Source organism: Eucyclogobius newberryi, unplaced genomic scaffold, assembly GCF_026437365.1.
Source record: "Eucyclogobius newberryi isolate DKJ021-1_F unplaced genomic scaffold, fEucNew1.0.hap1 SCAF_7, whole genome shotgun sequence".
Lineage (NCBI taxonomy): Eukaryota > Metazoa > Chordata > Actinopteri > Gobiiformes > Gobiidae > Eucyclogobius > Eucyclogobius newberryi.
In genome coordinates, this window is record NW_027316389.1 from 19,551,197 (window position 1) to 19,695,375 (window position 144,179).

At 42.6% G+C, this 144,179-nt stretch overlaps 3 protein-coding genes across 3 annotated transcripts in view; 1 reads left to right on the forward strand and 2 right to left on the reverse strand.

Annotated features, from left to right (window-relative positions):
• The first annotated feature begins 10,103 nt into the window (after positions 1-10,103).
• Positions 10,104-44,372, forward strand: appl2 (adaptor protein, phosphotyrosine interaction, PH domain and leucine zipper containing 2). The gene is made up of 21 exons (XM_072435208.1): positions 10,104-10,227; positions 13,440-13,538; positions 14,655-14,714; positions 17,996-18,067; positions 23,805-23,892; positions 24,778-24,819; positions 24,896-24,954; positions 25,821-25,967; positions 27,578-27,660; positions 28,597-28,749; positions 32,715-32,903; positions 33,481-33,523; positions 34,630-34,686; positions 35,052-35,146; positions 35,660-35,803; positions 37,367-37,419; positions 38,754-38,928; positions 39,932-39,968; positions 40,040-40,195; positions 40,279-40,326; positions 41,972-44,372. The coding sequence occupies exons 1-21, from the start codon at positions 10,171-10,173 to the stop codon at positions 42,098-42,100; spliced, it is 1,986 nt and encodes a 661-aa protein (XP_072291309.1). The 5' UTR covers positions 10,104-10,170; the 3' UTR covers positions 42,101-44,372.
• Positions 44,373-45,807: 1,435 nt separating this feature from the next.
• tubgcp6 (tubulin gamma complex component 6) lies at positions 45,808-105,833 on the reverse strand. The gene is made up of 24 exons (XM_072434845.1): positions 105,022-105,833; positions 104,013-104,176; positions 102,962-103,175; positions 100,018-100,176; positions 98,930-99,051; positions 97,799-97,862; positions 97,606-97,715; positions 96,293-96,384; positions 90,973-91,112; positions 89,506-89,655; positions 88,112-88,193; positions 73,369-73,457; positions 72,224-72,339; positions 63,147-63,285; positions 62,716-62,853; positions 60,254-62,186; positions 59,265-59,417; positions 57,240-57,420; positions 54,265-54,406; positions 53,611-53,805; positions 51,448-51,580; positions 48,390-48,603; positions 47,232-47,425; positions 45,808-45,954 (listed from the first exon to the last, which is right to left on the reverse strand). The coding sequence occupies exons 1-24, from the start codon at positions 105,814-105,816 to the stop codon at positions 45,863-45,865; spliced, it is 5,811 nt and encodes a 1,936-aa protein (XP_072290946.1). The 5' UTR covers positions 105,817-105,833; the 3' UTR covers positions 45,808-45,862.
• Positions 105,834-133,742: 27,909 nt separating this feature from the next.
• Positions 133,743-144,179, reverse strand: part of plxnb2b (plexin b2b) — a 253,304-nt gene continuing 242,867 nt past the window's right edge. The window contains exons 31-37 of the mRNA XM_072435874.1: positions 143,051-143,202; positions 142,781-142,941; positions 138,937-139,084; positions 137,371-137,435; positions 137,167-137,242; positions 136,180-136,254; positions 133,743-133,874 (exon numbers count right to left, since the gene is read on the reverse strand). Of these exons, the coding sequence (XP_072291975.1) occupies positions 133,770-133,874; positions 136,180-136,254; positions 137,167-137,242; positions 137,371-137,435; positions 138,937-139,084; positions 142,781-142,941; positions 143,051-143,202 (782 nt within the window). The 3' untranslated portion in view covers positions 133,743-133,769. The remainder of the gene's footprint in view (positions 133,875-136,179; positions 136,255-137,166; positions 137,243-137,370; positions 137,436-138,936; positions 139,085-142,780; positions 142,942-143,050; positions 143,203-144,179) is intronic.

Below are 144,179 nucleotides of genomic sequence, written 5' to 3' on the forward strand. Positions count from 1 at the left end.
GAAGATGTTTTTTGTTGTATTGGTTTAGAGACGGTTCAGTCCATCTCTGATCCGTTAGATCTGCTTTAATAAGTGCTAGTTGTGCTTCACAGTTTTCAAGTGCAGTTCTGAGGTAAGTGCGTGTCTGGAGAATAGTGGACATGCCCTATTCTCCGGACACGCCCTCTGCACCGGACACGCCCTCAAAGCTTTCAAGAACACGGACACGTGTCTGAGCCTAAGGCAGTTGGAACCCAGACAGTTGGAATTTAGGCTAACTTTTACACACTAATGTCAACTGGCGTTAGCATTACCTGCTAACGACCTGAAACAAACAGCTCAGCCTCAGTCTGGAGTGATTTCTGTAAGTCTGCTGATCCCTCTGTATGACTGTGGTAGCAGTCATACATTTCTGGACAAACGGGGTATTTGGGATGTTACAAAAGAAAAATAATCCTTTGTTTTGAGGCTTTTTGTTGAAACAGCCACAGTGAGCATGCCCGTTCCCGCTTGGGGCCTTTCTGTGTGGAGTTTGCACGTTCTGCTTGTGTCTATGAAGGTTTGCTCTGGATGCTCCAGTTTCCCCTACCACTAGGCTCCTCCCCTCTGGGGCCAGGACTCCTCTCCAGAAGAGAGTCTTAATCTCAGTGGGACTTTCCTGGTTAAATAAAGGTCAATAAACTTTGGACCATGAGGAGAGTTGATAATGCTCTTCTGTTTACTTTTATTGCTCAAGCTGATGTAACTCTAAGAAACAGAAACATGGTGGATTCAGCTTTATGAAATATGATTATTTATCTCTAGTTTTGACCTCATTTAGACTTTATTTAGCTCTTGGTTTAGTGCAGATTGAACAAGGAGGTCATATTTGACACAAGATGCTTGTAACCACTTTTATTACACTTTAATTACAAAAAAAAAGACTGATTATGCTTCTTATTCGAGTTTAACATGTGATTCTTGTTGTTGTTGATTGGAATTTTGTGTTCAGTGATTGGATTTATTTTTCCAAAAACGTGCTGCTACTCATCGATCTTTTAGATCATTACACACCAAAACCATCTCAATTATTAAAACCTTTCTATATGGAACCTCATTTTATTTACGTCATAGAAATATGTCGTATCCCTTTCAGCCAAACTCACCCTAAAAAACGCAATGAGTCACATTGTCTCCTGACACAAAAAGCACTCTGTCAGGAAGAAGAAACGCTGCATTCATTATTTAAGTCCAGTTTAAGTCCAGTTTACAGTTTGGATCTTTTTTTGTCTTTCTCTGTCTCAAACTGAAGTCACATGAAGAGCGAAAAGAAGTGAAGAGTTGAGTAAAGGGTTGAAACGTTCAAGACCAAATCTGATCTGTTGAATGTTTTATTCTTTCATGCAGTTTTTTTCCACAAACAACCCTGAACACACTTAAGAAACAGACAAGAGAAGAAATGAAAGCCTTTTGCGCTCGCATTTTTAAAGTCTTTATGCTGAAACTAAGGTCCAATTATTCAATTTAATAGCCTCAGTTATGTGTTTTTGTTGTTGAAAAAGGGCTATGCGTCTCTTCTTTATAATTGCAAGTAAGAACAGGGAAGTGATTTGAAACTGGGGGTGAACAGACAATCTATTATTTATTATTTATCACTCTATTATGTCACCTTTAGAATGATTTGGGATAGAAGCAGTCTGTTTATTTTTTATTTCTTTTTTTATATATGTTTTTATTGTAGTTCAACGTGTTTTAAAGATCTGTGGTTCTCAAACTTCGTGTGCCATCCTCAAGCAAAAATGATAAGCCACAACTTAAATAAATAAGTAAATAAGTTTTTTAATCATAAAAACATAGAGGACAGTGGTTATTCAGGCGGTGATCATCAAAACGTAAATAAATACAGTAACTTACATTTTTTGGCAGTGGTTCAAATCCCACCTTGACTGATTTTAGTCCATTTGCTTCAGAAATATATCTCTGTGCCTAGTTTTTTCGCCCCATAAAATATAAATCAATGTGACAAGAGCCAGTCCTCTGACAACTCTTTGAACACATCTCAAAGATTCAACTCCCATTATATGAAAGATAAAAGAGCCAAAGGGTGCATGAGGTCGAATGTGGGTGAAAGTCATTCTCAGGTGCTGGTGGTGAAATACTGCACGTGTTTGAACAGTTTTTGAATAATAAATTATGAGCCTCAGGAGGACGACTGAAGCGACTGTTGCAAATGACAACTTCAGGTGACAAACTAAAGGTTATTTTTAGAGCTGAGTTTCCTGTGTCAGTCCAACGTGCCAGGAACTACGGGCCGGTTCTTGTTTCAGGGGACATCACAATATGAACACATTTACTATGGCTTTTAGACTTGTGTTTTGTGTTTCATAATGCAATCAAACAGAAATTATCAAGTTTAATGGTTTCTGTTGGTTACTGTTGTTTGCCACGTGCTTGTCTCCATGGAGATGTTGCTTTGCTCGAAATATTCCACATTACCTTTAATACATGTGCGCAGACTCGCCTCTCCACAGATCTGGTATGTAACTTGGCGTCACTTGCTTGTCTTGCTTGTTTCGGCCATGTCCGCAGACCCTCTTTCTCAGCAGGGAAAACTACAAAACCCTTTGTGAAAATATAAACCTGGCGGAGAACCACAGTGAAGGAGAGATCCTAACCGGGAGTCACAAATCACTTTTGACATTTTAAATGAAATTACATGTATCAAGTTTTTATTTATTTTTTATGAATACACTAAACAGTGTTGTATTTATTAAAATTCAATTCATTTAATTAAAAAAATTAAATCAATGACCCAGGGGCACTGGGGCACTGTCACTGTGGCACATTGGCGTTTGTGACATATATTAAGAGCGACATCATTTTTGACACGTTTTATTCAGATGTAACAAAATCACCATAATCTTGGAATTTAAAATCCTTTTTAAAAACTACATTATGATGTTCAAAGGCCTCAGGGAGCCGCATCAGCTGGATGAAAGAGCCACATGCGGCTCTGGAGCCGCGGGTCGCAGACCCCCGTCCTAATCCCACTGACAGTTTGCAGATGAGAGCAAATCAACCACATTTTTAGGGCCAAAGCCTTGATAAAAGTCATTGTTGAGTGTGTAAACCTCTTGGTAGTTTGTTCTAGATGATATTTAGCATGTCAAACTTTCATTTCTGATGGGCTTCTTTAGGTAAAATCTAGAGACCACTAAACATCATCTTTTACATTGATGAGGAGACCAGATAAATGACATAAATATTAATGTAATAAACATGAATACAGGTTAATATAGGATGGGCATCACCCTTCATCTACATGTAAAGTAGTGTTTTCCAAGTGATCGAGTCTGTGCAACGAACAGAGAATGGAGAATGTGTCTGTGAATGTCCATGTGCAGAACAGTTAATGGAGCATCTTTATGTGGATTTTGCCTTTGGATATTTCTCACAAAAATCCAAACTTTTTTTTTTGCAGATACAGTAAATCAAAATTAATAATACTCTTTGTTTCTCTGTATTTTACAACAAACATTCCTTTTCTGTTTCTGCGTACTCTGGTGTTTGAATGAGTGTGAATGAGTGTGTCCTCAATGTAAAGCGCTATATAAATGGGACTATTTACCACAGCCGTATCAATGCACAGTAGGCTATTAATTAAAGAGCTGTTTTTATGAGGTCGATGGTAACTATTAAACCATGATACAGCAGCTTTATCCATTTGGAATAACCTCAGGACTCAACCTAAAAACAGACAAATTTAAAAACAATAGGACAGTTAATTCCTCTTTTTTTCTTTCTTTTTTCTGATGTCACTCCCTTATTTTCTACTCCTTTATTTGCCTTATGTGTTTTTTTGTCCTTGTGTCTGTGTGTGTCTGTTTTTTTCCTGTTTTTATGTTGTTGTTTTGTTTTTGTTCCTCATGTTCTAATACAAATTAAAATGGCAAAAATAAAAAAAGAACGTTGTTGTTGCTGTTTTCTTTTCATTTTTTTTTTTTTACACGATTATAATTGATTGTTATTTCATCTGTTAATGTTGCACATCACAAGCAAAGCGTTGCCCTCGTGCTTTTATCTTGACATGGCTTTAGTGCGAGAAGACACTTGAGGACAAAGGAGTGAGAAAAGACGGTAACAGTGCCAGCTCGTCCTTCACTCTCTCAGCCGAACGAGTCCTTTGTTCAGAGTTGATTTCCTGTGACATTAAGCAGCTCGTTGAAGGAGCCAGGCCCGACCCAACCACTCCTGTAGGGTTAATTATCAAAAACAGTCTTTAAAAAGAAAAGAAATCCACTGCTACGCTTCATTTTATTTCAGAGTAATTATTTCTTAGTATAGTTTTAATGTAACATACTTGTACTTCTTACAGTATACTTGAGAAAGCTGCATCAATTATAATAGAATAATAGAAAAAATAATACTGTGGTTAAAGTGCCTCTCACATGTTGAACGACCCATTGAACTAAAATGCAGTTCGATTTATATATTTAAAATTTTGCGAAACAATTTAACATTTTATCCGCATTTTTTAGGTTTATAATTTCACTTCCTATTTGTAATTGATGACATCGCACTAGAAAATTACGCAGCAACCACTGGGATTTTTTTTTTTTCGCTATCATATATTTTTATTTAATAAAAATATATGATAGCGACTTTGTTTGGAATTATGTTTAGAATGTCAAGAAGTCCTTTTTTTTGTTGGAAATTCTGCATAAACTGGAATGAGTGTCCCTAGTGTGATGTCACTTCCTGTCATTTTATACAGATTTTTTTACTTTTCTCCACAAATACCTTCTTGATTGGTGTAGAACAATTATTCATGTTTGCAACAGGTATAAATGCACCAAATAAAGTCAACATTTGAAAATCGTAAAAACCTGTCATACCCTTTAACTTACACCACACTTCTGTAAAGCCACAGCCGCCCTGGTCTGCTGATCCGCACCTTCGTCCCACACGCTTTTTTTTGCGTTTGAACAAATATGGCTGCGAACAGAAAATGTAACTTTGATAAATGTATTCAACACTACAATTGTGACCAGAGGAAGGCGCAAGGAAGTGACATCACCCACGTATTAAACATCGATCACTTCTACCAACAACAAGCCCACTCTAAAATGTGTAAAATCCCCCGCTACAGAATGAGAGAAACACCGATTTACAAAATATTTAATTTATTCGGAAAGAGGCAAAGGTTAAGTAATTTTTCCACATGTAGCAATAATTGTATAATTTAATGATGCGTTGGCGACATAAAGATAAAAAGACCAGTTCATGTTGAATGCTAAGCTTACTCTAAAGTAAAAGGAGTGCAGCTGAACACACTCAGAACAGCATCCTTTAATATTAATGATGCTTTTTAATTTACATCAGTATCAGCCAGAAGAAAACCATATAGAAATGTACCGTATGCTTTTAAAAGCTTTTGAAAGCACTGAAACCCTTTTGAAGTGGATTTGAAGCGTAGAAGATTTTGATAATGCCAATTTTAATCAAACTAGATCATCACAGGTCGCCCCGGCACCACCGAAGGATGGGACGTGGTGGAAGAAGAACGCAACGACTTAAGTAAAAGTACAGATACTGGTTAAGGAAGAAAAACAAATTGCAAGTAAAAGTACAAATTGAACATACAAAAATGTACTTTTGAATTATCTGTTTTAAAATGTACGTATGTAAGTATTTCACACAGATTTTGAGTAACGCTGATTTTTATATAGATAAGATAAGATATTCCTTTATTATCCCACATGGGGAAATTTTATTGGTGCAACGCAGGAAGATACAGAGGTAGATACAGAAGAACAGATCACTTATAGGAAGTCTGAAAAACACTTTCAGTAGAAGATCTCCTATAAATAAAAACTCCCATAGACAAATAAATAAATACATAAATACCATTGCATGTGATCACGACAGTAATTGCACATGAATATGTGTCACGACGGCACATAGATTGCACATGAATTTCACAGTAATTGCACATGAATCACAACAATATAGGCTGATAAGGGCTGATTTTCTAGTGAATTGTATGTGTATATTTTCAAAAGTCAGCGTTTGAACATTTGAATTCATGTGCAGAAAGTGACCTTGAACGTGCTAAAATGATCCCTCAAACCAAAGGAAATGTACTTTCTGCTTTTCAGTGGTTCAGTCTCTATTGCAGTGAAGTAAAAATCAAAAGTATCCACTGTAGAAATGACTGAAAGCACAGATTTTGTGCCTGCCAACACATTTTACAGTTACAAAGTACAGTATTTACTTATTTATTTATTTATTTTAATAGACAGACAAACATTTAGCACTGGGTTTCTCAATCTCAGCTAATACAAGAAAAAAGAAACCTATATACCTAAATAAAGAAGAACAATTAAAAAGTGTATGCGTGTATACTTAGGTACATACAGTATATACATACACACTGACACGTGTACATACTGTATATCACTTGCAGACATATGACATGTACATATATATCAATACAAACACAAATTTGTACACACCCATACACACGTACATATACACACACACACACACACATTTCTGCTGTACAGTACTTTCACTTTTGTACTTCGTTACTTTCACCACTGATGATGGGTCGAATGCAGAGGACAAATTTGACAAGTATAATATTTGAACTATTTGTGCTGTACTTTTCTCAGTACTGCTATGACTTAATAACCAAGAGTGTAAATACACATTTAGCATTGTTCTATACTTCATCTAAATACTACTTTAGGAGACGCCTCATGCTGTGTGGACATTACTGCATGTCTTTCCCTCATCTTATCCCCATTTTACAGCACTTTCCTGTCAAATAAAGTCTACTACCAAAAAAATCCTTTCCCAGTAATTGCACGAGTGATAGTTCCAATAGCATGTGCGCTGATAAATATACAATAAATGACTCAATGTTCTCGTTGTGCTGTTCCCATTATTTCTATTTCTATTATTTAACTCTACAAGCAGCAATTTGTACGTGGCCCCGTTTGCCGTATACTAACACAAGATGTATATTCACGTTAGGAACATGTTGTACTGGAAGACTTCCTCCATAAGCCATATATAATATACTCACATAAGAGTGATTTGTGCTTTGGTTTGATAAAGTTCTGATTTATAGAACAATGTTGTTTACAAATAAAGGACATTTTTCATCAAATATAAAATGTATAACCTCTTTTTATACAGTTTATTTATTCTATTATTTATCAGTTAGGCCAGTTGCTGTCAATAATGTTAGTTATTTACAGCCTGTATTTTACAGAGAAGTGGTTATAATTATAAGAATTTGTTACACCAATGATCGTGGCCTGGATTCAAATATGGCCTTGGGGGGGAAGATAATTGCCCATTGCTGCTGTACAACTTGTTTCTGACATATTTTCCACATCCCTAGTCCTGCCATGTCCCAGCCAGCTTCAAAATGTCCACCATCATCCCAGCCCCCAAAAAGCCCCCCGATCACTGGACATAATGACAACAGGCCTGTGGTGCTGATGTCATGAGGTGATTTGAGGTCTTGTCATACCTCAAGTCCTTCCCCTCCCCCATGCTGGACCCCTGCTGGACCCCTGCTGGACCCCCTGCAGTCAGGGACACACAGAGCCTGCAGTGCATTGTGTGCTGAGGTGATGATCAGCTGCTCCATCTCTGCTGGATCACAGCTGACCCTTCTCACCCTGGACACTATTTGAGCCACTGCCCCTCGGGCATGGGGCTACACACCTCCCCCCGAACAGTTTGTTTCCAGTCGTTGGACTCATGAACACGTCATAGCACCTTCATATCAGCTGTAACTTTGATAATTCATGTAAATAATAATTCACCTATTCCACTGTTTGCACTGCTAGTTTTGCATTATCGTTCTGATCCTGCTGTATACACATATTATTGCCTATTTAAATTGCTTTTATTCTATACATATTTTATTTTACATACCCTTATTTGATCCTATTTTAACATACTCTATACTTTTTACTATTATTATTATTATTATTACTAATGTATTGTTTTATGTTCCACCATATCATCATATCGAAGCAAGTCAATGGCAATAAAATTGATTTTAATACTCATAGATATACAACAGAAATATAAATAAATCCCAGCCAACAAAAAAAAATCAAAAACAAATTGGGCCTTGAAAATCTGCAGAATTTCTATGAATAGAAACTATTGTGGACACAAAAAGATCTGTATAATTTGAATATTTAATATCATGGAAGACTTGAATTACACAGGCATTCTTGACTTGTCCACATGAGGGCAGTGTTGACTTAGGAATGAAGGCTCTTGGGCTTTGTCAGCGCTTTCAACGATACAATTAAATCACACTAAAGCAATATATAGGCTAACCATATACGTGCATGAATGTAAATGCACCGTACATGTTTTACTGGATCAAAATAACCTTTTAAAGTGAAAGATAACATTTCTCATGTTTCTAGAAGATCATATTAAACTATTTTGACAAGAATTCAATGACTCTCTGAATGAGTTTATATAATAACAATAATGGAGGACATGGTGGAGGTGAGAGGAGCAGTTTTTGTTTGTTTGTATCTTTTACTTTCACATTTCTTGCCCTTGAGCCTTTTCTTTTCCATCCTCAGTGGTTTTGTTTTGTTTTGATTTAGTCCATGTGTTTCAGAATAATGACAAATTAGGACTGTTTTAATTAAAAACATATTTTGTATAGGAAATTGTTCACAAAGAGTTCCATTAAATAGGAAGCTGAAACTCAAGGTTAGGCTATGTTTAAAAATATATATAAATAAAATATAAAAAGGAAAATTACAACAGAATTTTTCAGTTTTTCAATTTCAGTTCAAATGTAAGTTACTTTCCTTATCTATTACTTTCCTTGTCCTTGTCCATCACAGACGACAATGATGCGGAGTACAGAGGACTGGCGCAGGACTTTGTGGACTGGTGTCAGTGGAACCACCTCCTCATCAACGCGGGGAAGACCAAGGAGATGGTGGTGGACTTCCGCAGACGCCACTCTGTTGCCCCCTCACAAGTGAACATCCAGGGACGGGACATTGAGAGAGTGGACTCACACAAGTACCTGGGTGTTCATCTGAACCACAAACTGGACTGGACTTATAACATAGACGCACAGGAAGAGCCAGACTCTACCTCCTGAGGAGACGCAGGTCTTTTGGAGTGACCGGGCCACTCCTGAAGACCTTCTACGACTCTGTGGTGGCATCAGCTCCTGTATGGTGTGGCCTGCTGGAGCAGCAGCATCACCGAGAGGGAGAGGAGGAAGCTGGACAGAGTCATCAAGAAGTCCAGCTCCGTCCTGGGCTGTGCTCTGGACTCGGTGCAGGAGGTGGGGGACAGGAGGGTCCTGGCTAGATTCACATCTATGCTGGACCATGAGTGTCGCCCCCTGCAGGACACTCTGTCCGCTCTGGAGAGCAGCTTCAGTGAGAGACTGATCCACTCTCGCTGTGTGAAGGAAAGGTTTCGCAGGTCTTTCCTTGTGCTGCTGTCAGACTTTATAACAAACACTGTTAGTCCTGAACACGTGCAATACTGACCTAACCATGTGCAATACTGACTTAATCATGTGCAATACCATCATATTCATGTGCATATAACTGATGTAAATAAGAGGGTTTACTTTACCACTATTATTAGTATATTATTAGTATTATTTTGTCTTATGCTAGCTATTTTTATTTCATTTTATCTTTTTATTTTATTTTCCCCCTCTATTCCTTATTGAGAACATGAGAGGTTCTGTCTATAGGAGTTATGTTTATAAGAGTTTTTGTTTATAAGAGTTTTTCTATTAAGATTGCTTTTTAAAACTTCCTTTATATTATCTGTTATTTTCTTCTGTATCTACTGCGTTGCAACACAATTCCCCATGTGTGGACAATAAAGGCATCTTATCTTATCTTGATATTTCAGATTTTCTTCACTTCTGGCTCCATTCCAGAGTTCAGTTTGTTATTGTTTACACACTTTTAAAGTATCTAAAATAAATGTACAAATTGAACCACAGCAAAAAGTCCACAACAATCTAATTGTCTAATTTAGTTTTATTTAATTTGAACGCTGTTGTTGCGAGCTCAGCGTCGGCCCGCCTCCAACCTCGCGCAAAGCCTTCTGGGAAACCGAGTCCTTTTCGCGCACAGCTCAGACTCCCAGTTTCCTTTCTCCTCCTCCACAGCTAACAACAAGATGCCGGCCGTACATCACAAACTGCTCTTGGAGGACGCTTTGCACGACAGTCCTCAGGTATATTATATTTACGTTTTTTATGCACGTTTAAAGTGACGTTTTTGCCAAATAAAACGAGTGTACGCGGAGAGAACGCTGCGCACTTAACGCTAGCTAAAAGAGTATCCTCCCCGCTGTGCGTTTCCATGACAGATGCCTCGTCACACCGCGTTATGGAGACATTTGTGCGTTTCCAGCATCATAATAATGCTCACGTTTATGCAAAAATTCAATAACCAACACGCGTTTCAATGATTAGCTTGTCACGGCTGTTGTTTGCATCGCTAGCATTCTATTCACGAGCTAATAACGCACGTATGGAAATGATGCTACAACCGCGAAGCTAATCACAAATAGCAACTTTTTTTGTTGATATCATAATTGATCAAATTACAAAGTGTTTAAGTTGAAACATGAGGCTATATCTATGCTTAAAAGCAATAAACAGGGCCTGGATGTGGGAGTGGTCGCTTGTCACTGTCTAATGAGTCAATGGATTGCAATATTGAGAAGCAGCTGACTTGGAAGATGCCCAATAATGTCTTGGGAGTGTTATTATTATGTTTTTTGTGAGTAGATCATCATAAAATGTAATAATAAACATAAAAATGTATTGCATGTGATTGGTAAAAGGATGCCAACATGCAAACTGATGATAAAGAAGCCACAGAAGTCATTTAGACCTGTCTCTAGTAGAAATATTGCACAATAATTCGCATTTTTCACTGAATTTAGAGCTAAAACAAGTTAATCAATTAATCTATTATTATGATTATCTATTGATTAATTGTTTTCTGGTCTGTACAAGAGACTCAAAAGCATGGCATTAGTTGAGAGGAGAGGTTTTATGGCTCGGACTAAGGAGTTATTACATCAAAACTGATGAAAATATAATCTTTCGTGCGTTAATGCCGGTAAGGATCTTGTATCCGTGGGGATTTTGTGATTACTGAAGAATTGAACAAATAAGGAGATTAGCAAAGTAATCATTAGTTGCAGCCCTAAGAACTTCATTAGTAGTCACGATTTAGGCAGTGGTGATGTTGAGAACGTACTTTTACTGCTGCCTAAATTCCAGTTATGTGCTTAAGAAATTGATCTAATAAAATAAATAACGTGTCCAATGTGTAGCTCTTGATACTGTGCACACGAGAGAGTACGTGCTCATTAAAATTAAACATAACTTGTATTTGAACACGACTTTGTAATACACAGGATACTAGAGGTATTGGACACACACTTGGAGGAAACTACTACTAATAAAATACTAACAACAACAACAGCATTTTATTATTTTTCTAATTATATTTAAACAGTTCTTGGACATTTTAATTTACTGGTCTTGGAAAAAAAACTGTGATTGTGATGGACTGTGGCGTAAAACATGGCAATTATATGTTATAAAGTTTATAATCTGAAACATGTATATTTTAAAGCCAAACAAACAATGAATCATCAGTTGAAACAGTCTAAATAACTAAGAAACGTCAACATTAGTGACACACCCATTGGCCTGATACGGAGGAGTGTTTTGTTTACTTATAATCAAATGATCCGGACGGACGGAGCTTGTTTTGTCTGTACGTGTAAGACGCCGTTTCCTGTTCAGCTCTTTTGCCAGATCACATTAAAGACGATGATGTATTTAAGTAGTACTGCAGTCAATAGTTGGTTTGGTGCTATGAATACACCGAGCAGATGCCTCATAGATCTGAATATTCTCTCAGACTGGGCGTGTTTGTTGACCTGCCACACCCCACTGCTGCTGCAAACAAGAGAGAGCAAACAAGAGAGAGCAAACAAAAGAAAAGTTGGCTTTATACAATCCTGAGGCCTATTCTACATTTTCGCCATTTCTATGAGTTATAAGCCTTTATAAAATGATCGCCACGACAGGCAAAGTAAACTAAACATTTGCATAATCCATTTATGACATAATCCTTCTCACTTGTATTATAATAAGGGGCTGGTTGAGTTCAAGTTTAGTCAAAACGGTTCAACCCAAGATGTAGAAATTAGCCCCGTCCTGCAGCAAGGTTTGTCCTGCCTGAGAGGGCATTGAAGGACAGTAAAGTGTACGCTTTAAAGATGCAACAATTAATTGAATATAAAAACTACCGGCCGGACTATAGGTTTTTTCATAGTTTAGCCGGGCTGCACCTTAAACTCCGGAGTGACTTATATGTGATATTATCCGTTATTTTCACACTGACAACCTCAAGAGGGCGCTCTAGGCTCTAAGCAACACAGAAGAAGAATCTGCACTTCCTCTACCTCTGGACTTTGTGGAGTTGTTTAGAAGTGACACAGAGGAAGAAGAATTCAATGGATTTAGTGATTTGGGGTAAAACTGATGCTTTGGTAAACTTGTTAGCATGTTCTTTATGCTATACTTTTCTGAATAACTGTTAATATGTTACGTTAACATACCACAGTTCTGTCTGTGCGTCATGTAGCTGAAGGTGTTAGCGTTAGCTTACGTACACCTATTCACCATGTTCTCTAATCTGTTATTATTTTAAATTGCATTTCAAGATTAAGTGTCTGTTCTTGGTCCTGCAAACATTCTCTTTAGTCCATGAAACTGCTGCACCAGATCCTCAGCTTCACTTCTGCTTCATCTGGGTCAAACTCTGTAAACATCTTTTCATCTAAACAACTAAACGATTAACCGAACAAACAAACAAACTATTTCTGATATTTTCAACAATAACAATACACTTAATTCATAAACGTTCTTGCTCTAGAAACCTTCAGTCGTCACATTTCAACCTTTATTTGGTTAATGGTGGATTTGAAATAGAAAAAATTGTCTGACCCGTCGACTTATCGAAAACACCGTATTTTCCGGACTATAAGTTGCACCTTTTTTCATAGTTTTTGCCGGGCTGCGACTTATACTTATATACTTATACTCCGGAGCGACTTAAATGTGATATTATTTGTTATTTTCACACTTGCAACCTTATTTGATACTCCAGGTCAACTTATATATGTTTTTTCTTCTCTATTATGCATTTTTTGACTGGTGCGACTTATACTTTGGTGCCACTTATAGTCCAGAAAATACGGTAGAATTGCTGATCTTCTAAAATAGTCATTAACCTCATGTTTTTTAAATGTTTATGCCTGGTTCGTTTCCACTAGTCCAGTTCTCAAATTAAAACTCTTGACGTTTAATGTGTTTTTCCTGCATAATGTGTTTTCTTGTCGCTTTGTGTTCGGCGCAGACTCGCTCTCTGCTCAGCGTCTTTGAGGAAGATGCCCTGAACCTGACGGACTACACCAACAAGCTGCTCCAGACCATGCAGCGAGTCTTTGGAGCGCAGGTACGAGGAAACTAGAACGCCACGCCACTTCACCCTCCACCATATCGTAGCCGTGTGAAACGTGCCCTGAAATCTGCTGGTAGATGCTGCAGTAGATATTAAAATGATGCCGGAAAAGTGACAGTGAAAATGACAAAAGAAATCTTACCGTGATATTTTGACACGGTATCTATCATCAGGCTAAAACGTCAACGCTTAATACGACTGTTATTATAATGTTATAGCTACTGGCTTGTTTATTTGACAGTATGTTATAAGTAGATCATATCAAGTCATTTAGACCGGTTTCTTGTACAAAAATTGCACAAAAATTGGCTTTGATGTGAATGTTGTTGGTAAAGTAACTCCATAACAATTGACATGAGATTTAGAGCTGAAACAAGTTATCAATTAAGTTTTTATGGCTCGGATTTAGGAGTTATTGCATAAAAATGATACAGGAAACATAAACATTTAGAGTTTTTATATAATGTAATCTTTCAAGTGTGATTATTTTAGTTGTTCATGTTTGTAAAAATCTCATCCATGGGGCTTTTGTGATGATGGTATAATTGAAAGAATAGGACTAGCAAAATAATCATACTAGTCTTATTAGTCACAATATTGGCAATAGAAAATTGACTCTATCTCTTAGTTCTTTTGAATAATCACAAAATTATAATATGGCCATTCATCAGAAATATGCCCGAAATTTGCCTGTAAATGTTGGATTAAAATGTTGCAAAAAAGTGAATGGACTGTAAAACAATATTAAAATAAATCTTACCTTGATATTTTGACATGGGATACATTTTCAGGCTAAAATGTTAATACTTAAATTTAAAATATAATTTTTTAATATAAAAAAAATAAAATCGGAAAAATACTGATATACTCCTTTTTTATTTGGTTTTTAATTGAAAAAAAAATAAAAATCACTGGTCACTTGTCACTTATCGAGTTTGTCTTTATTTTAATCACTTCTTTCTGTAAATATTTAGAATGTTTTTTTTAATAGACAATCTACAAAACAACCACCGCAATTTTGTCATTTTATTTTTGGTCTATTTTTGTTACTGTTTCCCACGTGTTTGGTGCTAGCAGGCGCTCTAAGGTTCATTGTCTTTGTCTCCACAGAGTGAGATGGGACTGGCCACAGAACAACTGGCCCAGCAGCTTCTGGACTACGAGAAAAAAGTATGGACCGTTTCAAATAATACGCTTTAACCCGAGTGCCCGTGGGGTGGGCGGGGTTGGTTTATCGCCATAACAATATTCACATCAGCAACGTTCTCCGACAATGGTTTTCTGTTGCTGATCAACAACAAAAGGGAAAATATATTTACTTAAACTTAAAGTGCCTCTGCCGGGGTTTTACGATTTTCTAATTTTGACTTTATTTGCTATGTTTATACCTGTTGTACATATACATTATAGTTTTTTTAAGGTATTGCAGGTATTTGGAGAAAACAATAGAAAAATCTGTAGAAATTGACAGGAATGACATCACATTAGGGACACTCATTCCAGTCAAAGTTTATGCGTAATTTCCACAAATAAACAATTTTTGACTCTAAACATTAATTCAACAAAATAAAGTTGCTCTCATATATTTTTATTTGTCAAATTAAATTAATGTTGATATTAAATGAGTTTTTGCCCAATGTTTGTTGGGTAAATTTGTGATGTCATTGATTACAAACAGGAAGTGAAATTATAAACCTAAAAATAGTTTTTTTTTGTTTGTTTGTTTTTTAGCAAAATTCTATATATATTCATCTAAACTGCATTTTAGTTCAATGAGTGGTCTGACCTGTAGGGGGCACTTTAATGTTACTACTAAACGTAAATGATAAGTAACGTCTGGAAGGAAATAAACGTTACCATATTTTGGAACATTTCAGATAAAGAAACAAATCCATGGAAACGACCGAGTATTGTATCCTCCACCAAAAATGTTATGTGTCGTATCGTGTTGTTAGTCTAATCTGGGCTGGGAATTACAGGGTCCCTCACGATTTGATGTGATACACGATAAACGGCTCACGATACGATCATATCACGATGTTGCGATACGTGCGATAATCATATAGCGCTTGTGATATTCTACACTAATACATTTTATCTTCGTTAAACCGTGACCTGTACAGACAAAATGAAATACACCCATTTTAATCATCAAAACAGTCAAAGTGTCCAAAGTTTTTGCGTGAACAAGTTTCAAACTTGTTGTGCGGTCACAAAATAATTCGGGAAAATATACCAAAAAATAACTCATGGTGATATAGATCGATACAGCAGCCCACAATATTGATATACTACCAAATTTAGTATCACAATTAGGGATGCGTACCGCTACGACGGACCAGATCTGGACTTGTAAAAACGTTTCGGTTCAGGTCCCAAAAAAACGAAACCCTGGTGATTCGGTTCTGGACTCATATAGAATATAGCACTGACATACTATATCCTTTTCGTTCTAGAATCTAAACCATCTTAAACCTTCCATTGATCGCGAAATTCGCGCTGGAAACGACGTAAACTCTGCCAAGCGCCGCTGTCAATAGCGCACACGGACCCTAATTAGTGAAGCACGCGTCTTCCGGGCACAAGTTGAAGCCGGCGAATTAAGTTTAAAGATGCGAGAGACGGGAGCGCCCGTACGTGAGCGCCTCGTACGTGTGAGACAGGAGCGCCTCGTACGTGTGAGACAGGAGCGCCTTGTACGTGTGAGACAGGAGCGCCTCGTACGTGTGAGACAGGAGCGCCTCGTACGTGTGAGACAGGAGCGCCTCGTACGTGTGAGACAGGAGCGCCTCGTACGTGTGAGACAGGAACGCCTCGTACGTGTGAGACAGGAGCGCCTCGTACGTGTGAGACAGGAACGCCTCGTACGTGTGAGACAGGAACGCCTCGTACGTGTGAGACAGGAGCGCCTCGTACGTGTGAGACAGGAGCGCCTCGTACGTGTGAGACAGGAGCGCCTCGTACGTGTGAGACAGGAGCGCCTCGTACGTGTGAGACAGGAACGCCTCGTACGTGTGAGACAGGAACGCCTCGTACGTGTGAGACAGGAGCGCCTCGTACGTGTCAAGCTCCGCAGAACCGTGTATCCACATATGAACATTGAAGTGAAGCCGGTAAGATCGCTGGCTTTATCTGAACTGTTTAAGCTGGGGCCGCCGCGTGCGATGTTGTGATGGTTAAAGGGGCGGGCTCAGCTTGGTCTTGTCTGGGTTGTGCTTTGTCTGGGTGTAAATATGAATGAAATAACTTGAGTGTTATGTTGTGGTGTGATGTATTTGGCATTAAGTAAATACTAAGTCAAAGTAATATTGCTTAATTGCTACATTCATTAATTGGAGTTTGTATTTTGTATTTGTATTCTACTGTTGTTATGGTCTGGTGTTTAATGCTGCTAATATGATGTATTATTTTGATTTGTTGTGTAAAATATTTTCATATTCTACTTTTGATACTGCTAAGTTGATTGCTTTATAGTGATTTTAGTTGACTTTTATGCTAGTTTTTGTAACTCTACTTTTCTAAAACTATTTTACAATGTGACTTAATTATTTACACTGGTGTATTGTCTGTTTGAAGGTTTTACCTGACTTTTAATGCCAAAGGATCTGCAACATTAAAGAGTGGAAATGTGTCTAAAGGCAAAACATTGTATCAGATGAAACAGCTGCTTTGACCCTTGACCCAGACTGACTGTCAACAATACTCAACATGCTCTTGTTCAGAAGTTGTTCCTCAAGTAAAACACATGAATGTGTGTTAACTGTTAGTTAAGCTATAGTTTAGCTGCTAGCTAGTACCTTGTGATTTGTAAGTTGTAACTTCTGTTAAAAACAGTGAATAAAGCAGACAAGTTGAGTTCATTTCAATCTGCAGTTAAGCCTTGTGTTTGATAGAAGTCCTTGTTCAAGTGTCTTCAACTTAATTTAGCGAAGTAGCTTGTGTTATGCTGTTATAACATTATGCAAAATGGCATGAGTTCAGCCGGACTCATTAGGTCCGGACCTGAACCTAAACCTCTGGATTCGAATCCGGACTTGAACCTGAACGTGGGTTTAGGTCTGCATCCCTAACCACAATATGTCGATAATTTGGCACACCACTAGGGAAGAGTGTATTTATATGTTAGAGAGAATCTTCTGCTAACTCGCTCCATATCTTCTCTTTTTTTGCCTTTTTTGTCGACTAAGACACCATTGACCGATTACTCGACTAGAAGATTACAGGCCTAATGCATGCACAATGTCAAACTCAAATGTCATGAAACTGTAATGTTGTAAACTTTCTTTTTACATTGAGCTGAATCTCTGGCGCCGCGCTGCACGTGAGCATGCCAGCCTCGTTTGGAAAATGGAGCTACTTATAAGTTGTGCAGAGTTGGGGCTGGATTTGTGCCACTCGGGTGTTGTTTTTTTTGTGGATTAACGCGTTACTTTTTCTCGTCCTCTCTCTAGAACTTTGCCCTCGGAAAAGGCGACGAGGAGGTAATCACCACGCTACAGAGCTTCGCCAAAACTGTCGGGGAGGTGAGGAACGGCGCCGCAATTATCCCGCTCGTTTCTGTGTGTGAACTGTGGAGTAGAGGGAGGATGGAGGCGAGCCATTGCAGAGTAGAGCACTGCTTGGACGAGAGTTGTCCAAAAGAAATCGAAAAAACAGATGATAATCGATGCTAAAACTAATGTTCAGTCTTAGATCTAGCCTTAGAATCTGAAAAAAATCCTCAAAAATCAGCACATTTAACCTATTCTGAATAGATTTACAATGTTCTTGATCTTTACCCGAACTACTCTAAGTATTCATGGTATGATTAAAAAAGAAACTTATATTTTATGTTGAAAATGGCTTTCTATTGTTTAAAAATAGTGTTATTTATTATCATTTTGGTATTGAAACTGTATCAAGTATCAAGCTGTTTCTTTACTGTCAAAATCGAGTTTGAAATTTTAGTATTGTGGGCCTCAACCTTATGTTCACTCACTCCCTCCCTGCTCGTTTTTTGTTGTGTTCTATTTTTTTTTTTTTATAAATTTGGAGACCGAAAAATAATTTAAAAAAATTGTATTGCAATTTGGACTAGATTTTGGACTTGGACTTATTCTGTCCTTCAAAACATCTACAGTGGCTTTGACTTGCAAAACTAGAACTTCTTCCACTATAGTTAACGTTGGAATGTACATAAAGTATGGCATAAAATGTTAAAGTCTTTAATTGTGACTTTCGTAATGACTTTGTGGTAATACTTTGTACATACATTACATTGCTTATCAGTTCAAAATCCCCATTCACAGATGATTAATATTGATCATACTTCTATGGAGTGTGAGAAAACTGTGAGCAGCCTGTTCATCATTACAGTAGTGCACCTGGGCTCGGGCCGTGTGCCGGGTCAACAGTTTCGGTGAACGTGCATTTTTCTTCCTAAAGAATAACGGGGGAAAGAGTCACAGATGCCTCTGATCACGAGTCGGCAAACTCAATCTCAAGGGTTCTTTCTGCTTTGCTTGGAAAAAAAACCCATTCTGTTAAGTGTTATTTATTGTGTTTATATTTAAAATGTGTAACCACCTTCAGTGTTTGTACCATATCAAGAGCTTTCCTTATTTTTTTTTGATAACATCTACTTATTTTTGAGTTAACCACTAGAATGCAGGTTTCTCGGGGGAGGATGCCCAGACCCCCACGCTTGCACAAAAAAATCTACAAAGTTGATTAAAATTTAAAAAAAAAAACGCAATAAAATCTGCTTCTTTTAAATGTTTTTATTTTGAATAATTTATACTATTTTGGAGTTAACCACCAGAATGCAGGTTTCTCAGGGGAGGATGCCCAGACCCCCACGCTTTAAAAAAAAAAAATCTACAAAGTTGATCAAAAAACAAAACGCTATCCATTTTTTACTTGGCAATTAAATATTAGCAGCAAACCATACACCTTCTTTTAAATGTATTTCATTCATTAGTTTGCGTGGACACTTTCTGACTTTCACAGCAGCCGTCGTGACACAAACCTCTAAATCTTACAAATCAAATCTGTTTTTAATATATATCCTGTAGGTCTTATTTAAAAATATATATATATATATATATATATATATATATTACAAGATAAATCATAGAAATTGTGAGCAAAGTCTTCACAGTGACCCCAAGATTATTCATTTCAGACTTTATGTTTAATTATTCTTATCTTGACAATATTTAATCTTTAATTGACTTAATAATATATTTTAAAAAGTCAACGAATTGAAAAAAAATATGTGTTACAGCCTTTAATTTGATCCATTTTCTGTGACTCGCTTAGATTAATTAAAGGTGCACTGTGTAACTTTTGTGCTGATGGTACAGTACGTCGTCCACTCGTCTCCGTGGAGATGCCATTGCCTTGCCTGGAATGTCCCGATGTAAAGCTTTAAAATGTTACAGTTGCGCGAGTTAATTTGCCGTTTTGATTCAGCACCAGTGACATAAAACGAAACTTCTTCAGTGAGAAAAAGTAATGTAGAAAGTGTCTTCTGGGAAGATGAAGTAGAGTTTTTTTATTACAATCCAAAGCAGAGTGCACCTGTCCTCGCCGCAGGTGGCGACCTTCTGCATCATAAACATTTTTCTCTCCGTTTCACCCAAAAACTAATTTATTTGGGGCTAAAAGGGGAATGTGCCTGATGTCGCTATTGTCCCGGCGACGAGAAACAGGAAATTATGTTGTTGTGTTTGTGTTTCTCCAACTTTTCACATTCCAAGTACTAGTTCTAAATATAACGCGTTTGTGAACTTTAAATGGGACTGAAGAATTGTTCAAAAAAGAAGAGCTGGAACTAAACAAGAACTTAATAATAAGGATAATAGGGTTTAAATAAGATAAATATTGCCAAAAACTAAACCAGTTGTAGATGGAAATTATAATAAAGAGAAAATTGTGTAGTAGAGAAAAACTAAAGATGAATGGCCCAGAAAACTGTACATTAAAGGCAGGACTAACCCAGACTCTGAACCGAGACAATGCTGCGTTCCAGTTGTTCTCGGAGGTTGCCTTTTCTGAGTTCCCGTTGTGTAAATTCGCATTTTTTATTAACGTTTTTCACCCAAAAGATGCAATATTGATAGTTATTTTCTCTTTCGTTCCTCTCTACTGCCCCCTGCTGTCTGTGAACCTGCTCCAGTGCTGCCGTTGCGCCTCTCCAGTTACAAAGGCAGTGTTGTGCTAATGTTGCTAATAACTTACAGATGTAGTAATGCTGTCTGGGTTGATAAATTAACATAATTGGAGCCATATTTTAGTTGATTTAAACATCTTTTTGGCTCTAATTGTTTGATTTGAGTCGTTGTAGCCCACACACAGTTATGTTGTTGGTTTTGTTGTTGTTGTTATTTTTAATGGCGATTGGCAGCAAACTGAAAAGGTGCATTTGCCGCCATCTACTGTAGTTGTACGTCTTCAAAGTATGTATATATAAAAATAAGAAGTAATGCCTCGTGTGTTTGACAGGATGCTTTTCTGACTTGATGACAGAAACTCTGAGAAAACGTCATCAAACCATCAACAAGGGTTAGATTTTAAGGAGTTTTGTTTTAAAATGCACTGAAACTCTTCTTCTGTTAAGAAATGTACCTTGCTGTATTATTGATTTGGAGCTGCCTAAATAATGCGTTCAAAGACGTATTAACATTCTATTTAAAAACTGAATTTTTTTGGGAGGAGTAATTGTAAGTGTAGATATGTTTCGCAGTCTTTGGTTTTGGTTTGGATTGGCCCATCACGACTATAGCGGTCTAAGCAGATGGAGGGGCCGGTGTGAGCCATGGGACAGTGCGAGTCAGAGTTCTGCATTTAGGAGGGGCAAATGTTCAGAGGACACGGGCGCGCTTGACCTCATCCATCTTCAGAGCGGGAAGAGTCACCATCAGGACGGCCACGTTTCAGATAAAGCAGTTTAAAGCGAGAACATTTGAGATTTATGTTTTCACTTTTATTCACGCAGCATGTCTAAGATTGAATTATGAACAGATAAACTAATTCAAGAATCCCATGCATTTGAATAGTTGGAGATGTTTTTATACACAAAAAAAGGATTTGATTTATGTTTTTGCAGAGGATATTCTGTTACCTGTAATTAGGGCTGTGCTATTTTATATTCTAAATTAAATCGTAATCAGGTTTCAGTCATTTCAAATCATCATCGATCAGTTTGTGTCTTTTTAATCCATATACAGCATCTCTAACAGTGCCCAGATGTCTACAACTGAATCTTTCTCTACAATATCCTCCGTCAGTAAAAGCATGTGATTTGGTCATTACTTAATATTTATTTATTGTATTTATACAGGGAAAACTCTTTTTTTTTTATGGGTACCTACAGATGAAAGAAAGAAAGAAACAAACAAACATACACAGGATATCCAAATAAAACGCCAATAAAACGATCAATAAAATTAACAAATGCATAAAAATGCACTCACACCATAAAATAAAATTATATAAAATCCAATCCTATTCAGTCTTTCAGGAACCAAAGTAGGAATTAAGGTCAGGTGTTTCAGTTAATCTGGTGAACTCTGGCCCTTCCTAAATCTCTGTGATGAAACTAGTTTAGCAGTGACGGTCGTTCATTGATAAACTCAAAACAATTAGAGTGTTTTCAGTAAACCGTAGATTTATTTTAAATTCTGCTGACAATTAGGCTTTCAACCACATGAACTTCTAACTATATTGCTAAAAACTGAACCAGGATCATCTGTGAAGTAAGATTAAGTAAAAATACAGTTCAAACTACTGTAGACTTAACCAAAATATGACAAATACATCAGAAGTAAACTTGAACAGAATTGGAACTACTGATGAAACAACATAAAAACTGGGGTACCCGACTATTATTTCATTGAATTGGTACATTTTGCGTTTTCCCTTAAATAAAATATTGTAAAAGCAACACCGTGGGACAAAATAAGATCACTGTGCGCCGTCTGCAGCTGATAATAAAGTATTTTATGTCTCAACCAGGAAGTAAGAGCTGAAAGCAGCGCTCTGATTGGCTGCGCTTGGTCGATCCGCTGCTATTTCACTTCAGTGTCATAAAAATGCTGTGCACAAACTAGAGCTGGGTTGAAAAAATCGATTTTCCGATTTTTAAACGATTCGCATATTAATGACCGATTATCGATTTGTACGTCCAAAGATCGTTTTTTTAAATTTATTTTTTTAATGTTTTTGAAAAATGCTCAACGTTTACATTTTATACTTCCAGTTTCAGTACTGGCAGTGTGTGAGCAGTTTTAAAATAAAAATGCTTTTGGTAGCAACCGCTTTTGGCTGAATTCTTAATTATTTTCAAGCATAATAATAATGCACTGGTTAGTGTCCCAGTAGAATCCACTGTTGCAGATGTAGTCACCTCAATGATGTCCTCCATTTATTGTCCTGAATTATCTTTCTTGAAGGTAGATTGACCCTTAACCTTTTCATCAGTCTTCCAGCCATCAGTAACTACCAATACTTGTAAGATTTGCTGTTTAATATTGATATAATACTAGTTTTAATATGTTACTTCTCTACACAGTCATGAAGTGAAGGAAACGGTTCAAATACATTTTTAATTTTTAATAACATTAACCCCGGATCGAATCGAAATCGGATCGAATCGGAAATCAGATCGAAATCAGAAAAAATCTATTTTGAAACGTAAAAATCAAAATCGAATTGATTCTTGAAATTTGAATCGAAACCCAGCTCTAGCACAAACCCAAACGTGAATTAAACAATGAAAGTTTTTGCAGTTTTACTTTGACATAAAAATATAACATACAATTAAATGTTTTTTGTGTGTCTGTAATAACAGTTTTGACGAAAAGACCGAGTGTAATGTATTTGTATTTTTAGCGTCTTCAAAAGGTGAAAAACAGAACTCCAGAGCTATTCCCCTCTCAGTTGTTTCAATGCCATACTGCGGAACATTCCGGGCAAAGCAGTACAAATCCATGTGAAGAGTGACAATAGTGCAATAACCGGGATGATTATAGCCCACAGTAGACATTATTATTCCTCTCACAGAGTCCGCCGTGCCACTGTACGCGAGCCTAATGATGTAGAGAGGGGTTTGTCGCCATAATGTTGAAAATGCTACTTCACAGATTGCTTTGGGAGGAACTTGGCACCAAACATTCGGCCGTTCAGGATTTTTGGCTCCGGAGCGGCTCTCTCTTTGTGTGTCCTTGTACGGCTCTTAATATTTTTTTGCTTAATCTATGTTAAATTGTGTCATTCAAGCTGAACTCGCTCCACTCCGAGTTAGCCAACCAGATGGCCGACAATATGGTGTTCCCGCTCATCCAGTTTCGGGAAAAAGACCTCACAGGTATATAATGTGCTGTTTACCTTGTTATGTATGTATTATGGACAGATATACACGGATTTAGCGTGACGTTCTCACTCCGGCTCTAATAAGTAGCAACAAATAATGATGCGTGGGGATTTTGACTTGGGTTGGTTTGAGTCGTGTTTTGCTCATCATTATCTGGACCGTGCGCCCTTTAAAATACAAAACAAAACTAAGATACGAGTCAAACGTCAAAAGAGAAAAAATTGTTACCGGGACTAAACCGGGACTAAACCAGGACTAAACTAGGACTAAATCAGGCTAAACAAGGAGGACTAAACCAGGACTAAACCAGGACTAAACCAGGACTAAACCAGGACTAAACCAGGACTAAACCAGGACTAAATCAGGACTAAATCAGGACTAAATCAGGACTAAACCAGGACTAAACCAGGACTAAACCAGGACTAAACCAGGAGGACTAAACCAGGATAATTCCAGGACTAAACAAGGACCAAATGTGAAGTAAACAAGGATTAAAACAAGACTAAACCAGGAACAAACCAAAGACTAAACCGTGACTAAACCAGGACTAATTCATCCATGAAATGACCACTAGAAACTAGGAACACCCCGCATCTGCTGCACTAAACCAGGTCTGAACACCTCTGACAGATACTGACCTCTGCAGACCAGAAACACCATAATAGTTGCAGTTTTGAAATGTTTTCTTGGTTATTTGGGGAGTTTGGAGTGTGAAACACGTGGGATTCCCTGGTCTAGACGTCTCTGTTTCAAATCCTTTACATTTCCCGCACTGTTATCCTCTGACGTGCTCGTTACCAGCCGGTCGTCATAATGTTCTGCTGAACGGTCAAAGCTGTGCAGTGTTTGTTTACCGTCTCCATACAACTCTCATTACAGAGATAAGTACTCTAAAGGAAATCTACAGCATTGCCACAGATGGTAAGAAACGCTCAGTTTAACACCAAAGAATCTCGTTTTCTTTATGTACCAATGCCTCGTTCCCGTGTTTGTGCAGAGCATGAAGCAGCCATGGTGAAGTACAGCCGACTGCCAAAGAAGAGGGAGAACGAGAAGGTAAAACACTCTAAAACACACACTAACATTTACTTTAACTGTCCTGCATTTAAGGCTCAGAAAATGTCTTCGTACTGTTGTTGGGTCAAAAATTACACTTGTGATTTTTCCCTAAAACGCCTGATTTAAATTTTCTTCCAATTCAAACCGAAGCTGTTCCTGAACCTTTGGAGCACGAGCAAATGTCCGGACAAGTAGTTTTGGTCTCTGATGTCTGATTTACTCAAGGGAAATTACAGACATTCAATTGCGCATTTGTGGAGTTTTGACTATTCCATTTTCAAAACTGAAGCTAATTTCACACAAAAATGGATTGAGAATCATAATAATAAATCAAAAACCTTTAGACGGAATGCTTATTTAAGGCCTGTCTTTAAAAACATTGTTATTATGTGTTACTTGTTTAGTATATTTTGAGCTTCTTTCTTTTAAATTTGTGTTTTTTTGGAACAAACAAACCCTGATTCTTCCCAAAATGAGTTATAGTTGCTGCTGTTGACCCGTCTGTTAATCGGGTTGTTCCTCTTCTGTTTACTTTTTTTATGTCATTGAGTTATAATATTCAGGAAATGATCTGGCTCAACTCTCAAAACAAAGAATTCCTCTTCTGTAACATCCACAAAGACCATTTTTGTCCAGAAATGTACGACTGTGGTCAGGAGGGAGCAGAAACTTTAGGACGATCAAGTGGGACAAACGTAGTGAAAGTGGTTGCACAGATTTCTTGTTTCCCGTTGCCGGCGATGCAAAGTCTCTTCTTATTTGTTTGCGGACCAAAGCATTTGAATACTCGCGCACACTGTAAAAACAGATACTAGTATTTGCTTTGTGTATATTTGCATTTGAACCCTTCTCTTTGTCTCCAGATGAAGTCGGACCTGGTGAGAGAAGTGGCCTACACCCGGAGGAAGCAGCACCAGTCGTCTCTGCAGTATTACTGTGCTCTCAACGCTCTGCAGTACAGAAAGAGAGTGGCCATGCTGGAACCCATGCTGGGCTACACGCAAGCACAGGTACTTCTGCTCCCCTGCCGCTGGCCTCATTCAAATCACATTCAAATACAGACTCCCGTGAATGATTGAGTGCTGCTGAAAATAAGCAAACACTAAATCAAAACGGCAGGTGCCTCGCTGGGTGTTCCAGAGTTGTTGATGTCAGAGATTCAAACAATGGAACAATCAAAAGCTGATTAAACAATGGATTTATGGATAACTGTCCCAGAGCCCGTCCTTAGACCCGTCTTATCTGTGAGGAAAAAACAAAAAAAAAAGCCCTGTGGGATAAAGTAGAAACCTCAAGGAGAACCAGAGTTTAGAGGAGATCCTACTGCCACGGATTAACGGGCTGCAGATGGTCCAGGACTGACCATCTGCAGCCCGGACTGAGGAGCCAGGAGCACTCAGGAGGAGAGAATGAGAGGTGCAGAGGGAGGTTCACATCTAGTGCAGAGGGAGGTTCACATCTAGTGCAGAGGGAGGTTCACATCTAGTGCAGAGGGAGGTTCACATCTAGTGCAGAGGGAGGTTCACATCTAGTGCAGAGGGAGGTTCACATCTAGTGCAGAGGGAGGTTCACATCTAGTGCAGAGGGAGGTTCACATCTAGTGCAGAGGGAGGTTCACATCTAGTGCAGAGGGAGGTTCACATCAAGTGCAGAGGGAGGTTCACATCAAGTGCAGAGGGAGGTTCACATCAAGTGCAGAGGGAGGTTCACATCAAGTGCAGAGGGAGGTTCACATCAAGTGCAGAGGGAGGTTCACATCTAGTGCAGAGGGAGGTTCACATCTAGTGCAGAGGGAGGTTCATCTAGTGCAGAGGGAGGTTCACATCAAGTGCAGAGGGAGGTTCATCTAGTGCAGAGGGAGGTTCATCTAGTGCAGAGGGAGGTTCACATGCAGAGGGAGGTTCACATCAAGTGCAGAGGGAGGTTCACATGCAGAGGGAGGTTCACATCTAGTGCAGAGGGAGGTTCACATCTAGTGCAGAGGGAGGTTCACATCTAGTGCAGAGGGAGGTTCATCTAGTGCAGAGGGAGGTTCACATCTAGTGCAGAGGGAGGTTCACATCTAGTGCAGAGGGAGGTTCACATGCAGAGGGAGGTTCACATCTAGTGCAGAGGGAGGTTCACATCTAGTGCAGAGGGAGGTTCACATCTAGTGCAGAGGGAGGTTCACATCTAGTGCAGAGGGAGGTTCACATCTAGTGCAGAGGGAGGTTCACATCTAGTGCAGAGGGAGGTTCACATCAAGTGCAGAGGGAGGTTCACATCTAGTGCAGAGGGAGGTTCATCTAGTGCAGAGGGAGATTCGTCTAGTGCAGAGGGAGTTCATCCAGGCAGTTGAGGAGCATCTGGAGCTAGCAGGTCAGGGCCATGAGATGGATCATCTGTTAGACTGTTGGCATGGTGTCACGGGCTTACCTTATTTGAGTGATTTTATTGAATACATTTAAACCTCTACTAATAAAAAGTAGCAAAGTTTGAGTACCACCAAAATTAAAATTGGTAGGAAGCGTTGCTAATTTAACCCCAGAGGAATATTTTGTCTTGTTTTTTGTTTTTCTTCATCTTCATACGTAAAAACACAAGCAGAAGATGAATGACCATCTCATCTGTTCTCTCTCAGATCATCTTCTACAAAAAGGGAATTGAACTGGTCTCGAAGAAGATGGACAACTTCCTCACTTCAGTGTCTAAAATGACACAAAGGTAAAATCTAAAAAATGTTTTTGTTCAATAAACGGTGCATGAGATTGACAAAAAGGAAGATCTCGAATGACGTTCGTTTAGTGGTTCAAGTATCGTGAACGAACCGTAAAAAGCAACCACAAAATATCACTTTACATCCTTGTTTGGGAGATTACCGTATTTTCCGGACTAAAAGTCGCACCAGTCAAAAAACGCAGAAAATAGAGAAGAAAAAAACATATAAGTCACATTTTTTTGGGGAAATGTATTTGATAAAATCCAGGACCAAGAACAGACATTTAATCTTGAAATGCAATTTAAAATAATAACAGATGAGAGAACATGGTGAATAGGTGTACGTATGCTAACGCTAACACCTTCAGCTACATGACGCACAGACAGAACTGTGGTAAGTGTCTGGTATGTTAACGTACCTCTGTGTCACTTCTAAACAACTCCACAAACTCCAGAGGAAGTGCAGATTTTTCTTCTGTGTCGCTTAGAGCCTAGAGCGCCCTCTTTAGGTTGTCAGTGTGAAAATAATGAATAATATCACATATAAGTCGCTCTGGAGGACTTATATGAAAAAATGTGTGGAAAATACGGCACTCTAGACGTTTCTGTTTGAGCTCATTTTTAATATAGTTTGATGTTTAATTTTGATTATAAACAATATACCCGATATGCTAATTCTGCATATCTTCAAAACAACAATTGAGATAAATATTCAATCATTTTTTGACAAATCAGTACATTTTAAGAATTCAAACACACGCTCTGTAATTGAAGGATGGATGAAGTAAAAACTATGCATCGAACTGTGAAAACTCAGTAAAAAGTTGTGAGTTTGACCTTGGGCTTCTTCTTCTTCTTGCTCGTCTTTCCTTGTGTCAATGATGCCTCTCGCTGCATTGATAGTTTACTGATTTAATTTGTACCGTCTTCTCCCGCGGTCAGCATTCAGATGCAGCTGGACTGCGACGCGGAGGCCATGAGGGGGTGCCAGAGGGAGCTGCTGTCTGTGGACGACGGAATTTACACTCCGGACCACGACCAGGACTGTGTGAACCGCACGCTCGTCCAGAAGGCCGGGTACCTCAACATCAGGAAGTAAGAGCGGTCGGCGTTATGACACTGCTGTGCTAAATACGAGCGGGTTTGAAGGTCTTTGGTGCGCGAGGTCCTTCAGGCAGTGTGCGGATGCCTCTTCAGTCATTTATCGTACATTTGTTTCTACATTTTTGCTCTTTCTTGAGTAATTTATTTGCTAAAACTACAGTTACAACAGCATATTCCTAATTTAGATCTGGTTTAGCCCTAATTTAGCCCTAAAAATGTTCTGTTATAGACCTGCTTTAGATCTGGTGGTACTCTGAATCTTTTCTTAGGTGATATTAGTAAGTAGAAAGTATTCACACTATACCAACTTTTTACACTGACTATTGGAACTGTTGATAAAAGGTCAAATTCTGTCATGTTAGTGTGATTTTTTTTTTTCTTTTTTAGGATTGAAACCTGTTCAAATGAGTATCCAGCGTCAATCCGAGCTATATGTATTTTTTAAAGGATTTTTTTCTTAATTAAACTGGACAGGATAGCGTGAAATGGGGGTGAGAGGAGGAAGGACATTGCAGCAAACCGTGGAGAGCCGGATTCAAACTCTCAACGCTGTCGGCACAATTAGTATCAATATAACACCACTGACTATTGATTTCACTCAGATCATCCCGTTATTTTCACGCCTGATGTCTCTACCGCTCTCTTTTCTAGTGATTCATTGTTTTGATGTGGATTTGGAAAGATCTCGTGTCACAAGGTTTTGCTACTAGATTTTTCTTTTTAACCTTCTGCTCCGACAAAAAAGGGTTAAGTGCTGGGGAGTTTCACAATAAATGATAATATTGAAAGTACTTCCATCAATCGAATCAATCAAGATTTATTAATATAGCACCATTCATACACAACGCAACTCTGAGTGCTTCACAACCACAAAAATAAATAAAAAACAAAGTACAAAATACTTATACACAATATAAATAATTTAAAAACCTAAATAGTCACATTAAAATATATTGAAAATAGTTTAAGTACGGATACAATTCCCCCAGTCATATTTATGGCTGAAAATAGATGTTTTTAACCTAGATTTAAACATTGTTAAAGTGGGAAGGCTGTTCCAGAACCTACCGTATTTTCCGGAGTATAAGTCGCACCAGCCAAAAAATACATAATAGAGAAGAAAAAAACATATATAAGTCACACTGGAGTATGAAATGCGGTTGCAAGTGTGAAAATAACAAATAATATCACATATAAGTCACTCCGGAGTTTAAGTATATAAGTCTCACCCTGGCCAAAACTATGAAAAATTGTATAACTTATAGTCCAGAATATACGGTAGCTGCCTCCCCTTGTTTAGTCCTTCATGACACGGACACAAGATCCCAGTAAACCCTTTTCTAAATGTACAATATTGTAAAAAACAAACAAACATGTCCTTACTTGCATACGGTAGACAGAAGACCGAAACACTGACCTGCACTTTGAGTCTATTATGAGCAGTGGAAGTTGCTTATTTCATCTTCTACAACTCAGATCTCGTCATACTACAAAACATAACGACATACTCCTGCTTGTGCAAAGAAAAGACACCCACGATAAATAGTGACCCCTAAAAAACATGTTGCGATTCAAGAGAAGAGTGATGTTTGAGCCAAGGCCGTTCAAACTGGTATAACTCTTCAGTACACGATGGAACGCTCCCTGTATTCTTGCTGGAGTTGCCAAAAATCCACTTGGACACACTAAGTTGTGCGGCATTGACAAGGTGGGTCAGGTGACGTGTTTACGGTGCGCCGCTGTCAGCTCATTTGCGGCGAAACGTATGAAACTTCACCGCTTCCTCCTTAATGGCTTCGGGGGAGCGGAACTGCGGCGCGGGCCCCCCCGGTGTGATTTAGTGGAACGTCAAGTCTGTCAAACTCCGTCTCCCGCTCGCACGCATCCGCAGCGTTTGACGAATGCGTGTGACAAAGGAGGAAAGGTTTCCCTGCCAACGCCATCCCGCATAATGTCAGCAGACGCAGCGCTTGTCAAGCAGTTAGTCAGCGCGCGAGGGGCCCCGAGTCACCCCCGACATGGCAACGGCGGTGGCGGGAGCGAGGCAGAATTTAATATTAATCAAAAAGTGTTCAGGATATTTGCAAAGAGGTGATGTCAAATGATCTACACGCAGAGAAGTTTAACAATAAATTTAAGCTGAAGTGGAAGCCAAAAAAGTGGGAGGAGTTAGTAGCAGCGGTTAGTACTTGTAGTTTGGTATTGTAGTACTTTTGTTAAAATTGATGAGTGACAAAAACGAGTGCTATGATGTAGTGTGTAATAAAAACTGTTGAAAATTTGGCAGAAACGTCTCCCAAACGAGGGCGTGAAGTGATATTTCTGCACTATTTTATGCTTAGATTTTACGGTTTGTTCACGTTTTGAGCGACACTTGAACCTCAAAGCGAGACATTCACGGGCACATTCCAGACGCCCTGTTAAAATATACTCTGAATATTGTTATCGAGATGCAAAATAAACGTCAACGTCACCCATGCCCAGTACTGTTCATTTGTAATTGTTGAGTTGGATCGAAGTGATTTACAATAGAACGACATATAAAAAACACGCACTACACTTTTGTAATAGGAGTAATCACATAGTGCGCTTTTTAAAATGTCATTACCGTATTTTCCGGACTATAAGCCGTTTGGTCTGTGATTAATGCGTCTATTTTCTACGATTAATGCATTCACTTTGACAGCCCTAGTAATGGCTTATTTACTTCAAATGTCCACAAAACTTAAATTGAACAGTTAGTAAGAGTCCAGAGTCACCCGCATCTACAGCAGCAGAAATTATGTAAAAAATAACAAAGTGAATGTAAAAAATGAACTGGCTAAATGACAGTTTTGTGCTGCGAGTTGGGGAATAGCGTTTGGAGCCGAGTGTAATCTATTTTCCAAGCAAACAACACAACAAAACATTAGAGGCTCCACAGAGAATGATGTGACTGAGCTGCTGTTTCTAGAGACGCTTTAAGAGCACACATCGTGGACTGTCGGAATAATAGAAAAGACACAGTTTATTTCCTTGTGTTGTTTGAGTTCCATCTCGGTTATATAACATAGGAGCAGGTTATGTGCGTCTAGGTTCATTAATGACTTGGTATTTGTGAACTAACGACTATTGACTCTGTTTTCTTAAGGTCAGGACTAATGCTGCGTTCAAATGTCAAATGTAAAGCAGCTGTATTAACTTGTATGTAAACAATGCTGCTAAATTATGCTAAATTGTCCACTAAATAAATGTGAATATTAAGATTTAATTTAAAGAATAATGAAAATTAAATGCAAAATAAAAGCTTTTTTTTTTTTGTTCAAAGTTTTAGATGCTGGCATGAAGATTTCTTTTTAAAGATAAGACGACAAAAACAGAGAGAAATAATTGTTTCAGGTTTATTTAAATTTTTTTGTCAGATTTTTTTTCTTACGTAACAATGTCATTTGGTTCTATTTAGTTTTTGATTGCGTTTTTGTTTGTGTTTGTTTTGCGATTGTATGTGATGTTAATTTTTGTAATATTTTATTGTTGTTAATTTAAAAATAACACAAAAAACAGAATAAGTAAAACGAAAATAAGGAAACGAAGGTTAAGGCACATTAATTCCAAAATAAAAGTCTCATTTGGTCAAATGTCTTTAATCGTCGGCGCACTTTGTGTCATCAATTTTTTTGGTAATGGCCCTTTTTCCGCACAAACTAATAATCCTTTCTTTATTGACCCCTGTGGTCTTATACAAGATTTGATAAAGCTCCAGATCATTCTAAAACTGTTCAGGAAAGGTCACATTCTGCCGTGTTAAAATGTGCTTTCTTTAGACACTTGCTCATATGAGTATCTAGTTTTTGCCTTGTTTCGTATCTGTTCTTTGATACTTTTGACCAAACCCTGCAGTATATCCCCTGCATCTCCTGTTTTTGTCCGGACCACCTCAGATCAATGAGTAATGTTGTGTCTGGTTTATTCCACAGTAAAACAGGCCTCGTGACCACAGCCTGGGACCGTCTGTACTTCTTTACCCAGGGGGGGAACCTGATGTGCCAGCCGCGCGGGGCCGTGGCGGGGGGCATGGTCCTGGACCTGGACAACAGCTCGGTGATGGCCGTGGAGTGTGAGGACAGAAGATACTGTTTCCAAATCACCTCCTCCACCGGGAAAACGTGTGTGCACTCATTTGACTCATTTATTAGCCTTTATTTAAGATCAAAAAACCTCCTGGTCATGGCAGAACAAAGAACAATCATAAAAACATTTAAAGCACTGATCATTTTCTTGTATTTTTTAGTATTTATTTTCAATATTTTACTTATTTTCTAAGTTTAACATATTTAACACTTACAATTTTCTTGTATTTTTTATTTTTAGAATGTTTGTATTTATTTTCTTCATTTTATTTTTTAAGTTTAACATATTTAGCACTGACAATTGTCTTTTATTTTTAAAATGTATTTAATTTATTTTCTTTAATCTATTTTTTAAGTTTAACGTATTTAGTATTGACAATTTTCATGGGATTTGGGAGTATTTTATATCTTAACGGTAAAGACCACAAACGATCCCAGACACTGTATTGTAGGATTATTATTTGATCGATACGTTGCAGTGAGATCACATTTGGGAACATTTCAGGAAACTGTGATCAGTACTTGCGTCCGTGGCATTTGGTATCCAGCGAAAAATGATAGTACAGGTGATAAATGGTGTTTTTGTACTGACCCTATCGCGTTGTACCCACAGGTCAATGATACTTCAAGCTGAGAGCAAAAAGGAATACGAAGAGGTGAGTTTATATTGAGTTGTTCCATTTTCTTTTTATCCATGTCACCAGTGTTCATTCATTTATTAGTGGTGTTTAGAAGTGGAAAGCAGTGGGTTTATCATTCATAACACGCCACAGGAGCAAAGAAAACAAGAGGAAGCTGAAATGGCTGAATAAATGAGCGGAATGTGCGTAAGAGGCGAACAAACATCAGAAGTCTAAATGTGCTAAAATGTGCTAAAATATCACAACAAAATCACCCGGAGTCAGACGTAATATCACATCCATTTCACGCTCTGGCACGTCCCTGGAGGAAAGTGCATTTTTCCCCTCTAAAAGTCCTGACAAACGGCAAACCGCTGTTCACCTGGAGTTCACTCAGGTGACGTGAAGACGTGAAGACCATTCGGTTCATCGATCAGCTCACATTATACCATATTTTCCGGACTAAAAGTCACACCCTTTTTCATTGTTTTGACCGGGGTGCGACTTATACTTATACTTGTATACTTATACTCCGGATCGACTTATATGCGATATTATTTGTTATTTTCTCACTTGCAACTGCATTTCATACTCAAGTGCAAGTTATGTTTTTTTCTTCTCTATTATGCATTTTTTGGCTGGTGCGACTTATAGTCCGGAAAATACGGTAATTGTGGCAACTAAAAGGCGATAACCACAATTGAAGCACACTTAAGTTGTTCTAATTTAATCTACTGTCCAAACAAAATTGTAAACTTATTTTTTTATCTGGTACATTTTTATTTTTTCATTTTTTCAACTTTATTTATTGACTTTTTAAAATATACGAATGTCGCACAGAAGTAAAGTACAGCAGTAGAAATGTCAAGCTTACTGTTCGTGCAAATTATCTGTCACATTTTGACTTTATTTTGTCATTCAAAAAGTTGATTTCATAAAGCCGGTCACAAACTGAGGAAGAGTAACATGTTGGGAAAAGATTTCACTGCTGTAATTGTGAATAATCGTTTTTTTATCACAATAATTGGTAACCCGTAACGTGTTTTATCGCGACAGCCCTCGTCTGATCCTGCTTGTGTCACTTGTATCAGCCATTGTATAGTAAATAAAACCTGTTCATACGTGTTGCTCTTTCCCCCCAGTGGATCTGCACAGTGAACAACATATCAAGACAGATTTACCTGACCGACAATCCAGAGGTAACAGTCTATTCTACCGTTACTATGGTTTCCATGCTCCGACTGCTGCTTTTGTGAACCTCGTCTTCTTTGCTTTTCTCGACTTGAAAAAGCCACACAGCGTAACCTTTTAGCCCAAAGAATTTGGAAAATAAAGGTTTTGGATGTTTTATTGCACGGAAACATGTCACTTTGGCTTTGATATCATATTTAACATTATGTATAGAATGTTCCAAAGTGGTGTTTTAACTTAACTATTGAAACCTCCACAAAGTTACGTCGTGTTGCTATAAATTATCATCTTTTTTTAATGTATTCTTGGCCTAAAACTTACTGTTATTAGGAAAATATCAATATCACAACAGTTTATTTATTTTGTTTGCCAGGCTGTGGCCATCAGGCTGAACCAAACTGCCATCCAGGCCGTCACCCCGATCACCAGCTTCGAGAAGAGGCAAGAGGGCGCCCCCAACCCCGACAGGTGAGGCCCAACACACCCCGACCCAGACAGGTGAGACCCATCACACCCTGACCCCGACAGGTGAGGCCCATCACACCCCGACCCCGACAGGTGAGGCCCACCACACCCCGACAGGTGAGGCCCAAGACACGTCACAGTCGAGGTGTAGGAGTGCATCGCATTAGCTTATTAAATGCAATTGTAACATAATTTTAATAAAATAAAAAAATATATCTTCAGTCTTCCAGCAATTGTTATTAATCTTGTTTTTTTATTTATTTTTTATTATTTATACATCTTTTCCAAATGATCCTCATCTAATATCTATATTTGGTGTAAAGCAGACTTTCCAGAATATGGAGGGAATGAATACTGCATTATAAAGCACTTTGAGTACAAGTAAAGGTGTTTATCCAGTTGTGTGTCTAGAGTCTGAGGTTCTTTAACTGTCAAATGTTTTGGGTTTGTTTCTCCTGATTTATTTTCTTTTTTCATGATTCTTCTGTGTATTTGTAACTGGTTGTTTCTGTGCAGAGCTAAACCAGGAGGAGTCCACGTCACCGGAGGACCTCAGAAGTCTGCTCCGGAGCCAGAGGACCTCATCGCTCCTGGGACGCCCATCCAGTTTGACATCACGCTCCCCGCCTCCGAGTTCATGGACCAGAACCGAGGAGGAAGGTGCGGAGAACACACGAGTGCATGAGCGTATGAAACGCCGTTAAAGTAGGTGTGGAACAACGAGCGATGCAGAAGTCAAGTTCAACATGAACGATCCAAATGCTGCAGAGCAATTAATGCTACAAGTCTGATCTGTGGAGAGGCGACCCGACCGACGGAAGGAAGCATTCACACTTGTCATGCTCTAGTCCTGTTCTCGTTCTGTTCTCGCTGGGTTTCCGCACGGTTCTTGTCCTGTTCTCTTCGGGTTCTCGTTCGGTTTTGGTCCTGTTCTCGTTCTGTTCTCGCCGGGTTTTCGTATGGTTCTAGTCGTGTTCTCGTCTGGATCTTGCCCTGTTCTCGTTCGGTTCAGTTCCTGTTCTTGTCGTGTTCAAGTCCTGTTCTCGACGGGTTTTTGTACGGTTCTAGTACTGTTTTTGACGGGTTTTTGTACAGTTCTAGTACTGTTTTTGACGGGTTTTTGTACCCGTCATAGATAAGATAAGATATTCCTTTATTGTCCCACATGGGGAAATTTCATTGGTGCAACGCAGGTAGATACAGAGGTAGATACAGAAGAACAGATCACTTATAGGAAGTCTGAAAAACACTTTCAGTAGAAGATCTCCTATAAATAAATAAAAACTCCCATAGACAAATAAATAAATAAAAATGTATGTACTGTTCTCAACGGGTTTTTGTACAGTTCTAATCCTGTTCTAGTCATGTTCCCGGCGCGTTTTCGTACGGTTCTAGTCCTGTTCTCAACGGGTTTTTGTACGGTTCTAGTCCTGTACTCGACGGGTTTTTGTACGGTTCTAGTCCTGTACTCGACGAGTTTTCGTACAGTTCTAATCTTGTTCTCGGCGCGTTTTCGTACGGTTCTAGTCCTGTTCTCGGCGGTTTTTTGTACGGTTCTAGTCCTGTACTCGACGAGTTTTCGTACAGTTCTAATCTTGTTCTCGGCGCGTTTTCGTACGGTTCTAGTCCTGTCCTCGCCCTGTTCTTGACGGGTTTTTATACGGTTCTAATCCTGTTCTCGTACGGTTCTGGTCTTGTTCTCAACGGGTTCTCATCGGGTTCTCTTCCAGCTCTAGTCCTGTTCTAGTGCAGGTTTAGTTCTGGATCAGTCCTGGTTTAGATGTGGTTCAAGTGTGAACGCACCTTAAACGCTTATTTATGAAGAAACCAGACGGCAAATCATGAACATAGAGACGAGCTGGCGGCATCAGAAGAGCCACGTACTGCTCTTGTCTTAAATATTCCACAAAATGGCATCAAACGTGGGAATTTCTCTGGAGACTTGTGAGTCACGCCACAAAACAAACCAATTTTGTGGCAATAAAAGCAGCTGTAATTGGAAAAAAAAGAAGAAAGAAAACAATGACATTTTCCCAGTAAAGTTCGATGCACGTTCAGACTCTGGTCTAAGCTCTGACATCACTCCAATGTTTGCGAGGGCTGTCGACGGGGCGTGTCGCTCTGATGGGGCTGAAATGAGACTCATTCCAGGACGAGGATGTTTGCTAACGCTTCGTAGCAGGAGGTTAATTGTTTTGTCTCGTCTGTGTTTCTTTCTGACAGACGCAGCAATCCTTTTGGAGAAACGGGCGACGAGTGTTTGTCAGAGAGCGATGGTAATTATTGAACTCATTAAGATAAAATTACTGCTTATTTATGATATATTCAGTGCTTTGCCACGACTCGATTTTTTAAACTAATCATCCCAGTGGCATTTTATTGCTTTTATTACCATATTTTCCACACAATAAGACGCACTTAAAAGCCTTTGATTTTCTCAAAAAACAACGGATTAATTCTGGTTGTGCTCACTGACCTCAAAGCGTTTTTGTGTGGTATACGTTTTGTTTCACTTAATGCGCCTTTATATATGAAAAATTATCAAAAATAGACCATTCATTGACCATGCGCCTTATAATGCGTAAAATACGGTATTCATTGTTTTTTTCCTGTTTGTGTTTGTTTTTACCGTGTTTGACTTGTGTTTTTATTGTAAGGACTTGATTGTAGCCAACAGTTAAAGCAGAATTAACTAACTCTAGCGATAGAGCTCCCCCCTGCAGCTCCTGAGCGAAACTACACTGTCAGAGAACAGACATAAAATCTTTGCTAAACACTACTTACGTGGCTAAATATAAAAAAAGGACCAGGGTTTCTCAGGAGAATAGTCTTCGGCAAATGTTACAAGGCTGGTTTCCCGGCAGGGGGCGACGACACTTCAAACGCCCCAAAAATACATATTTAACCATCATAGAGACGTTCGAATAGGTCAAAATGTGACTTAGTTCTGGTTTAACTAATCTAAACGCCAATCTTTAAGCATTAAGTATGTGAGAGTCTTTCACATTGTACTCAAGAAGAAACTACTACTGCTACAACTATTACTGCAACCAATAATACTACCAGCTTTTTTTAGTACTACAAACCATTTAAACTAATTGCACTTGGAGCACTTTTGTCAAATCATACTTTTTACTTGAATAATAATCTACTTGATTTATGGTTAAAAAAAATTAAAATGCTACAAAAAGAGCTGATTGAACGCAACACTTTTTCACTTTTGTTTTTAATCGTTCAAATAAGAGTACCTTTTTTTCCAGACTATAAGTCGCACTGGAGTATAAGTATATAAGTATAAATATAAGTATAAGTCGCACTCCGGCCAAAACTATGAAAAAAGGTGCAACTTATAGTCAGGAAAATACGGTATATTGTGATGTTTCTGCACTTTTGTGATTCACTTTACAAACATTTCACATTTGCCTGATAATTAAACCTCAGCTAATACGTTTAAAGACTAGTTTTATCACATTTCTGCTGTATTGACATAAATATAGTGCGACTGTCGAAATACAGACTGATAAATGTTTTAGTTTGAATTGTAATCAGGCGTCTTGCACACCGCCCTCTCCTGTTGCGGACCCACATTTCGCCCGTTTCCCGCCCGCAGACTCGTTGCTGCAGCAGGTGTTCGAGGTGCGCTTCTTGGGCTCGATGGCGGTGCGCTGCGGGAACAACCAGGAAGTGATCTACGAGGCCATGCGGCAGGTGCTCGCCGCCCGCGCCATCCACAACATCTTCAAGACCACCGAGTCGCACCTCATGGTCACCAGCAACGACATCAGGTGACAAGGATGCAACGACGTTATGATGATTTTCCTCCATCATAAGATTTAACTAAAGTGTTTTATGACTGATTCATGCGGGTTTGTCCTGGATTCGGACACTTTAGAGGGTAGGGATGTCAAGATTAATTTATTAGATTTTTCAGCTCGCAATATCGTCGTAAGAACCAAAAAATACGATTCGTGACAATTTTAGAAGCAAAATTAAGTACGTTTTGTTCAATATGCAGCCCAGAAAAATGACCTAAATGTAAAAAACTTTCATATTTCTGGTAGTTTTTTTGTCACTTTTAACTTTATTTGGTCTTACAGAAAGTTCAGTTTCGTGAAGCCGCTCACAAACTTGAGAAAGTATAACATGTCAGACCAAGGGAATGAGAGAAAATTAAAGATTTCACAGTTGTTTGGTCACAGTCTCAATAATAATCGATAATTGTTAAATGATGATGTTTTTTATCACAATAATCGTAACAGTAAAAGTTAACATGACGTCATGTTTCTATTTTAAAAGGTGCTGTACCTGATATTTACAGCCTCAAATACGTAAAAAATAGAATTATTGTATTTTCATAGTTTTGGCCGGGGTGCGACTTTTTGTTACTTTCGCACTCGCAACCGCATTTCATACTCCAGTGCGACTTATATGTGTTTTTTTCTTCTCTATTATGCATTTTTTGGCTGGTGCGACTTATACTTATAGTCCAGAAAATACGGTAGTTCATTTCAAACCGTTTGCGTCCTTTTTGTTTTCTCAGTGGACCTTTGCCATCACTGTAATGCTAATCAATCAACCTTTATGCACAGAGCCCCTTTAAAACACTCAAGGTGAACAAAGTGCTTTCCAAAATATGTTTATAATTAGACGCAGACAGCACACGGCGGTCTCATTTTGACTACTAGTGCAGTTTTTTCCCCCTTGTTGTTTTATCTTCTTTTTTACCCCGCTGCTTTCCCCGGCACGTCTGCAAACTAACCTCTCCGTCTTGACTTCGTTTCCCCTCAGGTTGATCGACCCGCAGACGCAAGTGCACAAAATCACCGTGAGTATCGCGCCGTCGCCACGTCAACACGCAGAAAGCGAGCGAGTTTCTTTAACCCGCGTCGTTTTCAGTTCCAGCTCGGCGACGTGAGCCAGTTCGCGGCGCACCAGGAGAACGGGCGACTCATGGGCTTCGTGGTGGAGGGCCGGGACTGGGGCGAGGGCGAGGGCGAGGGCCGGCCCGCCTACAGCGCCTACATCTTTGAGAGCAACACCGAGGGAGAGAAGGTGCACGCCGAGACACTGTTACACGATGTGAAGTACGATCGTGTGCCGAGCGTCTCCATGACATGTTTCCTCTTGATCCACAGGTGTGTTTCACTATGAACTTGGCCAAGGAGATCACGGAAGCAAAGAAGGTGAGGAAATGAGTCTCGTTTTGTTTGACGTTGTGGACGAAAAGATACGCAAATAGTGTGTTGTACTTGAGCAAATACTGTCGAAACTTGTATCTCGGGTCAAAAAACAATCTACAATCTATGCAAGTTGGTGTCAAAATACAAAAGTAAGCAACTAATCGTGATCATTCGATGTTTCAATCGTCGTCATCTGGACTAAAATGCGCGCAAAAGGACCTTTTTATTACATAGAAATGTCTAAAAAGAATAAATGTTCAATTTACTTGTAAATATTCTCAATCTAGAAGCCTCCAGATACGATATTTTACTGTATTTGGCTGATAATGTCTCGGTGTTCAATGGAATAATAAGTTGCAGCGCTACAAACAAAATGGAGGAAGTAAAAGACCCAAGACCAGGTTAGCATAAAATACACCACTAGGGGGCGTTTGGCCATCACTAATGATGATGGAAGATCATGTGAACAGGTGGAATCATAAAGTCAAATATTATTACTTAAACACCAACAGTGGCAGGGCATCTGGTTCTGGAAGTTCAAGTTTCACCACAAACTTTAAAAAAAATCAAATGTATTGCGAGTTCTTCAGAATATATAGACCACAAAGTAATGAGTCAAGCATGAAGTTTTCTTTTTTATTATTTGTTTAATGCTCATTAGACATATTTTAAGTTGATAGAAAATGTTATGGCAATTTCACTTTGAAGTCCAGTCAATTTACAACAGACATTTTGAACATTTTAATGATTAAACTCAAAATGTATAAAAATGTATTAAAGGCACAATGAGCTATTTGCTAAATGTGATAATGTATCTAAATGTGGCTGTTTTCAGTCCAAAACACACATTTAAACTTTAAAAAACTGCTAATAGTTTTTAATCATTTAAACAAAATTAATAGGTTTTAAGCATTCCAAAACATTATTTGTTGTTGGAAATTCTAAATTTTTCGATAAATATTTTTCCTTACATTTTTTGTCATTAAATTAAATCATGCTCTGCTGTAATTGTACTGTAGGTTTTCAAGATTTTCTAATTATTACTTTGTTGGTATAAAAGCAGTAGTAAGTGTATGTATCATAGTTTTACATCAGTCAAGTGCAATTTCTGAAGAAAATTTGATAAATAAAAGTCTTTAGTGAATTCCTCCATGATGTCATCAATAAGCGACAATCCATCCAAAATGCAGGTACAATTCACAGTTGAGTTACTCACCTTGTTCCAGAAGCCTGTCTGGGCGTCGCCATCATGGATCTGTTGTATTAGTGAACATAGAGCTGCCAGCCTCCAGAGAAAACAAATTCTACACAGACTAAAAAAGCCGTTTTCACATGAAATTTTACACAAATCAATGTATTTTCTGCACTATAAGGCGCACTTGAAAGCCTTTAATTCTCTCAAAAAACGACAGTGCACCTTGTAATCCAGTGCTCCTTATATATGGATTAATTCTGGTTGTGTTTATTGACCTCAAAGCAATTTTGTGTGGTTCACGTTTTGTTTTGCTTAATGCGCCTTATAGTGCGGAAAATACGATTTGTTTTTCATCGTCGTCCTTCGAGGCAACCGCGGCCGTTATATTGGGCATTACAAAAATAAATCGAATGAACTGGCTGAATAAAAGCTGTTGTTTGGTTGGTCTTTCAGGACCCGGACGCGCTGGCCGAGCTGTTGAGGAACATGCCTGTAACAAACGACGGGAAGTTCCTGTTACTGGAATCAGAGGCCGAGGAGCCGGAGGGGGCCGCGCAAGAAGACCTGGAATCTGAGGCCTAGTCCTGGTCCACACCTGAGACCCCGAGACCCGGGATCCAAACCAGTCCAAGTGCGTCCTCTGGGTGACCTCCAGTCCTCGCCGCGCTACTCGAACATCTGCGCTTCCTGATTCTGTGCAATGAAATCTACATTTAAATGACCAAAAGCTTCTCTCGTGGCAGCAGTTCTCCAAGTCCGGACCACGGCTTGGTCTTGGTTGGATCCAAACCCGATTTAGTCCATGTTGAACAGGTTAGCATTCACGTTTTGGCATTTGATCGTGACGTAATTTCAGACGGAAATCAGTCAAATCGATGTAACTTCGTAGAAAATGCACCGTTTTTGAATTAAATATCCGAACGTGCAATCCACAAATGTTCAAAATGATCATTATTTCTTATTTCTTTCTTCCACAAACTCGTCATGTTCAGCTCGAGCCTTAAAGTCTGAATAATTCCATCGCGTTCTGAAGCTGCAGCGACAAAATAATGTCACTTTTTCTTTGGTTTGACTGACAGAGAAGACGTTGAACTTTGTGCCAGTTTTTGTGTCAAGTGAATGGGAATGACAAAGACATGACCCGTAAACCTCACATTTCAGACGCTTTTATGGTTCAATTCTTCCGATTGCGAGCGCTGAAGTTCCACCTCTTTTCTGTCGGCGCCAACGAAGCGAGGAAAAACAATTTAAATATCAAACGTTTCTTTACGATAAACGACGAGGTTAAACATGGAGTTTCTGTTTTGTTTTGAATTCTAAAACAACAACGCAACAGATTAAGAATGCGGTGTGTTCATGGCCTAATTAAAGCCTAATAAAGACGGTTTAACCATGCTAATTGCTAAATGCTAAAGTTTGAGAATCGCTGTCATTGGAGTTGCGTTTGGGGGTCACATCGTAGCGCCGCTCGATGGGTTTGTTTTGGTCTTGTTTGGAAAGTAAAACGGCACAGATGTAGTAAATAATGTTAATAGTCTTAAGAGGTTTTTTGTTTGCTTAACTTTAGGTTTACAGTTGTTTTAAGTTAAGAGTTTATGCGTAATCTTTAACATTTTGGATGCAATAGTCCAATAATCTGTTATTTTTTATGACTATGCAGGAAGTCATTCGATCCTGGTGCTGTTCTGAGACCTGGTTCTAGACCTGGTTCTAGACCTGGTTTCAGACCTGGTTCTAGACCTGGTTCTAGACCTGGTTCTAGACCTGGTTTCAGACCTGGTTTCAGACCTGGTTCCAGACCTGGTTCCAGACCTGGTTCTAGACCTGGTTCTAGACCTGGTTCTAGACCTGGTTCTAGACCTGGTTTCAGACCTGGTTCTAGACCTGGTTCTAGACCTGGTTTCAGACCTGGTTCTAGACCTGGTTCTAGACCTGGTTCTAGACCTGGTTCCAGACCTGGTTCCAGACCTGGTTCTAGACCTGGTTCTAGACCCGGTTCTAGACCCGGTTCTAGACCCGGTTTCGTTCTTGCCCAGATCATTGTTACTCCGTTTTTCCGCAATGTCCGAGCCACTACAAATGTTATTTAGTGTCAGTTTTCTGCTTTATGGAAATGGAACAGCAGCGATATTATTTGGTGGGAAAAGTCACTGAAATATTATGGCTCGCACTTTCAACTCGACGCAGCTGTAACAATATAATCGTAAGAACCAAAATGAAGTCTGTTTAGTTCAATCTATCGTCCAAACAATAGACCATAATGTAAAGAACCTTTTGAATCTGGCCGTCACATTTAACTTTCCAAAACTTTCTAAAACTTTCTGATAAACCTAATAAAGGAATGCCAGTGAGTGTTAAAGGCGCAGCGCGTAACTTTTCTGCTCGTTTCCATGGCGTTCCACAGCATTCCTCTTGCTTTTATCACCTTCTGTTCAGGCTGCGTCTCCACAGACTGATCAGATTTCACGTCCTAAAAGCTGCTCTCACAATTACTTTTACTCGAGTAGTAGTTTCTCCGAGTACTCGTTCCCACTCGAGTCGTTTCTTTGCACTTGTACTTTAAATTTCACATTTTCTGAGCGCGTAAACCCTCGTCTTTATATTTCGTTTGATGCTGCTGAACTCAAATCCCTGTGTTTTTTTCCTACGCCAAAACTGCATGGTCAGATTATAGTTTTTGTTTTGCTTTTGGATTAATGAAAGCTTTGGTACTCATGCATACTGACTGTACTGTAAAATATAAGTATGTGACGATCTCTCTCATCCTTTTAAGTTGAAGGCGACACTACCTAACGACGCATTGCACTTCATGTCATTTTCTAAAATCGCAATTAAAATCTTGTTTTCATTTTTGCCTCGTGTAGCGTCTCATTCATATCTCCTCCTGACAACAGCAATAAAGGGTTTTAGAGCGTACTCGTGAACTGTGGGTGCATTCACTTGATCACAATACAATGACACGTTTTTTTTTTACTTTTTCAATCATTAATTAATTAATCTTTTTAATCATTACGTAGAACCGCAAAACACAATCATAGCATTCAAGAATACATTTATTATAGGACAAATTGTTGTCGTGGTAACCGCTGGTAACCGATTACTCGAGTTAATCGAATAATTTGATTACAAAAAAGCTTTGATTATTATTTTATTGCCTCGATGCTTTGTTTAATTTACATATTTGATTAAAAACACGTGAATCTGTGGCGCGTGGAGCGCATGGAACGAGTTTTGGCGCTTTTGTTTCCCACGGAGCTTCTTCCTGAAGCAGCTGAAGCAAAAGAGAGAGAGCGGCATGTTTAAACTCACGAGTGCGACTCATGGATCTATTTATAGGTGCGACCGGGAAGAGTTTTATGTGTAAAAGAGCGCGGTGCTGCGCCACGGACCCCCGCTCCTCACTCTGCTCCTCACTCTGCTCCTCACTCTGCTCCTCACTCTGCTCCTCACTCTGCTCCTCACTCTGCTCCTCACTCTGCTCCTCACTCTGCTCCTCACTCTGCTCCTCACTCTGCGGCGCCTTGAAACAGCCAATACATCTATGGAAACAGCAGGAGGACCACGACCGTGTTATAATAATCTGATGTGAAACAGAAAGTCCGTGATGACGCGGAGCCAACGCCGTAAAGTGACAAAATGCAAAATGTAGAGCCACCGCTCCAAACACCAGCGTCACTGTCCCACACACAATGTTTTACACTTATTACTTATGTGACAGAAACGCAAATGAATTCATACTGTAACTGTTACAAACAGTCTGGTGACAAGTTAATTAGCCCTTTATATATATTCTTTACATATTCTTTATGTTCAAACAGAACACGTGACTGGTGAAGTGAAATGTTGCCGTTTTGGGGACAAACTTATGTGAAATTAAGAATAAAATGTGTTTTTTTTAGGCAGAAACTATTTGTTTATTACAATGAACTATAACGTTTATTTAAAAAATGATTTAATATGCTTTTAAATGGTTTACGGAATGTACAAAAAAATTAACTGATAAATTAAATAAATGATAAATTGATTACTAAAAGTCAATAGCTGCAGCCCTTACCGCTCTCCCAGGCATCCAAATGTATGAAAAGAAGACCAAAAAACACACAATATTTGTACAAATGTCACACAAAGGCAGCGTAGAGAGCCTGGTAGGTAAAAATAAGTTCAGATTCCACGTACGTATCATTTAAATGAAGCCAAAAGACAACGACTTTAAATATAATAGATTTATTTCACTGTAATCCGTTCATCTCAAAGAGCTTCAAACGTTTAAATTGAAAACGTCAAAGTCACACCTGGTTTTTAATCTGGCTTTGAGTCCGAGCTCGGCAGATGTGAAGAGGCTTTTCAGGAGTCTTTGTAGTAGTTGTTGAAGTTGATTCGCAGGAGGAAGTCTTCCAGATGCGGCTGGTAACCTCTGTTCACCAGCTTCGTCACCACTGAGAGCAAACACAACAACACAACACGTTCTAGTATACACAACAACACAACACGTTCTAGTATACACAACAACACAACACGTTCTAGTATGCACAACAACACAACACGTTCTAGTATACACAACAACACAACACGTTCTAGTATACACAACAACACAACACGTTCTAGTATGCACAACAACACAACACGTTCTAGTATACACAACAACACAACACGTTCTAGTATACACAACAACACAACACGTTCTAGTATGCACAACAACACAACACGTTCTAGTATACACAACAACACAACACGTTCTAGTATACACAACAACACAACACGTTCTAGTATGCACAACAACACAACACGTTCTAGTATGCACAACAACACAACACGTTCTAGTATACACAACAACACAACACGTTCTAGTATGCACAACAACACAACACGTTCTAGTATACACAACAACACAACAAGAATGGGACCAACTACAATAATCACATTTATGGCAAAGTACACTTGTCCTTTCGGGATAAATGGCCTTTAGAAGTGGGAGCTACTTGCAAAAATATTGTTGTTTTGGAGAAATTATACTATCGAGCATGTTGTCTATTAAAACTATTACAAATTAGTTTATACCAGTGTTTTTGTCTCTTTTTAACTGATATTTCTGCACTTTTGTGTTTAATTTTATGCTCCATTTACAGGCAATTCTCGCACATGAAGTGGTCAAGTACTGAGTGAGCATTTTAGAAAACTTTAGACACATGTAGCTATTATTATTATCATTATTATTATTAATAATCATGTGTAAAAGTTAAAAACGCGCTGCCAAAACGCACCAAATTCCCCACGCAATACAGTACTATACTTTTTTAAAAGGGCTGTATAGTAACTGAACGTTTAAACCACGTCCGGCTGTTTCTGTTTACCGTACATAAACTCCGTGTGTCAATCTTCTTTTCGTGTTTCGGTTTTTAATTTTCTAAAACGCTCGAATCCCGCACTACAGGTTTCCCGTCGCGCCGCCGCCTGTGCAGTTACACCTAGCGTCCAGTAGGGGTCGATCGTGCTCTTTGATCGGCCTGTACTCCCCTGTATTGCACGCTCATTACCGCACTGTGCAACAACAATGAATTCTAAAGCACAAACACTGTTCCTTAATGACTCACGACCGTCGCTAGGACAACCTCAGGTCCACTTTTCATTGGCTGTGACCGCGTCTGACCGTTAGAACCGTCCAAGTTAAGGCGGACCGGCGTAGTTAGTTCCCGAAACATCTCTTTTCGCTTACCTTTGAAGAGGAAGTGCGAGTAGTACTTGAAGGTGTTGTAGGACTGCTGCATGGCGATGAAGCTCGGGTGCACCGCCTCCCCCTGCTGGACGTCCCAGGGCAGCGCGATCAGCTGGGCCCTGAACTTCAAGATCAGACTGAATATACTGTGGATGATGTTCATGACCGGCGCCGCCTTATCAGTCAGCAGACCCCTGGGGAGCCAAACGAGAGGCGACGTTTAGGGGGGAAAAAAGACTTTGAAGCGACTTTTGAGACGAGCTGGAGCGAAACAGAGACGGGTTTGATACAGACATGTTCTGCTAATGAGCTTCAATTATTCAAATCTCCCGTGCTGAATCCTGATGAAGTTTTAACGAGACGTGACACTCGGAATAGACCGGAGACTCCAGTATTTACTCTGTGTTTTCCAAATTGTTGTTCGAGAGACGTATCACGAAAGTGTTAGAGCTGCAGCAATTACATAAAGAATAATCGTAGTCGTATTTGGATCATCGTTAGACTCTAAATCACACGCCATGTTTTTTCTTTTTTTAAATAACAAAACAGTGGCATTATTAAATCAAAATGTCAGATTTTTTTTTTTTTACATAACTCAATAATAATTGTTATGAAAAAAAGATTAAAAAAAATTTAATCAGATTTTATTTATTTTTTATTAAATCAAAATGTCATAAAAGAATATACTATTTCTGATATTCTCCAGCTTTAATCAACCTATTTCAACATGTATTTGGTAATATTTCAATGTTTTAGTTTTAAGAGTGCATCGTTTGACTAATCGATTAATCCCAAAAAATTATTGCTGCTAAAATATTTGTTAGTCGCGTCCTCAGTGGCAAGTGACCAAAAATGAAAATAAGTTATTAGGTCATACTTTTTCTCTTCCACAAACGCCCATGGCGATTCGTTGGGCAATTCATTCAAACATATATTTTTTTTAATGAATAAAAGTGTCAATTCTTAATCTTATTTGTTACTGAGGGACGTGCAGTTCTGTTCCCCACCTGAAGATGGCCCTGTTGAGGTAGTCTTACGTGTACAATGACAAAAACAGTTACAGTTCATTCACTTAAACGCGGTATTACTGTCGGACGACCCGTTAGTTTCTGCGACTCCGCACGCAGCGTTACATCTCAGTGCAGTTCCTTTGCCCACCTGAAGATGGCCCTGTTGAGGTAGTCGGCGTGCGTGCGGTGAATGGCGTCCAGGTCGTTGGCGGAGGACAGCTTGGTGACGAACTCGGTCCACGACACCAGCAGGATCTGGTTGGCGATGTATCCCTGGATCACCTTGACGAAGTGCTGCATCTCGTGTCGGTACAACTGCAGCTGCCGGAACTGCACCGAGCGGCCGGCGCCCTTCACCAGCGCTGGGCGGGGCGGAGGGGGAGGAGTTAGTCAGAGCAAGTCCTGGTTCACGCCCGGTTTAAAAGGTCATCACCAAGTTTTGGCCCGTTTTAAAACTCTGCCTCTTCCTCCATTTTTCACCACAAACGGCGTTTAAACGATCTTATCTCATACAATCTGTGTTCTGAGGGTTTAAAGCAGAACTAAGTCACATTTTCACCTAATCGAACGTCTGTGTGAGTCTCTGTGACGCTTAAATATGAATTTTTGGGGCGTTTGAAGCGTACGTCGTTGCCCCCTGTTGTCTCTGGGCGGAAAACCAGCCTCGCAACATCAAGACAACTCTCCTGAGAAACCCTCGCCCTTATTTTAATTTTTTTAGATTTGGCAATGTGAAATGTTTTATATGTGATAATAAGACAGTATAATGATAAAGAAAAAAATTAGTCAATTTTCTGACAGTGTATTTTCACAAGGGAGCTGCAGGGGGAGCCAGAGTTACTTCTTAGTTCTGCTCGCGCTGGCGTTTTTCGGCGGGAAAGCCATTCAAAGCCATCTGCGCGCGTTAAGACCTCCGTATCAGGTCCGCAGTGAAGATAACTGAGTGAACAGGCTTGTATTCACCATGTCGTTTTTCAAAATGTACATCGGAAAGCGCACACTGAACCGGAGCTCCTTTCAAACGACGCATGAATGCCCCGGGAGCGCGTGGTGCTGGTGGTGACGGCACAAACACAACAACCGCTGCATCCGTTTTATGTGTTTTCAGAGGGATACGCGCCCACGCTCCAGTCAGGCGACAAAAAACAGGTTGGATTCTCTTTTCTTTTTTTTTTTTTTTTCTTTATCTGCTCGTGTCTCGCACTGATAATGTGGCGCTTCTGGTTTAAGTTTAACGCCGGCAACAACTAAAAGAGTCCGAAACGTGCCCATTTTATACACGCATAGAGAAAAATAATATACAATTATCTGATAACTTACATAACTCAATCATTAAATCGGATTTCTTTTTTTTCATAACAATAATTTAATCAGATTTTTTATTACATAATTAAATCATCTTATTTTTCCATAACTCAATGATTTTATCAGATTTTGTTTTCCATAACTCAATAATTTAATGAGATTTTTTTTTCATAACTCAATAATTTTATCAGATTTTTTTTTTTCCCGAAGTACAATTAATTTTAGAATAACACCACATTTGTTTGCCATTTTTCTCTCTAATTTTCTTTGTCAAAACCTGAAACAAAATCAGATTACCCACATCGGACGCAACTGTTTGAATCGTCTGCTAACACCAGAAATCAGATAACGATCAGATTTCTGCCATTAAAGTGAACATAACCGGTTTGCTTCTCGTATGCGTTTTGTTCTTTCCCCTAAATGCGTGGTTTTGAAGCGTGGCTTGTTAAGTTTACACTTTACGTACACATTTCCCACACGGTCTAAGTTATTCTGCTCCACACGCTTCCCCCTGGAGGACAAACAAAGTCTCACGCGTCGAGTGCGAGCGAGCGGTTTACAAAGTCATTTTCCGTGCATATTTCCCCCACTATTGACTTAATTAAAGTTCAGCGTGTATTAAATATTCATCAGTGTTTTCCCAGGTACTCTGTAAAATGAGCTGCTTCACTCCCGACACTCGTGTCCCGCGGGTGATTCGCACGCATTTGTGTAATGTATTCACCTCGACGGCGTTTTCACGGATCGATATGGTGCCGGAGCCACTTCACCGCCAGCGTTTTGGATTAATACGGAATAATTGTGTTGGCGGCGCTCAAGGATCCGACGCGATGATGTCAGCGCTGGGGCAGATCAAAAGGTGTACTGAACATTTTTTTTGCCGGATTCACACATTTCTGCTACTCTCCGCGGACACATGTTTCCCAGTGTGGCATTACCGTATTTTCCGGACTATAAGTCGCACCTTTTTTCATAGTTTTGGCCGGGGTGCGACTTATACTTATATTTATACTTATATACTTATACTCCGGAGCGACTTATGTGTTTTTTTCGGTATTTTTACAGTATTTACGAAAGAGGTTTTTCATAAATTTTTCATGTTGATGTACTATCTGCACTATCTGATCCTAAAACCTCTTCTTCCCGGGCATCACAAACGTTTGGAAGTAAAATAAAGCCTATGCACCAAAAAAACCTGAATGAGTCGCTTTTATTTAAATTTTTTCATAATTGATTCGTAGCGATTAATCAATTTAACTTGTTTCCACGATCTTAAAGACAGCTTAGACAAAGAAACGAGTGGTCCGGTCCAAAAAGTCGGCTTTCATTGATGTTTTAGGCGTGACTGGAGCCTATCCCAGTGACTTTTGGGCTTATCACGATATAATAATAATGAAATAAACTAAAAAATAAAACAAACAAAATAAGAAAGTGTGAGGTGCGACCCGCAGTGTCGTTCACCTGTGCGTTTGAGGTGCGACCCGCAGTGTCGTTCACCTGTGCGTTTGAGGTGCGACCCGCACAGTGTCGTTCAGTTTGAGGTGTGACCCGCACAGCGCCTCTCACCTCTGCGTTTGAGGTGCGACCCGCACAGCGCCTCTCACCTGTGCGTTTGAGGTGCGACCCGCACAGTGTCGTTCAGTTTGAGGTGTGACCCGCACAGCGCCTCTCACCTCTGCGTTTGAGGTGCGACCCGCACAGCGCCTCTCACCTCTGCGTTTGAGGTGCGACCCGCACAGCGCCTCTCACCTGTGCGTTTGAGGTGCGACCCGCACAGCGCCTCTCACCTGTGCGTTTGAGGTGCGACCCGCACAGCGCCTCTCACCTGTGCGTTTGAGGTGCGACCCGCACAGCGCCTCTCACCTGTGCGTTTGAGGTGCGACCCGCACAGCGCCTCTCACCTGTGCGCTTGAGGTGGAACCAGACGTCGCGGAGGCTCCAGACCATGTGTTTGAGCTGCAGCAGGAACGAGAAGAGCCGGTTGTATTTGCTCATGCAGCTGTCGGTGATGATGATGTTCAGAGGCCAGTCCACCTGACGACGAGAGGAGGAGCGTCACTATGACAACAGCCGGCAAACACATCCACATCGTACCCTGAACGTTGTGATGAAAGTATGCAACGTTTGAACATCGAGTTAATAGTAAAAAAGTGCTGCAAAGAGAGCTGATCAAAAATAAAAATGTTGTTAACGTTTAAATAATAAGTTTTAAGGTGATACTTCTGCACTTTTGTGATTAATTTGACAGACATTTCACATTTGTTTGATAATTAAACCTTAATCAAAACATTTAGATGCACGTTTTACACATTTCTATTGGATTGACACAATATCATCCAGAAAATATCAATATACTGTATTTTTTTCATAGTGTGATTTATACTTATATTTATACTTATATACTTATACTCCAAAGGGACTTATATGTGATATAATTTGTTATTTTCACACTTGCAACTGCATTTCATACTCCACTGTGACTTATATATGTTTTTTTCTTCTCTATTATGCATTTTTTGGCTGGTGCGACTTATAATCCAGAAAATACGGTGTCACGTTTGTCAATTTTGCCCGTTTCTAGTTAAAACAATGCATTCATTTCTTTAACTTGATAGAAAATAAAGCTAAATACAAGACAAATGCAACTCATCCCAGTATAGAGAAATCTATATATATATAAATTATCGCCAGTCTTCCTTTTCCTTGGTTTCAAAATCGAGTCTGACACGTTTGGCATCAACAACAGACACAAATCAGAGCGGTGTGTACAGGAAAAACACGGTAGAGGAAGTCTGAAATAAACAGGTTAAGACAAGTGACGTGTGGGAGCAGATGTGTGAATGTGACGTGTCGACGGAGCGAGGCGAGAGGAGGAACAGGAACCAAGCTGAGCCAAAGAGAGAAGGATTCTAAAGAAACAAGTGCACACGTTTGCGTGACTAAAAGTAAGAACTTTTAGATTACTTTAGCAGTCGATGCGATTAGTCCCGACTCCCAATTATTTCTACCTTTTAAAACACATTATCGACCAAAAAACTTTAGTCTTAGTCGTCTTCATCTTAGTCGCCGTCTTCTTCGTCGTCGGGGGGGACGGGACGGGGAGTGCGTACGGGGGAGCACGGCGCACCGCGGCCCATCACGGCCTGTGCGCGCACCGCAGCCCGTCCACGCACCGCGGCCCGCGCGCAGCCCGTGCGCACGGTGCGTTGTGATCACGCCGCGCCGTGAACCATGTGGATTAAGTAAACAAACCTGCTCTACAGGTGACATTATTTGGAGAGTTCATAACTTCTACTGATAAACTTACCAAAGGATGTTCAGGGATGTTCACTAGAAGTGAGCAGGGTCTATCAAGCTACTATCGTTTTATCAACGCGTTAACATTTTATGTGAAGCCAGTCTTTCGTCTTTTGGGGGGGGAGGGTCCAGAGAGAGACGAAAAAAATTACGTCTTTTCAGCTTCAACCCATTTTGAGATGATCCCTTAGTCGTCGTCTTCTTAGTCGTCGTCGTCGTCTTTTTCTTAGTCGTCTTCTTCTTCTTAGTCGTCTTCTTAGTCGTCGTCGTCTTCTTCTTAGTCGTCGTCGTCTTCTTCTTAGTCGTCGTCGTCTTCTTCTTAGTCGTCTTATGGCGGTCGGTATCCAAGTGTCACATTACCGCCACCTACTGTACGGTAGCTGTACGTGCCACAACTGACGGCTTCTAGAGCGAGAATATTTAGTTATAGTTTGTTTGTTTCTGACATTTTGATGCAATAAAGCCACAGTCTTTGTTATAAAAGGTCGGCATTGTTCGGACGGGGATCATCACACCACGATTATCTTCTACCGTCGACTCTGGAGTATCTTTCGGTTCGATAGTGAATGAAATTCGACTGAAAAGGAGGAAACATCTTCCCACGATATCGCACTTTAGCGTCAGGATCATTGTGAGAAGAACCATCGCGTTATAACGATTACTGACACAAAACTGAAGTGAAATCCTCACTGTGACATACGTAAAAAAGCACTACACGTGTACATGTACTTGTCAGGAGTAAAGATTGAATATTGGCAGTTCCTCACCTTGTAGCGCAGCTCGAGGCAGTTGAGCGAGTCGGGCGCGTGAGGGTGGAAGGTCTCGGGCAGGAAGCGCAGGGCGAAGGTGAAGTTCCGGGCCAGGGGCGTGTCGCCGTGGAGACTGTACTGGAGCGCCTTGTTCAGGATGGAGTTCAGCACCAGCGGAGTGAGGAGCTCGCCCGGCGTCTGACCGCTGCCCATCTGCGGAAGCATTCGCGCTCATTCAGTATTCGGCTCGCCACAATAAAAACGACTTTTAATAAATTATGGCTGGAACTTTTTCTGTCTTTTTTTGTTGTGATACAATTTGAGATGTAGACCTAGTTATGGATACTAACGGAGTAATAAAATGTTTGTCATTGCTTGTGTTTTTAGCTATATTTATACATGTACAATATACATTTAGAAAAGGATTGACTGGGATTGTACTGTCAGAGTTATAAAGTACTTTTAATATGATCATTTATTGAGGTTTTCTATAGCAAGTATTAGTCAGCATCACCTCCAGTCTTGCTCTAAAAATTACAAATAAACTTAGTAATCAAGGGATAATATTGGACTCAAAAACACATTAACTCAATAACAATAATATACTCCTAATCGCACTAAATACTCATTAGATACACATATACAGTACACAGTAGTATGTTTCTGGTGGACCTTTTCAAAGAGCAGATCGCTGAGGGACTGAGCGAACTCTCCGTCCTCCATCAGGAGAAAGTGACGCAGCGCCTCGAAATGTCTCTCCACGCCGAGCTCCACCAGGAAGAAGTCCACCACCGCCTTGTTCACCAGGGACACGCTGCAGAGCAAGACCAGGGTTACTAATGTGACCACAGTTCTGTGAAGCTGCAGCGGCGTAAATAAACCTCTTAATCTGACACACTGGAGAGAAGGGAAATGAGAATAAACGACAAAACATACTTTTAGTCCCAGTTTGACATGACGCAGAACGAGGCGGGGATAAGAGTACAAGCTGAACATTATACAGACATAATGTCTGACCATATTAGGGGTTCAGTCCATCATTTATACATTTTATGGGACGTGGGGAAACGTCACTATTATATTTATTTATTCTATTGACAAACCTTTACAAAAACTAACCTTGAATACTGCGTTGTGTTTGGTCCGTGCGCGGGTGAGTGAATGATGTAAAGTGCTTTGAGTGAGTGGAGTGATTGGAGTGAGTGGAGTGAGTGGAGTGAGTGGAGTGAGTGGAGTGAGTGGAGTGAGTGGAGTGATAGGAGTGAGTGGAGTGAGTGGAGTGATAGGAGTGAGTGGAGTGAGTGGAGTGATAGGAGTGAGTGGAGTGAGTGGAGTGAGTGGAGTGATAGGAGTGATTGGAGTGATTGGAGTGAGTGGAGTGATTGGAGTGAGTGGAGTGAGTGGAGTGAGTGGAGTGAGTGGAGTGATTGGAGTGAGTGGAGTGATAGGAGTGAGTGGAGTGATTGGAGTGAGTGGAGTGAGTGGAGTGAGTGGAGTGAGTGGAGTGAGTGGAGTGATAGGAGTGAGTGGAGTGAGTGGAGTGAGTGGAGTGAGTGGAGTGAGTGGAGTGATAGGAGTGAGTGGAGTGAGTGGAGTGATAGGAGTGAGTGGAGTGATAGGAGTGAGTGGAGTGAGTGGAGTGAGTGGAGTGAGTGGAGTGAGTGGAGTGAGTGGAGTGATAGGAGTGAGTGGAGTGATAGGAGTGAGTGGAGTGAGTGGAGTGAGTGGAGTGAGTGGAGTGAGTGGAGTGAGTGGAGTGAGTGGAGTGATAGGAGTGAGTGGAGTGAGTGGAGTGAGTGGAGTGAGTGGAGTGAGTGGAGTGAGTGGAGTGAGTGGAGTGAGTGGAGTGATAGGAGTGAGTGGAGTGAGTGGAGTGATTGGAGTGAGTGGAGTGAGTGGAGTGAGTGGAGTGAGTGGAGTGATAGGAGTGAGTGGAGTGAGTGGAGTGATTGGAGTGAGTGGAGTGAGTGGAGTGAGTGGAGTGAGTGGAGTGAGTGGAGTGATAGGAGTGATTGGAGTGATAGGAGTGAGTGGAGTGATTGGAGTGAGTGGAGTGACTGCTCTTGCGGTTAATGGACAGATGTGTAGTTTATGTTTTGCTTTTTTCTCATGGTTTTACATGTGATTTTGAACATAAAAGAGCACATCTTTATGAGGATCATCTAGACATCAATGGGCTTAACCTGGTTAAATAAATTATTGTTGAATTGAGAGAATTGAGCAGTTTGTTTGTGGGCGGAGCCAGCCAAGTCCAAGTGCAGCAGAATCCTGCACAAAGGTGTTCCACTCCAGGAGAACGTGTCTCACCCCAGAGAAAAGAAGCAGAGTTCAAGAGGGACTCAGAAGAGAGAGGACTTCCCTGTGGTGTCTCCAGAGGAGGGACACGTTTGTCCTGAGGAATATTACTCCCCTCAAACTGCCCTGACACAGGAGCTACAGACGGAACAGCCCGGAACATTTCCTCTATTTTAACTTCTCAATGTGCTGTGGGATGATCGATCAGATCGGATTGGATTGATTGTTATTTCTGCACATTTTATCAAGACTAATACCTGATATCATAAATTCATGAAGTTGTAATTTTAATAAAGTAAGTTTGTTTGAGAAATGCACTGACTGAACCATTAGGTTGTAATTCATGGGCTTCTTGTTGTTATATACAACATTTTGACTCCTTCCTATTCAAAAATATAATATATTGATAAAAATGATTCATCTCAATGGCGAAATTCCTACTTTTTCATCATTTTCAAAGCGATGGATATGAACTGCATTATTAATTCACTTGAAATGTTTTCTTCTATAGTTCCACGAGCTCCCAGAGCTGCAGTTGATACATGTAAATAAAGAGCTCAGAAGTATGAACTGAAATGGTAAATAGTACATATTTGTTGGAAAAGAAATGCAAAAGCAATTTCCATGTTGACAAAATCCAAAGTGCACCGTGAGCAGAGATACAGAGATTTCTTTAAAGAAAATGCTCTACAGATGTTGAAGGTAATAGGAATTTAAATGATTTCAGCGCTGTACATTAGACGCTGAAGTGGCAGAAAAACGACAGGGTTTCAGTGAAAGCCTGACACCGGCACTTTCTCTTAAAAGCTACATTTATTTTTGTGGATGAGACTTTGGTAAACGCTGTGGAACAGCACATTTCTTAGACATTTCTAAACTGAAAACTTTTCTTTGAGCTCCAGACACTGGAGATGCACTTCTACAAACAACTGTGGACCACAGGATGAACACAAAACATATTATGTTTTGGACTGTGGAAAACATTGACCACAATAAACAAGTAGTTTTTTTACATCAAATAAGCTCAAAACTGTGAATTCATTTTGAAAGAAGTAAACCATCAAAGTTTGAGCAAAATCAACTTATTTTGTCTCCACAAAGACTTTCTGTGAGAGGAAAGTTAAACTGTGCCAGTTTCCATTGCATTTAGTGTAATCGCTTTGTGTTTCAATTGGAAAGGCCCGGTAGGGTTAGGGTTGGACTCGGGTGCATTCTCACGACTCGGGTGCATTCTCACGACTCGGGTGCATTCTCACGACTCGGGTGCATTCTCACGACTCGTTCACGGCGCTCATCGTTAACAGCCACAGAGATGGCGGGTACGTTCCCTTTAACCCGCGCCCTCGACTCACTGCGTGATGAGCGGCGCCGTCACAGAGTGTTTGATCAGCACGGGCAGGGACACCATCTCACTGAGCTGCACAGAGGACGAGTCGGGGGCCGCATGCAGAGCGGGCACTGTGTGCAGGGCACGGTCCAGAGCCCAGGGGCCCCGCATGAAGGGCTTCAGCAGCTGACACTCCGGAGACGAGGCTGCGCAGAGACGACAAGGCAGGACAAAACTGTCAGCAAGGGACGACTGGAGAATAGAGACGTAGGTCGAGACGAGGTAGAAAATCACATTTACCGTATTTTCCGGACTATAAGTCGCACCTTTTTTCATAGTTTTGGCCGGGGTGTGACGTATACTTATATTTGTACTTATATTCCGGAGCGACTTATATGTGATATTATTTGTTATTTTCACACTTGCAACCGCATTTCATACTCCACTGTGACTTATATACGTTTTATTCTCTTTTATGCATTTTTTGCCTGGTGCAACTTATAGTGCGGAAACTACGGTAAATTATTTAGTTGAGATTTTTGTGTGTGTTTTTAGTCCGTTTTGCTAGTATGTTCTGTTGGGAAGCGTGGCCTTGACTGTTCGTTTGCTAATCAGACGCTGTGCTAATGTGAACGCTAAAGGAAACCAACGGAAATATTATTAAACATACATGTTCTGAGCTCATTTTCAAATTTTAAAAAGATAATCATAGCAATTTACCATTTCAAAAACCAATTTGAACATTTCAGATCCTTCTTTGCTGCCGTGTGTCAAGCGTGTCAACATTAAGAGGAACGCTCTACGTTTAATCTTCTGTTGGAGTAATGGCCTTGCAGCTGTGTTTACATTGCACGTTAAATTAATTTCTGTTAATGACACGATGCTTTAACGCTGTAATGACTAATAAGCACCTATTATAAATAATGTCGCCGCATAAATTACGCCAAACTTGAGCCTCGACAAAGAGTAACAGCTGGAGGTTGTTTTAGTTTCTTCTCTGAAAAGCATCAGTGAGTTTAAACTGACCAATATTCAAGACAGAATTCATGTAGAACTCAACCTGTTTCCTATTTAATACAATGTAACAGTTTGATATCTGACAATGTATGAATTACTCTTTGGAGTTGAGTCAAATTCATAAGGGCTGAAAATATAAAAGATTTGACTAACTACTATTGTGCTTGGATTTGCAATTGATGTTTGAAACCTGAGTTCACATTTTAAACATGTCCAGGAGTCAATATGGACATATTTGAGAGAAGACTGAAATATGAACTAAACTAATACAAGAATGACATGTATTTCATAACATGTTATCTCCAGACAGTGTTTCAGCTAAAGCCATGATAATCAAATCATTTATTTAATGCTATTATTGGACAGAAAATGTCACTTATTGCCTTGATTTAAAATTCAACACTAGAAATACTTTGTTAGATTTTGTATTAAAAAAGGCTGCAAAAATTGCACACTAAAACAAAAAATAAACCAAACTTGCAGTGTAATCCTCTAAACGAGGGTCTAATGTGATATATTTGGAATTTTTGTGTGATACTTGAACTTGCAACAATGAGGTAGATTTGAGCAAATTTTGTGTTTTAGAGTAATGTCTGTGTCTCTGTGTTGGCCCTGCGACAAGTTGGCCACTGTCCAGGGTGTACCCCGCCTAAGGCCCGAAGTCACTGGGATAGGCTCCAGTCACCCGCGACCCCGAAAGGGAACAAGCGGTAGAAAATGGATGGATGGAGAGTTTATAAAGATATTAAAATGACCTTAAAAAGAGACAGAAATGTCTAGTGTAATCTTCTAAACATTTCTGCTCTTGGTGGTTATTTTGTGCTCTAGTCAAACTTTGTGCGACACTTGAACTTCAACCAAACATTTACAGTCAAAATTTAGCACATTCCTGATGCATTTAAATAAAACATTAAAATAATAATGTGGGACTATGGTAATTGTGACGATGCAAAATATAGAGATTTTGTCATTTTAGTCAGTATTTCTCATCCATACAGTCCAATTAAAACAAAGGAATAAAGTCCAAACAAACCCATTGCGCTGTAGCAGTCTTCGTAGTGCTCCACCTGGTACTGGGACGACAGAGCAGCGAGATACTGCTGCTCGGACCACTCTCCCGGGGACAGAGCTGACCCTGATGCACCCCCTCCAGCCACCTGCGGCCCTCCACAGCCCGACAGAGACACTGAGGCGCAGATGGGACCGTTATTTACTGCTGACCAATGCAGAAAACAGTGTACACATTAATGTGTGTACACATATAAAGTACAAGAAAGATCCTATACTTTGCACAACTGACTTAATGTTAATGCCTCTCATTTTTCCACATTACTGAAGTTGTGTTTGGGAAGATCAAAAGGTATTTTCACCTTCTACTGAGCACTGTAAACCATGTGCATGGAACTGATTAACCAAAAGCCCAAACAAAGGTTTGTCAGAGTTAGAAAATTAATGAACATTTGTGTCATCAAAAGGTTCCTGCCCCTGAGAAGGAGCAAAAAAAAGTACCCAAAGTGTGGCCCTAGTCCCTATTTCCTGCTTTATGCCAATGTGCATTTATTGGGGACTGGATCTTAAAAAAAAAAAAAAAGTACAATTATCTGAAAAAGCTTCCTACGGTGTAAATTCCCCTTTTGCATAATACAAGAGCTTGAAAAGGCACAATCTGCATTTTCATCCCGTTATTGGCCTATAAATATGCTCCAGTAGCCTTACTTGGGCATCTCATGTTTTAGAACACATCATTTTCTCTCAGTCAGGTGTTCCCTCATCAGAAATTGGGTTAGCACTACTGGGGGCCCTAACATGCTAATGTAGCTCGCAAGTGCAATTAACATATGATGATAAAAATGCTCAAGGAACTCACTGACCAAGATTAATGAAAGAGAGGGAGGGAGAATGAAGATAACTACAACTCCAGGTATCTTTTTTATAAAAAACAATGGTAAAAAGCTCAATTTTGCATTACGTATCATTAAAAACATAGTTATAACAATATAATGGGACATGAGTAAAAATTACCTTCAATTTCTTTGTCCCTCATTACTTCTCCTTCCTCTTTGTCCTTCACGACGCAGCCGCCTCCCAGACAAGAATCCGATGAGTGTCCAAAGGCGCTGCCCGGGACGAGACCCTGGACTGGTTCAGAAGTGGACACAACGCAACCGACGCCCAAAGCAGAGTCCGAGGAATGGCCGTACGAGCTGCCGGGTAAGGGCGACTTCTCGGGCTCCGCTCCTGCTACGACGCACCCTCGTCTCAAAGTAGAGTCTGAAGCGTGCCCAAAGACGCTTCCTGGCAGCGGAGATTGCATCGTTTCTGGTCGGGACACGACGCATCCGATGGCTAAATTGGAGTCGGACGAGTGACCGTGGGCGCTGCCGGGTAAAGCAGCTCGTTTTGGGTCGACTCCTGCAACTACGCATCCAGTTCCTAAGGTCGAATCTGAAGAATGACCGAAATCACTTCCTGGTAGAGGTGACAACGCCGGTTCACTTCCCGACATCATGCACCCCGGTTGGAGCGTGCAGTCCGAGGCGTGCCCGTGCGCACCCCCTCTGGGCATAGTTTGCGTCACGTCGGACACAAACTCTCCTATTTTGATGTTGGCGTCCGACGAGTGGCCGTGGACGCCAGCTGTGCGAAGCGGCGAGACGAAATCGGAAACGTTTTCTCCGATTTTGATGTGCGAATCCGAAGCGTGTCCGTGGACTCTCGGAGATGGCAAAGGTTCGTCCGCGTCCAAAACGAGCTTGCCGACTTTGAGACGGGCGTTCGAAGCGTGCCCGTGGAGGTTTCGCGACGGAACTGGCGCGGCGAAATCGTAAATGTTTTCTCCGATTTTGATGTGTGAATCCGAAGAGTGCCCGTGAACGCTCGGAGATGGCAAAAGTTCGTCCACGTCCGAAACGAGCTCGCCGATTTTGAGACGTGCGTTCGAAGCGTGCCCGTGGAGGTTTTGCGACGGAACAGGCGCACCGAAATCGTAAACGTTTTCCCCGACCATGACGTGCGAGTCCGATGAATGCCCGTGGACATTTCGGGACGGTAAAGATGGAGCAACGTCTGATTTAAGATTGGAGTCCAAGGCTTGACCATGAACGTTTGGAGACGAGAGCAGCGCCGTTACGTCCGCCATGTTTTCACCCATTTTAACTTGCGAATCCGAAGAACGACCGCAAGAACTTGAGGACGGTAAAACGGCAGCAACATCGGAAGACAACTCATCGATTCTATCCTCAGAACAGAAATTTGGACCTTCAGACAGGATCGTGAGGACATTTTCGCCCGATTCCGCCGTCACAGTTTGGTCGTTGTTAGAAGTTGTCGGCAGTTTCGATTCAAATGACGTTAATTCAGATGCCACGGCGCCATCTGCTTGCTTTGCGTCCGATATCGAGACATTTAAGTCTATCAAATCGTGCGATGCGTGTCCAGAATTATCACTTGTCTGAGAAACGTCGCTTTCCTGTGGCGTCGATTGACCGAGGGCGATGCTCGATCTCGTAGCTTGCCCAAACGAACTAGCTTTGGGGTAAAATTCTTGCACCGACGACATGTTTTCGCCAATGGGAATATGCGAGAAGGATGGATGATTTTTGTCAAGTCCCGGCTTAGACGTCGGCGTTGGGTTGACTTGAGCTTGGCTGGTCAAACCTTCGAGCGGACTGAACGGAGCGTTGAAGTCGTAGTCGACCAAAGGGAAAGTCGGGCACTTTTGCGGTAAGTCTGAGCCGATGTCCTGTAGAGCGGCGTCCACCTTGGTGCTGTTGGGATTCGGCGGTTTGGGGAGAAAGTCTGTTATGTCAATATCGTCAGAGATAAGGTGAGGGTCCGTCGGGGGTGTTGCAGGGTCTTGAGGGGACGGCGTTTCGGTTTGTGGTGCTGGGAAAGACTGGGTTTCTTCTTCTTGTTGCTTTTGTTGTTCTTCAAGACTGACCACATTTGGAGATTTCTAAAACAGAACAAAATAATAATACTAGGGCTGTCAATCATGTCACTCATGATTATTTTAGAAGTCGACTTGTCAGACATTCTTTTTCAATTATTTCTTGAGGCTTTTTAAAAACATCAACCAAATACAGGCTTCTGGATAAACTTTATTTGTAAATATTCTCTATTATTGACAAAAATGGTCTATTCTTTTTTCATATTTTTATTAATTGCCACCATCTTTATTATAAAAAGCTTTTTGGTATGTGTTTTAGAGTCTGTATACTCCAGATCCCAGTTACGAATATTACATTTTTTTTATTGTGGGCTAGTCACATGTAGTTGATTAATCGTTGCTGCTCTGAATAATATGATACATTTTTTTGTGTGGAGAGCATAAACTAATTAGGCAGGACAATATTAATTTACAAACCAATTAAAGTTGCTCTACATATTGTGTTACCAGTGCGTTTCAAATTACATTATAATAATTACAACTAAAAAAACACACATTTAAAAGAGTCTGTATTAAAAAGCTTGTTTGTTCTTACCTCTGCTCGCTGAGCTGGAGCTGGAGCTGAAGCTGAATCTGTAGGTGAAGCTGAATCTGGAGGGGAAGTTAGAGGTAAAGCTGGGAACAGATCTATGGGCGGTCTCCCTTGGCCCAGAGGATATTTCTGCAGTATATCCTGAACACATTTGAAGACCACAGGTTAATTATCAACAATCGATATGTTGTGATTAATCGATAGTATTTCAGGCCGAGTGAAAATGTAAACACATGGAAAAAATCTCACATTATCATTTTCTACACGTGTGCACAATCTTGTGACAATTTTACCTTAAATCAATTTGTCTAATGTTTAATGAAAAACAATGTTACTCTACTTGACACCGTTTTATTGTGTTATCATAAGTTTAGTTATAGATCGCATCGACAGAAATGACATGACTGTGTGCACGTATAATAAATGTTTTTAACCTGTATCTGTTGTTCGTCTTGTGTTAAGAACTGTCGGCGAGCTTCGTGGCGTCTCAACCTCTGCACTTGCCAAAGCGCCCTCCTCTCCCTCAGTGCTGCCTCCTCTGTCAGACGACTGTACTGCGCGATCAGCTCCCTCCTGCAATCAAAGATAGATCCATTCATAACAGATTACAGTTGAGTGACAAATTGTTCACTAGGTATAAACCCAGGCGAACGCCTCCCCCTCATCCACAACTTATACTTCTTACAGTGCTATTAGTGCCTCATATTATGTGCCCAAAGTGGTTTTTTGATTGATTCTTGCAGTCTTTAGCGAGAGAACAGTCTCTAACCTTCCCCTGGGATGAGCAGACGGACGGGACCTACTCACCAGGATGAGTCAGCCTGGTGAGTGTCGCAGCACGCTTCCCTCTTTCAGCTTATCCCCCAGGAAGCACTCTATACCTGTAACTTTCTCCCATCTCTCTACTGCATCTCTGGAGCTCAGCCCCATGATCTTTGTTCATCTTCACATCTCATCAAGGCTCTTCTCCCACAATTGCTCAGTTTTGCTGGACGGCCAGGTCTAGGAAGAGTTCTGGTCGTCCCAAACTTCTTCCATTAAGGATAGTGGAGGTCACTGTGCTCTTAGGATCCTTGAGTGCTGCAGCAATTAATTTGTAACCTTGGCCAGATCTGTGCCTTGCTACAATTCTGTCTCTGAGCTCATTGACCTCATGAGTCTCATTTGCTCTGACATGCACCGAGAGCTGTAAGGTCTTATTCAGACAGGTGCCTTTCCTAATCACGTCCAATCAGTTTAATTAAAACACTGCTGGACTCCAAGGAGGATGAGGAGAAATGAATGTGAGTTAAATATGGGTGTCACAGCAAAGGCTCTGTATACTTATGACCATGTGATATTTCAGTTTTTGCAAAATGTCTTTAATTCTATTTTTTTTCTGTCAAGATGGGGTGCTGAATGTACAATAATGAAAAGTAAAATTAACTTTTTTGATTTTAGCAAATGGCTGCAATGAAACAAAGGGTGAAACATTTAAAGGGGTCTGAATACTTTCCGTACCCACTGTATTTGGGCCTCAAAACTCCTGCCATGGATACAATAAATGGATACCTTTGGAGAATACTCCTGGCAGCAGGAAAGATGTCCAATTTGGCATAATTTTATGTTTCATTTAGTGGATGTCTAGATTTTGTTTACCTGCTCTCTGTGTCGTGTTCTTAGTTTTGTGTTCTATGTGTTCTAAGGAAAAAAACAAAAACGTTCTTTCATACCAGCTGTGCAGCCATTTTGTTTTGATTCATTAGTACTCAAATGAAACAACACAATACAAGGTACAGCAGGAAGCCGATCGGTGTGAACACAAATGTGCAGTTGTCAAAATAGCTTGTAGCAGTGTTGCTTCTCACACAGAGCAACAAGTTTGACTAATTCTTCTCTATTTTGGCTTTTTGCAACTGTCACAAACGTAGATCATTTGTTCATCGTAAGGCGAGTTTTTTTATTTGTTGTTTGCGAATTTTCCTTGGCATTTTTAAAAGGGGAGGACGGAATGAATATAAAATTGTGTTTTCCCATTATCAAATCACCATCCAAAAGTCGGAGTTGAATTTAAAAATACATTTTCATCCTAAATAATTTTCTTGGATTCTTAGAATATAGGCCCTACAACCACCTCTCTACATTATCTACATAATTATAGTTATCAATGCAAGACATTGAAAATAACTCTTATTATACTGCGGTGTACAAAAATGCCTTCAATGTCATAAACTAACTGTTTAATGGAAGGTGGAACTCACAGTGATCAGACAGAAAGTAGTCCCAGACTGACAGCTTCTCAGAAAATGAATCATCCCGAGACCAAACAAGTCGCTTTGATAAACTTTATTGAGTCTTGACAGGAACACAAAGTGTGCAATGAATGAAAATTTCTTATTGAGCTAGCTTAAATTTGGCCACAGTGACTGTGGCGTAGTAATCTTTCACACGCTCGAGTCGTGGACACGCAGCTCAGCTGATCGGGACAAATAGTGGTCTTACAATGGGATCAGAAGAGAACGTGTGACTCCAGACGAGCTGGACATGTCCACATGAGGAGGACATGTCCACATGAGGGGGACTTGTGTTACTTAAATGGCAACGACAAAATGATTCTGATCAAATCGGTCAAGACACATATTCTTCATTTCCTCGTTCGAACACGAGTTTAATGAATGGGAGCGCGAGCCAAAGCCACGCCCACCCCACATCCTTCATGTTCATCTATCTGTTGATCTCATGGATCTAGTTGCGAGAATTTTAAAGCTCTTACGTTGGGACGAACTCGGGGTTGTGCAGAATTGGTCGGAGGTCGTTGATGCTGGTGCAGAATATATTTATATTTTTATTGAGGTTTTTGCCAAAAAAACGTTGGAAAATCCACGAAAATAGGAGAAATATATTATATATATTTTTTAGAATCTCTGTTTTTGACGTCGGCGGGCTTGCGAAAAAACGTATTAAAAAACTCTCGCCAAAACGGAAATATTGATCTAAAACAACTTGATAATAGAAACGGGTCCATTGACCTGCTGTTCAAAACCGTAGAACTGACTCTCTGCTACGTTGGGATTTAGTAGCAGGCAGTGGATTTTCTATTACAGTGTTCTCCATCAGTCAAATTGCTGCATAACATTATCAAACCCTGGGTGTGGAGATTAGTACATCTGTGACAATAACTACCATTTCGACTTAATAGTAACTGATATGATTGATTATATACTACCTAAGGCTGAGCAAAATAATATGTCTGTTTGCCGTAACCCGACCGACCCGCTATGAAACTAGCCGACTGAAAAATAAATATCAGCATTTTGTTGAAAAAACGTCAAAATCTTTTATTTTTCAATTATTTCGCCGACTCACCGACCGGTCTTTCCTGAACCACCGTGTCAAATATTTTTATCACGCTTGTTAACTTGACTTTCATCTCAAAGGACTGATAACGCACTGCGTAACACATGTGCATCTTCATTTTCAGTCCTCCATGTGCATCTGTTGATTCCGCATAAAAGTCGTCATATTGCCTTTAATAAGTTGTTGTTGTTGTTGTTGTTTTATGGCGGTTGGCATCCAAGTGTTGCATTACCGCCAGACTTTATTCCTCAGACTTTGTCGTAGTTGTTGTTGTTGTTGTTGTTGTTTTATGGCGGTTGGCATCCGAGTGTTGCATTACCGCCAGACTTTATTCCTCAGACGTTTCGTAGTCCTCAGACTCTGTCGTAGTCCGTAAAAGTACTCCTCCCATCGCTTTGGCGTTACAAAGCCCATGAGGTCATGATGTGTTTTTGTGACTAGAATAGTTGTTGTGTCAGAGACCAACCGGCTTTATTCCAGGGAGACTCTTCTTCACCTTCCTCGCCCTCTTTGACGTTCGGTGCTTTGGAAGTACAAAGCCCATGAGATCATGGGACGTCTTTGTTGTTTTTACAAAGCCCATGAGGTCATAGGACGTCTTTGTCGTTTTATCCTTTAGAAGTCCTTCTTCCATCACTTTGGCGTTTCTAGGCCCATGAAGTCCAAGCGCGTTAGAACATCCTCTTGCTCCTCATCCTCGGCTCAGTCTCCAACACCCCCCACCTCTATAAACGTTTACCCAGCCCTGTGCTACATAAGTAAGCAACCACAGCCTGACACAAACCCTGTGACTGGATCGCCAGAACGTTCCGCAGATTGAACTCCCGCCCATTATTCCGAAACCACAAGGCCAACCCGGCCCTTTCCCTATCATAAGCCTCACAGCAAATCAGCACATGCTCGACAGTCTCTGGCACCCGACAGTGACCACACAGACCGGTCGGATGTTTGCCTATCCTACTCAGTGACCAATTGAGTCCAGTATGGCCAATCCTCATGCGGGCGAAGGCCCTTTCCTCCCACGCGTTCCTGCCCATAGACCCTCAAGGACCCACACTACCCTGTATGTGATAGAGATGCCGTCCAGTAACACAGTGGCTCCAAAATTCCTGCCAAAGGCCGACCACATGACTCTTGATAACAGGCTTGATTTCAGACTTGCTTAACTCAACCGCCACATCAATTGATGGCCGCCGAAGGGAACGTTTAGCCAGTGCATCAGCCATTTCGTTACCATCCACCCCCACATGCGCAGGGACCCAAATGAAGGAAACCCTCACATCCTTCCTGGACAGGGAGAGCATCAGACAGAAGATGCCATTCAACACATCCTGTCTGCAATTCGATTTCCCAGATTTAATGCTTTGCAATGCAGAAAGGCTGTCAGAGGCCACCACAATGCCGCAACACTGCAAAGCAGATTCCGCCCATTCCAACGCCAACCGTATCGCTATAAGTTCCGACGTGAAAACAGAAAGGCGATCTGTCAACCTCTTCTTGACCGCTAGCCCCAGGTCAGGCACAAAATAAGCGGCGCCAGTACGCCCACTCTCAGGATCCCTAGACCCGTCGGTATAAATAAACACATCACCTGAGTGCTTATCGATGAGCGCTTGAACGGCAAACTGCGGTGCCCTCCCAGCGACTCCTCTAAGCTTGCCATGCAAGCTAACATCAACAGGAGCCGGGACAAACTTCCACGGAGCTATAGCAGACAAAGCCACCGACGGGCTCACACGCAGATCACCAACCCCCGCAAGCCGCGCCTTCGCATTTCCTACCTGGCTGAAAATCATACCGCCAGCCTCACTCTGCCCCCCATCAACCCTGAGAAAGTCCCTCACCGGGTGAGAGCTCGTATGACCTTGCACATTCACCCAGTAAGCCAACAGAAGTTCTAGCCTCCGGAGCCGTAACGGCAATTCCCCCAACTCAACCTGCAGCGCCGAGACAGGGGAGGTCCTAAAAGCCCTACAGCAGATGCGCAAGGCCTGGGCTTGCTCCACATCAAGCTTCTTTAAGTTAGTCTCAGCCGCAGACATGTAGGCTATACAGCCATAATCAATAGCCGCCCTCATGACGGCCCGATAAATACCCAGGAGCTGCTGGCCCCCCAGTCCTGGCCGGATAGACAACGAAGCAAGTTATTCACCCTTTTGCATTTACCACTGACCTCATCAATGTGCCGACGCCAACTAAGCCTCTCGTCAAAGGTGACCCCCAAGAACCTCACCTCCCTGACCTGTTCGAGCACCTGCCCATGCAGTCGAAGGGAGACGTCCCTATGTCCATTGAAGAAACAGATCACTTGAGACTTCCGTACGGACAGTTTAAACCCCCACTTCAGGGTCCACTGCTCCACCTGCTGTATTGCCCTTTGCAGTTTCGCCTCGTAAAACCGGAGATTCCTCCCTCTCACCCATAGAGCGCCATCGTCAGCATAAAGGCTCCTCCCAACAGACCCATCCACGTCGTCAAAGATGTCCTTAATCATAACATTGAACAAGATAGGGCTACACACACTCCCCTGCGGGATCCCATTCTCCACCCCATAGACCCCAGAGTAAGCAGCGCCCACTCTGGTTTGGATACGCCGGCCAGACAGAAAGCTCCGGACCCAGTTAAACAGTTTACCCTTCACACCACACTTCCGCAGCTTAATGAGGAGCCCATCCTTCCAAACCATATCGTACGCCTTCTCCACATCAAAGAGCACCGCAATAACCTTTTCTTTCTGAGCCCTGGCCAGCTGGATATCAGATTCCAAACACAACACGGAATCCATGGTGTTCCTGCCCCTACGGAAACCACTCTGGTGCGCGGGAAGCAAACCCTGACTCTCCAAGAAGTAATCCAACCGCTCGGTAACCATGCGCTCCATCGTTTTCCCGAGCTGCGACGTCAAGGCAATCGGCCTATAACTTGAAGGGTCAGACGCTGGCCTACCCGGCTCCAGAACCGGCACCACCGTAGACTGTTTCCACGCAGATGGAACACAACCTGAATCCCAAACACGGTTGAAAAGACCCAGGACTAGCCCAAGCGTGTCATCAGTCAAATGAGAGAGCATGTCATAGCACACCTCATCTTTACCCGGGGCTGTCTGTTTCGCCTTAGAAAGTGCTCTCCTTAGCTCAAACAAACTAAACGGAAGGTCAAGGTCATCTTGAGTCGAAGGCTGGTGCCCAATCAGCTCAGAATTCTGGGCCAAAGTACTCTCCCTGTAGTGCCTTTCCGCAGGTGAGAGATTGTCAGAGCTGTGCACCGACACAAAGGTGCTGGCCAACAGTTCAGCTTTGTCAACGTCGCTGACTGCTTCAACACCATTCAGTATTAGGACCGGGGTCCCATGACGGCGCTCAACCCCATGCATCCGCTTAATCATCCCCCAAACATCCCCGAGACGCGTTTCTCTCCCAATTTTGGAACAATACCGCCTCCAATAGGCACTCTTGGCCGTTCTCACAGTTTTCCGCACAACAGCGCGGGCCGGGCCGGCACCCTCAGTGTGGGCAACCCTTAGCCGGCGAAACGCCGCATTTCTCGCCCTAACAGCATGACCACATGCTTCAGTCCACCACGGCACCCGCTTCCTATGTCCACTACCACCACTCTTAGGAATCGTGCCTACCGCTGACTGCGTGATGAGCGAGACAATTGCACTATTGAGATCATCCACCTGAGTCAATCCTCCTTCCTGCAGAACCCTAGTTGTTGTTGTTGTTGTTTTATGGCGGTTGGCATCCAAGTGTTGCATTACCGCCAGACTGTATTCCTCAGACTTTGTCGTAGTCCTCAGACTCTGTCGTAGTCCGTAAAAGTACTCCTTCCATTGCTTTGGTGTTACAAAGCCCATGAGGTCATGATATGTCTTTGTGACTAGAATAGTTGTTGTTGTTTCAGAGACCAACCGGCTTTATTCCAGGGAGACTCTTCTTCATCTTCCTCTCCTTCTTTGACGTTCGGTGCTTCCACCGTACAGCTTTATTCTTTAGGCTTCATTATGTCCACTGATGTCGCTGCTTGGTAGCCGTGCGTCTACGAGACTGGGCGAGGACAGGAGACCACCCCCACCCCCATCTCGTCACTCTGATCACTCTGACTCCCCAAAAGCAGACCCCCATCACTCCGACTCCCATTTAGCGCCTTTAGCCTGTTTTCTATATCTGCCCAATCAAGCTCCTTTGTTCCAAGGAATCTCCCTGCAGCTTTAGCAATGATCCTGATCCTTTCAGTTCTGCTTTGAGTCTGAGCAGCACAGTTTACAACATCCACCATAAAGAGTACAAAATCCTCTCTATCCACAACCAGGGTATTCTCATTAATTCTGGAACCTGCACACTTGGGACCTCCACTCTTGAAACCTTCACACTTCTTGGGAGCCACGCTGGCCTTTCTCATTTCGCCCTGGCTGGGAGCAGCGCTGGCTCCCCTCTCTGTATTTACTCTAAACTCGTTACTTGAAACTTTCTTGACTGCATCTGCATAGGATATACCTTGAGAGACCTTTATTTTCTGCACCTCAGCAGCTCTTTTGCTAAACCTGCATCCCCCGAAGGCAGAGCTATGTTCTTCCCCACAGTTACAGCACTTCAGTTTTGCACCCACGTCACACTTCCCATACTCGTGGTCTCCTGCACATTTACCACATCTTTGCTTCCCTCTACAGACCGCTGCAATATGCCCAAAGCGCTGGCACTTAAAGCAACGCAGGGGCGGCGGAACATATGGCCTGACGCTATAGCACATGTACCCAATGAACACCTTACTAGGCAGGCACCTCCCTTCAAGTGTTACCATTACCGACAAGCTGTCACATCTTACCCCAAACCGGGTCACCTTCAAACGCCTAGCGTCCACCACCGTAACTCCAGTCAAATTCTCCTTAACTTCATCCACAGACGTCGCCGTAGGGACACCTACGATAACTCCTCTGACCGTGTTTCTTTCAGCATCAGACACAAGAATGTCCTTTCCACCCAGACGTTTAGTTCCAATCGCCTTCCGTTGCTGAGCCGCGTCCTTGCACACGACCAGCAGCGAGCCATCTCTAAGGACACTCGCACTCTTGATCACTCCCACAGCTACAGTTAGGCTCTTTGACAATGCCACTAAATTCCACTCCTTAAAGGATGCACTATCCTGTGCAAGCTTTATGATCACCTTACAGTTTCTGCTCTCACCCCGGATATCAATAGCTTCAGCCTCATCCTGCTGCTCATTCCCAGAACCCTCGGACGAGCTAAGGGACTTTTTACGTTTCCGGGCACGTGCAGGCAGAAAAGGCTGCTCCTCCACGCCGTCCAGAGCGTCTTCCATCCCCGATCCACTCTCCTCCGCCATCTCCCGTCTCTCCAGACCGGGTGTTGAGCAAGGTCTCCTCACAGTTTTTGGTTTACCCTTGTTGGCGCCACTGACATGTCCATAGTAATGCCAGGTTCTGTCAGGGTGTGAAATTTGACTTACGCAAATGCATTCTGGGATTGAAACACGCCCAGTAGCGTCATCACAACAAACATGGCGGCGCCCGTGTCCCCCGCATGTTCCCCCCGCTCGCCTTAGCTACCAAAATAAAGGATAGCGGCGTACAAAAGGTCGATTGAAATATCTTAAAATCGTGAGATTTAGTCTCCCGATCGGGTTGATAGAGACGTTTTCCATCATTGACTGTTGAAGCCTGACCCCTGGTGGTCACTCCGACTCAAAAAATGACAAAATTTTGATATTTTTTTTGCCTTCAAAGTAAAAAAAAATAAGAATTTGCCTACCGTCCGACCCAGATGAAAAATGTTGACTCGGGTTACAGCAAACAGACAATTTATTTGGGGTAGCCTAAGTACTAAAATGATTCCATCTACCATCATTTTATTTATATTTATCATTTATTTATTTATTTATCATTTTTATCATTTTTATGTATGTATTTACTTTAATTATTTTATTGTATTTATTGTTTTTGTTTATTGTATTTATTTTATTATTGTGGCTCAGATCTTGTTTGTTTTGTTTTAGAAAATTATTTAATGGGATTATCCTGCTTTAAAATTAGGCCATTTCAGGATTTTCAATATTATGGTTCACATTTTCTTCTTCAATTCTGCATACATGTGTAAACATGTGTAATTGTGCCAATACTGTATTTCAGTATTTTAAGTATCAGGAATAAACAAATCACCTGGCCTGTTGCTCCAGTTGCTCCTCGAGGGCCTGCAGTCTCTTCTCTCGGTCCCTCAGCTCTCGAGCGTAACTGTAATCGTCCTCCTCCAGCCTCTTCTTGGTCGCAGTTCGCCACTGAGAACCGTGAACGCAATAAAGTTACACATCGTAATACGCTTTGCACCTGGAACTGTTGTTAAAAACATTCTGACAACACGCCTCGCAATAAACACAATACCAAAAGAGTCAAAAACATCCACAAAAAAGCGATAGTTCTGATACTGCAAGGAAATTAAATTATATTTATACATTTGTTTTAAAATTGCGGTGATGTTATTGTATCATATTCTTGGTGTTGGAGGAATTACACTCTCAGGAGGATAAAACAGAGCGTTTCAATTTGTAATCTCCACTTTAAAATGACTTAAAAATTTTAAATTGTTCCAACAGAGGTCGAGGATATAAAATATAGATTATATCACAATTGTTGTTTTGGAGGTGTGTGCAAAATTATAATGACTATATTGTCGACAATGTGATAAAACTACTAAATATTACTTCAAAAAGAGATAGAAATGTCTAGTTTAAGCTCCCAAACCAGATTATGACATGATATTTCTGCCCTTTTGTGGTTAAATTTATGGTCCATTCATGTTTTGAGCAATACCGTATTTTCCGGACTATAAGTCGCACCGAAGTATAAGTCGCACCAGCCAAAAATTGCATAATAGAGAAGAAAAAACATATATAAGTTGCACTGGAGTATGAAATGCAGTTGCAAGTGTGAAAATAACAAATAATATCACATATAAGTCTCTCCGGAGTATAAGTATATAAGTATAAGTATAAGTCGCACCCCGGCCAAAACTATGGGGAAAAAAAAGGTGCGACTTATAGTTCGGAAAATACGGTACATTTATGGTCCATTCATGTTTTGAGCAATACTTGAACCTCAAACAAGACATTTACGACACATTTGATGCATTGTTAAACTATCGTCTGTATTTCGTAATTGAGATTCACTTTTGTCAACGTCGCGCACATCCCTATGTTTTGTAATCAGTGTTTTTAATCACATGCAAATGATTCCAAATACTGTGATTACTAGTTGAGCGATTTCTTCCCGAGTTGAACACAGACTTGCTGTGCGCTCGCAGCTTCTACCTCCTGCTCCTGCTCCAAGTGCAGCTTCATCTCCTCGAATCGCTTCCTCTTCTTGGCCTCCTCTGCCAGACGCTGTGACACCTGGCGCCCTGCAGGGGGTGAGAGAGGGCGAAGTGAGATCATACCCCCGCCACGACGCAGAGAACAGCGGCGGCGTCAAATAATAACGCCGCCATCTGCTTGTGGGGGAAGCGGCATAAATCAGAGCGTGACATAAAAAGTGTTTGGAGAGATTGTTACGTGTTTATTCGGTGCTGTCGTTTATTGACAAGTCACGATAATTACAATATCAATTTATCGCTCAATAAAGAAGAGATGGAACAATATTTTTTGTATTGTGTGTACATTTTCTTAGCAAAGGATTTGTTTTGTTTTTGTTATTTTTATGACGCACAGTGCGATCTGAGCTTAAGAGAGTCGAATGAGTTACAAATTATAAATACTGCAAAGCGTTTCATTTGGCTGTGTATTTGTTTATAAGAAATATAAAGTCTTAACTTGGATTCTGCGGCTTCAGAGCCATCGCGTCAGTGGCGTTTAGTAGTTTCAATATAATCGTATATTGTGATATTTTGAGGAGGCGATGTTGTTGTTGTTGTTGTTTTATGGCGGTTGGCATCCGAGTGTTGCATTACCGCCAGACTTTATTCCTCAGACGTTTCGTAGTCCTCAGACTCTGTCGTAGTCCGTAAAAGTACTCCTCCCATTGCTTTGGCGTTACAAAGCCCATGAGGTCATGATGTGTTTTTGTGACTAGAATAGTTGTTGTGTTGTTGTTGTTGTTGTTGTTGTTGTTTTATGGCGGTTGGCATCCGAGTGTTGTTGTTGTTGTTGTTGTTGTTTTATGGCGGTTGGCATCCGAGTGTTGCATTACCGCCAGACTTTATTCCTCAGACGTTTCGTAGTCCTCAGACTCTGTCGTAGTCCGTAAAAGTACTCCTCCCATCGCTTTGGCGTTACAAAGCCCATGAGGTCATGATGTGTTTTTGTGACTAGAATAGTTGTTGTGTCAGAGACCAACCGGCTTTATTCCAGGGAGACTCTTCTTCACCTTCCTCGCCCTCTTTGACGTTCGGTGCTTTGGAAGTACAAAGCCCATGAGATCATGGGACGTCTTTGTTGTTTTACAAAGCCCATGAGGTCATGGGACGTCTTTGTCGTTTTATCCTTTAGAAGTCCTTCTTCCATCACTTTGGCGTTTCTAGGCCCATGAAGTCCAAGCGCGTTAGAACATCCTCTTGCTCCTCATCCTCGGCTCAGTCTCCACCACCCCCCACCTCTATAAACGTTTACCCAGCCCTGTGCTACATAAGTAAGCAACCACAGCCTGACACAAACCCTGTGACTGGATCGCCAGAACGTTCCGCAGATTGAACTCCCGCCCATTATTCCGAAACCACAAGGCCAACCCGGCCCTTTCCCTATCATAAGCCTCACAGCAAATCAGCACATGCTCGACAGTCTCTGGCACCCGACAGTGACCACACAGACCGGTCGGATGTTTGCCTATCCTACTCAGTGACCAATTGAGTCCAGTATGGCCAATCCTCATGCGGGCGAAGGCCCTTTCCTCCCACGCGTTCCTGCCCATAGACCCGCAAGGACCCACACTACCCTGTATGTGATAGAGATGCCGTCCAGTAACACAGTGGCTCCAAAATTCCTGCCAAAGGCCGACCACATGACTCTTGATAACAGGCTTGATTTCAGATTTGCTTAACTCAACCGCCACATCAATTGATGGCCGCCGAAGGGAACGTTTAGCCAGTGCATCAGCCATTTCGTTACCATCCACCCCCACATGCGCAGGGACCCAAATGAAGGAAACCCTCACATCCTTCCTGGACAGGGAGAGCATCAGACAGAAGATGCCATTCAACACATCCTGTCTGCAATCCGATTTCCCAGATTTAATGCTTTGCAATGCAGAAAGGCTGTCAGAGGCCACCACAATGCCGCAACACTGCAAAGCAGATTCCGCCCATTCCAACGCCAACCGTATCGCTATAAGTTCCAACGTGAAAACAGAAAGGCGATCTGTCAACCTCTTCTTGACCGCTAGCCCCAGGTCAGGCACAAAATAAGCGGCGCCAGTACGCCCACTCTCAGGATCCCTAGACCCGTCGGTATAAATAAACACATCACCTGAGTGCTTATCGATGAGCGCTTGAACGGCAAACTGCGGTGCCCTCCCAGCGACTCCTCTAAGCTTGCCATGCAAGCTAACATCAACAGGAGCCGGGACAAACTTCCACGGAGCTATAGCAGACAAAGCCACCGACGGGCTCACACGCAGATCACCAACCCCCGCAAGCCGCGCCTTCGCATTTCCTACCTGGCTGAAAATCATACCGCCAGCCTCACTCTGCCCCCCATCAACCCTGAGAAAGTCCCTCACCGGGTGAGAGCTCGTATGACCTTGCACATTCACCCAGTAAGCCAACAGAAGTTCCAGCCTCCGGAGCCGTAACGGCAATTCCCCCAACTCAACCTGCAGCGCCGAGACAGGGGAGGTCCTAAAAGCCCTACAGCAGATGCGCAAGGCCTGGGCTTGCTCCACATCAAGCTTCTTTAAGTTAGTTTCAGCCGCAGACATGTAGGCTATACAGCCATAATCAATAGCCGCCCTCATGACGGCCCGATAAATACCCAGGAGCGACCTTCTGCTGGCCCCCCAGTCCTGGCCGGATAGACAACGAAGCAAGTTATTCACCCTTTTGCATTTACCACTGACCTCATCAATGTGCCGACGCCAACTAAGCCTCTCGTCAAAGGTGACCCCCAAGAACCTCACCTCCCTGACCTGTTCGAGCACCTGCCCATGCAGTCGAAGGGAGACGTCCCTATGTCCATTGAAGAAACAGATCACTTGAGACTTCCGTACGGACAGTTTAAACCCCCACTTCAGGGTCCACTGCTCCACCTGCTGTATTGCCCTTTGCAGTTTCGCCTCGTAAAACCGGAGATTCCTCCCTCTCACCCATAGAGCGCCATCGTCAGCATAAAGGCTCCTCCCAACAGACCCATCCACGTCGTCAAAGATGTCCTTAATCATAACATTGAACAAGATAGGGCTACACACACTCCCCTGCGGGATCCCATTCTCCACCCCATAGACCCCAGAGTAAGCAGCGCCCACTCTGGTTTGGATACGCCGGCCAGACAGAAAGCTCCGGACCCAGTTAAACAGTTTACCCTTCACACCACACTTCCGCAGCTTAATGAGGAGCCCATCCTTCCAAACCATATCGTACGCCTTCTCCACATCAAAGAGCACCGCAATAACCTTTTCTTTCTGAGCCCTGGCCAGCTGGATATCAGATTCCAAACACAACACGGAATCCATGGTGTTCCTGCCCCTACGGAAACCACTCTGGTGCGCGGGAAGCAAACCCTGACTCTCCAAGAAGTAATCCAACCGCTCGGTAACCATGCGCTCCATCGTTTTCCCGAGCTGCGACGTCAAGGCAATCGGCCTATAACTTGAAGGGTCAGACGCTGGCCTACCCGGCTTCAGAACCGGCACCACCGTAGACTGTTTCCACGCAGATGGAACACAACCTGAATCCCAAACACGGTTGAAAAGACCCAGGACTAGCCCAAGCGTGTCATCAGTCAAATGAGAGAGCATGTCATAGCACACCTCATCTTTACCCGGGGCTGTCTGTTTCGCCTTAGAAAGTGCTCTCCTTAGCTCAAACAAACTAAACGGAAGGTCAAGGTCATCTTGAGTCGAAGGCTGGTGCCCAATCAGCTCAGAATTCTGGGCCAAAGTACTCTCCCTGTAGTGCCTTTCCGCAGGTGAGAGATTGTCAGAGCTGTGCACCGACACAAAGGTGCTGGCCAACAGTTCAGCTTTGTCAACGTCGCTGACTGCTTCAACACCATTCAGTATTAGGACCGGGGTCCCACGACGGCGCTCAACCCCATGCATCCGCTTAATCATCCCCCAAACATCCCCGAGACGCGTTTCTCTCCCAATTTTGGAACAATACCGCCTCCAATAGGCACTCTTGGCCGTTCTCACAGTTTTCCGCACAACAGCGCGGGCCCTCTTGTAGTCAATGAGGGCACCCTCAGTGTGGGCAACCCTTAGCCGGCGAAACGCCGCATTTCTCGCCCTAACAGCATGACCACATGCTTCAGTCCACCACGGCACCCGCTTCCTATGTCCACTACCACCACTCTTAGGAATCGTGCCTACCGCTGACTGCGTGATGAGCGAGACAATTGCACTATTGAGATCATCCACCTGAGTCAATCCTCCTTCCTGCAGAACCCTAGAACCATCATCAGCTTTCCTCAGGAAAGCCCCCCAGTTCGCCCTTGCCAACTGCCACCTCTGGATCCTCGTCCCCCTGACCACACAGCTCCCAAAGCCAATCACGGTGCGGACTAGATAGTGATCGCTACCAAAAGAAAGATTACCAAGAACCTCCCAACTACAAACACCAGCTAACTCCTTGGACACAAGTGTAAGATCTATTGCACTTTCCGCACCGGTCCCCATATCATAGCGGGTCCCACCCCCATCATTCAGACAAACCAACTCCCTTTGATTGATAAAACCCTCTACCACCTGCCCATACCTATCGGTACCACTACCGCCCCACAAAGCGCTATGCGCATTAAAATCCCCACACCACACGGCCTTTCCCCGAACATCCTTACCGATACTATGTAAGGACTCTAACGTTAACTCACCACACGGATTATAAAGGTTAACCACAGTAACAGCTTCACCACCCAGCCAGACCCTCACCGCCAGGGCCTCCGGCGCTTTACTCACACTGACAACAACGTAATTTAGGTCATCTCGGACAAACACAGCCACACCTCCGCCTCTACCCTGCTCCCTATCATTCCTAACACACACATACCCTTGTATCCCAAAACCCCACCTAGGTCGTAACCAAGTCTCCTGCACGCACATAACGTGAGGCTTGTTCAACAAGGTAGAGACAAAATGCTTAAATTCCTGGCCATTAGCACGAAGACTACGCGCATTCCATTGCAAGACAACCACCGCCATTATGAGCCCCCGGAACCTGACGGCGCATCGGGAGCCCCCCCACTCCCACTGCCAGAATGGGGCAGGGCGCCCTCCCGCAGCGCATCCTCTATCTCCGTCCACTCGGGGCCCCCAGCTCCAAAGTACTTCCCTGCAGCCTTAGCGATGATCTTAGTCTTTTCGGATCTCTTCTTGGTTTGCCCAGTACAGTTAATCACTTCCACTATAAAGAGGAAGAAATCTTTCCTCTTCACAACCAGTACATCCTCCGCACCCACAGGGCCTCTGCCCGTGGAAGCCACACTCACGGGCATCCCAGTGGGGACCTCCCCCTGGCTGCGGGCAACGCTGCCCCCTCCCCTGTCGCCTAGGACACCAGCAGCACTGGCAGCCCCCACTGCATCCACCGTCACCTGACTACCAGACACCTTCTTGACCGCATCCGCGTAGGATATGCCTTGAGAGGCTCTAACTTTTTGCACCTCCGCAGTCCACTTGCTGAACACGCATCCCCCGTAGGCAGAGCTATGCTCTCCCCCACAGTTACAGCACTTGAGTTTTGCTCCGTCGTCACACTTCCCATACTCGTGGTCTCCTGCACATTTACCACACTTCTGCTTCCCTCTACAGACCGCTGCAATATGCCCAAAGCGCTGGCACTTGAAGCAACGCAGGGGCGGCAGAACATATGGGCGCACGCCATAGCGCATGTACCCAACGCACACCACACGAGGCAGGATCCCACCTTCAAATCTAATCATTATCGACAGGCTGTCACACCTTACCCCATCCCGGGTCATCTTCAACCGCCTAGCATCCACCACCTTAGCTCCAGTCAAATTCTCCTTTATGTCATCCACAGATGTCGTCGTAGGGACGCCTACTATAACTCCCCTGACCGTGCCTCTTACAGCATCAGACACAAGAATGTCCTTCCCACCCAGACACTTAGCTTCAATCGCCTTCCTTTGCTGAGCCACGTCCTTGCACACAACCAGCAGCGAGCCATCCCTAAGGACACTCGCATGCTTGACCACTCCCACAGCTACAGTCAGGCTCCTTGTCAACGCCATCGGATCCCACCCCTTAAAGGACGCATTATCCTGCGCGAGCTTTATGAACACCTTACACTCTGAACTCACATCCCCGACATCTGCAACCCCCCCGCCCTGCTCCTCACTGAGAGAGCCCTCCATAGACGAGCAAGAAGACGCCCTACGCTGCACAGGATCAGTGGCTCCAGGGGAGTCCTCCCCGCTGTTCATATCGTCACCGACCAGGTCACGCTTCCTCTTCTTCTTCCCCATCATACGGACCGAGGCGTTCCTCTATGTTGCCGTAATATCCAAACTGTTGTCGTTGTAGTTTTTTATGGCAGTTGGCATCCAAGTGCACGAGTGTTGCATTACCGCCAGACTTTATTCCTCAGACGTTTCGTAGTCCTCAGACTCTGTCGTAGTCCGTAAAAGTACTCCTCCCATCGCTTTGACGTTACAAAGCCCATGAGGTCATGATGTGTTTTTGTGACTAGAATAGTTGTTGTGTCAGAGACCAACCGGCTTTATTCCAGGGAGACTCTTCTTCACCTTCCTCGCCCTCTTTGACGTTCGGTGCTTTGGAAGTACAAAGCCCATGAGATCATGGGACGTCTTTGTTGTTTTACAAAGCCCATGAGGTCATGGGACGTCTTTGTCGTTTTATCCTTTAGAAGTCCTTCTTCCATCACTTTGGCGTTTCTAGGCCCATGAAGTCCAAGCGCGTTAGAACATCCTCTTGCTCCTCATCCTCGGCTCAGTCTCCAACACCCCCCACCTCTATAAACGTTTACCCAGCCCTGTGCTACATAAGTAAGCAACCACAGCCTGACACAAACCCTGTGACTGGATCGCCAGAACGTTCCGCAGATTGAACTCCCGCCCATTATTCCGAAACCACAAGGCCAACCCGGCCCTTTCCCTATCATAAGCCTCACAGCAAATCAGTTGTGTCAGAGACCAACCGGCCTTATTCCAGGGAGACTCTTCTTCACCTTCCTCGCCCTCTTTGACGTTCGGTGCTTTGGAAGTACAAAGCCCATGAGATCATGGGACGTCTTTGTTGTTTTACAAAGCCCATGCGGTCATGGGACGTCTTTGTCGTTTTATCCTTTAGAAGTCCTTCTTCCATCACTTTGGCGTTTCTAGGCCCATGAAGTCCAAGCGCGTTAGAACATCCTCTTGCTCCTCATCCTCGGCTCAGTCTCCAACACCCCCCACCTCTATAAACGTTTACCCAGCCCTGTGCTACATAAGTAAGCTACCACAGCCTGACACAAACCCTGTGACTAGATCGCCAGAACGTTCCGCAGATTGAACTCCCGCCCATTATTCCGAAACCACAAGGCCAACCCGGCCCTTTCCCTATCATAAGCCTCACAGCAAATCAGCACATGCTCGACAGTCTCTGGCACCCGACAGTGACCACACAGACCGGTCGGATGTTTGCCTATCCTACTCAGTGACCAATTGAGTCCAGTATGGCCAATACTCATGCGGGCGAAGGCCCTTTCCTCCCACGCGTTCCTGCCCATAGACCCGCAAGGACCCACACTACCCTGTATGTGATAGAGATGCCGTCCAGTAACACAGTGGCTCCAAAATTCCTGCCAAAGGCCGACCACATGACTCTTGATAACGGGCTTGATTTCAGACTTGCCCAACTCAACCGCCACATCAATTGATGGCCGCCGAAGGGAACGTTTAGCCAGTGCATCAGCCATTTCGTTACCATCCACCCCCACATGCGCAGGGACCCAAATGAAGGAAACCCTCACATCCTTCCTGGACAGGGAGAACATCAGACAGAAGATGCCATTCAACACATCCTGTCTGCAATCCGATTTCCCAGATTTAATGCTTTGCAATGCAGAAAGGCTGTCAGAGGCCACCACAATGCCGCAACACTGCAAAGCAGATTCCGCCCATTCCAACGCCAACCGTATCGCTATAAGTTCCGACGTGAAAACAGAAAGGCGATCTGTCAACCTCTTCTTGACCGCTAGCCCCAGGTCAGGCACAAAATAAGCGGCGCCAGTACGCCCACTCTCAGGATCCCTAGACCCGTCGGTATAAATAAACACATCACCTGAGTGCTTATCGATGAGCGCTTGAACGGCAAACTGCGGTGCCCTCCCAGCGACTCCTCTAAGCTTGCCATGCAAGCTAACATCAACAGGAGCCGGGACAAACTTCCACGGAGCTATAGCAGACAAAGCCACCGACGGGCTCACACGCAGATCACCAACCCCCGCAAGCCGCGCCTTCGCATTTCCTACCTGGCTAAAAACCATACCGCCAGCCTCACTCTGCCCCCCATCAACCCTGAGAAAGTCCCTCACCGGGTGAGAGCTCGTATGACCTTGCACATTCACCCAGTAAGCCAACAGAAGTTCTAGCCTCCGGAGCCGTAACGGCAATTCCCCCAACTCAACCTGCAGCGCCGAGACAGGGGAGGTCCTAAAAGCCCTACAGCAGATGTGCAAGGCCTGGGCTTGCTCCACATCAAGCTTCTTTAAGTTAGTCTCAGCCGCAGACATGTAGGCTATACAGCCATAATCAATAGCCGCCCTCATGACGGCCCGATAAATACCCAGGAGCGACCTTCTGCTGGCCCCCCAGTCCTGGCCGGATAGACAACGAAGCAAGTTATTCACCCTTTTGCATTTACCACTGACCTCATCAATGTGCCGACGCCAACTAAGCCTCTCGTCAAAGGTGACCCCCAAGAACCTCACCTCCCTGACCTGTTCGAGCACCTGCCCATGCAGTCGAAGGGAGACGTCCCTATGCCCATTGAAGAAACAGATCACTTGAGACTTCCGTACGGACAGTTTAAACCCCCACTTCAGGGTCCACTGCTCCACCTGCTGTATTGCCCTTTGCAGTTTCGCCTCGTAAAACCGGAGATTCCTCCCTCTCACCCATAGAGCGCCATCGTCAGCATAAAGGCTCCTCCCAACAGACCCATCCACGTCGTCAAAGATGTCCTTAATCATAACATTGAACAAGATAGGGCTACACACACTCCCCTGCGGGATCCCATTCTCCACCCCATAGACCCCAGAGTAAGCAGCGCCCACTCTGGTTTGGATACGCCGGCCAGACAGAAAGCTCCGGACCCAGTTAAACAGTTTACCCTTCACACCACACTTCCGCAGCTTAATGAGGAGCCCATCCTTCCAAACCATATCGTACGCCTTCTCCACATCAAAGAGCACCGCAATAACCTTTTCTTTCTGAGCCCTGGCCAGCTGGATATCAGATTCCAAACACAACACGGAATCCATGGTGTTCCTGCCCCTACGGAAACCACTCTGGTGCGCGGGAAGCAAACCCTGACTCTCCAAGAAGTAATCCAACCGCTCGGTAACCATGCGCTCCATCGTTTTCCCGAGCTGCGACGTCAAGGCAATCGGCCTATAACTTGAAGGGTCAGACGCTGGCCTACCCGGCTCCAGAACCGGCACCACCGTAGACTGTTGCCACGCAGATGGAACACAACCTGAATCCCAAACACGGTTGAAAAGACCCAGGACTAGCCCAAGCGTGTCATCAGTCAAATGAGAGAGCATGTCATAGCACACCTCATCTTTACCCGGGGCTGTCTGTTTCGCCTTAGAAAGTGCTCTCCTTAGCTCAAACAAACTAAACGGAAGGTCAAGGTCATCTTGAGTCGAAGGCTGGTGCCCAATCAGCTCAGAATTCTGGGCCAAAGTACTCTCCCTGTAGTGCCTTTCCGCAGGTGAGAGATTGTCAGAGCTGTGCACCGACACAAAGGTGCTGGCCAACAGTTCAGCTTTGTCAACGTCGCTGACTGCTTCAACACCATTCAGTATTAGGACCGGGGTCCCATGACGGCGCTCAACCCCATGCATCCGCTTAATCATCCCCCAAACATCCCCGAGACGCGTTTCTCTCCCAATTTTGGAACAATACCGCCTCCAATAGGCACTCTTGGCCGTTCTCACAGTTTTCCGCACAACAGCGCGGGCCCTCTTGTAGTCAATGAGGGCACCCTCAGTGTGGGCAACCCTTAGCCGGCGAAACGCCGCATTTCTCGCCCTAACAGCATGACCACATGCTTCAGTCCACCACGGCACCCGCTTCCTATGTCCACTACCACCACTCTTAGGAATCGTGCCTACCGCTGACTGCGTGATGAGCGAGACAATTGCACTATTGAGATCATCCACCTGAGTCAATCCTCCTTCCTGCAGAACCCTAGAACCATCATCAGCTTTCCTCAGGAAAGCCCCCCAGTTCGCCCTTGCCAACTGCCACCTCAGGATCCTCGTCCCCCTGACCACACAGCTCCCAAAGCCAATCACGGTGCGGACTAGATAGTGATCGCTACCAAAAGAAAGATTACCAAGAACCTCCCAACTACAAACACCAGCTAACTCCTTGGACACAAGTGTAAGATCTATTGCACTTTCCGCACCGGTCCCCATATCATAGCGGGTCCCACCCCCATCATTCAGACAAACCAACTCCCTTTGATTGATAAAACCCTCTACCACCTGCCCATACCTATCGGTACCACTACCGCCCCACAAAGCGCTATGCGCATTAAAATCCCCACACCACACGGCCTTTCCCCGAACATCCTTACCGATACTATGTAAGGACTCTAGCGTTAACTCACCACACGGATTATAAAGGTTAACCACAGTAACAGCTTCACCACCCAGCCAGACCCTCACCGCCAGGGCCTCCGGCGCTTTACTCACACTGACAACAACGTAATTTAGGTCATCTCGGACAAACACAGCCACACCTCCGCCTCTACCCTGCTCCCTATCATTCCTAACACACACATACCCTTGTATCCCAAAACCCCACCTAGGTCGTAACCAAGTCTCCTGCACGCACATAACGTGAGGCTTGTTCAACAAGGTAGAGACAAAATGCTTAAATTCCTGGCCATTAGCACGAAGACTACGCGCATTCCATTGCAAGACAACCACCGCCATTATGAGCCCCCGGAACCTGACGGCGCATCGGGAGCCCCCCCACTCCCACTGCCAGAATGGGGCAGGGCGCCCTCCCGCAGCGCATCCTCTATCTCCGTCCACTCGGGGGCCCCAGCTCCAAAGTACTTCCCTGCAGCCTTAGCGATGATCTTAGTCTTTTCGGATCTCTTCTTGGTTTGCCCAGTACAGTTAATCACTTCCACTATAAAGAGGAAGAAATCTTTCCTCTTCACAACCAGTACATCCTCCGCACCCACAGGGCCTCTGCCCGTGGAAGCCACACTCACAGGCATCCCAGTGGGGACCTCCCCCTGGCCGCGGGCAACGCTGCCCCCTCCCCTGTCGCCTAGGACACCAGCAGCACTGGCAGCCCCCACTGCATCCACCGTCACCTGACTACCAGACACCTTCTTGACCGCATCCGCGTAGGATATGCCTTGAGAGGCTCTAACTTTTTGCACCTCAGCAGCCCTCTTGCTGAACACGCATCCCCCGTAGGCAGAGCTATGCTCTCCCCCACAGTTACAGCACTTGAGTTTTGCTCCGTCGTCACACTTCCCATACTCGTGGTCTCCTGCACATTTACCACACTTCTGCTTCCCTCTACAGACCGCTGCAATATGCCCAAAGCGCTGGCACTTGAAGCAACGCAGGGGCGGCAGAACATATGGGCGTACGCCATAGCGCATGTACCCAACGCACACCACACGAGGCAGGATCCCACTTTCAAATCTAATCATTATCGACAGGCTGTCACACCTTACCCCATCCCGGGTCATCTTCAACCGCCTAGCATCCACCACCTTAGCTCCAGTCAAATTCTCCTTTATGTCATCCACAGATGTCGTCGTAGGGACGCCTACTATAACTCCCCTGACCGTGCCTCTTACAGCATCAGACACAAGAATGTCCTTCCCCCCCAGACACTTAGCTTCAATCGCCTTCCCTTGCTGAGCCACGTCCTTGCACACGACCAGCAGCGAGCCATCCCTAAGGACACTCGCATGCTTGACCACTCCCACAGCTACAGTCAGGCTCCTTGTCAACGCCATCGGATCCCACCCCTTAAAGGACGCATTATCCTGCGCGAGCTTTATGAACACCTTACACTCTGAACTCACATCCCCGACATCTGCAACCCCCCCGCCCTGCTCCTCACTGAGAGAGCCCTCCATAGACGAGCAAGAAGACGCCCTACGCTGCACAGGATCAGTGGCTCCAGGGGAGTCCTCCCCGCTGTTCATATCGTCACCGACCAGGTCACGTTTCCTCTTCTTCTTCCCCGTCATACGGACCGAGGCGTTCCTCTATGTTGCCGTAATATCCAAACTGTTGTCGTTGTTGTTTTTTATGGCAGTTGGCATCCAAGTGCACGAGGTATTGTTGTTGTTGTTGTTGTTGTTGCTCTTCTCTCTCTGCTTCTTCGAGGCGATGTATCAACACAGACACTTAAACCACTCCCCCTGTTGGTCAGAGTCTGTAATGCAACCAGTGAGTGACGGGTGGGTTTAACCAATCAAACTCTTGGAGAAAGCAGTTTGTTTAAAGCAAGCTCTGAAGGCAATATAAAGATGTGAAGTGATGAAAGTGAAAGTGTTAATTTTTTTGTTTGTTGTTTTTATAGTTGTCTTTTTGTGTGTAAATATTTATTACAATATAATACAATATATTTTAGTTTGAAGGCTTCTAGATAAAGATGAAAACCTGAAATTGTTGTTGAATTTCCTTTTGATGATAAATACCGATATTTTGATACCACAATGGCCAAACAATAAGACTGTCATTATCAACACAAATTAATATTATTAAGGTGGACACGTACACACACACACAAACTGTACATTTATATTGAAGAAGTTGATGAAGAAGAAGAAGAGGAAATTGCTGTGTGTGCTCTATGGATGTTATTCAAACAGTTTGAGACTTAAGATAAGCCTTTATTAGTCCACACAGTGAGGACATTTCAGTGTCGCACAAGTAAGTACAGAAGTGAGAGAACAGATAACTTATAGAGGAAGACTTTTTTTTTAAACACTCTTAATAGAGGAGCTCTTACAAAAGAAAAAAGAAAACCTTATATTCTTAAAAGAAAAAAAAGAACATAGTAAGTAACACTCTTATTTACAGCAGTTGTATGGACAGGGAATATTGCACCAACAGAGAATATTGCACCAATATGATTGACATTAAGCCAGAGTATTGCACATGAATATGAGAGTATACACATGTTCAGGGCTAACTGTTTGTTGTAGAGTCTGACAGCAGCAGAAGGAAAGACCTGTGAAACGTCTCCTTCACACAGCGAGGGTGGATCAGTCTCTCACTGAAGCTGCTCTCCAGAGCGGACAGAGTGTCCTGCAGGGGGTGAGACTCATAGTCCAGCATAGATGTGAATTTAGCCAGGACCCTTCTGTCCCCCACCTCCTGCACCGAGTCCAGAGCGCAGCCCAGGACGGAGCTTTGTCCAGCTTCCTCCTCTCCCTCTCTGTGATGCTGCTGCTCCAGCAGGCCACACCTACAGGAGCTGATGCCACCACAGAGTCGTAGAAGGTCTTCAGGAGTGGCCCTGTCACTCCAAAAGACTTGATTGTTCATTGTTTTTTGCTGGAAGTTATAATTAAAGCGGAGACTCCGACAATTTTTCACATTAATCCTTCTTCGTGTTACCAAGTGGTCTCATGCGGTGTTCCAGGTGGTCCAGGAGGTGGCGTTTTCCGAGTTCCGTCATGTAAATTCACGATGGAACACCCCAGAATCACAGAACCCAGAGTTTATCCGAGTTAGACAACCCAACACGGCTGCACCCTGCTATTGGATAAAGTTTTTCACCCGTTAAAATACTAATAGTACTTATAGTGTCATTTTCTCTTTCATTCCTCTCTACTGCCCCCTGCTGTCTGTGAACCTGCTCCTTTGCTAGCGTTGCGCCTCTGCAGTGTGAAATGCAGTGTCGCGCAAATGTTGCTAACAACCTCGCGGTGCTAATGACAACGAAAGCAAACGTTCCACTGTAGTAAGTAACACATTCCGGGTTGATAATCCATCTTAACTGGAGCCATATTTCAGTTGATTTGAGCACCTTCTTGGGGTTTTATTGTTTGATTTGAGTCACTACAGTCCACACACCATTATGTACCGTATTTTCCAGACTATAAGTCGCACCCCGGCCAAAACTATGAAAAAAGGTGCGGCTTTAATTCAACTTGTTTTGACTTTGTTCGGCTGGATTGAGTGTTTTCGTGTCATCGCGATGTGCCCTGGCTCCGAGCCACCCCGGCCCCCCCCCCCGGCCGGCGCCGTACCGCGTTTCCACAAAGGAGGAACTCATGAAACTGCGGAGAACAGTCGTCTTACCCGGAGATCGTCACGTTATCCCGGCGGACATCCTGAGATTTTTATAAGAGATCTTCTACTGAGAGTGTTTTTCAAACTTCCTATAAGTTATTTGTTCTTTTCTTCTGTATCTACCTCTGTATCTACCTGCGTTGCATCAATGGAATTTCCCCATGTGGGACAATAAAGGATTATCTTATCTTATCTTATATGCGATATTATTTGTCATCTTCACAGTGACAACCACAAGAGGGCGCTCTAGGCTCTAAGCGACGCAGAAGAAGAATCTGCACGTCCGCTTCCTCCGGAGTTCGTGGAGTTGTTTAGAAGTGACACAGAGGAAGAAGAATTCAATGGATTTAGTAGTGTCCAGGTGATGTGAAACTAACCGCGTATGTTCTCCAGAGTCTTGGCGGCTGATTCGCGGACCTGGTTGATGAGTTCTTGGCGCGCGCGTTCCGTTCTCTGCAACTAAATCGAACAAACAAACAAGAAAACATCGTTAACGGAGTGCGCAGCGCCACCTGCTTTCCCACCGCACACTGCCAAAACTGAGCTAATGCTCTTATTGGGTCAAGGTTTAAAAAAAAAAAAATAAAATAGACTAAGACTACTTTCGCTAAAGCACAAAATCATTTGAAAACAGAAATGGAAAGAACAGATTTTGCCAAGGCCGCGAACTATAAGAGCTAATAGAGCTAATAGAACTAATAAAGCCAAAAGAGCCAATAGAGCTAATAGAGCTATAAGAGCTAATAGAGCCAAAAGAGCCAATAGAGCTAATAGAGCTATAAGAGCTAATAGAGCCAAAAGAGCCAATAGAGCTATAAGAGCTAATAGAGCTAATAGAGCCAAAAGAGCCAATAGAGCCAATAGAACTATAAGAGCTAATAGAGCCAAAAGAGCCAATAGAGCTAATAGAGCCAAAAGAGCCAATAGAGCTAATAGAACTATAAGAGCTAATAGAGCCAAAAGAGCTAATAGAACTATAAGAGCTAATAGAGCTAAAAGAGCTAATAGAACTATAAGAGCTAATAGAGCTAATAGAGCCAATAGAGCCAATAGAGCTAATAGAACTATAAGAGCTAATAGAGCCAAAAGAGCTAATAGAACTATAAGAGCTAATAGAGCTAATAGAGCCAATAGAGCTAATAGAGCTAATAGAACTATAAGAGCTAATAGAGCCAAAAGAGCCAATAGTGCCAATAGAGCTAATACAGCCAAAAGAGCTAATAGAGCCAAAAGAGCCAATTGAGCTAATAGAGCCAAAAGAGCTAATAGAGCCAAAAGAGCCAATAGTGCTAATAGTGCTGATAGAGCCGATAGAGCAAATAGTGCTAATAGAGCTATAAGAGCTAATAGAGTTATAAGAGCTAATAGAGCTAAAAGAGCCAAAAGAGCTAATAGAGCCAAAAGAGCTAGCGCTGCATAAACTCTAACTACAGGGTTCTTACAGATCCATAGCCATTTCCCAACTTTCCATGACCTTGAAAAACTTATTAACACATAATTTTCAATCAATTATTCACTTTTATTAACCAAATGAAACTGTGCACAATTTTTTTAACAGAATTCTAAACATAGAACAAATTGCAAATGTTCGATTTTACAGAATAGTTTGAAAACGTAGTTTTGTAATAAATTCAATTTATCTGGAAATTGGATTCAGATTTTCCGTGACTTTTCCAGATTTTTCATGACTGTAAGAACCCTGCAACTACTTCCTGTTTAGTCCTGGTTTTAGTCCTGAGTTTGTGGCCTCCTCTAGTACGCATGCCATTACCTGCTCCGCCCTGCTGATGGCGCTGTGCTTGGCGATGCGCTCCATGCGTCCTCTGTAAACCGCACACTCCCTCTCGATCTCCTCCACCTCCTGCAGTGAGAAAGTGATGGCGATGCGAGGGGCGGGCAGCTCCGACCAGCAGATATAGTGCTGCGAGCGAAACAACAAACACGCCAGTTTTTTTTTACACTGTCGATTCAGCACAAACACATCTTCATGAAGGGAAGTCTCTCTGGCAGTTGTTTACTCAAACTTTCCACGGGAGAAAGAGAAAATGACACTAAAACAACAGAGAGGAAGGATGCCAATTAGTTCGATGGACGGGGTCAACGCCAGGACACGGTTGAGTCAAATTAACACCAAGATGAAGCAGAGCGATGACTGAATGATCAAACAAGCTAATTACCATATTTTCCACACTATAAGGCGCACCGGACTATAAGGCGCATTAAGCCAAACAAAACGTGTACCCCACAAAATCGCTTCAAGGTCAGTGAGCACAACCAGAATTACCGTACTTTCCGGACTATAAGTCACACCTTTTTTCATAGTTTTGGCCGGAGTGCAACTTATACTTATATACATAAATACTCCGGTGCGACTTATTTATGTTTTTTTTCTTCTCTATTATGCATTTTTTGGCTTATAGTCTTGAAAAAAGAGTATCAAGCAGTTTTTGAGTTTTTTTGGGGGAAAATTAAAGGCTTTTAAGTGGGCCTTATAGTGCGGAAAATACGGTAAGTTAACGGAAATATTTTTAATACTACGAGAGAGCGAAACTGATAGAAATGAATACCTCAGCACGTTGTGGGAATATCCTAATAATGAAATTCAGAAGATATTTTTTACCATTCATCAGAAAAATGCCCAAAATAAAAGTGGTCTGTGGTTAAAGGAGGTTCAGGAACAGCACAAATATGATTAAAACAGAAAAGTGCAGTAACGTCTACTTTATACTTCCACTGTAGGTTTATTTCATATAAACATGTGAATGTACATGTTAATTTCCCATTCTTCATGTTCAGTTTGGTTCAGAATAGTTGCGCACACAGCCTGGTACCAATATAAACATTCTATTACATTCATTTTTCTGAAACAGCAAAATACAAACAGGAATTTTTGACGCAATATTTAACTTCAAGCTCCATTTTCTGAAGTTCATTAAATCCTGTAAGATTCAAACTAACTAAATGGAGACAATTGTAGATTTGAAATGCATTCAATTCCAAAAAATGCTGCATTGAATGTTTGTAGTGAAATAAATACATAATGTAACCACAGTAACCATGCATGTAACTGGTTTAGCCACGGTCAGACACAAATGTCTGTAATAAAACTAAAATGACCTCTTTCAGAACAGATTAAAGTTAAAAAGGTTTGAGTCTTGATTTAACAGAGGCCAGAGATCTGCTTGTGTTACATCAATACATCAAACGCTGCATTGTATAAGAGCGTCCACGTCCAAACCTGTGGGCAGCAGATCTTCAGCAGGTTGATGGTTTTCCCGCACACGTAGACGTCGTTGGCGATGTGTCTGAGGAATAACGGGACGCAATCCTCCACATCTTTGGAGATCAGCGTGTAGCCCTGGACCCAGTAGTTTTTATCTGTGGAAGTGCAAAGCCGTTATAAGAATGAGGCTGAGGTTTTTCAAGCGACGGAGCATAAGACGGCAATAGGGGTTAAGAGATGTAACTGACAATATTATATCTGATAGAAATGGTACAAATCGTCACATTTACAGAGCGTTTTTCTACCTTCAACGCACTCGGAGCGCTTTACATTAGGGAACCAGCCACCCGTTCGCTGGCCTGTTCATTCGCCCGTTCACGTTCATTCGCCAGTTCCCTCCTCGCCGCCCGTTCACTCGCCCTTTCACTCGTCCGTTCACGTTCCCTCCTGGCCCGTTCCCTCCTGGCCCGTTCCCTCCTGGCCCGTTCCCTCCTGGCCCGTTCCCTCCTGGCCCGTTCCCTCCTGGCCCGTTCACTGCTGGCCCGTTCACTGCTGGCCCGTTCACATCCAGAGTTTCCCTCAGACTTCTGCTGTGAGGTGGAGCCCTTGATGTGTTACATACTATATATTTTAAAGCCTGAAATTGCATGGAAGTAGGTCTTTAAAGTGGACAAATTATATACTATACATTACTTTTATTCTCAAGTACTTTTGCTTTGGCGTTTCATATTTTATCATTTATAACTTAGAATGATGCCTATGAATAAAATCAGCTGCAGCAGAGGGAATGGACCACCAAAAGATAAAAGCCATTGAAGTAACGAGTTGTAATGGACATAATTTGGCGACAGAAATGCTCAGAAGTCTGACGGACTTAAAAACACGGCAGGACACAGATTTCTACTTGTGACTGAACAATAAGGGGAAAATTTAAACTGAGTGATTTCTGAGGCTCATGGTGATGTGGCCTCGTAAACAAGAACACGTAAACAAGTGTGAATGAAGCAAAATAAAAGTGTTTGATGAGGAAACATGATTAAAAGCTTAAATCAACTGTATCAAAGATTTAAATCTCCGTCCACGTTCGACCCGATCACAGAGCAAGACGTTGAAGAACGAAGCAGAGAAATTACCACGGCAATGAATTAAGTCGTTTGCATACGCCACGTCTAAAACTTCCCATATTAGTATGACCCATGAGCCGTGGCAACTCTGGAACCGCTTGAGTTAGCACTTGGAAATTGTAGCCTCTTAGCGTTTTTCGAGAATGCACTGCGGCTTTTCCGTGGGATTTTTTTCTTTTCTTTTTTTTTACAGAGGCCGGGGAAGAAAGCCTCGTTTTCTGATTGCTTCCACGGCCCACTGACTTGTAGGAGGACAATGACATTTTGCGAGCGTGTCCTCCAAAAAAAAAGGCAGGGGACGGGAGCGGAGTCCGGGTTCACTGCCGGAGTTGATGAGGTGTGGACGATGAGCAAACGGGAGCCCCTTTAGCCGCACAAAGCCCGGGCGAGGGTCCGACCTTGGGAGCCGCCGCCGGTACAATGCGCAGTATTTGGGACGCCTATAATGAGCCAAATAAAACTGGATTCACAGACCGCCGTCTGCTGAATACTTGACCAGATATTTGACTGTCAATACGGAGCTGTTCGGATATTAATCTAACTGTGATGGAACCGCAGTCTGGAGTCAGTATTGTTCATGAACTTTAATATTAAAAGGATGTACCGGATCACACCTTTTATGTGATATTATTTGTTATTTTCACACTGGCAACCGCATTTCACATGTTGATTATTTTCACACTGACAACCACAAGAGGGCGCTCTAGGCTCTAAGCGACGCAGAAGAAGAATCTGCTCTTCCTCTTCCTCTGGAGTTTGTGGAGTTGTTTAGAAGTGACACAGAGGAAGAAGAATTCAATGGATTTAGTGATTTGGGGTAATACTGATGCTTTGGTAAACTTGTTAGCATGTTCTTTATGCTATAGTTATCTGAATAACTGTTCATATGTTACGTTAACATACCAGACACTTACCACAGTTCTGTCTGTGCGTCATGTAGCTGAAGGTGTTAGCGTTAGCATACGTACAACTATTCACCATGTTCTCTCATCTGTTATTATTTTAAACTGCATTTCAAGATTAATGTCTGTTCTATTTCTGTTTCCCCAGTGGGACTTATGTGTTTTTTCTTCTATATTATGCAAATACGGTATTATTGTGTTGTTTTTAATGAGAAAAAGTTAAATCAAACTGAGAAACGTAAAACAGTGAAAAAACAACAACAAAAAAATGTCTACACGCAACAAAATTACTCCAAATATTTATGAACTAAAGACATTAGAAATGACTAATATAACATAGACGAGTAATAACTAGGGCTGGGACGATACACAGGGCCCAAAGTACTGCAAATTCAATAAATTGAGAGTCAATAATAATATTCTTTACAGAGTTAATTCTTAATGCAATACAGTAATGAACAAAAATATGTGATACAATATAGCAAAACGATGTATTGTCCCAGCCCTATAGCTAAATATACAATACTTTATTTCATACATATTTTGCATAATTAATTATATAAATCAGGATTTGTCAACATATGGCACACCTTCCTTTGTCAATGTTTATTTTTGAGCCAATATGAGCAAATAAGTGTTGAGCACTTGTAAAATGCATTTGACTTTTCCACAGCGGCGCCCCCCACAGCCAAACCTGATTACTGCAGTGAAATGAGTGTGTGTGTGTCTTTCCCTCCCTCTGCGTGGTGTGTATCTATTATTTCTCTGTGTGAATATGATCTGTGTTTTTCGGGGCCGGCCCATAATGACTCGTATAAAACTCTGTGGGGGTCTTTGCCGAGAAGCTCCCGAAAAAACAAATCCCTCTCTTAAAAATAGTAATAAATGTGACCGAAATGTGAACCCGCGGCTATAAAGGGGGCGCGGCTTTTGTTAAGAGAAATAGACGCTCGCTAAATAGATTTTCTTAAAGATTACCTATGTAACATTTATGGTGGAGGTCCGCCACCTGCGTGTCTCTAAAAGGGCGTATGGCTGTTTTTGTACTGTTGTATTTGTACACATTGTAAATGTAAATGATAGTTTTACACCGATCGAGCAGGTATTTGTGGAGAAAAGTTGAAAAATATGCAGAAAATTACAGGAAGTGACATCACATTCCAACGTTTATGCATAATTTACACAAAATGAGCATTTTTTTTTTACATTCTAAACATTTATTCAACTAAATAAAATAAAGTCGCTCTCATACATTTTCATTTGTCAAATAAAAAAAAAATTACCATTCGATTTTTCTCAGTGTTTGCTGGGTAATTTCCTAGTGTGATGTCATCAATCACAAACAGGAAGTGACATTATAAATTTAAAAAATGTGCAATTCTGTGTTTTAATTTGAAATATTTAAAACTTAACTGCATTTTAGTTTAATGAGTCGTCCAACCTGTCAAAGGCACTTAAAGGAGATGGATGCTATCGCGCTAAATCGGAAATGTTCCACAGTACGGCGTTAAAACGGTATCTCCACGGAGACGAGAAAGCGATGCAATGAAAACACCCACAATCAAATAACGCTGGATCAGGTTAAACATCACGCTGTGGAACGTTCCGGAAGAAGCAATAACACTTTCATGGAGACGAGCAGGTGGCCAACTCCACACGGGAAAAGTTACGCAGTGCACCTTTAATAAGCGAGTGAAAGGAATGAAAAATGGCCGTGTCTTTTTATTGTATTTTGTATCAAGTATTTTGTATTATGTTTGTGCCTCGTGACAGCGGTGCAGGAGGTCATGCACGCTGCCCTCCAGCCAGATGGTAAGAAGTTTGATTTTTGTTTCATCGAGGTCAAGGTTAAGTCAAGTGTATTGTCCAAGGGTGCCACAATATTACAAACTAAAACAAATATTCTCCTTTAGGCCCATTTTAATCCACTTTTGATTTTGCTTTAGGGTCCTGGTTCTGAGTCCTGGTTCTGAGTCCTGGTTCTGAGTCCTGGTTCTGAGTCCTGGTTCTGAGTCCAGGTTCTGAGTCCAGGTTCTGAGTCCAGGTTCTGAGTCCTGGGTTTGAGTCCTGGGTTTGAGTCCTGGGTTTGAGTCCTGGGTTTGAGTCCTGGGTTTGAGTCCTGGGTTTGAGTCCTGGTTTGAGTGAGTCCTGGTTTGAGTGAGTCCTGGTTTGAGTCCTGGTTTTGAGTCCTGGTTCGAGTCCTGGTTTGAGTCCAGGTTCTGAGTCCTGGTTCTGAGTCCTGGTTCTGAGTCCTGGTTCTGAGTCCTGTTCTAGTCCTTAAGTGTGATCCTGGTTTAATGAGGTGAAGATGCTCGTGTCGTCGCGCTGCACGATTGAAACTTCTCAGTCTCTGCATTAGTCTGTGTGCGATTATGTGCAAGCGTGAGCGAGTCATTCTTCATTTGCAGACATTGAAACAGAGAAAAGGAGGGAAGAGAGGAGATGGAGAGGCAGAGAGAAAGATGATGAGATAGAGAAAATATAAAGAGAGCTGGGTGCAAGAGGAAGAGCGCGTGAGGAGAGAGGGAGGAAAAGAAGTGGACGGGAGTGAGAGAAAGAAGAGACTGAGGAGGCTCTAATCGGCTTCTCTCTCCCCTACTTCCCTCTCTCCCTTTGTCCTTCCTCTCGTCTTTCATCTCCATCTCCTCTTCCTCTCATTTTGCCCTTCCTTTCCTTCTCCCCTAAGGTCCTTCGCCTCTCCGCCCTCTCTTGTTCTCTCCTCCTGTTCTCCTTCTCCTCCCTTTCCTTCTTCTTCCCTCCTCTCCGTTATCTCCCCCTCTTTTTCTCCTCCTCTCCCTCTCTCCATCTCCTCCCCCCTCCCCTCCCCCTCGCCCCTCTCTCGCCCCTCTCCTCCTCCTCCTCTCCCCCTCCTCCTCTCCCCCTCCTCCTGTCCCCTCTCTTTCCTCCTGTCCCCTCTCTCCTCCTCCCACTCTCCTCCTCTTCTCACTATCTCCTCCCCCCTCTCCCTCTCTCCTCCTCCCCCTCGCTCCTCCTTCTTCCCCTCTCTCTCTCCTTACCCTCTCTCCTACTTCTTCCCCTCTCTCCTCCTCCCCCTCGCTCCTCCTTCTTCCCCTCTCTCTCTCCTTACCCTCTCTCCTCTCCCTCTCCCCTCTCTCCTCCTCCCCATCACTCTCGCTCGCTCTCTGACTCAGTTTCCTCCTGATTATCTTCCAATAACTGTGTGACACGGACAAATCCAACTGGGCAATAAAGGATGTAATGAAAAGTGTGTGTGTGTTTTTGGCGGGACAATCTGCCCGACGAGTTCCTCCCTTTTGACAGTGAAGTGTGCCGCGCTCGTTATCTCACCTCGAAAACCCAGGTACTCCTCGTTGACCTGGATCATGAACTCTCCGTAAACATCCCGAAACACGCCGCTGTACACCCAATCGGACACGAAGCTGAGGTCGGCCACGCGAAACCAGGAAGAGGGGGAGAAGAGCAGAGAAAACGTCCTTGACACGAGGCAAAACACAATAGAATGCTGAATAATATGAAGAGAGTTGAATACTAATGTCAGCCAGGTTAATCGCGTTTGAGGAAAAATAGCAATTTCAATGTATCAAATTTTAAAATGTGCTATCATTTGAGTCATATTACGCGCTGTGAAACTTGTATGACTTTAGCAGTTTGTATTTCAGCTCAAGTACTTTCACCGTGTCAAATATTTCGTGGTACTTTTACTTATGTCAATTCTTTGTGTGGTTGTTTTGGATGCTTTGTTGTGCAATTTGAGGCTTTTCTTGCACTTCTTTCCCACTGTGTGTGATTTTAACTGCAAAAGGAAACTAAACTGTTTCCATTTCAGCCTTTTTTTCATTTGTTTAGTTTCGGAACGAGATTATGGAGGCCCCGTAATCTAATTTTCTCCCCCAAAGTCTAAAAACAAGCTGTACAATAAATTATAGCATTACAAACTATTCTTTTTGCTTGTTGAACTTTTAAAAAACAGGATTGCTTGTGCCACCAGAATGTATTTTGAGTTTGAATTATCCTTTATTGTATTGTTTAAGTGCTCAGAAAATTGCAGTTTTCACCTACCCCCTATCTCCACTCACAGCCCTTACATGAGAGTTTTTGCTAAATTAAAACTGGGTCATTTAAAAAAAGTTTTGAAAAGTTTTTTAAAAAAATAAGTTGGCATAGCCATTAAAAAATTAAAAATAACTTTATTTTTCTATAAATTAATTTTAAAAAGGTTGCATTGCCACTTAAAATAAACAAAAAATAACTCAAAACATTAAAATAATAAGGAGAAAATAATTTAAAACTGGTTTGCATAGCCATTAAAAAATAAGTAAAAATAACTGAAATCATTAAAAGAAAAGAAAGATAAACAGTTGCATAGCCATTCAAAAATGAATAAAAAAATAACTATTATCTCTTCTACTATTTCTATTTTTAAGTTTATACAAAACAAAGTGGAACATCTTGATCTAAATATGTGACAGCTTATTACTAAATTAAAAGGCATACCATCTGTTTTTAATAATGTGCTGTGTGATTTTCATGCACAGTGTTATAAAACATGTCGTCTATCACACATCTACTTGACAAACAAACACATCTTTTGGCAGTTGGCTGATGGGTTCATGTCACAGTTGTGCCCCCCGTTGTCGTACCGTGTGTAGGGCGCACAGCTCCTCTTCAGCAGCGACAGAAGGACCGGGTAGTTTTCATTACTGCAGTTATTCTGGGCCTCGTTGTACAGGTAGGACAGCAGCTTCACGCCCTGCAGAGGAGAAGAGCCCACACGTCTCATCTGTTCAGGCACAACACATTCAAGATGGAGGATATGAAACAACCGAAACCCACCACAGGGAAGGTGGCCTGGCCCGCACCCAAGGGCCCGTCCACACAGCAGAGCTCCGACAGGTACCTGCGATTAAGACGGAGGAGATTACACGTGACGCGGAGGGAAAACAGCATCGGTAAAAGAAACGATAGTATTGTGCAGGTGTCACGGTGCAAAAAGGCACGTGAATTCAGGCAAAATGTTCAAAATGTGCTGTAAACAAAGACTTCTGGCACATTTGTAATGATTGTCCAACAGTTTCCCTGGAACTGGAGTTGTTTTTCACAGTGATGCTCCAGTCTGTCAAGTCCAAGCTTTAAACGACAAATTGTATGCATTTTTTGTATCGTTATTGGCTATTGAGAACATTTATTTTTTTCCATTTCTGTCTTTTGATAATTTATTTAAACAGGGAAAACCCAAAGCGAGAAACACATTATCATTTTCTTTAAACAATATACAGATTAAAACAAACACAGGATATCCAAATAAAATACTTAATAAAACAATCAATAAAATTAACAAATGCAATAAATGTGTGTCCTTTAAGTGACAATTAAAATTGTATTAAATAAATGTATTTGAGTTATTCAATTCAATTAATTTTTGTAACGCTCAAAATCACAACAGTTGCCTCTGAGGGCGAGAGTAAGGAAATGCACCAGAACACAGAACACAGTAAATTATGTAATTTATTCTAAAAATGTGAATGTGAAATGTAATACTTTTCTGTCTTTTGTTTATGTTCGTGAATTTAAGACTGAAAAACATTTAACTTATAAAATAATAAATATCCTGAAAATCATGATTGACCAAAAGGAAACGCCTTTTTATTACGTCAGAGAAGCTGTTGAATGACAATCGAGTAGAAGTGACTGCCAATAACCATCCTCAGCGATTGTTTCTCCTTATTTCAGATGAAGTATAGTGATAGTGTAGTATAGTAATAGTTCAGTATTTCAGGTATCGACTGTTCCAACGTAAAAAGGGTCACGTGCATCACACCCGTCCTTCAACGTTCTCGCGGCAAACCGCTCGAGGAACCGATTCTTCACGTTATCTTCTGTGTTCTTGGTCAGGAGTACCGAGCTGCTAAGTTTAACGTGCCGCGCGCTTATGTAACGCGACGGACCGGACCCCCGCCCTCGTACCTGAGCTGGTTGCCCACTTTGCGGAAGAGGAAGCCGATGGTGAGGAGGCTGAGGGTGGGCGGAGTGCTGAGGACGCAGGCTCTGTAGTAGTGCAGGTACTTCCTCAGGCCGCCTGTAAACGCCTGAAGGAACCAAACACACTCAATGTCGTGGTATAAAACAAGAGTACAGTACCTTTTTCAGACAAAGAAACACAAACGCAACTGATTTAAAAGGAAACAATGTGCAAGATATACTTTGAAAATTGCTTGTATTATTTTCGTAATAAACATGTAGCTGGCCAAGCAAAAGTATCACGGTGAGATGAAAGTACAATGAATGTGTCGTTTTAACAGCTAAAACCCTAGTAAAAACAGAATGAAGGTATTAACTTAAGTTGTGAGTGTGCTATATTTTTTCAAAAGCGTATTTACCGTATCTTCCGGACTATAAGTCACATCTTTTTTCATAGTTTTGGCCGGTGTGCGACTTATATGTGATATTATTTTATATTTTCACACTGATAACCACAAGAGGGCGCTCTAAGTGACGCAGAAGAAGAATCTGCACATCCTCTTCCTCTGGAGTTTGTGGAGTTGTTTAGAAGTGACACAGAGGAAGAAGAATTCAATGGATTTAGTGATTTGGGGTAAAACTGATGCTTTGGTAAACTTGTTAGCATGTTCTTTATGCTATAGTTATCTGAATAACTGTTAATATGTTACGTTAACATACCAGACACTTACCACAGTTCTGTCTGTGCCTCATGTAGCTGAAGTACACCTATTCACCATGTTATTATTTTAAATTGCATTTCAAGATTAAATGTCTGTTCTTGGTCTTGGAATTCATCAAATAAATCTCCCTCGAAAATGCGACTTATATTCCGGTGCGACTTATACTCCGGAAAATACGGTACAGGGTTAGGGTTAGAGCAGTTTTTCCAAAATAAAAAACAGCATAAATTACAAGCTGCTTTAAAGACAGGGGCCACCAACAGAGAATTGAATGAGACTTAATGGACCAGCTTCTATTTTCACACAGTTTTTAGATCAATATTGCAGTTTGCAGAAATACTGTGCAAAGTGAGTGAAAGTGGAGCGCGGCACCTGGAAGACGAGCCCCTTCTTGTCCGCGCTCTGCAGGGAGAAGTGGCTGAGGCGCAGGTAGTGGGTGCCGTACTGGGCGAGCTCGTGCAGCAGCCGGGACACGCTCTCCGGAGACGCCCCCGACACGCACACGCCCGGCCTCACATCGAACTGCACGCTCTGGGAACAATGGGACGGCAAAGGGCGGATTAGCTTTACCTGAGCCGTGTGGTTGTAACACGTGCTGAGAAGGATTTCAATCTCAAGGAAAATGGAATATATCGAAATATTTTTGGGGGATTAATGCAAATTTTCGAATGTCGGGTTTAAAGTTTATCATTTAAAGTAGGGCTGCATGTTCTTTAATGTATAAAAAATAAAATATAAAAACATTTAAATAAAAAAAAATAAAAAAATAAAGTAGGCCTGCAACTAACGATTATTTTGGTAATCGATTAGTCTAGCATTTATTCTTTCGATGACAGACCAGTCAATATGAGAATTTTAGCCAATTTTATCCAGATAAAGCTGAACTTAATCCATCTGACGACGTCCTGGTGGAGAATATTTTCAGACAAAAAGGGTGTTTTCATTAAAAACACACATTTTTGTATCCGAGTAATAAATAAAACCTCTTCTCTCAGACCATGGCATGTTTTGGAGTCTATGTATAAACCAGTTAGTGATTATTCAATTACTTAATTAGCAGACATTTCTATAATCAATCAGTTGTGATTAATCGATTATCTTGTTGCAGCCCTAATTTTAAGTTTTCAAAAATACAGCAAAAAGAGTCAAAATGCCTAGTGTCTCCCAAACAAAGATATATAGTGATATTTCTGCTTCTTTTGTGGTTAATTTTATGGTCTATTCATGTTTTGAGCAATACATTTTACATGAAAATATTGTACAAATATTGGTTTCAAGACAATCCTAAAAATAGATTTTAATTTTTGTCAATATTGCCCAACCACATCTGAAATGAAGATTTTAAGTGTAAGTGGATTGTGTTGTGTGTGAAAAAATTATGATCATGGCGCTAAAAAATACGAGCACTTTATTCCGATTCCCATTAAATTGCTTTTCATAAGTATTCATTTCTAGTACACATTTCTATTGAAGTTGTGATTAAAAATGTGATTCTTTTTACATATTTTCCAGGCCTACTTTGGTTTTGTACATTATTTTGCACAGACACCAACACAAAATCTCTGATATTCAGTGATGCATTTCAAAGTACAATTTGATCATAACACGCTTTAATTTGGTGTGAGTTTTATTACATTTCAAACTCCACTTGAACACGAAAAGTCATCAGAAGTGCTACTTTTTACTCAAGTAATTTAAGCCTTAAACACGTGCGCATAGTTCTCGCCGTTCCTCCCACCTCAGAGAATTACATATTTATTGAGGTGAGGAAGGCGTAATGAATAACTGTATGGTCCAATAACATCCAATAAAACAAGCCTGCAGCAGCGCGAGTCCTCGTGTAACTTAAAATATTGCATTTCGTCGAGAATCGCATCCGTAGTGAATTGTGAAGCAATAGTTAGCAGAGTTATTGTTTTATAGTAAGATGTTTGCCATTTTTGTCTCGCTCGCGGCCGTTTTATTTCAGCCGAGTAAAAACATCGCAGACATCAAGCTTCCAGGGAGTTAAAGATAGAAATTAATTTAGTTAGAGAACAGCAATACAACGGGGTGCACGGTGGCAAAGGCGGTTAGCGCTCTTGCCTCCCAAGAAGGAGATAATGGGTTTGATTCCCGGACCAGACCAACATCACATGATCTCTCTGGGTGGAGTCTGCATGTTCTCCCCGTGTTACCGTGGGTTCTCTCCGGGTTCTCCGGATCCTCCCACCATCCAAACACATGCATTTGTTAGGCTAAAATTGGTGACTCTAAATTGGCCCTAGTGAATGTTTGTCTGTGATGTCTATGTCTCTGTGTTCGCCCTGCGACGGCCCGAAGTCACTGGGATAGGCTCCAGTCACCCGCCACCCCCGAAAGGAACAAAGCGGTAGAAAATGGATGGATGGAAGAGCAATACAACAACATTTGTGAACATTTGTGAACATTTGTCAACCTGCAACGTATCTTTTTATAATAGCATTTCTTTACGTTAGAAATAACACAAAAACAAATCAGCCATAACATTACGACGATTAACAGATTTTAACGGATTATTATTTATTTAGGCAACTGAGAAGTGAATTTTTAATTGTAAGTTTGAAATACAATATCAACAAAAACTTATATATCAAGGGTTTTTTTTGCATTGAGATTTTCGTCAATACGTCCGGAATGGGCCAAAAATGTCCTGGATGAGATTCAAATATGACACAAAACTGCACTACACAGAAATTGCACTTGTTTGGGAGATTTCTGTCTCTTTTTGAGCTCCTTTTTTTAATAGCTTTAATTATACATGAAATAGATACACGATATTCTAACAATGCCTGTTTCAATGTCTGCAAAAACAACAATTGCAATAGTATTCATTTTTCCACACATTTCCCACTAAGGAGGGGAAATGGGTGACGTTTTTTAACATGTTTGACTTATTTGACTAACCTTAACCCTGTGCCATTTAAGTGGACCAATTAACAAATAACCTTTAAGTTTAATATTAGTTGCAGTTATTGATCTAATCCACTACAAAAATGGTGTCATTGAATAAAGAATAAAAATGTTAGTCAGACAACAATTCTACACCTCAAACTTTTTAAAAAATTGATCTTTATCATTGAAAAATTATTTAAGAAGGTTAAAATTTTGTCTCATTAATGCCATGTTTTCAGTATCATACCAGAGCTGTGCAATATTGGAAATAACAATGTGATATTAGCAAAAACACATCTAATAAAAATCATAATATGTTTATTCTTCTTCAATTAAGTAGCCCAAGATTTTACAAACGATTCTTATCCAATTACACACATACATTATCTCTCATTTTTCAAACCTGACTGAGGGGGAAGGTGGTTGAGGCGACCCCGATGAGGACGTTCAGGAGGTCTGTGACGAGTTGTGTTTGTGTGTCCTGAGGCAGAGGGATCAGAGGAGAAGGTGTGTCTCCGCCCACCACCCTCATGCCCCCCTCCCACAGACGGTAAAGCTGGTCCAGCGCCTCTCTGCCCGACTCCGTGACAAACAGGGCCTCGCGACTCCCCGGAGGACTAAAGGAGGACAAGAGGGTCGGGGGGCGTTCAAATTTGTACTGCATTAGTCCCAGCTTGGCCCCAGTTTAGTGGTGAATGATGTGGACTGGACTCAGTTTTAGTCCACAGTTTAGCCCTAGTTTGAATCCCAAGGTTCTAGTCGGGCACGGTTCTTGTCGGGCCCGGTTCTTGTCGGGCGAGGTTCTTGTCGGGCGAGGTTCTTGTCGGGCGAGGTTCTTGTCGGGCGAGGTTCGAGTCGGGCGAGGTTCGAGTCGGGCGATGTTCTAGTCGGGCGATGTTCTAGTCGGGCGATGTTCTAGTCGGGCGATGTTCCAGTCGGGCGATGTTCCAGTCGGGTGCGGTTCGTTCCAGTCGGGCGCGGTGGTTCTAGTCGGGCGCGGTGGTTCTAGTCGGGCGCGGTGGTTCTAGTCGGGCGGTTCTAGTCGTGCCATTTTAGTCGGGGGTCGGGGGGGATGGTTCTAGTCGGGGGGCAGTTCTAGTCGGGGCGGTTCTAGTCGTGCCATTTTAGTCGGGGGGCGGTTCTAGTCAGGGGCGGTTCTAGTCGGGGGCGGTACTAGTCGGGGGCGGTACTAGTCGAGAGCGGTACTAGTCGGGCGGTTCTAGTCGTGCCATTTTAGTCGGGGGGCGGTTCTAGTCGGGGGGCGGGTTCTAGTCGGGGGGCGGTTCTAGTCGGGGGGCGGTTCTAGTCGGGGGGCGGTTCTAGTCAGGGGCGGTTCTAGTTGGGGGCGGTTCTAGTCTGGCGCGGTTTAAGTCCTGTCTAACTCCAAAGACCTGTGTTACAAAATACTGCATTACAGCCCATTTAATCTATTAGAATAATTCAAAGTTATTTACCAGCCGACAGACTCCCAGCAGCGTCGCCGTTGAGGCTCAAACGTTAGAAGAGCTTCCCAGGGATCGAGCTCTGGACCTGGGCTGGACTCCGACTGAGAGTCTGGCGTCAGGTTGGAGGCCGACTGGAAGCCCTCATCTTCAGACTGGTCTAACGAAGGAGGAACCTGCAAAGACGAGGAAAACTAATTACAACACACACGTTAGGGACACAAGATCCATATCTAAATAATTTAAAAGAAAGACAAACGTAACTAAACTTGTCATAACCATATTATAAGGTGTAAATGTCTTAAAAACATGAAACTTTGCAGGAGTCCAGAGTTCTTCCAACTTTCCAAACACATTCTTAAATATTGAACACGATGAGTTTATAACGGTGCACAACTTTCAGACGCCCGAGCTCTCGGTAAAGCGAACAACTAGCATGCCAACAGTGCACTTCCTGGTTCTCGGATGATAAAATACTCAACAATCTGATGCACACAACACACATTGGTCTCATTTTAACCCTTAGACCTGCTTTTACAATACAAATACAAGAAAATGCATACAATAACTGTAATATTCTCCTAATTTTGTGTTTGGGAAGCAGAATCCCCCAAAAATGTATGAATTTGAAAAGAAAATGTGTGTTATATTCTAAATGTTGATGTTATGATGTTGATATCATCCTAAATTTATCTTTGTGTTGTCTTCTTGACACGGTTGATGAATTTACGTATCAAAAACATATCTCCAAACTGATCAAAAACCTCTATCTTAAATAAATAAGATAATAAGCATCATCAGTGATCATAGTTAAAAAATTGACTGATATTAATATAATATAAATTGGTTTAGAATATTATTCTAAACCAATACCTAATGCAGTACACTGGATCAGAACAGATACTATGTCCAAATGCATCAAATATCATTACTACTATCACAAATATGGCACTCGATTGTGGCATTTTTCCTCATAATTTAGATGCCTAATGTGTGCTAAAGTGCCCGTCTGATTGATTACCTTGATGGCCAGTCCAGTGACATCAATATTAATGGGCACGGGAGGAATGTCCAGTCTTATGTCCATGTCCCAGGTGCGGGTCTGCTGCAGCGCCCCGAACAGCGACAGCCTGGTCTCCCTTTCAAACTTTTCCTCCGCCTCACTTATCCTCCGGAGAGCGAGCAACCCAGTGCCGGGCGGGGCATCCATCAGGCTCTGTCCCGCCCGCAACGTCTCCAGAGTCCCCCACTCCTCGGCACAAATGAGTCCCCAAGACCTGGCCTCCAGCCTCTGCAGCTCCTCACTCTGATAGCCCCAGGGTGGAGGCTTACGCAGCACGGCCCGCTCCCTTCTCATGTAGTCCTGGCTGAAGGTGGTGACGGGCGGGGGCGTGGAGCCGGCAAGCTGCGCTAGGAGCTCCAGCGCGCCGTCTACTTCCTTTAAACCCGAAGCTGTGCCCTCTGGCAGCGTATCCAGCAGCTCCTCCAACCGCTCCGCCTCCTCCCTGCATCCCGCCACTCGCAAGTCGAAACATATCATCAAGATTTTATTCCTCGGGGGTGTTGGGTTGGCAGCAGCCGGAAGATTTGGTTTAGGGATGGAGGTGGTTTTGGTGCCGGCGTCTTGGAAGAGCTTGGATAAGAGCGCTTCGTAGGCAACCTTCTTCAGGGTGCTGTGGAAAGTTTCTCTGGAGACGCCTCCCATGGCGCGCCTCTTCCACGACACTCCGGACAGGCAGCGGTCGCACAGAGCTCCCACCAGCTCCGTAATGCTGCTGCTGTCGGTGCAGGGTTTGGTGTTCAGACTCGGGATCATGACGGAGGCTCAGTCTCAGCCTGTGGCAGAGAAACATAGAAGACAAAGTTGTAGGTGCACTAGGGCTGTGGAATTAATTTCATTTTAGTGAAGCTTAGGGCTGCAAATAGCATTTTACAAATCAATTAATCAACAAAATAATTGCAAGATTAAATTATCAAACAGAGAATTTAGAATGGAAAATGTGATTTTTTTTTTTTACAAAATGTCATCAGTCCAAAGGAACTTCCTGGTGCAATATATTTCAAAAGGAAAGTTTGTTTTCCCGTGTCATTTTCATTTGATTATCTTAATAATCAATTAGTTGCAATTAATCATTGCAGCCCTAATAAAGGTTGAGATTTCATCTTTTCTAAAAGTCAATACTCAGCTTGTGACCTTTTAATTGAGAGGTCTACAGTCAATGCTCAGTCAGTCAAAGCCTGTGGTCTCGTTTCCAAGGAATGTTCCACAATATGGCATTTAACCATCTACCTAAATAAGATGTGGTTTTACACAAAAATACTGATCTGATTAGTAACTTGGAAAGATGGCTCGTCTCCAAGGGGATGGATCATTTCAATGCTATAGAATGTAACATGCCAGGTAAAGCAATAACATCTCTGGTGATCCACAGTTAAAATTACTCATTACATCCACTGAACATTGAACTCGGTGTGAATAAAATAAAGCAGAACAGGCACAAGATTAGCATATTCTGTAGATATAACAGTGTATATTACAGCAAACAGGAGGAGACACGCATAACATTACGTGAACAATAATGTGGATTGTTGAAAGAAAGTAGAACTGGCTGCATGTGATAAACATGCTAGTACTGTCTTCTAAACAGGAATAAGACGTTAATATCTGAATAATAACACACAGTGCCAGCACCTGACGGGTCTTTTCATGTGTCCTAACGTCTCATTTGACAGGGTAAATGATGCACATTGCAGCAGTCCAGATGCACGTGTGTGGTGTTTACCTGCAGAGCTGTGTTCAGAAAGCGTTCTTTACTCATGGAAGCGCAGCTGTGACATGCTAACGCGATGCTAGCCGATAGCTCCGCTCCTTCATTCCGCAACAGCGGCGCAGATAAATAACAGTATGTTCAATGCTTCACATTTTCAACGCGTCTTCTCATTGGGGTTCCAAATTCCTTCATCCAGACTCTCTCCAAATGTTACATTTCTAATCGCGATGTTAAACTTTATTCATTCTTGCTCGACAAGCGGAGCTTCTGCAAAAGACAATCTGATTGGATAAAGGAACCTCTCCGTCTGCAGTGATTGGCTGAGCAGGGGCAGAGGTCTTCTCTGATTGGTCAATAACCAGGAACTCGCAGCGCTGCTGTTTTCATGCGCCGCCGCGCTTTGGCGCGGATTTGCCGCGGCGGGACGCATCCGTGACGCGTCTGAAATCCCGGAAATAATGGACTGAAAAACTCGGAAGCATTTCAGAAGCGGACATCGATTCGCGACGCAGACGCGACGCTTAGAAGTTTGTGTTAATTTCTTTCAATACATCGCTCCTGCATCGAGTAACCTTTAATATAAAAGCACAATGAACGATGACAGAATGATCCGGGAGATTGAGAAAAGAAGGATGTTTTACGACACCAAAGATTTATTTTACAAAGACAATGTAGTCAAAGAGAAGGAGTGGGCCACATTGGCCAAAACCCTGGGGTTAGAGGGTAAGTTATTTCTATGTTTGATGTTTATAGTCTTTATCTGAATTATATTATATGAAAAGAACTGAATAATCATGAAGTAAACACATGAGCTGCATCAGGGACAGTGCCTGATCAGGAGTCAGCATCACACATGAGGAGTTGAAGTTTGGATTGTTTGATGTTTTCAGTGGACTTCTGCAAATCCAGATGGAAGGCTTTGCGGGACGGATTTGTCAAGGCGAAAAATGCCCAGAAGGACTACAGGTATGCAGAGAAAATGGCTTTCCTCATGCCTTTCCTGCAAAACAGACGGTAATTCCCAAAGATATAACTGTACTAAGACCTTCATTGTTATATACGTCTCGTAAAGGTGTTAAATCATAACTTTTCCTCCTCCGTCTGTAGCAGCAGCAAGCGTTACTTATGCGACGACGACGGCGATGCGGATTCTTTGGGAGAGAACGGCGATCTCCTGGCAGCTGCAGCGGCCTCGGCAGAAATCGTATCGTCGCGGCTCCCCAGCAAGTCCGTGAAGCGCTCCACGTCGCCCGTCCCGCTCGGCCTGATCCCCATAAACCCCAAAGACGTCCCGCAGACGGACCTGGACGAGTCTTACCACTTCGCCATGAGCCTGGTGCCCATTTTGAGTCGAATGGACCGGAACACGAGGAGACAAGCCCAGGTCTTCATCCTCAACGGCCTGGGGAACTTTGAAAACCCGCTGTAGCCAGACGTCGTTTGCCGTGTCATATTTGAGCTCCTCCAGGCTTCATTTGACTGTAAAGAAACGGTGAACAAAGGTGAATTTCAACTGTGGAAGATGACTCTCTTTCGCACGCGCCGCAGCTCTACGCGCCGAGCCACGCGATGACATTTGGACGTTTTTATGAGGACTCGATACATGAAATGAATCTGTTTGTTTTTTAACCGTATAGCCTCGTTAGACTGTTTTGTCAGGAGTTTTTAAAAATACCGTTATGTAACTTTGCTGATTTCATTTAATGTTTTTTGTGCGTTTCTCGATGCTGCCAGCGCCCCCTACAGTTTGGATTTAAGTTCTGTTGTAAAACTGTTAATAATGATAACAATAATTGTGTAAAGTTCTTTTGGCAGTTCTGGCTTGTTGCTGCGACAAAAAATGCGCGACTAGAAACGCCATTCTTGAACTCGAAAAGGGGTCGACGACAAATAAACCCCTTTTTAAAGCTGGGGTAACTGACTTTATTCGTGTGAATGAGTAAATTTAGTTTCCCCCCCATGGATTATACTGTAAAAGCCGCACTCTGGGACAAAATCAGACGCCTGTGCTCTGTCTACGTCTTATCTTTTGTAAACAGTGCTAGGATTGACCGCGCTTTGGAGGTCGCCGTCCAGGAAGTTACGTGTGAATTATGTAAACGATGCGCCAAAGCGTTTGTCAGAGGAATTAAGGTGAAGGTACTTTATTGTCCTCTGCATTTGACCCATATTTCAAAGCCGCGGGCCCATCTCCGGGGCGGCGGTGGGCCCATCTCCAGAGCAGCGGGCCCATCTCCGGAGCGTCAGGACGATGCATGTTTTGAGTCGATGGGTGAAACCAGAGCACCCGGAGGAAGCCCACCCGGACACGGGGAGGAACATGCGATCTCCACACGGAAAGGCCCGGGAGTCGAAGCGTGCTCGCCGCTCTGCCACCGCGCTGGGAATGAGTTAGACCGGGCGTGTCCAAACTGTGGCTCGGGGCCCAAATGAGGGACCAACTTCCTGCTAAGTTGGCCTAAACAACAAAAAGTAGTAGTTTTTACTGTAAAATTGAAAAAAATCAAACATGTTGATGTTACACCAGCCTAATAGTAATGTCCAAGTCTTATTAAAGGTGTGGAAGCATCGTAACTATGTCAAATGCAACATTTTGATTGGTTGATTGTCGGGTTGTCTGTGGCCCTCTGCTCCGTATAAGTTTCAAAATGCGGCCCTCTGAAAAAAAGTTTGGACACCTCCGAGTTACAGTTAAATATTAAAAAAAATAGAATCAAGTACCCCATGTTTAACTAGTTTTGTTAAAGGTGCACTATGTAACTTCTTTATCAGTGGTTTCATCCCCTCCTCGTCTCCATGGAGATGTTATTGTGTTGCTATAATCGTCTCACTGTACAAAGTTATCCGCCTTGTTTTGATTCCATTACAAGGCTTTTATTGGGGGGAAAACAAAGACAAACTAAACGGAGAAAGAGGTTTGGAATGTTCTGCAGTGGAGTATTAAACGTGTCTGTTTCCGTGGATACGAGACGGTTACATACTGTACCTTTAAGTGAAATAATAAAGCATTCTCTCCTATCTAGTACGTGAAACTTGATCCAGTTGTTGCAGGAGAGAACAGAATCACACAAACTCCATCAGACTGTACAGCTTGTACCTCGACGGGATTTTACACATTAAATTCTATTCTTGTAGTTCTTGTAAAACGTGTCATTCTGATTTGTCGCATGATCCCGTTTGACATTTCCCCGCCATCGCTTTGTCAATAATTATGACACTTTCACGTCACAGCCTTTTAATCCGGCGTTTCTGATCCTGTAATGTGATGTGTTGGCTTTTTATGACAGAAGATTATTTAAAAAAGAATAGATTAATGCTTTTAAGTTGTTGTTTTTTGTGTGTGGTTTCTTTTATTTTGTAACAGAAAGTAACAGTTCTCCCCTGACAAGATAAAGGTGAAGAAAACTGTTATTTGGTTTCGGTCCCTCGTCCAAAGAGATTGCAAAGCTGGACTATGTGTTTATCTGAGCCACACTGTTGCACTTTCAATCGGTCGCCGTGGATACAGACTTGTGTGTGTCGAGAAGTGTTAGTTTTGACATTGACAGACGATTTTTGATTCATAAGGTGTCTTTGTCTTTAAATAAAACATGATATATATTTCTGTTTTAGTCAAAATACTGCCACATATTTCCTTTTAATTTTTGCCGAATGCTAATAAAGTTCTGAATCTATAATTATTTGTTTTGTTTATTTCTTTTTTTTGCGTTCACGTGGCACGTTTAAAGAGTTTCAACAGGTCAGATTTCTATGGAAGAATTAGCAGTTTTGTGATTGACTGAATAATATTGAAGGTCCCTTTAAAAATAAAATGATGGAAATAGCGAGCCTCATGTGGTCCCAGAGGATTTATAGGGACAGCAGCGTCTTGATTTTCACAGAGACCTGGTTAACAGCCGAAATGCCAGACTCTATTGTAGGTTTGGACAATTTTCATCTGCTGCGGGCGGACAGAACGAGAGAATGCGGAAAGAAGAGAGATGGAGGTCTGGCGGTGTATGTGAACACGAGCTGGTCCAAACCCGAACACTGCACAGTGAAGGAGCAGCTATGTAACAGGGATATTGAACTATTGGCTATTGGCATGAGGCCATATTATCTGCCCCGGGAGTTCTCACATGTGATTTTGATTGCAGTCCATGTGGCCCCGTCTGCCAATGCTGAATATGCTTGTGAAACACTGCTCTCCTGCACTTGTAGGCAGGCTCTCTTCCTCGTCTCTGGTGACTTTAACCACGCTTCTCCCTCTTCTGTTCTACCAACATACACCCAGTATGTTACCTGCCCCACCAGAAACAATAGAACATTGGACTTGTTTTTTGCCAACACCAAGGAGGCTTATTCCTCTTCCCCCCTCCCTCCCCTGGGCAGCTCGGACCACAACCTTGTACATCTGAGGCCTGTTTATGAACCCATCGTGCGCAGGCAGCCTGTGGTGTCCCGTGAGGTGAGGATGTGGTCTGCTGAGAGCGAGGAGGCTCTGAGGGACTGCTTCAGCACCACTGTCTGGACTGAACTCTATGGCCCACATGGGAAGGACATCAACACCATCACAGAGTGCATCACGGACTACATCAACTTCTGTTTTGAGAACATTGTTCCCTCCCGGACGGTGCGGTGTTTTCCAAACAACAAGCCATGGATTAACCGTGAACTGAAGGCTCTGCTGAAGGAGAAGAAGAGAGCCTTCAGGTCAGGGAACAAGGAGGAGCTGAGGACTGTGCAGAAGGAGCTGAGGAGGAAGATCAGGCAGGCTGAGGCCGGCTACAAGAGGAGGATGGAGGAGCAGCTGCAGCAAAAGAACATTCAGGGAGTGTGGAAGAGCCTGAAAACCATCTTGGGCTTCAAAATCCCCCCTGCCCAGACAGAGGGGGCTCTACAGTGGGTGAATGATTTAAATGCTCACTTCTTGAGGTTTGATCGGTCACCCGCCCCTCCCCCTGCACAGCTGCATGCTCCCTCTTCCACAGTTGGACGATGTCCTGCATCTGTTCCTCTTCGCTTATCTGCCCCTGGACCATCAGCTCCCCACTTCGCCTGGAGTCACCCATCCCCCCAGCACACGGTCCCCCTGCCAACCACTGACTGTCACAGCAGCACAGGTGAGAAGTGAGCTGAAGAGGATTAAAGTGAGGAAGGCAGCAGGACCTGATGGCATCAGCCCCAGGCTCCTTAAGTTCTGCGCAGATGAACTGTGTGGAGTTGTGGAGCATGTCTTCAACATGAGCCTGAAGCTGAGGGTGGTACCACAGGTCTGGAAGACCTCCTGTCTGGTACCTGTGCCTAAGACACCGCGCCCCAAAGACTTCAACAGCTTCAGGCCAGTGGCTCTCACGTCCCATCTGATGAAGACACTGGAGCGGCTGGTCCTGGACCACCTCCGCTCCACCGTGAGCTCAGCCATGGACCCGCTGCAGTTTGCATATCGGCCTGGCATCGGAGTGGAGGACGCCGTCATCTCCCTGCTGCACCGCTCTCTCTCTCACCTGGAAAAGCCTGGCAGCTCTGTGAGGATCCTGTTCTTCGATCTCTCCAGTGCCTTCAACACCATCCAGCCGCTGCTCCTGAGGGACAAGCTGGAGACGGCTGGTGTGGAGTATGACCTGGCAGAGTGGATCCTGGACTACCTCACAGACCGACCCCAGTTTGTGAGAGCACGGGACTGTGTGTCTGACACTCGGACCTGCAGTGTGGGGGCGCCCCAGGGCACTGTCCTCGCGCCCTTTCTCTTCGCCCTTTACACTGCAGACTTCAGACATGACACGGACAGCTGTGTCCTGAAGAAGTACTCTGACGACTCTGCCATCATCGGACTCATCACGGACGACAATGATGCGGAGTACAGAGGACTGGCGCAGGACTTTGTGGACTGGTGTCAGCGGAACCACCTCCTCATCAACGCGGGGAAGACCAAGGAGATGGTGGTGGATTTCCGCAGACGCCACCCCACTGCCCCCTCACCAGTGAACATCCAGGGACGGGACATTGAGAGAGTGGACTCATACAAGTACCTAGGTGTTCATCTGAACCACAAACTGGACTGGACTCATAACACAGACGCACTGTACAGGAAGAGCCAGAGTCGGCTCTACCTCCTGAGGAGACTCAGGTCTTTTGGAGTGACAGGGCCACTCCTGAAGACCTTCTATGACTCTGTGGTGGCATCAGCTCCTGTACGGTGTGGCCTGCTGGAGCAGCAGCATCACAGAGAGGGAGAGGAGGAAGCTGGACAGAGTCATCAAGAAGTCCAGCTCCGTCCTGGGCTGTGCTCTGGACTCGGTGCAGGAGGTGGGGGACAGGAGGGTCCTGGCTAGATTCACATCTATGCTGGACCATGAGTGTCACCCCCTGCAGGACACTCTCTCCGCTCTGGAGAGCAGCTTCAGTGAGAGACTGATCCACCCTCGCTGTGTGAAGGAAAGGTTTCGCAGGTCTTTCCTTCCTGCTGCTGTCAGACTTTATAACAAACACTGTTAGTCCTGAACACTCACAATACTGACCTAACCTAATACTGACGTGCAATTCTGTCATATGTGCAATTGCTGTTGGAATTCATGTGCAATTCATGTGCAATTACTGTGAAATTCATGTGCAATCTATGTGCTGTCGTGACACATATTCATGTGCAATTACTGTCGTGATCACATGCAATGGTATTTATGTATTTATTTATTTATTTGTCTATGGGAGTTTTTATTTATAGGAGATCTTCTACTGAAAGTGTTTTTCAGACTTCCTATAAGTGATCTGTTCTTCTGTATCTACCTCTGGATCTACCTGCGTTGCACCAATGAAATTTCCCCATGTGGGACAATAAAGGAATATCTTATCTTATCTTATCTTAAGGTTTATGGAGCCAATCGAAGAAATAATGAAAAGGTTCAATATTTGTGGAGCGTAAGTTTGGATTGATTTATTTTAATCTTACAAAATACACGTAATTATGACATAATCCTTTTGTAGAAACTAAATTAAAACTGATGTACAGTCGATGCCTAATATGGTCATTACATAGCAGCATGTCACAGAACCATTTAACACGGGCCGTTCGCTTTAACACCGGCCCGTCGCTTTAACACCGGCCCGTCGCTTTAACACTGGCCCGTCGCTTTAACACCGGCCCGTCGCTTTAACACCGGCCCGTCGCTTTAACACCGGCCCGTCGCTTTAACACTGGCCCGTCGCTTTAACACCGGCCCGTCGCTTTAACACCGGCCCGTCGCTTTAACACTGGCCCGTCGCTTTAACACGGGCCCGTCGCTTTAACACGGGCCCGTCGCTTTAACACTGGCCCGTCGCTTTAACACCGGCCCGTCGCGTTAACACGGGCCCGTCGCTTTAACACGGGCCCGTCGCTGTAACACTGGCCCGTCGCTTTAACACGGGCCCGTCGCTTTAACACTGGCCCGTCGCTTTAACACCGGCCCGTCGCGTTAACACGGGCCCGTCGCTGTAACACTGGCCCGTCGCTTTAACACCGGCCCGTCGCTTTAACACCGGCCCGTCGCTTTAACACGGGCCCGTCGCGTTAACACGGGCCCGTCGCTTTAACACGGGCCCGTCGCTTTAACACGGGCCCGTCGCTGTAACACTGGCCCGTCGCTTTAACACCGGCCCGTCGCTTTAACACCGGCCCGTCGCTTTAACACGGGCCCGTCGCGTTAACACGGGCCCGTCGCTTTAACACGGGCCCGTCGCTTTAACACGGGCCCGTCGCTTTAACACGGGCCCGTCGCTTTAACACGGGCCCGTCGCTGTAACACTGGCCCGTCGCTTTAACTGAAATGGCTGTGTCCTTCGTGTTGTGCATGGTTACTGGACCACTAACCTTTAGGTTTCTGGGCGAACGCTGTAACTTCTGAGTCACTTCTTCTTCTACAAAACCAGAACATTCTCGTGAACCGCCACAGTCTGCGGACGATGTAAATATGTAAATGCTGTTGTTCAGATAATAGCCTTGGCGCCAATCTTTTCCCCTTAAACAGAGAAAACCCTATTCGCCTTTGTTCCCAAACTCAGGGACGCTGCTTTAACACTTTCCATTCGACTTCATGCTGTTTCTTCCCTCACGGCTCAACGCTCTGTTTGGCTCCAGCTTAAGGTGCCCTAGAAATCTGTTTTTTTTTCACAGGGATCTTAAATTATTCATCAGAACAGCAGTTTAAAACGACACCACCTTGTCATTGTTTTTATTTTCACAAAAGTTCTCCTCCTTCTTCCTCCCAGAGACGAGGAAAATCAAAGCCGGATCTCATTATGTCGGAAACACGTGGAGGTGAAAGTGAAGCTGCTGGAAAACACGAGAGAGAGGGAGACGCTGAAAACAACACGCCGCTTTAACCCGCTCACCGCTTCATTTGTGTATTTTTATACATCCGAGCTTAAGTTCATTTGAGAAGTGTAGTAGGCGCGGCCAGTTTACTACCACGGGAATATCTTCTGTTATCTTGAGATATTCCGATGACACCGCGGCACGTAACGCTCACAAGCACGATGGGCAGAAAGATATACTACCAAAGTGAAAAAAAGTGTCAACTTCTACAACAACTAAAACAACTACAATATCTATTACTCCTACAACTACCTTTACTACTACTGCTTTTACTACTACTACACTTTTGCATCTATAATCTAAATAACATTGTAATAACACTATCATTAGCATCTGTGAGTTTTGCATTATACTATTAACTATTTGTACTATATTCCTATACTGTACTATATATGTACTATATATGTACTATATACGTATCGGGGAACATAGTGTGGTGGCTGGATCAATGCTCGTTTGGGGCGTAGGGTGTAGACAAAGGATTCACGCTGACAAAGCTCTGCAAACTTTCCAAGGTAGTTTATTTACAGAGAAAACAGTGTCAAATACAGGACAGCAGAAAACAGCGCCCTGGGTCCGCTGGTGATCAAGAAGACGAACCCCGTCTCTGGGCGTACCTCGCCTTTATATACTGAAACCGCACAAAGACCGATAAACAATATCTGACAGGTATGACCCTATCCATGTACCAACGGATTAGCCAATGAGAGAACAAGATGTAAAGAATATCCATATTTGGGTAGGATGAGGACCGAAAAGCCCTCCTCTGTAAAACTTACAGAAATGAGATCATGAGAAAACACAGATGTACACAAGGCATCTCAAGGCCTCGCAGCCAATGGAGACATCTCCCATTCGGTAGTTAATCAGATGTGGGCCCCTTACATTCCGTGGAATAGACATTTTGGTAGAAACACACATATTCCTAAAAGCCAGTCTCAGAATGAGGCCTAACTTTGCATGGACCTTGTTTTAATACACTTCAGATTCCTCCCTTTCTGAGTGATTAAGCTCAGATCAATTAATTAATTAGACACGATCAGCGATAACGAGAGCAAAAACCTGCTTGTCGATGCTTACTTTTGTTTAGCAGGAAAAATTCTCTCGCGGCACCAACCGTCAGTTGTTCTGACCGATCTTGGCTACCACCCCTTCTGGCTGTCCTTGATCGTGTTACCTAACGACCTAAACAGCCTCACTTCTTTGATTATCATTAAATTTAAGAGAAAATTTGTCTTCAATCTTAAGTTATTATCCAATTGAATCAACCCTTAATCACTACTGTGTGAGGATATTCGTGTCGCCGCACAACCTAAACATCAGCACTGGATTATCAACAACACCTCAACACATCAACACATCAACACATGAGTATAATTTATTTCATCAACCCTTTACTTATTTAACCAATCATTTATTTAACCCTTTTAACATTCTATTATAACTCTTTTCACCACTCCTCTCAGCGATGATTATGTTGTCTTCAAAGGTGTTGGTATGTTGTGACGTTTGGCTCCAGCGTTCTCCTCTGATATTCTCAATGTCCACTCCAGTTATTGTCCATGTCCATTGTCCTTTTAACAGCATTTCAGCATCGTCCTGGGAACAAAAATAACTGAACAGTATCTTGTAGCTTGCAATCTTTTCATGTAAAAACATCCTCTAAAAAGTATTTTTATTTTTTATGTGAACAGAATATAGATATATATATATATATATATATATATATATATATATATATATATATATATATATATATATATATATATGTGTGTGATATGTGTGATAATATAATGGTTAACCAAATTTAATAAGTAAACCAATCCATGGAATGTATACAACAAAAACAATAGAAAATAAATGTAAAAATGTATGTAATGTAAGGTAGTGTAATGTACTGTAATGTACTCCTCCCTTAAACCAGAACACTCCTTCTATGTGAGTGATAGGCTAACCATCATTCATGATCATGTGCATGCATCCCCTTTAAGGAACCATCACCATGAATGATAACTCCTGTTGAGTTAAGCTAATTTACTATTAACTAATTCTAAACCCCATTTCCATTTTAGCTGTTGATGTAATAGTCAATGTTCTTGCTGTTTTAACAGACAACTTCATCTTTGCTGTTGTCCTAGTTAATGTTGATGTCAACGTTGACTCTCACTCACAGAGTCATCTTGTACTTAATCATTAATGTAATCATTAATGCAAATATTTCTAAACAGCGCCAATCTATAATTTTGTCTTCCCCTATAATTTTCTTATGCAAAACGCCATTCCTAATTTCTTCTAATCTAAGTATTTCTCCCATTATTATAAAGAATATATCTTCTCTGATTATTTCCTCTTCCGTATTTTCCCTTAATTCAAGATTTCCCCTTTTTAGTCACTACTAAATTTAGCTTCCAATGTGGTTTTGAACCCAGTTATCAAATCAACTTCGTCAGTGGAAGTTGCTTAAACCCTTAGTTTAGAGATTAATTTCTGTTCCAATTGTCACCACTGGTTTCCCCCATTTCAGACCGATTTGTCTGCAATGTCTGTAGATAATTTCTCATCAAATGTTCCCTCATACATTAACATCTGTTTGCATCTCGTTCTCTAATAGCTTTAAACTGTGGTTCTTACCACTAGTGCAAACGCTGCGTTGACATATGTGCACCCGTCACCACTCATGTGGTTTCATTTGAAGTCGTAAACTCACTTGAATGTTGTCAATGTTTAAACCTCTATTTTGCGAGATGATTTTCCAAAACACTATTTCTAATTGATTTCCTACATTAATCTAGTCTTTAATCTAGTTTAATCCCCTTGAATCCAATCAACTTTGATCTAATTTTATTACATTTCTAAACTTATTCAGTTTTTATTATTCACAAATTCTGTCTTTCACCAGAAAGATTCTGTTTGACAGTCTCCACCTCCTTATGATTGTCTACACAAAACTTCACTACACACAAACTTGGCAACAGATTATGCATCTCTTCTGTTCAAGTTTTGAAAGTAGTTCAAAGTAAATATTGTCTCTGGTTGGTGTCTAATTGTCTCTTAACCTCCTCCTTGCACCATGCGCTAAGCCATGTGCTTCAAGAATAATTAGAACCAACAGTCTAACATCAAATCTTTAACATCTTTAAATCAAAATCATCTTTAAAATGTAATGTTTTCTTTCAAATTCACCTCATGTGTGACTTAAAGAACTTCTCCTCACTGCATTTTCACCGGTCACAAGGTTTGCAGCTTCTTCGGCTGTTCTGTTTACTTTGTACGACTTTTAGCACTTAATTTACGTAGTACATTTAGCTATTGCTCTTTATTTATTATTATTATTATTATTATTATTATTATTATTATTATTATTATTATTATTATTATTATTATTATTATTATTATTATATAATCCAATTCTTCTTGCAGTATGGTAATTTCTTTTGAGACTTTGTCTCCCTCTTTCCAATAGTTTCTGTAACACTTGATAGAGTCTTTATGACACATTTCTTGATTCAGTGAATAATTATCATGTCATCCATGTCTTGAATGATCGTCCTTTATAGATTCTTGTTCAATTTCAGCCAAATTTTTTTCTTCAAAAATGTTCTTCAAAAATTTTAGACTCCGTTTTAGTCCCATGGGAAGTCTTTCCTCAATTGTAATCTTCATGAATCGTTGTTCTTCCTCCTCCAACTTTTACTTGATTCAGTTTTCGAAGCACTTCTTGATCTTGCTCTCTTTGATCTTCTTTCTTTTTCCGATATAGCTCCACTTGGTGAGCTATGTGGTCTGTGTAAATCTTATTTGTCATGCTTCCAAGGCCAACAACTTCTGCCAGTTTATTTTTTACTGGTATCGGCAAGCCTTTTTGAATTTTAGCGCGCAGAATTGATTTCTCCATTTGATTCAACTCTGGATTGTTGCCAGTGACATTTCTCCACACTTGATAAGCTTTTGATACGTATACTCTTGGATTCTCCTCCTGTCCGAGCGGTTGTAGAATGATGTTGTCGGGATGAACGTTTTTTTGGAAACATCTCACACATTGCTCTACAAATGGTTCCTTTACAAGCAACGAACAGCTCTGCGTCGTACACTGCTGTCTTCGCATATTGGTTCAGTCCTGCTTTTGTCAAGACTTCTTGCATTCCTGCCATGCCAAGAATAGTTGCTAGTAGTCTCTTCATATCTCCCATTGCAGCTTGTGTCCCCACTAGCATCTCCTCCAGTTTAGCTATCCAGGGATGTGCACCATCTTGGAGTATGGGCAACTTTTCCATCAAATCCGACATATCGACATTTTGCCATGGTTTGTATTCCATATTTTGTCCTTTTATTAGTATTGGGCACATCTTCTGGTTTATTCCCTTTGTCACTGTCTTGTCGCGCAGTTCATAATGTGAAAGCTCTGAGAATGAAAGTCGATGTTCACTAGATGCCTTCGGTCTGTTCTCTGCATCTCTCCAGGATGTTGAATCAGAATCATCACTCTGATCTTGAGTCTCTTCATTTGAATCCGATCCATCTTCTGACTCTTCATCGCTGTCCTCTGTTTCAGTGTCATTGTTCTCCTTTTGTGTTTTGCATGTCACCTTTAATGACTTCTTTCCTTTCTTCTCCGCGGCAGCCAAAACTCTCTTCACAGCTGGATTGTATCCATTCGCTGCTCCTTCTTCTTCATTACTTTTGTCATTTTTGGCGGACAATTTTCTGAGTCTTTGTCCCACGTTTTTTGAGCTTGTCTTTTTCTTCTTCTTTTTGTTTTTGAGTTTTGGATACATTGTTAGAGTTGTTGTAGCTTTACCAGTCTCTATTACTTGTTCATTTTCATCTTCAATTGTGTATCTTCCATCTTGAGTCATCACTTGGAGCTGTGGATATTCTTTTGCAATATCCTGTAATTTCTCGTAAGGTGGAGGCATCTTCACTGTTGCCTGCGTATTTGAGGATGATCTATTGATCTCTTCCCTCACTTTGTCCACTATTGGCATGTTCTTTTCACTCTCCGTCTTCATTTTATCTCTTCGTTCTTTGTTTTTGAACCATTTTACAATTTTGTTTTCGAACAGTTGCATCACTTCCAATTCAATTCTTCTCTTCTCTTTGCGTTTCCGTCCAATTCTTCCTCTCTTTTGGTTGGCTTTGTATGTTTCGATCAACACCTGTAGTATTTTAATTACGTCCTTCACAAGATGATTGTTTATCTGAACCAAATCCACTGTAGTATTTAGTCTTAATGTCGCCATCATGCTATATTTTCTTTCTTTAGATTTATTTTATTTTATTTTGTTAAATGAATTTACCTCAACGTAGTGTTTTCTCTAACACTTCCCAAGTTATTTAGCTGCTTGGTAAAAACTTCAAGGACCGTTTGCCAACCTCAGCGGATGTGAAAGAAATTGGTGTTCAATGTCAACCAAAATTCAAAATTATAACTAAAGAGTACAAATAAATCCAATGTCTATCAAAAAACAAAGTTATTTTTATCTAACTAAAGAGTAAAAATAAACAATTTCAAAATTATACCTTATCCAATTAACCTTAAGATATGAGAAAATCAAAGCTATATTTTTATTCAATTGAAGTTAAATTTCAGCAAAATCTCAGGATTCGCAGTGGACCAACTAAAAATGTAAAATTCTTAATTGTAGAAACATGTCTTATCGTATGGACAACACCAATAATCAGAAATTGGTGACCAATGTAAATCAGGTCAAAGTTATCTTCTATCTGACTTAACAATACACAATTCCAAAATGTATCTTATTCGACTCAAATTAGGATATTGTATCACTGGTTATTCAACTTAGGATATAATAGGACCAACTTAGTTTTTATCCGATTAAGTAGCATAAAAACAATTCTCTTAACTCACAATGGACCACACCAATGCAACAGTTCTCGATTGTAAAGATACGCCTTATCTTATGTAATTATGTGTAACCCCAACAATCAGTCATTGCCAAGTTTTTGCATAACAGAAGTATGTGATTATAAATGTGTAATTACACAGTGTTTTTTAATGCAAGAGTTTGTGAATAGAAACAAACTGGCCTTTTCCAAGGTCTTCTCCTCCAGTTGACTGCTTGGTTTCGTCAAACTGTTCCGCTCCGTTTCCTGTTTGCTTTTGTCACACGGTCTCGTATGTTGTCCCAATAACAGAAAAGAAAAAACAGTGATTAGTTCACGTTAATCCTTTGCCAATTCAGGTTATTTCAAACAATTATCATAACATAATTTTCATCATGAATCATTTTCTTAATCATCCAATAAGGTATCTTATTTTTGTAATACCATCATTCGTCCTTCACTTATCTATTTATTTATTAATTCATTTCTTTCTATTTTCTCGTTAATTAACCTCTTTTCATCTCCAAACTTCCTCCCTTTTATTATTACTCCTATAATAATAAATCGAGTACAGCCTGTGGTAACAAACGGGTGAGAAACTGCTTTTCTTTCTCTCCCCTGTTTCGCCCTGTTCTGCCTCACACACATGTGGGAGGAGCCAATAGCTCCGCCCCCCAATAGAGTTCTCTCTTCTCAGTCTTCTTCCGTTCCGCTGTCTGAGCACTTCCTACGCTCTCTCTCCGCTCTGTCTTTCTTCACACCCTGGAGGAGCTAAACTCCGCCCCCAACTTCTAAAAACTATCTCAAACACGGTCCATTTGTCCCCCTTGAAACATCTCTTAACAGACTCCACAGAGCGAAGAAATTGATATAAAAATGACCAACAAAAACCGACTCCACACTCCGGATTAGCACTCACACAAAGACAACATCTGCTGCTCAACTTAAAGTAAATTTATTTTTACTAAGTTAAAGTTACTTAAGTTAAACTTCAAGTTTCTTCAAACTTAGAAAGACTATCTGTGTCCTCTTTCTGTGTCACTCTGAAAACACAATTTTACTCTGCAAACAACTAAAAAACGCACAAAGACAAAATAACCTTCAAGTTCCAGCCTCAAAGATAACTAACAACGCGCTCTGGATTCACGCACACAAAGACAAACAAGGTACCTATATCTTATAACCAAAAAAAAAACGTCAAATCCCACATAAAACCCACAAACAAACAACAAACTCGAGTAACGTAAAACTTATTACATGCTTTTTAATCTCAACTTCAAACTGTAACAGCGCTAAAAACTAACTCTTCTCTCTTGAGTTAAGCAATTTGCTCCCCTCCCTTTCTCCTTCTCTCTCTCCGACACTCACTGACACACCAAAACGCAGCAGCAGAAAGGAAAACGAAAAAGGTGGGGGCTTAGCGCCTGGAGCTCTCATACTTTTTAACACTTTAACCTTTAAACTTCAACAGTAACGTTACTTCTCAAAACACAAAGACCCATTCTGAGGGTCAAACTGTCCCCGGGGCACTACTTTATTATCTTCTTTTTCTTTCGACTTAAAACTTCGGCGTTTCTTCGAACATGAAGAAACTGTTCCCAGGTACTTTTTATTCTCTTTTCAACACAACCACCTTAGGAACAATAATGCATTTCTTTTTTCTCTCTCCTGGCCAGGGTTAACATCTACTACCATAACGACTTTACGTCACGTCTTCCTCTCTCTCTTCCCCTCTCTTCTCTCCTTCTCTCTCTGCTCGGCGCACGGACACACAGAACTTCAGGCCGCACACACGGAGCAGAAACGAGAAATGAGCAAAGGTGGGGGCTAGATCTCACCTCTCTGCCGTTTTATTTCTGACAGGTTCTTTCCGTTAACCGTCTATATTTTCAGTTTTAGTTCAAAATACATTTTTGGACACGTATATCATCACTTAGATACTAGTCTGACTCTTCACCGAGGCCTACGGTAAATAATGCTAAATCTAGGGTCTTTGATCACTACGTCTCCTCAGTATTTAGACAAAAACAATTTATCTTTCCAAATTCAACCAACACATTTTTAGACGTGTCCCCCTTTCCCACACACGCGCCTCACCGAGCATCACCTCCACACAGCTCTTTAACGGAAACAGGCATAGGACAACAGCACTCACACAGCATCAAACCAAAGGTCGAAAGGTAAAACTCACCTAGGCCAATGATTTTCTGCTGTTTAGAGGCTTCGATCCAGTCTGCAATCCGTCCCGATTTCGTGGCGCCATTTTGTGGTGGCTGGATCAATGCTCGTTTGGGGCGTAGGGTGTAGACAAAGGATTCACGCTGACAAAGCTCTGCAACTTTCCAAGTTAGTTTATTTACAGAGAAAGCAGTGTCAAATACAGGACAGAAGAAAACAGCGCCCTGGGTCCGCTGGTGATCATTATAGTTTATAATGGTTATATGGTTATATGGTTATATGGTTTATAGTGATGACACTATAAACCATTCCATCCTCCTACAAAGGCTGCGCCAACTGGGTGTTGAGGGCTCTGCACTTGACTGGCTCACATCCTACCTCACCAACAGGCAAGAGTTCATTTCCCTCTCCGGTCACTCATCCACCCTCTCCCCAGTAACGCAGGGGTCCCCCAGGGCTCAGTCCTCGGCCCCCTCCTCTTCATCTGCTACATCTTGCCCCTTGGTCACATCCTCCGCCAACTCAACCTGGACTTTCACTGCTACGCTGACGACACCCAGATATACCTCACCACCAAATCCACCCAAAACCCTCCCCTCAGCCACATCGAAACCTGCATCTCTAGAATAAAATCATGGCTCACTCTCAACTTCCTCAAACTGAACAGTGACAAAACAGAGCTCCTCCTCATTGGCACCAAATCCACTCTCAATAAAACTGGTCCCTTTTCACTCAGCATCGACACCTCGACCATCACCCCCTCTACCCTGGTACGCAATCTCGGTGTCATCATGGACCCCACCCTCTCCTTCACTCCCCATGTCAGCCACATTGTCAAGACCTCATACTTCCACCTCCGCCGCATCGCCAAAATCCGACACTGCCTCACCCTCCCCGCTGCTGAATCCCTCATCCATGCCTTCATCTCCTCCCGCCTCGACTACTGCAACTCCCTCCTCACTGGCATCTCCTCCCATTCCCTCCACAGACTCCAAATGGTCCAAAACTCCGCTGCCCGCCTCCTCACCCACACCCGGTCCCGTGATCACATCACTCCCGTTCTCCGCTCTCTCCATTGGCTCCCCATCAAGCAGCGCATAAACTTTAAAATACTCCTCCTCACCTTCAAAGCTCTTCACCACCTTGCCCCCCCCTACCTGTCTGACCTCCTCATCCCCCACCGCCCCACCCGAGCTCTCCGATCCTCCTCCTCTCTCACCCTGACTGCACCAACATCCCGACTCAAAACTTTTGGCGACAGAGCATTCTCCCGAACAGCACCCCGACTCTGGAACTCCCTCCCCCAACCTGTCCGCCACTCTCCCTCACTCACAACATTCAAATCCCGCCTAAAAACATACCTCTTCACCCAAGCCTATGACCTCCCCTACCCCTAGCCTCCTCTACCCCATTGCCTACTCTTCTACCCCCTGTTACATCCCCATCTTTTTCTCTCTACTTCTTCTGTCTTGTCCATTTTATCTGTATATTAATGTGTATTGTACGTGTTGTCCCCCCTGTCTGTAAATACCCCCCCTTTTTTATTATGTTCAGCGTCTTTGGGTCACTGAAAAGCGCTATATAAATAAAAGTTATTATTATTATTATTATTATTATTATTATTATTATCAGGAAGACGAACCCCGTCTCTGGGCGTACCTCGCCTTTATATACTGAAAACGCTAAGACCGATAAACAATATCTGACAGGTATGACCCTATCCATGTACCAACGGATTAGCCAATAAGAGATCAGATGTAAAGAATATCCATATTTGGGTAGGATGAGGACCGAAAAGCCCTCCTCTGTAAAACTTACAGAAATGAGATCATGAGAAAACACAGATGTACACAAGGCATCTCAAGGCCTCGCAGCCAATGGAGACATCTCCCATTCGGTAGTTAATCAGATGTGGGCCCCTTACATTCCGTGGAATAGACATTTTGGTAGAAACACACATATTCCTAAAAGCCAGCCTCAGAATGAGGCCTAACCTTGCATGGACCTTGTTTTAATACACTTCAATAGGTACCGGGAAACAGAGGTACCGGGGAACATAGGTACCGGGGAACATATGTCCCGGGGAACATAGGTACCGGGGAACAATGGTACCGGGAAATATAGGTACCGGGGAACATGGGTGCCAGGAAACATACATACCGGGGAATATAGGCACCCCTCTGCACAGGTTTCCGTGGTTCTCTGGTCTTTCCACTCGTCTCGTCCGTATTCGCTTCCTGTCGCACGTGTCACATTGTTAATGAAACTTTCTGCTGCCGGTTTTCGACCTTCAGCGACGCCATTGACAGAAGTGTTTACATCTGTCGCTTGGATCGGGCTTGTTTGTATTCTGAGCATCGTGACGGCGCCTTGAGTTGGCATTTGAAAAGAAAGCCTCGGTCATCACTCCAAGCGCCGCGCGAAGATTGATTTGTATCGCACGAGGACTTTGGGGATCAGTAACAAGGAAAGTGAAGCAAGTCTTACATAATCTAATAACATTTTGTCCGGGCTATTCGTGGACACAAAAGGATTTAGAATGATTTCAATTCAGACTGTGGCCTCGTTTAGTTCTGATGTATGTTCTGGTTTAGTGACACTTGTGTGCATTTACATATGACCCAAATTATTTAAAGTGCACTACGTAACTTACAGGGCATGTTATGTCTTTGCCTGGAATATTTCACAGTATTTCTATGATTAAAATGATTATTAATAGTATTATTGGAAGATACTTTTACAAGAATTGACTAGAAATACATTGGACTGTGTTTATCCTGACTCTGATCTTAAAGGCACCTGTACTTTCTGGAAGAGTCCATGGATATAGAACATTAAAACCATTCAAATTTGAGTCAGTGTTTTGCAACAATAAAAAAGTGCCATACTGTGTCTTTAATTATTGCAAAGTACAAATAATCCAAGACAAGACAGCCAAAGCAATACTTTATACCCACAACTTCAACCCTTTCTTGATATTTCAAAGTTGTGTCACTTTAGCCACTTTACCAAACCAATGGTAACCAATTCTCCATGTGAATGAAATGGACCAGAGTCAGAGGCCACATGCACAGACTGGCTGCCACAACTGTCAATCAAACTCAAGGCAGCTGTGGCTACACAGGAGAGTTACGAGTGTGACGGAGGAACGGATAAAAGACCCGATCTAGAGGTGAAGAAAAGGACGGGTCTGGTCTGGAGACGGGTCTGGAGACGGGTCTGGAGACGGGTCTGGTCTGGAGACGGGTCTGGAGACGGGTCTGGAGACGGGTCTGGTCTGGAGACGGGTCTGGAGACGGGTCTGGAGACGGGTCTGGTCTGGAGACGGGTCTTGTCTGGAGACGGGTCTGGAGACGGGTCTGGAGACGGGTCTGCAGACGGGTCTGGAGATGGGTCTGGAGATGGGTCTGGAGACGGGTCTGGGGATGGGTCTGGTCTGGAGACGGGTCGGGAGATGGGTCTGGAGACGGGTCTGGTCTGGAGACGGGTCTGGAGACGGGTCTGGAGACGGGTCTGGAGACGGGTCTGGAGACGGGTCTGGTCTGGAGACGGGTCTGGAGACGGGTCTGGAGACGGGTCTGGTCTGGAGACGGGTCTGGAGACGGGTCTGGAGACGGGTCTGGAGACGGGTCTGGTCTGGAGACGGGTCTGGAGATGGGTCTGGAGATGGGTCTGGAGACGGGTCTGGAGATGGGTCTGGAGACGGGTCTGGAGACGGGTCTGGTCTGGAGACGGGTCTTGTCTGGAGACGGGTCTGGAGACGGGTCTGGAGATGGGTCTGGAGATGGGTCTGGAGACGGGTCTGGGGATGGGTCTGGTCTGGAGACGGGTCGGGAGATGGGTCTGGAGACGGGTCTGGTCTGGAGACGGGTCTGGAGACGGGTCTGGAGACGGGTCTGGAGACGGGTCTGGAGATGGGTCTGGAGACGGGTCTGGAGATGGGTCTGGAGACGGGTCTGGAGATGGGTCTGGAGACGGGTCTGGGGATGGGTCTGGCCTGGAGACGGGTCGGGAGATGGGTCTGGAGACGGGTCTGGAGACGGGTCTGGTCTGGAGACGGGTCTTGTCTGGAGACGGGTCTGGAGACGGGTCTGCAGATGGGTCTGGAGACGGGTCTGGAGCACTGCACTCTGCTCCCACAGTGACACTGAAGGATGGGTCAAATGCAGAGGACACATTTCCTTCATTTGGATAATTAAAGGTAAATGTAACTCAGGACTGCCCCCTGTGGACAGAGGTGGTTGGACATTGCCTCATGTTTCATCATAGTTCTGAACACATCGTCCTTCACAGCGTCTCTGTCTCACTCACTCTCGGGTTTTGATTGGTTCAGCTGAATCCTCGTCTGCATCTTTCATGAGCCAGCGTCACCTTGGGTTCTCTGTCGCTCCAGAAACTTTGGGTTTGGATACATAAATTAAACCTTAAGTTATCTTATGTCTTATGCTCTTACAATGACTAAATACGTTTTTACTTGTACTTGATTTGAATCAGCTTGGGACAAAAGTGGAAAGTGAGAAGAATAAACAGTGACAACAGCTCATGTTTTTGTACACCTGTATTTGTGTCCCAGGACATATGCATAGAGTATACAGTTAGAATACAATATTTCAACATGTTTTACAAAGATTTGTAGAGTATAGGAAACAAGAAATAAAAATTATAACTGCACAGCAGTAAGAAGGTCATTTGAGTATATATTGTCATTTATCGCACACACTGTGGAATAGCTTAAAACACAGGGCAAAAATAAACACCATTAACAATTTAGCGCTATATTCAATTTACACAAAGACCCTTAAATTCAAGAGTGTCGACATTTTCATTTTCAAATCACATTGGCCACTTTTACATGTATTCATTTGGCTTTTGCCTTTGCCACCAAAGTCCTACTAAGCACACAGCACAGACACCCAAAACAACGCACACGTCATAACCGCAACAGAAAAGTGTCAGCCTCTGGGCTCAGCCACAGCTCCTACAGCACGGAAACCACAAGTCCTAAAACACGGCTGTGTCTACAGCACGACCATCGAGTCACCGAGGCTAACAACTGATCTTTAAAACGATATATGCATCAGTATTAAGGCACGTCTTTGGTCAAAGAAAGGCTCTGAAAGAAGCGACTTGCATCAACTCTGTTTGTGACAGGAGAACCACAGGAAACAGCCTAGTCCTGGGCCATACCCTAGACCTAGAACCTAAACCTGCACCTTAGACCTGCACCCTAGACCTGCACCTTAGACCTGCACCCTAGACCTGCACCTTAGACCTGCACCCTAGACCTGCACCCTAGACCTGCACCCTAGACCTGCACCTTAGACCTGCACCCTAGACCTGTACCTTAGACCTGCACCTTAGACCTGCACCTTAGACCAGGTTCAGTCCTTGTTTGGTCCAGGTCTAGTCCTTGTTTGGTCCAGGTCCAGGTTCAGTCCTTGTTTGGTCCAGGTCCAGTCCTTGTTTGGTCCAGGTCTAGTCCTTGTTTGGTCCAGGTCCAGGTTCAGTCCTTGTTTGGTCCAGGTCCAGTCCTTGTTTGGTCCAGGTCCAGTCCTTGTTTGGTCCAGGTCTAGTCCTTGTTTGGTCCAGGTCTAGTCCAGTTTAAATCAGATCTTCCATTGTTTCTTTTTGGGAGAGGAGTCTGAAGTCTTGTCACGTTTTAGACCTTGTTTAATCCTGGTCTAGTCCTGGTCTAAATCCTTGTTTAGACCTGATAGAGTCCTGGTTCAGATCTGGTCTTGCATCGCTTCAGTTTCTGAGAGCAGACTGCAGTAAACAGAGAGGACATGACAGATCCGCAGCCCGTGTGTAATTAGGATCAAGAGTCCCTCCTGCTGATGCCATTACGCGAGTGGCAGAACTCGGCAGCGGGCAGCGCCAAGAGCCATCGGGGGGCAGCAGCCTGCTCCAGATCTGTACCAACTCTCCAGCACAAGACCTGGTTTAGTCCTGTTCAGTACCGGTTCAGTCTTGGTTCACTCCCGGTTTAGTACTAGTTCAGTCCCGATTCAGTCCCGGTTCAGTCCCGGTTCAGTCCCGGTTTTTTATCCTGGTTCAGTCCCTCCTGGTTTAGTACTGGTTTAGTCTCGGTTTAGTCCAGGTTCAGTCCCGGTTCTGTCCCTGTTCAGTCAGTCAGGGTTCAGCTTCTTATTTATAGGTGCCATTTTGAGCACTTTGATCCTGGTCATATTTTGTGTTTCATCCCCGTTTAGTCCGGTTTAGTTGATGCCTGGTATTGCAACCAGGATAAACCCAGAACTAAACCAGGACTAGAACAAGATCAAACCAAGGTCGCATCGGGACTAAAGTTGGCTGAAGTATAGAAGAAATACTGAACACGTGACAGGTGTGAGCCCTTTGTCCCGGTTTAATCCTGGTTTAGTTCCGTTCGAGACCTGACTTCATCAAAGTCAAGACCTGACTAACCCTAGCCTAACCCTAACCGAAGACATTTGCTCGCTCAAAAGACAGAATATATTTTTTTGAATGGCCAACTGCTATGTCACTAGTACTACTCTGAAACCGATGAAAGTCTGGTTCAGTCCTGGTGTAGTCCTGGTGTAGTCCTGGTGTGGTCCTGGTGTAGTCCTGGTGTAGTCCTGGTGTAGTCCTGGTGTAGTCCTGGTGTGGTCCTGGTGTGGTCCTGGTGTAGTCCTGGTGTAGTCCTGGTGTAGTCCTGGTGTGGTCCTGGTGTGGTCCTGGTGTAGTCCTGGTGTAGTCCTGGTGTAGTCCTGGTGTGGTCCTGGTGTAGTCCTGGTGTAGTCCTGGTGTAGTCCTGGTTTAGTCCTGGTGTAGTCCTGGTTCAGTCCCGGTGTAGTCCTGGTTCAGTCCTGGTATAGTCCTGGTTTAGTCCTGGTTTAGTCCTGGTGTAGTCCTGGTGTAGTCCCGGTTCAGTCCTGGTGTAGTCCTGGTTCAGTCCTGGTATAGTCCTGGTTTAGTCCTGGTGTAGTCCTGGTTCAGTCCCGGTGTAGTCCTGGTTCAGTCCCGGTGTAGTCCTGGTGTAGTCCTGGTGTAGTCCTGGTTCAGTCCCGGTGTAGTCTTGGTTCAGTCCCGGTGTAGTCCTGGTTTAGTCCCGGTGTAGTCCTGGTGTAGGCCTGGTGTAGGCCTGGTGTAGTCCTGGTGTAGTCCTGGTGTAGTCCTGGTTCAGTCCCGGTGTAGTCCTGGTTTAGTCCCGGTGTAGTCCTGGTGTAGGCCTGGTGTAGTCCTGGTGTAGTCCTGGTTCAGTCCCGGTGTAGTCCTGGTTTAGTCCCGGTGTAGGCCTGGTGTAGTCCTGGTGTAGTCCTGGTTCAGTCCCGGTGTAGTCCTGGTTCAGTCCCGGTGTAGTCCTGGTTCAGTCCTGGTGTAGTCCCGGTGTAGTCCTGGTTCAGTCCCGGTGTAGTCCTGGTTCAGTCCTGGTGTAGTCCCGGTGTAGTCCCGGTGTAGTCCTGGTTCAGTCCCGGTGTAGTCCTGGTTCACTCCTGCTCTCTCCCTTGTTCACTCCACATCTCGTCTAGTCTCTTTGTTCTCATAGACGTTTTGACAGACATTCTCCGTCTCCTCCGTCCGTCTTTGCTCCATCAGCTTCGCCCAGGACCAGACTAGACTACAATTAAGTCGTCTGTGAAACCTGCAATTTACCGATTACACACAGCGGCGTCTAATGAACCGTGAAATCTCCCTCCCACGCCGCTTCCCCCCCGTCCTGTCGCCTCACACCCCATTACGGCACTATTATATACATGATTACCTCTTTCTATACACTGCGAAAAGTAAAGCTACGTCGGTTAAAATGACTTCTTGGGAGTAGTTTTGACAAGTTTTCAACAATGGCCCCCGTTATCCATTATTATATCGTGTTTCAAGGTACTTCTCGTTGTGTTTCGAGCCATATTTGTAAGAGTATTACGCTTACAACCTTGGACAATAGACTAGCTCGAAACAAGAATTTAAAACGTATGAATTAAGTCAAAGATTTGCGTCATTTTAACCGACGTAGACATTTTTTTGTTTACATTTTTCAAACGCAAAGATACAAAACAAACACGTAAATCATTATCAGCGATAGGCAGCTAGCTTTAGAGTGTCTGATGACGATCGGAAAGGTACAAAATATATATATAAAACAAAAAAAAGGAACAACACATCGTCAGTCGTCTTGGAAATAGTCACAATATTGCTCAATCGCTACCGTTTTAAGAACTCGTGAGCGGACACGTTATTGCAGCGCTAGGATGGAACGGCGGACGCGGAATCGGGATAAAGCGACGACCACAACGACAAAACAAAATTGTAAACGCATCCAAATCAATTTTATTAAAATGTCTTGTGTGCTTTATTCGCAGTGGAATGTATCATGGCACTGTACAATAAAGGGACACGAACTACTGTGCTTTTCAGTGTAAATTCAGTCCAAACATTTTTCGCCGCTTGTTGCTGGAAGTGAATTTAGACTCAGTGATGGTACAAAATACACAAATAACTGGTTCTGTGTATTTATATGTATCACTTTCTGTATTCTGAGATATAAAATGATGTAATATTGATTTGCTCACTTCTGCATTTCTACAAGCGACTTTGGACAAAACGGGACTTTTATTTTAATTTAAATATGCAGTGATTTTGTTTGTACCGTATTTATGTTTGGTTGATGTCTACTCTCTGTTTTGTTCTATTTGATTGTTTTTGTTTTTTCTTGTTAAATTGAAAAAAATAAAAGAAAAAAAGCAGCGCACACCAGAAAGGTTGCTTAGTGCACCTTTAACTTTGTTCTCTTCCAGCAACAAGCCACTGCATCGAGGCTCCAGGCTCCAGGCTCCAGGCTCCAGGCTCCAGGCTCCAGGCTCCAGGCTCCAGGACCAGGACCAGGACCAGGACCAGGACCAGGACCAGGACCAGGCTCCAGGTCCAGCTCCAGGACCAGGCTCCAGATCCGGGTCCAGGCTCCAGGACCAGGCTCCAGGTCCCGGCTCCAGGTCCCGGCTGACCCGCCTCCCTCGTCTCACTTCACACTCACACATAACGTACTCTATATACTGTATATATACGCGTCATAAAAACACCACATACTTGATCCATTTAAAAAGATATTCTCGTCGTTATTATAAAGCTCTCCTCGGAAAGACGGCACGATAAAAAAAATATATACTACAATTTTAAAACCTTTTTTTTCTACACAGAAAGAAATTTGAACATCTGATTGGATCCTGTGACGGGAAGGGGCATAGGTCGCTGCAATGCAATCTGGGAAAAGGGCGTGGACCTTTACAAGTTTGGCAAAGTAGTTTAAGGCGTACCTATGACAGCAACTAACTAACTATCATTTTCACTGACAAGTTCAGAAAGTGTATTAACCTTTTAAACCTTTTTAAATTAAGGAAAGACGCTGTGGGAAAACGTCCTCTCAAATGAAATATCACATTTAATATTGACCTGATTTACTCTACTCAATTACAAAGAGTTCACACATGATAAAGTGTCTAGAGTAGTCCAGGCTTAGACTTGGTTTGGTCTTTGTTTGGTCCTTAATTGGTCTTAATGTAAACCTGGTCTGGTCTTTATTTATTATTAGTAAAGATAAGATTAAGACATTGGTGATAGTTTCAGTTTAGTCCCGGTTTGGTCCATGTCTAGTCCATGTTTTGTCAATAGTTTACAGTTAGTCCTGGTTCTGTTAAAATTAAGATCACAATTAAGACTTTGGCAATAGTCCTGGTTTATCCATGGTTTAGATATGATTTAGACCCGGTTTAGTCCAGGTTTAAATCAAGCTCTATCATGATTTAGTCATAGTTAAAATTGAAATTAAAAACACAATTAAGACTTTGGCAATAGTCCTGGTTGTCTTGCTAAACATGATTTAGACAGGATTTAGACTCAGTTTAGTCCAGGTTTACATCTGTCTTTAGTTAGTCCTAGTTTTGACTAAATTAAGAACACAATTAAGACTTTAGCAGTTTAGTCCTGGTTTAGTCATAGTTTGGGCCTTGTTTGGACATGACTTAGACATAGTTTAGTCCTGGTTTAGTCCTAGTTTGGGCCTTGTTTGGACATGATTTAGACACAGTTTAGTCCTGGTTTAGTCCTAGTTTGGGCCTTGTTTGGACATGATTTAGACACAGTTTAGTCCTGGTTTAGTCCTAGTTTGGGCCTTGTTTGGACATGACTTAGACACAGTTTAGTCCTGGTTTAGTCCTGGTTTGGGCCTTGTTTGGACATGATTTAGACACAGTTTAGTCCTGGTTTAGTCCTAGTTTGGGCCTTGTTTGGACATGATTTAGACAAAGTCTAAGTCATGTCCAAACAAGGTCTGTGGTGACATCGTCCCTCGCCACCACAGACATTGTCTGACTCCATCGCCACCACAGACATTGTTGATTCATTTCTCCCTGTGGCCCTCAGAGGCAACTGTTGTTGTGATTTTGGGCCTTACAAAAATAAATTGATTTGATTTGATTTAGTTTAGTCTTGGTTTAGTCCTAGTTTAGGCCTTTTTTGGACATGACTTAGACACAGTTTAGACCTGGTTTTGAGAGCAAACTCTGCGTTCTACTCTGATTTCCCCACAGCGTTTGACCTTACACCAGAGCGACGCCCCCCTTACGTCACAGGCAGTTTCCGTACTCGACAGCCCCCCCACTCCCCCCCCACGTCCCGCCCGGCGATGCGTTAGAGATCCGTCACTTTGTTTTCCAACGCGGCCGCTATCTGCTGTAGCCGGAGGGTCAGCTGCTTGCTCTGTGCGGCGGGGTCCTCGTCCAGGGACGCGATGATCTGCAAGACATGGAAGAGACCCACGTGAGGAAAGAACGGGGGAAGACACGAACACAACACATCAAGTTGTTTCATGAACATTAAAAAAAAAAAAAAAAAAAGTTTATTTAGTATTATAAAGTCAGCAATGCAGTATCCTTAAGGTTTTGTTTGCGATTGTATAGTTTGTGTTGTAGTTTTGTGACCCAAAGTGTCTCCAATAAGAGATCAAGAGATTTTTTGACCAATACTAATGCTAATGCTAATGCTAATGCTGATGTTTATGTTTTGAAGTACTCATGGTGTGAATAATTGTGACACAAATGTACAAATTGTGCTGTCATGTTAGTAACCACACACACTTTAGTCCTGATTTACCTACACATTATTTAGTTGAGGATTTGTTTAGTCTAAGATTAGATCTTAGACCAAACCAAATTTCCAAAGAGACATTGGTTAATATTTTGAGGAAAACGTCCAAAACGCTAACATTATTCTCTAGTCTTTAATCCTGTTTACAAAAGGCTTTGATCTCAAAAGCTTATCGGCCATGAATGAAACATAACAAGCTTTTTTAAAATCAAGATTATATGGCTAAAAGCTAAAAGTTTATTTAGAATGATATAGTCGGCAAAGCAGTATAATTTAGATTTTGTTTGGGATTGTATAGTTTGTGTTGTAGTTTCATGACCCAAAGTGGCTCCAATAAGAGATCAAGAGATTTAATAATAATGCTAATGTTTATGTTTAGTATTACTCATGGTGTGAATAATTGTGACACAAATGTACACATTGTGCTGCTACGTTAAATCCATTGAATTCTTCTTCCTCTGTGTCACTTCTAAACAACTCCACAAACTCCAGAGATAGAGGAAGTGCAGATTCTTCTTCTGCGTCGCTTAGAGCCTCGAGCGCCCTCTTGTGGTTGTCAATGTGAAAATAATCAACATGTGAAATGCACCAGAGCCAAAACTATGAAAAAAGGTGCGTCTTATAGTCCGGAAAATACGGTACTTCAGTCCTGATTTACCTACACATGTTTAGTGAGGATTTGTTTAGTCTAAGATCGGACCTTAGTCTAAACCACTTTTCCGAAGAGACATTTGTTCATATTTTGAGTTAAAACGCCACTGACATTTGAATCTCTTTTCTTCAATCCCGTCCACAAAAGGCTCTGATCCTAAATCCTCACTGATACAGACTCCCGCCGAGTCCGACTGACACGCAATTGTTTACTTGTTCATTAGATTTTGTTTATCCAGTTTAGTGACCCACAGTGGACGCTCCGAAAATCAATTCCCGGAGCAATTTTCCAATTCGCGTCCCACAGAAATGTTTTCAATTAAAATTTTGTACAATCACTCTTCTGGTATATGGAGAGTGAAGCCAGGGGAGTAAAATGGAAAGGCAGTAATATGGCGGGCAGTGGAGCGTTCAGTGGAAAAGGCTCCGGGCGCGATATGAAAGAAAAAGCACAGGAAATGTGTCTCACCCAGAGTGCTTAGGACCAATTTATTTATGTGCTATTCCCAACTTTTAACACTTTTTCATTTCGCTGTACGGTACACTGTTAAAAGTCCTGCAGGCAAGTGTTCGCGACAAGTCCTTTTTGAATCTTTTTTACAGAACAATGAATGTTTAAGTCATGAAGTAATTGGACAAGATGTAAAATTCAGCTGATTTGCCCTGAATCTGTGGAAAAAAAAAGATTTGCTTTTATGTCAAGAGAAGCTATATGTGATAAACTGAATATAAGGAGAGGCAATATTAATTACACTGTGTTTATAAGTGCTGCAACTAATGATTTAACTAATTATTCCTTTTTGAAGACATAATAAAGGTTAAAATTGAAGGAGAGTATTTGCCAATTTAACGTAATATTGATAACAATACAAAATGGTTTATTCCTTTTTTTGACATTTTGATTTAAAAACGCCACTTATCTTGTGCTATGATTTTTTTGTCTTCTTTTTAAAAATAATGTATGGCTGTTGTTGGATCATCACAGCAGTTCTAGTATTTATAACTGGATTATTTAATTATTTGCAGCAGGTTTTGATCAATCGTGTCGTTATATTATTCTTGTTGAATCGTGTTTACATTTTAATATTTAAGTTAAGTATAAAGATTAAATAATACATTCTTGTGGTTTTTTTGTGATTTGTTTTCCAATTTACAATTTTCACAAACGTAAGTATTTTAAAATGTATCATAACCTGAGAGAAGAGCATCCAGAAGCGATATCGTAGTGGCTAAAGTACAAGTTGTACAAGCAGTTTAAAAAGTAGTAGTAGTAGTAGTAATAGTAGAAGTAATAGTGACTTACCCCATCGTAGTATTTGCTGGCGTACTGGTACAGCTGATGCAGAGCCACTTGTGTGTTCAGTTTGTCTGTGTGAGACTGAAATAAAATGACAATAACAATTAAACAAGTAACAATATTATTAAAAAGTTTTTATTTATATTATATACTGAATTTACTACAACCAATCTGTAATATTGTATGATTAGGAGTTGTTGGTATTGTATTTAAAGTATAATTAAAGAACAGGACCAAACCAAGTCTAGACCAGGACTAGAACAGGACTAGAACTGGACCAAATAAAGTAGTTCCTTTCACAACGAACTCCTCAATTAAAAAGCCTTCATCACAAAACAACAAAAATAATACAAGTTTAGAAGAGAAACAACACCAATGTTCCTTTTGTTTTTCACAGTTAAATATATCACTGTAAAAGGGCTTTGATGACAGAAAACTGCGTAACCTTTAGAGAAAGTAGCATCATTAAAGAAAGTTTGACACACTGAAAATATACTATATAAATATATATATACATAATATCACTACTACCACAAAACCCTTAAAGCATTCAAGTGTGAGGTGATATGTTAAGAAGACGTTTCACAGAGCCACATTTGTCGGCCCAGTTCACCTCAGCGCCTACAGCCCCTCGGAGCCCCCTCGGAGCCCCCTCGGAGCCCCCCTCGGAGCCCCACATAGAACCACATAAAAAACGAAAGCTTTTTACTAAAGTTTTGAAATACCAATTTTAAAATCTACCTTTCAAGCAATAAATAAACGTATTTCAAACAGATTAGGAAAATGATTAAAGTGTGAAAAGGAATGATCTGAAAAGAAACAAGTGAATAGACTTTTCTAGCTGTTTTTATTTGTATATTTCAGTTTTTTTTTAAGTTTAGATGTCAACTCAATGTATGAAAGTGCTAGTATCTAGAGTATTTGTATTGTATTTGTAGTACACGTAGCATTCTCAGCAGCAGTATTAGTAGAAGTCGTGGTAAAGAGTCTCACCCGCGACACTTCGGCCAGATGCGTGTTCATGTCCTGGTCACTGACGGACACCATCTGTCGAATCCCACTGTAATAACTGAACACACACACACAAACACACAAACACACAAACACACAAACAAACAAACAAACAAACAAACACACATTTCAGGTCAGTGACAACAAACAGACGGATTGGGTTTGTGCTGCAGAAGAGTCACTCACTCGTCCACCATCTTCTTGTAGGTGGAGATCTCCTTTGCATAGAGTAGTTTGTTACTGGGAGAGTCCTGCAAACAGAGAGCATCTTCAGGTTAATACAACAGGTTATTTCGTCGCTCGCGCAGACACGGGCGAGTAAAGAAAAGGTCGATGTGCTTTCACTCTGCTTAGGTAGATCATTAAAGCTGCACTAGGTAACTTTTCACTAGAGCGTTAATTTTGTATGCTTTACTTTACTTTTTTAATGCTTTTATAATGCTCTACTTTTACTTTTTTTAACGTTTTGTATGCTTTACTTTTACTTTTTTAATGCTTTATTTTTTAAATGCTTTTTTATGGCTTTACTTTTTTAATGCTTCATTTTTTTTTAAATAATGCTTTACCCTTTTCATGCTTTTTATGCTTTATCTAACATTTTATGCTTTACTTTTTTATGCTTTACTTTTTTAATGCTTCATTTTACTTTTTTAATGCTTTACTTTTTTATGTTTTCATTTGTTATGCTTTACTTTTTTAATGCTATTTTTATGCTTTAATTTAATTTTTTTAATGCTTTATTTTTAAATGCTTATTTATGCTTCACTTTTACTTTTTTATGCTTTGTTTTTAAAATATTTTTTATGCTTTCTTTTTTTTCCCTTTACTTTTACTTTTTTAAGCTTTACTTTTTTATGCTTTCATTTTCTAATGCTTTACTTTGACTTTTTAATGCTTTACTTTTTTATGCTTTACTTTTACTTTTTTAAGCTTTACTTTTTTATGCTAACATTTTTATGCTTTCCTTTTACTTTTTTATGCTTTACTTTTAAACATTTTTTTATGCTTTACTTTTTTAAAGCTATTTTCATGCTTTGTGTTTACTTTTTGAATGCTTTATTTTTTAAATGCTTTTCTTAATGCTTTATTTCAGTTTTTATGCCTTTTTGAATGCTCTCCTCCTGAGTTTGTGCTCGCTCTTGGTGCACGCGTCCATGAACGTTTGCGCGATGACGGAGAGCGCCTCCTCCTCCACCTCCTCCTCCTCTTCCTCTTCCTCCACCACCCCCTCTAACTCCTCCTCCATCACCCCCTCTAACTCCTCCTCCATCACCCCCTCTAACTCCTCCTCTAACTCCTCCTCCACCACCTCCTCCTCTTCCTCCTCCTCCACCACCCCCTCTAACTCCTCCTCCACCACCCCCTCTAACTCCTCCTCTAACTCCTCCTCCACCACCTCCTCCTCTTCCTCTTCCTCCACCACCCCCTCTAACTCCTCCTCCACCACCCCCTCTAACTCCTCCTCTAACTCCTCCTCCACCACCTCCTCCTCTTCCTCCTCCTCCACCACCCCCTCTAACTCCTCCTCCACCACCCCCTCTAACTCCTCCTCTAACTCCTCCTCCACCACCTCCTCCTCTTCCTCTTCCTCCACCACCCCCTCTAACTCCTCCTCCACCACCCCCTCTAACTCCTCCTCTAACTCCTCCTCCACCACCTCCTCCTCTTCCTCCTCCTCCACCACCCCCTCTAACTCCTCCTCTTCCTCCTCCACCACCTCCTCCTCTAACTTCTCCTCCACCTGGGACTCACCCGGCTGAGTTTGTGCTCGCTCTTGGTGCACGCGTCCATGAACGTTTGCGCGATGACGGAGAGCGCCGCGTCCACCACCTCCGACACGTGGACGTCGAAGATGAAGTGAGGATTCTTCAGGATGTTCACCCAGAAGCGCAGAGGAAGACTGTGCAGACGGGGCAGAGAGCGGGGCAGAGAGCGGGGCAGAGAGCGGGACATACGCTTTAGTGTCATTATCAAAGAGGTTATTAAGAGCCTAACAAGAGCGCGATTCTGGCGAGTGAATAAAGTGTGTAAAACGGCCGTGAAAAGTACAGACGTTACAGTAAAGCGTTGACGGAAAAGTTTGAGTCCCGAGACGACGACTCTCCATCTGGCGTGATGAGCTTTAGACGCCGGCCTTGTTGCCTCACACCAACACCTCTTCCTTTTGTTCTGGCGTGTATCGCAGCTCGAGGGGATAAGTATCTTTTGACAGTCGAGTACACGCTTTAAGTATAACCTGACAAGTACAGGTTTTAGGATTTGACAAAGTGACGCCTCTGTCTGTGTTATTATCCTGCACTGAACTCGAAGAACTGCCTCGCTGTCGAACAACGCACATCCGAGACTATGAAGAGGAAGATGGACCTAGACCTGGATCAGACTAGGCTTAGATCTGTGATGTCATAAATCCTGATTTAGACCGAGGTTTGAGGTTTTATTCAATTATTATCAGGGACATCGCACAAAAAACATGAACCTTTTAAAAACTAAACGAGTCATAGGTTTTAGCAACAAACGTTTCAAAGGTTTAGTACAAAAGTCCTGACTTAACCCTGCATTACTGAGGGTTGGTTTAGTTTTTAGTCAAAGTTAGTCTCTGTTAAATCTTGGTTTAGTTTGATTGGGTTTAAATTACGGGTTTAATCCTCATGTGATTCTTGTTTAGTTCTGGTTTAGTCTGAGTTCAGTTCTATTATTTAGTCTTTGTTTATTCTTGGTTTATTCTGGGTTTAATCTGGGTTTAGCCCTGGTTTAGTCCTAGATTAGTCCTAGATTAGCCCTGGTTTAGTCCTAGATTAGTCCTGGTTTAGCCCTGGTTTAGTCCTAGATTAGTCCTGGTTTAGTCCTGGTTTAGTCCTAGATTAGTCCTGGTTTAGTCCTGGTTTAGCCCTGGTTTAGTCCTGGTTTAGTCCTGGTTTAGCCTTGGTTTAGCCCTGGATTAGCCCTGGTTTAGTCCTGGATTAGCCCTGGTTTAGCCCTGGTTTAGACCTGGTTTAGCCCTGGTTTAGCCCTGGATTAGCCCTGGATTAGCCCTGGATTAGCCCTGGTTTAGTGCTGGTTTAGCCTTGGTTTAGTCCTGGATTAGCCCTGGTTTAGTGCTGGTTTAGACCTGGTTTAGCCCTGGTTTAGTCCTGGTTTAGTCCTGGTTTAGTCCTGGTTTAGCCCTGGTTTAGCCCTGGATTAGCCCTGGATTAGCCCTGGTTTAGTGCTGGTTTAGCCTTGGTTTAGTCCTGGTTTAGTCCTGGTTTAGTCCTGGTTTAGTCCTGGTTTAGCCCTTGTTTAGCCCTGGTTTAGCCTGGTTTAGCCTTTAGTCTTCCATTTTAACACACAAACCCTTTCAAACATTCCCCCTCCAGCTGAACAACAACAGATCCAGTGATTACCAGAACACGCGCGCTCTTCATCAAATCTTTGCAAATCATGTAAAAATCAAAACTTTGCCCTAGAACAGTCACTCCTTTCTGGAAGCTTCTGCTCCCTGATTACGCCGAGTCTTTGGAGACGTACAAAACACGCCGCATGTAAAATTCATCTCGCTCCGGCGCCGTCTCCAGGGGGATCGCCGCGTCTCCAACACAATGGGAAGCAAAAAATAGCAATGTAGCGATAATCACGGAATTAAATTAGCCTGGGACATAATTAGCATGTTTGTTTGTTGTTCTGCCTCGTACACATATTCATTATTTAATGTCTGGCCCGTCTCTCTCTCTCTCGACTCGATAAACAGAACGGCTGGCTGCGGTCGGCGGCGGCGTGGCGAGGACGAGAGGTAATTAAATCGCTCATCCTTGGTCCGCGCGTGGCCCGCTCGCTCTCGCTCGCGCTCGCCGACACGTCAATCATCCGGATCTACATGCGACACGCGGTGGAGCCTCACGTCGCCGTGACACTGATTTATGCGCTTAAATGTCAACACGGGGGGATCGCGGACTCATCGAGATTTGTTGCCCGTCGCGTTCAAAGGCGTCGGCGATGAGGGGTTTCCGGGGAAGTTATTATTATAATGCGGGGGAATCATATCGGAAAGTTAGATTGTGTTGTTGTGTCGATAGTTGTTGGCCAGTTGTTGTTTTTGTATTTTGTACATTGTAAATATGTACTGTATTTTTATTGATTGACGCGGTTCAGGACCAATCTGTGACATAGGAGCTGTGCATATGTTATTATTATATATTATTGTGCCGTGCGTGATTATTTACGTCACAATAGAATCATAAAGACTAAATAAAGAATGATTTTTGGGGGGATAAATTCGTTTTTTGTGGTTGTTGAATTACAAGCTGTGATGATTTTAGGAGCCTTTCATCAAAAAAGTTAAGTGTTTTTTTGAAAATCTTGCAGTTTATGTCAAATTGATGGTTCTGAAAGTTTGATTTTGTAAAGCTGGTCACACTTTGAGGAGCGGTGATGTGTAAAGAATTTTTTTTAAAAGGATTTTTCTGTTGATTTAGTCGTGATGTTAGGGATCATCTAAAAATGGGTTGAAGCTGAAAAGACGTAATATTTTTCGTCTTGGGGGGTTGAACCTACATTTCGTCTTTTTGTTGCTTTGAAGCTTCAATACATCGTTGTCGCAGTCATTGTTTTGAAATGCTAAAAAACTCTCTCAGCAACAAACATTAGGCCAACATTAGGCCAACTATTAATTAGGCGGCGGGTGCGGCGCGGAGCACGGGGAGTGCGTACGGGGGAGCACGGCGCGCAGTGCCCCGTGCGAGGGAGCACCCGCCCCGCTCCCCGCGATGGCCAGACTTGAATAAACGTATAATACAAAAAACTAAAATTTGAAATGGTGACATCACTTACGCACAGGTATATTATTTTATTGATATCAATATTTATTTAATTATCAGCAATCAAAGTTAGTCTGTGTTAAGTCTTGGTTTACATTGATATTACGGGTTTAATCCTCCTGTGATTCTTGTTCAGTCCTGGTTTAGTCCGAGTTCAGTCCTCATTTATTATTTAGTCCTTGTTTCTTGGTTTAATCCTTGCTTAATCTGGGTTTAGTCTGAGTTCAATTCTCATTTCTTGTTTAGTCCAGGTTTAGTCTTAGTTTAACCCCGGTTTAGCCCCGGTTTAGCCCCAGTTTAGCCCCAGTTTAGCCCCGGTTTAGCCCCGGTTTAGCCCCGGTTTAGCCCCGGTTTAGCCCCGGTTTAGCCCCGGTTTAGCCCCGGTTTAGTCCTGGTTTAGCCCCGGTTTAGTCCCGGTTTAGTCCCGGTTTAGTCCCGGTTTAGCCCGGTTTAGTCCAGGTTTAGCCCAGGTTTAGTCCTGGTTTAGCCCTGGTTTAGCCCTGGTTTAGCCCTGGTTTAGCCCAGGTTTAGCCCAGGTTTAGCCCAGGTTTAGTCCTGGTTTAGCCCTGGTTTTGATCTGGTTTAGTCCAGGTTCAGCCCTGGTTTAGTCCCGGTTTAGTCCTAGTTTAGTCCAAGTAGAGAGCAATTACGGGACCTTAAATTAGTTGCAAGTTAAAGAGTGTCCTTTCTCTTTCGCTGTTTATTCTGTTTTTTATTCAGGTTTAGTCCAGTTTTCTTTAAAAAATCAATTCAAATCCAATAATCAAGAAAAACAAAAAGCTGATCGGACTGAGAGGTTTCACCTGTTGGTCTTCCAGATGTGGATCGTCTCCTCGTCCACGTTGTTGTGCTTCAGCGCCTGCTCGTCCAGGAAGTCGAAGAAATACTTGACGGCCGGCGGAATGACCCCGCCCGAACACAACACGCTCCGGAAGAAGTCGTCCACGAACTGCTGCAGCGTGCCCTGAGCGCGGAGGGGGAAAACGACAATAAAACGTGACGTCGTCGTGACTACGCGAGGATCGGACAATCGGAGAAGCCTTAAATGTGGATGCTTTGCCCCGCGCTCGCACCTTCACGGAGAGCAGCCGCGTGAGATAGATTTCCGTGATGGCTTTGGTCATGGACTTGTCCTTGATGCTTCCGCGCTTGGACTTGATCTCGTCCAGCTCCTCCGCCGGCCGGACCAGGTGGAACACTTTGTCGTCCTCCAGCAGCGCGTTTCCTACACAGAAATATCCCGTGGGTCAGCTTTGGGATGTGACGAGGGCTGAATGCTGAGCGCAAATGAGAGCATTTATCGTTATTATTATTAAAAACGCAGTGTTTACTTGATAAATCGTGATGTAATTAACCAATGATATGTTTGCTTATCATGTTATTTCCAAACTATTGTCAAAAGAAGATTAAATTCTGTCCAACCGGAACAAATTATTCATATTTCATATATTATTATTTACCGTATTTTCCGGACTATAAGAGTTTTGGTTGGGGTGCGACTTATACTCCAGAGCGACTTGTGATATTAAGTCGTTATTTTCACACTGACAACCACAAGAAGGCGCTCTAGGCTCTAAGCCAAGCAGAAGAAGAATCTGCACTTCCTCTACCTCTGGAGTTTGTGGAGTTGTTTAGAAGTGACACAGAGGAAGAAGAATTAAATGTATTTAGTGATTTGGGGTAAAACTGATGCTTTGGTAAACTTGTTAGCATGTTCTTTATGCTATAGTTATCTGAATAACTGTTAATATGTTACGTTAACATACCAGACACTTACCACAGTTCTGTCTGTGCGTCATGTAGCTGAAGGTGTTAGCGTTAGCATACGTACACCTATTCACCATGTTCTCTCATCTGTTATTATTTTAAATTGCATTTCAAGATGAAATGTCTGTTCTTGGTCTTGGATTTTATCAAATACATTTCCCCCAAAAATGCGACTTATACTCAATAAAATACGGCAATTGTCTGAATTTAGTCCTTCTTAAATGTAGTTCTGTCCTGTAATAGTGTTGTAACCTAAAGTGTTCATTAATTGCGATGTTTATTCTCACAATAACAGTTAAATGTGAAATCGTGACATCCTTTTCGCCGTCTTCTGCTTTTTGCACCGGAAAACGTACATTTTGCTGTAATTTCCTGGCGAAAACATCTAAACAACACAGAACAAAAGAAACAGAACACCTCATCAACGATTCAAAA

What these genes read in the sequence shown, in the direction of transcription:
- tubgcp6 (XM_072434845.1), bottom strand. Translation starts at nt 105,816, where the DNA reads ATGATCCCGAGTCTGAACACCAAACCCTGCACCGACAGCAGCAGCATT. An exon ending in AGCTGTGCGCCCTACACACG is followed by an intron (nt 96,385 to 97,605) that starts GTACGACAACGG and finishes GGCCGACCTCAG; the next exon opens with CTTCGTGTCCGATTGGGTGT. An exon ending in AAGACGAACAACAGATACAG is followed by an intron (nt 62,854 to 63,146) that starts GTTAAAAACATT and finishes AAATGTGTTCAG; the next exon opens with GATATACTGCAGAAATATCC.
- appl2 (XM_072435208.1), top strand. Translation starts at nt 10,171, where the DNA reads ATGCCGGCCGTACATCACAAACTGCTCTTGGAGGACGCTTTGCACGAC. An exon ending in CTACAGCATTGCCACAGATG is followed by an intron (nt 24,820 to 24,895) that starts GTAAGAAACGCT and finishes GTGTTTGTGCAG; the next exon opens with AGCATGAAGCAGCCATGGTG. An exon ending in AGAAGAGGGAGAACGAGAAG is followed by an intron (nt 24,955 to 25,820) that starts GTAAAACACTCT and finishes CTTTGTCTCCAG; the next exon opens with ATGAAGTCGGACCTGGTGAG.